Here is a 112148-nt window from a genome sequence, read left to right on the forward strand (position 1 = left end):
ACGACTCACAGATTTACCACTGAAATGTAAATCTGTGAGTGCTCTGAAGGTTTTGCTAGATTGTTTGGAGGATGTTAAGGCATGGATGGCTTTAAACTTCCTAAAGCCAACCCAACAGAAAACAGAGGTGATTGTGTTTGGTCCACTGCGACTTTGGCCCTTTAAATATAAAAAAAACCTTTGCTAGGAACCTATGAGTGTTTTTCGACTCTAATGTTTGACAAACAGATTAATGTTGTAATCAAGTCCAGTTTCTTTCATCTTTGACTACTTGCCAAAGTGAGGCCATTTTTCTGTTTTGGAGACTTTGAGAGAGCTATCCATGCCTTCATTTCATCTTGCCTCGACTACTGTAATAGTCTTTACTCTGGTGTTAGTCTGTCATCAGTTAGCCATCTGCAGCTGGCCCAAAATGCTGCAGCACGGTTACTAACTGGCACACGCAAGCGAGACCACATATCTCCCATACTGGCTGTGGTGGGGCGTGGCCTGTGGTGCTGTGCAGGGAGGGCGGACGCACCTGCACGGCATCCCTATTCACGCCCGCCCAGTTAAAAACACGGGGAGTCAGGGGTTTGGAGTGTGGTGTGTTGTGATGTTAAATAAAATGGCTCAAAACCTATGATCCCTGGACCCGCCATGTCTCATTCCCACCACACTGGTGCCCAAACCCAGGACGCGGGAGAGGCTGCTCGAGCCAGGAGTGGCGGAGGAACCGCGCGAGAGGCTGCTCGTGCCGGGAGTGGCGGCGACGAAGGAGCCGCGCGAGGGGCTTCTCGAGGCAGCAGCAGCAGCAGCAGCAGCAGCAGCGGCGGCGGTGCGTGAGCTGCGCCAGCTGGGAGAGGCAGCGGCGGAGAGGCCGGTGTGTGGTGTGGTCCGGCGTGCTGGACGCCTGCCCAGCTGTCCATGAGCCCCGGCTCAATGCCACGCCGGCTGTGTCGCTGCTTGCCACTGTCATGGTTCTCAAGATCTGGAGAGGTCGTGGTGTGTGTGTTTTTTGTCTTCGCCTCTCCCACCAGGGCGGAACTGGACCTTGAGTCCCCGCCTCTGAACCTGCCCTGAACACACACCTGTGGCTCATTCACACTGATCCTGGCAGACTACTTAAGATGGCAAGAGAGGCTGCTTCCTCGCTGGAGCGTAACACTACCTAGCGTCAGTGTGGCCTAGCCTTTGGAAGTATTTCTTGTGATCACCTAGAGGTTCCTCCTCACGTTGTTTTTCTCTGTGTACAGGCCTTCTAGATTCCCTGCCCGTCTTCCCTGCTGTCTGGATTTCTGTGGATGTGTGTGAGTGAGCGTTTTGGAGTGGACATTCAGAGTGAGTTGTGGATTAAGTTGAAGAGGAGCATATGTACCCCGCCTTGGACCTTCCCCTCGGACCCCCCTCCACCCCCCGGAGCCCGGTGTTATCTGTCTCACTGTATATATGTAGATATCCTCACTTGGTGCCGCACTGAAAATAAACCCTCACCTTCTCTCTAAACTTCAGAGTCCTGCAAGTGAGTGCTCTGCCTAATAATCTGTGACAACCACATGGGTGGCCTCCGGTCCAGCTCCGTGGGCGACCCTTGGACCCACTTCATCACCGGCGCCGCTGGATGCATGGGCGGCCACCAGAACAGACACCTCCCTGTCGCTTGGCCAGGGCCCGGGGGCGCCGCCGGTCCAGGCTGATCCCCTCTCCCGCTCGCGGTGGGTGGAGTAGGTTTGGCCGGATGGCTCCCCGGCCTCAGTCGAGCGATGGGGGTATGTGGTGGGGCGTGGCCTGCGGTGCCGTGCAGGGAGGGCGGACGCAGCTGCACGGCATCCTTAATCACTCCCGCCCAGTTATAAACACGGGAACTCAGGGGTTTGGAGTGTGGTGTGTTGTGATGTAAATAAAATGGCTCAAAACACTGATCACTGGACCCGCCGTGCCTTATTCACACCACACTGGCATCATTGCACAGGCTGCCAGTTAGTTTTAGAATTAATTTTCAGATTTTATTATTTGTTTTTAAGGCTTTGCACAGATTAGCACCCTCATAGCTTTCTGATCGCTTAAATTGGTACAATTTCATGATTCTTTTTCTTAACTCTTATCATGTCTCCCTATGTTTTTATTTTTTAATTATCTTAATTGTACAGCAATTGTGATATAATTGTGATATATAAATACATTTGACTTTGTCATTGTCTTCATGCTTGCATGCATGTAATCTGAATGAATTACTTACCATCAAAAAGAAAGTCTGTTCTAAAAGGTTGTCGTCATTATACATATTTATGTGATACTGTTTCAACACTCTGATTCTTTGTCCTACCAGGTGATATTGGTTCATCCCAGTGAGGCAGTCACAGAGCTGCGCAGGATGAACAAAGAGGAACCTGACAGGATCTTCTTCAAGAGCCAGTTCCGCTCAAGCTTGTTCACTAGAACGACCACGTGTAACGTATGTTTACGTCCAACTGAGCAGCCTGTGTGTAACTACACTGACCTCCATACAGGTGAGCCATGGTTCTGCTACAAGCCAACAAATCTGAGTTGTAATGCCAGGATCAGCAACTACAATGGAGGATATAAAAAAAACCTGACAACTATGGAGAAGCTTTTTCAGAGGTGAGCATTATCTGTGGTGTTAAATTTCTGGAGTGACTAAAAATGTATATACTGTGCATAATACATTTAATTTTCTAGTTCAAAAAGATGTTCTTTCCAAATTTTGTGAAGATGTTAATTGTGTATGCTTTCCTTCAGAGGTGTAAATATGAAAGTCTCCATTCCGGCTTCAGGACCAGCCAGCGTCACCATTTTGCCAAAACAGAAAGGTACGCTAACATCTATATCTCCATAATGAAATATTTAAAAAAGGTTGTGATATATATTATAAGCAGTTGGCAGGTCAAACATTAATAAATAAATAAATTAAAACTCCCACAACATTTACTAGCATCTTCTTGATATTGGACACCTATAGGATGTGTCAAGGTTATTTTAAGAGTAAGTGATCAGGAGATCTGGAGAACTTTATTGATGCGTTATTGATAACACTAACAGCTGGGGGTGTTCTTATGAAAGCATAGTTCAAGATGTGGATGAAATTAACTTACCGTAGGGGTCTCTTATAAAATTACAAAGAAACTTCTGGGAATTGGGCAGTGCAGTGAGGTTTACCTCATTAAAATTAGATTGATCTCTCATGTAGAAGGGCAGATCGTTGGAAGCCAATCAATGACTAGTAATGGGAATTGAAAATAGCACAGTGATTCTGCTATAGAAACATGGACAGGGAGAAACAGAGGTGGCAACCTGACTGCTCATTAGTTTCTTACAAGTTGAAGTTCAGGTTCTGGCTGCTGGGCTGGGGTCAGCTTTAACATCATTCTAGAACACGCCATCGACCAGATGTTTCATGAAATCAAAATTAGAAAAATACAGCAATACATTTGTAAGAATTTGACTTGGGTTTGAATGCTACAGACAGGTTAAAGAAAGGCTTTGTTTTGGTCTTTTCATTTTAAGTTAAAAACACACACAATTATTTGTTTTCCTGCTTACCAGGTCAGTCAGAGGTGAGCAGCAGCAGTGGGGAGTCTAAACCCTCTGGCTATTACTACCAGGGTGTGTGGCGAGCACTAGATGGTTCCACAGTTCAACAGTTCAACACTTCCTCAGCCATCACTCAGTGTCTGAAAGGAAAGGTGGTCCATATGTATGGAGACTCCACAATGAGGCAGTGGTTTGAGTACCTTAATGCATCACTACCAGGTAGCTTCTCTGCAAACCCTTCTGTAAACCAACATTATGATGTTCACCCCATTTTATTCATGTAGCTTAACTTATTCCCTTTGGAATTCTTTTAGATCTAAAGGAGTTTAACCTGCATAGCCCCAAGTCTATCGGACCTTTAATGGCGCTGGACTATGCAAACAATATCTTTGTGACGCACCGCGCCCACGGTCCTCCTCTGCGTACTGTCAATGTCCCATCCATGGAGCTGCATTATATTGCCAATGAGCTGGACAATGTGGTTGGAGGTAGTAACACTGTAGTAGTTTTTGGCATCTGGGCACACTTTGACAATTTCCCTATTGAGTTCTACATCCGTCGACTGATGTCCATTCGCAGGGCAGTGGTAAGGCTACTGTCCAGGGCTCCAGGCACTGTGGTTGTCATTCGGACTGGAAATCCCAAATCTTTTACACCCTCTGGTGCATTTGTCAACAGCGACTGGTACACTTTTCAGCGGCTAAAGGCACTCAGGGCTGTGTTCAAAGGCTTCAATGTCCATCTGGTCGATGCCTGGGAGATGGTTCTGGCCCACCACCTGCCACACAACATGCACCCACAACCTCCAATTATCAAGAACATGATTAATGTTCTTTTATCCTACATATGTCCTCAAAAGGTTGGATAGATGTGTTTCAGCAGCCTATGCAGACACATCTTATCTATAATATGTATGCTTCAAATTCATAGGAGCAGACTATGGTGGCACATAATCTTAATAACTTTTTTGTTATGACAACAATAATTCATTTGAAATATGAGGGGGGGGATGCAAAGCTGACATATTCCAATGTCTTCCTAAGAGAGGAAGCACCTGACAAATTATGCTGTCTCTAAGTTTGATTTTATGTAATTATATTTGAGCAGGTCGACTAATTACATCAGTCAGTCTTTCCCAGGCTGTGAGCAATCAACATAACTCTAGTACTGTCCATCTAGCTGGTTATTACAGTTGACTGCCAGCCTTCAATTTGTTTCTTCATTTTGCAAAATTTTGTAATTCCTTGTTTGAAAATACCGTGCACACTTTCTTGTTTTGTTTTTACATTGCAGATTGCTTGGAAAACCAAAGTGAAGTTTTTTCCCATTCACTGAACTAGCTAATTTGTATCTGAGAAGGGTCTTGTGACTGTGGTGCATGAATAATTTGTGGGGTTTGATTTGAGCTAATGAATTAAAAAGTATACATATACACACTGATTATTGTTTCACTATGTTGTCACTTATTGGCAGACCTGAAGTTAAATAAATAAAAATGCTTTTGAAATTGTTGCATCTTTAAAAAATAAAAAATTATCACAGCAGTGACCTCATGGCATGTGTAGCAAACAGGAAGTGGTAAAGGGGTCCTCAGAGTGTAAGCTGCCCACAATAATTCCTGATTTTTTTTGTACTTTTAAAAAAATCTGATGGTGTTCACAAAAACTCTGGACACGATTTTAATCACTTAAATTAATAAATTTTCAATTGCATATTTTGATATTATATAAGGTATTGACTTAAATACTTAGTGACGAGAGCCATGATGTTTAATTTTACATTTAATTTTTTTTCTGTATTTTAATATTATCACACCTGCTTGTGGACAGCGGATTTTTAAGGTACTGGTAATGTATTGTACCATTTAAAATAAATATATATGTATAAAAAATGCTAAATCATACTTTTGTTGTATAAACATTGCCTTGGTTTGTCTTTTAGGCAGTTGGGTAACACTTGTATGCATATTTTTAACCACAAAATTGGGTTTTATCTGCCGGACATGTTTTGTTCCTTATCTCAAGAATCACTGATTTTTGTGTGTTGCATTCTAGTGATGGGATTTCCAGCTCTTTTTAGAGAGCCGGCTCTTTCAACTCCCAACCGGCTCTTCAGGTTGTTTCGTTGCTTTAATTAATTTATTATTAACAACAATATAAAATTATGCACAAAATTAGTAATGTAAAAAAAACAAAAACCTGTGGTTTTATTTATGTATGTTTATATAAATATATGCGGTGGCCCCTAGAGACAAAACACGTACAAATTCCAAAACACATTTCTAGCGTTAACTGAACTTCCAAAACGGAGCTGCCTAGATCACTTAAATTACACAATTGAAAGCATGTGTGTTTGTGTATTTATACACAAGCATTATTATTACAAATAATGTTGTAAGAATGTTCATTTACCTGTTACGACCACACACTAAATCCGGTCGTTGGTACTTCCTAGCTTGTGTAGCCACAAGGTAACAAAAGCTCAACACTGCCCCGAGCATCCTGAAGCACTTCTGTTGTGTTTTTACGTATTTTGGAGTTTGTACGTGATTCAGAGGGTTTTTTTACGTGTTCTGGAGTTTTCAATTCAGTCTGTAACAGGATTACTAATATTCACTGTATTTCAGAATGACAAAACACAGATACTCACTACTTTCTTGTGGCTGAGACTGGTAAGTACTCACTAAATGTAACATTTATAACAGGAATAACCATGGACACTGTAAAAAGCTGCTCACATATTTAAATGTTACACTGGAGATTTACTTTTGTGGCAGTACTGGCACAATTAGTTCCTGGTCTGGGACCCCAAGGAGTGTGATGGTGTCACTAAGACTTCTCTACCTGTGAGGGAGCTCTGGTCTCCAGACATCATTGTTTATGAGTTGTAAGCACTTCAAATATAACATCCACCCAACTTCTCCCGCTTGTCCAGGACCATGGGGGCAGCAGCTCAAGCAGAGAAGCCCAGACTTCCCTCTCCCCTGCCACCTCCTCCAGCTTGTCTGGGGGAACACCAAGGCGTTCCCAGGCCAGCTAAGAGATATAATCTCTCCAGTGTGTCCTGGGTCTGCCCCGGGGCCTCAGAATCTGATCTCTGCTTGTTGCAGATGACGTGGTTCTGTTGGCTCAAAAACAAAAGCGAGGGGAGATGTGTGATTTAAGTAGTGATGAGAATGATCAAAATGTCTAAGTGTGTCAGTTGCAGGTGGGAAGCAGACCTGGATCAATCTCCACAGGCGGCGGTCGGAGTAAAATAATAGTTTAACATCATTAGAAACACCCAGGACGAGTTTTGGCTGAATTGTTTTACAGCTTCACTTCCATGTGTTCCTCATCCCGAAAAGCAAGCTCCAAGGATGTTAACGTCTCCCTGAAAACAAGAAATGCAGATCCAAAAGCAACAACATGGCAGGTCAAGAGACAACAGCAGTATCCTGAGCAGCGAGGGGTCCAGCAGCAACAGCAGTATGTGCAAAAGGCATCAGCAAGGAGAAAACACCATCATCATGACTGGATGGATGGAGATGCAATGGACTGCTGCAAGGGGGGAGACGAGAGTACAGTGGAAGGAGGGGGAGGAGACATGGAAGAACGCTGTTGTTTAGTGTGGGAGATCAAATTGGGCTAAGGAACCTGGGGAGGAAAACCGACTGCCTTTGAGTGGAGAATTGAAAAGTGTCTGAAACACTGCAAGGAGGAGAGGCACACAAAAATCACACACACAAACAGAAAATGCATTAATCCTATTAAGACATATACACATGCAATGAAGACCAGATAACATCTTAAGCATGCGTTTCTGTTTTATCATCTTGTCCAGTTCACTTAGTGGGATGAGAGGTGATATGTAAACTAGTGGACTAGTATTATGTTAGGAAAGATGATTGAATGATAGCAGGTGCAAACAGAATGCTGTAGAGAGGGTTTAAAATGGGTGGCACTAATAGATTCTGGGTTCTGATGTGTGGGGGAGGCTTTACCTCGACACACACCTGGCTACATGGGAAGAAACTCATTATCTAATAGAACAGCAGTGTTATGTGGTGTGTGTGGCTGATGGATGAATGTTTTGGGGATTTATCTGGCTGAGGCATTTTCTTTTGTTACCAAGTTGAACCTGCCAATTAGTTTTGGTTTGAATTACCCTTCCAAGGTGAAGAGCATGCTTAGATATGTCCTAACTAGGCCTTCCTGTCTGTTTGTTTTTGTACTTTCACAGTGCACTGAAAGTTTTGTTTGGTCATGCAACACGCAGCACCTGTACATAAAAGGCCAAAGCCGACTGTACTTCCTCAGAAGGCTGAGGTCTTTTAACATCTGCAGGAAGCTCCTGAGGATGTTTTATCAGTCGGTGGTTGCAGGAGTACTGTTCTATGCTGTGGTGTGCTGGGGGAGCAGCACAGCAAAGGACTCATCCAGGCTGGAAAAACGAATCAGGAGGGCTAGCTCTGTGGTCGGCATGAAGCTGGACACTCTGGTGACAGTGGCAGAGAAAAGGACATTAAAGAAACTGATGGACATTATGGACAATGCTGGGCATCCTCTGCACGTGCTCGTAAATAATCAGAGGAGCCTATTCTCCGCCTCTCTCCTTCACTGAACACAACTCCACCTCCCCCATCGCTTCACCTGCAGGCAACGACAAGATGGACACGGCAGCTATCAAAGAGGAGCTGGTCGGTAAAAAGAAAACATTTGAAGATTACTATTTTAATGCTGTCAGCGTAAAGTTAATGCCATAACTGCATTAACGGGGCAAATCTCCGTTAACTAGTTACCGCGGATCACCCAGTGCGTGGAGCTGGGCGGCTCTAACGAGCTAACCGGGCTAACCGTTGACGCACGGCCTAAAATCCTTTCATCTCAAAAATCGACAGTCTGTCTTATGTATGAATTCTGGTTGTGCTTACTGACCTCGAACCAATTTTATGTGGTACACAGCTTAAAAAATATGTCAAAAAATGTTTTGGTACGACTTTGGTAAGCTATGAAGCAGCACTGCTTGATGGATTGTGTGTTGTTTTTGTATGTATACCGAGCTTCTTATTAACTGCACGCACACACTGATCTCTGTTCCGCTTCCACTTTATTTCTTGTTCTTTTCGCTTGCCCTGAAGCTTCTTGCTCGCCAGTGAATTACACACATTGCAGTGACACAGTGCCATCTAGTGGCTGATACAAACATAGGTCAACATGCTACATCTCCCTTCTTAAAAAAAAAACCACAACTCAGGCTTGTAAAATTTCTAAGGCAACTGAAATTACAGGAATAACATCCTGAGCACATCCATTGATAACATAGCATTCGACTCAATACTGGCTATATCACAAACATAATAAACAGATGCATTTAGTGACATCATTGGAACAACAAACATATAAACAGCCTTTTTTTTTTTTTTCTAGGGCAGCGATCTGCCTGCACCCTTTACAATATTACAGGTCTAAGACCTGTCTTGGTTTGGTAACACGCCCATATCGAGTCGTGTATCCAGGTGTTGTAATGTCTTCACCAGGGGGCTCCACAGGCGGGGGCTGAGATACCACAGGGCTGTCATCGCTGATGCCTGTTGGTTGAATGAACTCCTCACCTCCTACGCTGTTCCTGCTTCTGCGGAGGTGTCGGCGGTTACGCCGGTAAACTTGTCCTGTATCTGTGGTTATGTTGTAGCTTCTGGACGTGTCGGCACAACTTGTGACCACAGCTGGCTTCCAGGAACCGTCTTTTTGCCGGAACCGGATCGGTGTGCCAGGACATAGTTGAGGCAGAGGTCGGGCGGCTTTGTTGAAATAAGTCTGCTGGCGCTGCTGGCAGACCTCTCTCCTCTCACGCACTGTTTGCTGGCAAACTACTTGGGGTGCCAGCTGTTTTGGTGTTGCAGGGAGGATGGAGCGAAGTCTCCGGCTCATGAGTAGTTGTGCAGGTGACTTTAAGTTGTCCACGGGGGTGTTCCGGTATTCTAATAGGCTCAAGTAGGGATCCTTATGTTCCGCTTTGGCCTTGTCCAGAAGTTTCTTTGCTGTCTGGACTGTTTTCTCGGCTAGCCCGTTGCTCTGTGGGTAATGGGGACTAGTAGTGGTGTGGGTGAAACTCCATGACTTTGCAAACTGTTGAAACTTACTGGAAGCATAGCACGGACCGTTATCACTAATCACCGACTCTGGAATACCATGCCTAGCCATGGCTGACTTTAGTTTGTGGATCACTGCTTCTGCAGTGCAGCTGCGCAGTCTTTCCAACTCGAAGAATCTACTGTAGTAATCTACCATGATGATGTAGTCTTCCGAGTTCCAAGTGAACAGATCGGTGGCTATGACCTGCCACGGTCGTTCTGGTATTCCATGTGACAACAGGGGTTCCTTGGGGTTAGCAGCTTGTCTCTCCTGGCATGTGCTGCAGGCTCCGACGGCTTCCTCAATCTGCTTTCCCATGCCTGGCCAAAACAGAAGGTCTCTGTTTTTGCTCTTTTCTATGCCCATATGGCTGGAATGAATCTGATCTATCATGTCCTTTCTGAGCCTTTTTGGGATGATCATTTTCTCTCCTTTAAACATGATCCCGTCTATCAGTGAGATCTCATCCCTGTGGTTCCAAAACTCCTGGATGTCAGGCGGGCATTGAGACCTTTTATCTGGCCATCCACTCAATGTGGTCCGTCTCAGGCTGTTGAGCTGAGGATCCTGGGCTGTTTCGTTTCTTATCTCTGAGAGTCTCTGGTCACTGACAGGCATGTTGCTGAGGACTGAGTGGATCTGCGCATCCATCCCGTCACATAGTGATTTGACGTGGAACTCTATGGATTTCCGGGAGAGCGTGTCGGCTACCGGGATGTCTTTCCCTGGCTTGTGGATGATGCTGATGTCGTACTTTTGCAGCTGTATTATCATCCTCTGTAGCCGTGGTGGTGCTGATGCTAGTGTTTTTTTGAGTATGGACTCAAGTGGCTTGTGGTCCGACTCAATGGTCACATGTCGACCGTACATGTACTCGTGGAACCGCTTGCAGCCAAAGAGAACAGCATACAGCTCTTTTTCTATTTGGGCATAGTTCTGCTCAGTGCTGTTAAGTGACTTGGATGCGTAGGCAACTGGCTTGCCGTCCTGCAGCATCACAGCACCGAGGCCACTTTTGGATGCATCGACCTGGAGTCGTAGCGCTTTCTTGGGGTCGAAGAAGGAGAGAACTGGGCCTGGTTCTTTAGTGATCAGCTCCTTCATTCGTTGAAAGGCTCTGTCATGGTTCTTGTCCCATACAAACTCACTGTCCTGCTTTAACAGCTGGCGGAGCGGAGCATTTATCTCTGACAGGTGTGGGGCAAATCTTGCTAGATAATTAACCATCCCCAGCACTGTTTCCAATTCCGCCCTGTTCTGTGGGGGCGCCATGTCTTGGACTGCTTTTACTTTTTGTGGATCTGGTTTCAGCCCTTCGTGTGACAATGTGTGACCGAAGTAACTGACCTCTTTGACGCAGATGGTGCACTTGTCAGGGTTCAGTTTTTACACCTCTCTCTCTGCTGCGCTGCAGCATGGCCCTCAGGTTGTCGTCATGCTCCTGTTTGGTTTCTCCGAAGACCAGTACGTCGTCCACAATGGCTGCCACGCCCCTCAGGCCCTCGTAGGTCTCGTCCACGCGTCGCTGGAACTCATCCTGAGCTGAGATTATGCCGAATGGCAACCTGAGGAAGCGGTACCTGCCAAACACAGTATTAAATGTGGTTAACAGAGATGATTCGTGGCTTAGCTTAATGGCCCAGTAGCCTGATCTGGCGTCCAAAACACTGAAATACTTGGCCCCAGCAAGTTTTGTGGTGACATCCTCTAAGGTGGGTAGAGGGTAATGGGGTCTTTGTATAGCCTTGTTGAGGGGTCTGGGGTCCAGACATACTCTGAGTCTGCCCGTCTTGGGTTTTTCCACGACAACAAGTGCATTCACCCAGTCTGTAGGATCTGTGACCTTGCATATGATTTGGTTCCTTTCCATGTTGTCGAGCTCGTCTTTGAGTTGGGCTCGCAGAGCAATGGGAATCCGACGAGGTGGGCTGACTGTGGGTGCAACGTCTGGATTTACATGGAAACTGCATTCACCAGGAAATTCTCCTATCCCTTTGAATACGTCTGCATATTCGTCTAGTATTGCCTGTGAACTGTTGGTTGTCTTGCCTCTTTCCTCCGTCACTGCCATCACGATCCTTACCAGGTTAAGGTCACGGCAAGCTTTCATTGCTAATACAGGTGGGGCGCTTGTGTTAACAACATGGAATTCCAACGTGCGGGTTTTGTCTTTGTGTTTGCATTTTAACTGGCATTTTCCTTCCACGCTGAGTGAGTGTCCCCCATAATCTGTGAGCTTGTGTGTGACAGGCTTCAGTGTCACGTGTGGGAAGAGTGTCTGGAACATGTTAGCTGGAATTGTGTTTGCTTGCGCCCCAGTGTCAACTTTAAACCTCACTGTCTGTGGGGGGGAACCAAGCTGCATGTCTGCATATGCTTGCTCATCATTTCTTCCTTCATTTTCTATGGTGATGCTATCAATGTAGAAACAGTCTTGGTCCTCATCTGTGTCCTTAGTTGTCATTTCTATGTTCTCTCTCACAGTGTGTACTGATTTGAGGTGGGCTTTTGTCTGCGAAGGGAGTCTTGACCTGCATGCTCTCGCAAAATGGTTCATTTTCTTGCATTTTGCACATTGCTTCCCTTTTGCTGGGCAGGTGTCTTTATTACTCTGTTGTCCGGCACAATAGCTGCACGTTTTTAGTGTTGCATTAGCGTGTTCTTTTGGTCTCACGCTTCTTGTTTGATATTCTTGTCTGTGCGATTTCCTGCCGATGGCGTGCACAGTTTCTTGGCCCCTGGAGTGACCCATAGTTTTTAGCTGTTGCTTTGCTAGCTCGTGTGATCGTGCTATATCTATAGCTTTCTCTAGCGTGAGCTCTGCGCCTTGGCTGAGTAACTTTTCTCGGACGTGTGGCGAGTTAGTGGCAAATACAATGCGATCCCTGACCATTTCATCTGTATTTGGGTACCCACAGTCTTTAGCAAGTAGTTTCAGTTCCGTAATAAACTGTTCAAATGTCTCATTTTCACCCTGCATCTTTTCATGAAACTTATATCGGGCGTAGATTGGGTTAGCTTTCGGTATGATGTAATCAGTGTACTTATCGTAGTACGTCTGAAGCTTTCGGGAGTCGTCTGCGGTGAGCGTCCATACGCGGTGTGGGAACGCCGTAAGCCTCCATGTCTGCGCTGTCCGACGGCGAGGGATTGCGTAGAATCCGCTACTCTGACACCATGTGTTGTTTTTGTATGTATACCGAGCTTCTTATTAACTGCACGCACACACTGATCTCTGTTCCGCTTCCACTTTATTTCTTGTTCTTTTCCCTTGCCCTGAAGCTTCTTGCTCGCCAGTGAATTACACACATTGCAGCGACACAGTGCCATCTAGTGGCTGATACAAACATAGGTCAACATGCTACAGATTGTTGGAGCATTACTGCTACCGAGGAACCTCGCAGAGTGATACGTACTCTGCTTCAACGTAATATTACCATATTATGCGTGTAAGGACCATAAATGGCGCCTGTAAGAGACACGGTTACAAAGAGGATTTCAAACTCCAGGCTGTCAGTCACGCAGTAGAACTTGGAAACAGAGCAGCTGCAAAATCTGTCTTTGTTATTATGCTCAGCATCTTTTATTTTACATTTTGACTGCACAATTGTGAGCTTTTTGTTATGCACAAAAACAACATTGTTTTGGTTTATTTATGGAGCACCATTAATAAATGCACTGATAATTTAAACAGATGCTTCAGGAGTTTTATCCCACTCATACTCTCAATCCAATGTTTGTCATTCTAAGTTGTAAAACCAATCACACAAAATTATCCTTGGCTTACATAATACATCCCAATATACTGTTGGTGCATTCCATGTAGAATACAATTTGTTAATAATAAATTAAATAAATTAAACATTTGATGTAATGTATGTTTTGTAAATTATTTGTTTTACTGTGTTTCACATGGCATTTTACAAGGCAGAATCAGCTCACTTTAGTGAGCCAAAAAAATTAGGACAGGAGAAAAAAATTCTTAAGTAATGTCAGGAAGCTGGTATTTTATTTTAAAACTAATTGCTATTTTTATTTATTTAGAGAATTAAAAGCCAACTCCAGACCACTGCTTGTCCTGATTTATGAGGGACTGATGAGGAGTTGGTAAGGAGAGGAATCAGAACAGGAGTGCCTGCCCCCCGCCCCAAACACATTATCAGGTAATGTAACTTTGGTAATTTGAGATTAATTCAGGTTTCTTTTGAATTGTTGACACTGTCCTCTCCTCTCTTCTCATTATAGCTTTTGTATGCAGTGCCAGTTCTGCTCTTTTGTCTGTTCAAGCCAAGAAGTACTCTTAAGACATCACCAGCTACGACATAGAAGAGGATTTCATTTGCCCTGTGTTTACAGTGACTGCATCTGTTCGTTCAGGACACGAGGGGCATTGAAGTCTCACCTCAGCAGATCACACAACAGGGCTAAGAAAAGGCAGGAGATCTCAACATTTTTTTGTGAATTTAAGGAAAACTGCTCACAGCATACATTTATTTCACATATTTTAAAGCACTTAAAAAAAAATCAGACTGTATCCTGTCCTTTCCAAAAATGTGACTATGCTACCAACAATTTATCAACCTTTACGTCACACACAAGCAGAAAGCACAAAAACTCAAAAGATATAAAAAACTGTATTAGACTGATTTCTCATGCAAATGCATGTCCTAGTGAAAGTAGCTCCCCTGATAAATCCTTAAATACCTCTCAGGAGCCAGAGACATTATCAAGTGGTTCAGGTGTAGCATCAAGTGATAAAGAGGACAATGAGTTTGTAGATTACCAATGTCTTGAACATAAAATAGCTAGACTTTTTCTATGCATGCAAACTTTGTTACATGTTTCTAAAAGTGCTTTGCAGAGAATTATTGAGGAAATTAGTGACATTTTAAAATTTTCTCAGGTTCATTCATTTCAAAGAATCAAAGAGGTGCTTGCTGAACAGAACATTGAGGCAGATGATGATGTAATTAAAAATATAAATGATGCACTTTTCAAAACCAACCCATTAATTATCTCAACAGAACCAAAAGGTGCATTATCTACTGATTACAAGAGAAATATTTATTTCAAGAATAATTTTCATGTAATTGAGCCTACAGAGTACATCTACAAAGCGAGAACTAGAAATACATTTGTTTATGTCTCAGTAAACCAGGTCTTGGAGAACTTATTGAAAGGGAAAAGTTTCTTTGAAAAGTTAGCATTTGATAAAGAAATTAGTGAAGGTTACAGATCATTTAGAGATGGGCAGTATTTCAAAAACAACAAGCTTTTAGGATTGCAAGATACTTGCATTAGTTTAGCTTTGTATATTGACAACTTTGAAATATGCAACCCTTTAGGAACATCTCTAAAAATTCATAAAATAACTGCTGTCTATTGTACTCAACTTATCTGCAAGGTTTCGTTCTACATTACACTCAATACAGCTTGCTCTTCTTGGTAAAAGTGTAGACGTTAAACAGTTTGGGTATGATGCTTTTCTTTATCCACTCATTGAGGATTTAAAATGTCTTGAAAGCACAGGGGTGTATGTTGACTCTTTAAATAGTTTTTTAAAGGGAACTGTATTTTGTGTCTGTGCAGATAACCTTGGGGCTCACAGCCTTGCAGGCTTTTTGGAGTCCTTTAATGTTGACAAATTTTGTCGATTTTGTAGTATTGATAAACATCAGATTGCAGCTCTTGATCCTAGAGAATTTCTGTTAGGGTCCCTGGGTCGTTGACCCAGTGTTTTGTGTTTTGGTTCTTTGATTTTGTTATTTCATTATTTTCTAGCTTTTCTTGACGGGTTTTAGGATCATTCTTAGTTTGGGTCCTCTGGGTGGGGTTTGGTTAGAGTTTTAGTGTTCTGGTTTTCTGTCTGTGTTCCGTAGTTGCTGTCTCCCCTGTCTGCTGTATCCCCACATCCAGTCAGTGTCTGTCTGCCCTGGTCCCACGTCTCTGGTCCCTTTGTTATAGTGCCTGCCTGTGAGTCTGTGTTATGTTTCCTGTTTTACTTTGAAAGTCCATGTCTGATGTTAATGTGTCTGGTTTTGCTTCCCCTGGTCTCGTTAGGCCTGATTTGCCCCAGCTGTGTTTCCCTCCTGTTATTCATTCCCTGATTGCTCCCACTGTGTATTTAAGCCCTGTGTTTCTCTGTGTCCGTGTCGTTTTTTTTGCTGTGTGTTTTGTCAGTCCACCAGTGTTAGTTTATTTTGAGTTTTTCCAGTTATGTTATGTTTGAGTTCAGCATTAAAGCTGTTTCGGTTTAAGTTTGTCTCTGGAGTCTGCACCTTGGGTCCTATTCCTGTCCGCACACAGCCACCTCATAACAATTTCCATTAAGAACTGTGGAACAGCATAACATTTTTCTAGAAGAGCTTGAGGATGGTCAAAGACAAAGTGTGTGTGGTGTCAAAGGTTCCTGTGCCTTAAGTGCGTTGTCCTATTTTCATCCAGTCACTGGATTTCCTCCAGATATATTACATGATTTCTTTGAAGGTGTTGTCCCTGTGGAATTGTGTTTGTGTCTTCAAGATTTAATCAGAAAGGGTTTTATTACATTTGAAGGACTAAACAAATGTATAAAATCATTTCCATATAAATTCTCTGATAAGCTCAACAAGCCACAACAAATTACAAAAGCCACAGGAACAGGAAGAGTGAGTGGCAATGGACATGAAAACTGGACACTTTTGCGTTTGCTGCCTTTTATCATTGGGACCCGTATACCAGAACATGAGCCAATTCCTAAGTTAATTTGTAAATTTTTGTAGTAAACTGTAAATTGTAAATATTGTAAAACTTTTCTTCTGTCATTTAATGGTCGGGCATTGTACAGCTACAAGCATTTCACCCCCATGTCATACTGTGTATGGTTGTGTGTGTGTGACAAATAAAATTTGAATTTGAATTATGGGAAGTATTGATGGACCTTAAGGAGCTTGTTGAGATTGTTGTCTCGACAACTCTATCAGAAGAAATATTGTCATACTTGGACACCAAAATATTGGATCATCGACGATTACTGATAGAGACTTTTCCTGGTTTTAATTTGAAGCCAAAACACCACTATATTGAACATTATAGTCATCTTGTGCGTTGTTTTGGTCCCTTAGTTGATTTGTGGACTATTCGATTTGAATCTAAGCACAACTTTTTCAAGAAAACTGTGCATGATGTCCAATGCTTTAAGAATATACTACTAACACTTTCTTCAAAGCATCAACAAATGATGGCATACTTCTTAGATGGTCACAGTCTTTTTAAACCAAGTCTGCATGTTGATAATATTGACACAGTTGACATCTGTTTCTTGCATGAAAATCTTCAGAAGTGCTTGAAACTGAAATATCCACAGGTAAAAGCTGTGTCATTTGCTAAATGTGTTTATCTGTATGGGACCCAGTATGTTAAAGGAATGATCATTTCATCAGGACAACTGAGTGGACTACCTGAATTCTACAAGATACTGAACATTTTGGTAGACTCTGGGAAAGTGTCATTTGTTGCTACAAAGCTCTCCTCTTGGTTTATGGAACACTACAGATCATATCGGCTTGACAGCAGCTACAAAGATCTGGAAATACTTGACCCAGAAGATCTGAATGATTACCACCCTTTAGCTGAATACTGCGTAGATGGACAACTGATGGTGACACCTGTTACGTGCCTCCTGCATTGAAAGTGATGGTATGTATTATTTTTAAATAGTTTTCAGTTGATTACTTTGAATTTGTCAATTATTTAGAATTGCGCCCTTTTTTGGTTTGTCTTCACAGGCCCTGTTACTGCGAGTCCACGTCAGTCCAAAACTTATCAGAAAAATCCAACTGTCCACTGTTCCAGAATCTGTTAAGCAGCTTCAAGATGAACTACAAGCAAAGCTTGGACTTGAAGGTGACTTTGCAATACAATATGAAGACCCAGATTTTGGGAACGCACTTTGCAACCTGATGGATATTAAGGAGCTACCTGTTGGGCGGGCAGTGTTGCACCTCATTTGGGAGGAAAATGCATCAGCCTCGCCACCACAGACTCCATCTGATCATAGCGCTATCTCATCTATTGATACAGCCAGTGTGAGTTCAGCATCTTCTTTCAGCCCATCCTCATCCACAAAGACCTACATGCGTAGCACTTCACAGTGGCCAAATCCATTTCCTATCCCAACCTTTTCCTATGATGTAGCGTTAAAACTTCGCAAGGGCAATGAGGTATATGAGAAAGCAGGGGCAAATTTAAGTGTAACAAGAGACATCAAGATGGAAATTCTAGACAAGCTGGCACAAGAAATGTTTGCAATCAAAGCGTACCCTGACAAGAATGAAATAACATCTGTTGCACAGGAGCTAGTTTCCAAACATCCCTGCCTCAAAGAGCCTGGCAATGGCACAGGATATGATGGTTGGGCAACAAGCATTAAGTTCAAGCTTGGTAACTACCGTTCCAAGCTAAGTCAAGCTGGATGTAGTGAAGTTGCAGTCAATCGAAAAAGAAGAGGGGAAGAAGATGACAGTGGCTCAAATAGATTTTCCTTAAAGAAACCAAAGCGAGGTGAAGTCAACTTTATCCCTGATGGCCCAGAAAACTACAATGATGAGTCGCTTGAAAAGGAAAGATGCATTTTGGAAGATGAAATGAAGAAGAGGGATAAGAACATGGCACTCATCACCCAAAAGATGGACATCACATTCTCTCTCAGGAGGAAAGAAGTTGTGGAGATGCAGCCCTTGGTCAAGGAAATGCAGCTCAGATGGCCAGCTCTCTTCTTGAAAGAACAGGTAAGATAATCTCTTAAATATTTAAAGGAAAACTTCTGGGTTTTTTTCTTCCCTTTTTCCCCAGTGTGGTCTTATTTCTAGAATGGAAAACGTTCATTTATTCACCCAGAAAAATTTCAAGGCATTTGGAGTTGTTAGAAAGAAATTTTAATCCCAATGTTACGAGTCAGTCGTTTTGCAAGAGAGAGCTGAGCCACGGTTATGGGGAAAGGATTCACTGAGACAACTAAGAAATGCCTGAATTAAGCCAAAAACCACTCTGGAGGGTTTTTAATCTAAGGAAATAACATTAAAATGTGTTTAAAAGCTCCAAAAAGTTGATTTTACATGATATAGGACCTTTACAATTCCTTCTGAACAACTCCAAATGCCTCGAAACTTGTCTGGGTGAGTAAATTAACGTGAGCTCCATTTCTTGTGCCCTTGAGAAGCATCTGTTTGTATCACTCCAATATTTTGTAGAAAAGGTTGAAGGCTACCGTTGAGCTAACAATGCTAGTGGTAAAATATAAAAAAATACTTGGCTCTAAAAATATGAACTCTATTGAAGTGAAATCTATTTATTTGTCAACTTACTGTGTATAATAACGGATTGCTTTTATTTCGCTCTTCTCTGGGCACCCAAAGCGCTTTACAATTCCACTACTCACTCACTCACTCTCACACATCGGTGCAGGGAAACCACCGTTGTAGCCACAGCTGCCCTGGGGTAGACTGACAGAAGTGACGCTGCCATATCGCGCCACTGGCCCCTCTGGCCAGCACCAGTAAGCGGTAGGGTAAAGTGTCTTGCCCAAGGACACAACGACCAGGACAGAGAGAGCTGGGGATAGAACCAGCATCCTTCCGGTTACAGATGAGCTTCCCAACCCCCTGAACCACAGTCGCCGCAATGACTTGTCTTCACTGGGCATCTAGAATCTTTTGGTGCTGACCCTTAGCGGGCAACAGCCATGAAACTCACAGAACAGGATTGAGAAAGTCACTTACATGTTATGAAAGTATACAAATTTGACCACAGGATGTTATTCTTACTTCATTCTTACATAACTATAAAATTAATGGAATTTTTTCAATGAATTTAAAATACAATTTATTGATTTATTTCTTTTCTGCAATGAATCCTGTAACAATTGAAACCATTATTTTGTCTTATCAACATTTGATTAGGTATTCTATAGACTTACTGTAAAATCTGCCGATCAGATTTTTCTTGTTTTGTTTTGTTTTTTTTAATACGTCAGTTATAATTTGTACCACCACTACCACTAAAAGAAAAAAAAAAAAAATCCAATCAAGGCCTGACCAATAGATCAACCGAGACTAACTAAATGTTTTGAAATTAAGCTCTTTTAACCAAATTTGAAAACAATGTGATTTTTATATAATGTACCTTTAAAAGTTTTCTTCTATATTTTTTTTGTTGCTTTGTAGATTTGTGCGGAATTCTCACGCATTACCACCAAGGATCTCATGGGGACCTTCATGACTGCCCTCGACACTTACTCACTTCGGCTGATTAAGCTGTATCGAATTAGAAAAGCTGCTTTCCGCAATGACATGGATTCCCTGTTGCAGAAGTTTGATGAACAGGTAATATATAAAAATGTATTTGTGTCTGGTTTATGAGGAACCTGAAGTTCTCACTGTAACGAAAGATACTTTATTAAATATTTACTAAATTGATGTAAAAATTGTTAGTTTTCAAAAAGTGTGTCCTGAATGGGATTATAAGCTAACAAGCAGCGCTGTGTTTGTCAGATTGCAGGTAATGACAGACAGTTCAACTCTCATCCCACTCATGGCACTTTTTGTTATAAATGCTGTAATAAGTGTGCTACATTTGTTGCACATCAAAATTACTTAAAAAATAAATAAATAAAAAAAGCTGACAAAAACATGACCAATTATCTGTAATAACTCATTTCAACCTCTTATTTCTTAAGGCTGTATTTTTAGCAACAACACTTAATGTGCTTTAAAAACAAAATGGTAGGTTTATAAATGAGACTGAGTCTTGATTTCCTTGTTTTAGGTCTCAAACATAGTCCAGCATCGACGAACCATCAGTTTGGAAGGGTTACCGATATTTGTTCGCGACGACGAGACCAAACTCTTCTTAACATGTCTGGTGAGTATGCAAATCTACTCAATCTTCAGTTTTGGTTTTCAGAGACTTATATGTACTGTTGTTTTTTATTTTGCATAGGATACAGATCCAGTTGAGAGGGCAACCCGAGGTGTTACGGTGGGCATCCTCACTGTTCTGGAGGACTACGTGGGACCCAACTCGCAGTCCACAGTGGTCAACACTGCCATTGTTTTGGAAGAGGACATTATTCTTGATGATCTGCCAGACCTTCCCACTGCCTTTGCCTACCTGTTTGGCCTACTTTATGGGCTCAACATGGAGTTTCCCAAAGAACTCAAGTACACATTTGAAGCTGTGCAACACATTTTTATGGAGTTGACATCTACCTGTTCCCAGAGGATAAGAAGCTTCAAAACCAAGTTCTTAACCAAAGTCTAACCTATTTGACAACATGTTCAACTCAAATGCAACTTGTGTAAAACAGAATGCAGCAATTTGTTTTGATTTACAGTTTTTGGGTTTCGTGGCAAGTTGTTCTGAAAAAAGTTCATTTCTGTCTTTAAGAAAACTAAGGTGCAGAAAGTTCTGAATCAATGTCTTCTGTTCTAACTTTACTTAATGTAGCTTGCATGGCTGATTGCAGATTTCATGTATAACAAGTTTTTATAAAATGTTGAAAGGGTTTATTCTAACTTGAGCTGTTTTAAACAATTTTTATAATCTGGTTTTAGGTACATTTGTACTAGTTTTATAACAAATGTGGCGCGATACTGAACTTCACAGGAAATTGGAGTGTTGATACCATTACTATTAAAAGACAAGTGGTGGAAAAATTTGTTTGAAAGTTGTTTGCTGTATGGAAACAAGATAGAAGTTGTTCACATCCTGCCATCTGATGTTTTGAATCTGTTTGTTAGTGACTATCTATCAAGATAGGTTTGATATTCTGTCTGACAACACCACCTTTAAAATTTAAAGATCTCAAAAGTCAACACTGTCAGTGGTGCGGTTGTGTTTGAACACAAAGTTATTTGAAAATCAACTGTGTAAACATTCATTGGTACAACAGGGAGCACCTCATGAAAACTATGAAAGATACTTTTTCTAAACTTTAGGAAATTGATTGGCAAAAAAAAAAAATATGTTGTGTAAACTTTAGGAAATACGTTGCAGAAACAATAAAATATGAGTTAAGAAAAAGGACAATTATTAATTTTGTAAACACAAAAACATTAGCTAAAGCAACTTTTCTCCTAAACTTGAAATTATAAGCTATCCCTCAGAACCTAAAAACATAAATGCAGTGGGTTGCTGTTGGGGGAAAACTCTGTAAAAGACCCAGGAGAAATAAAGACACAATGAGACAAAGTTACTTTCTTTATCAAACGTGTACACGGGTGAGCTGCTAAGAACAACTCACACCATGCACAGTGGCTTGGTAATTTTTATAGGAAAGACAGTGAGAACAGGATAAGAAAATACAAAACAAATAAAATAAACAACTCCATATGTGGCGCTAGTCTCGTCAGCAGAGAGCTGGGAGAAGGCTGTGAGAGATAAAACAATCTAAAACAATATGTCCCAAAACAGTATGTCTTTGCTGAGAAAGTCTAAAAAGATAATTCTAAACTAATCTAACCATAGGCAAAGGGCAGACAAAAGGCATCTTTGTACATTTAAAAGAAGGTAAAGAAACATAGAATCATTTTTCCTGTAACAGTTGCCTTGAGTTTTTAAGTTTTTGCAACGTTTTTTTTTTTTTTTTTTACAGTGTGTGTCTGTGGATGTAAAACAGTACCACACTTTCTTCCTTTCAAATTTTATACAAAACATCCAATCCTGGATCATATCCACTTAGAATTGAGTGATCCAAATACACCACATTGTGACAATAACCACGGCATAGCAGCTGATGAGCAGCAGATAGATACTGCTCATGGCACCACTGGTGCAACTAGACTTGCAGTCAAGACCGCCTAAACCAAGACCAGAGGGTATCGAGACCAGGACGAGACTAAGAACAAGTCGAGACCAAGTCGAGACGAGACCAAGACCAAGACGAGACTAAGAACAAGTCGAGACCAAGTCGAGACAAAGTCGAGACGAGGACGAGACCAAGACAGACAAAAAAGTCTTTAAACTGCAGCCAGATGCTGCTTCGTTTACGGGTGTCAGGCATATTTATGTGTTTTTGCTTTCGCGCAGCCCTCCTCACCACTGTCTACTGTCTCACTCACTTACTGAGAGGACAGACGCACGCTCCACTTGACTGTCGCGAAATGCAGATCCAAAAGCAACAACATGGCAGGTCAAGAGACAACAGCAGTGTCCTGAGCAGCGAGGGGTCCAGCAGCAACAGCAGTATGTGCAAAAGGCATCAGCAAGGAGAAAACACCATCATCATGACTGGATGGATGGAGATGCGTTTCCAACAAGCTGCAACTTCACTGTGTGTGAATGCAAACTGAGAACACTGTGTGAGTTGGACATTTGTTACGTTTGGAGTGAAACGGCAATGGAAGAGACAGTGGGCGTAGATTTCGTTCTGGCATTGGTGGGGACCAGTGACCAATGATTCAGTTTTTTTCCCTTTTTGTCTGTGCTTCTTGATAACAAAAGGAGAAATGTACTTGCCTAAATATGCTCTTCTACATGCTTGTAAACCATTTAAAATTACAATTGATAGTTTTATATGTGAGTTATATAATGCTAAATTACAATTAAACAAATGACTAAGTATTTTAGACTTTCAGTCAGCAAGCCGGCCTAAAAACACATCAACGTAAACACACTGGCGACAAACTGAAATACTGCAAAGAATGTGGGAGAAGCTTCCCCACATCAGGTGACTTAAAACGACACAAACTCTTTCACAGTGGGGTCAAAAAGCACCTCTGTGATCAGTGTGGGTCATCCTTCACCACTGCAGGTGACCTTAAAACACACAAACGAGTCCACACAGGAGAGAAACCATACAAGTGCAGACACTGTGACAAAAGCTTCTCACATTCAAGTAATCGTAACGAGCATGAACGTGCACACATGGAAGGAAACTACAGCTGTGAGCAGTGTGACAAGAGCTTCAGTAATCTCAGTTCATACTCTGCACACAAACGATCCCACGTTACTAATAAACTGTTTCACTGTTACCAATGTGCCCAAACATTCACTTCATTATCTGCTCTGTGCAAACATCAGCGCGATCACGCAGCGCTGAAATCGTTCCCATCACAGGACGACAGCGAATCTGAAGAGAGAGAAACATCCTCTTCTGGCGTCAGAGTCCAACTTAAAACCCTGGAGATCAGGCTCCACAGAGATGGGCTCTCCTTAAAGATCTAATGAGGCAATGAATCAAAATGTTCCTGTAGTTCCATGTTAATCTTTATAAATTGTTCTTCTGCAGTGCTTGTGTTCAGTGGTTACCTTTTTTTTCAGTGGTTGGATGAAAAATCAGTTTCCTGTTGTTCAAGTTTTTATTGAATGTATTTTATTAAATAAAGTTCTTAAATAAAGTTAAAAAAAATGTTAAATAAAGAATTGTTTGAACGACAAAGATTTTGAGCCATGATGTCATTTCCTGTATTTCAGAGTAAAGACTGAAGTGACAAATGGAAACATGTTTACAGTCATGGAATAAACACCGATGGGTCGTCTGCAGGAATATGGAATCAGAACGATGCCACCTTGAAATGAAACTGAAAAAAAATATTGTAACTGAAATAAATGTAAGTTGTACACTCAATGGCTGCTTCAATTTCAGCTTGAACCTCCAAACCGCAAGTAAGTAATCATTTTTTGTCATCTTTTCTTGCTGTCCCACTGGACTGGACATTAGTTTAGTTTTTTTAGCTACATCTGGTGAAGTTGTGGTAAAATGCTGGTATTAGCCTATTCGTCGTAGCAAGCTAGCCTGAAGCTAATATTTGCTAAATTTAGGGACACCCATGTCTCTTCAAGAGTTGGAGGCCGGTGTTCTAGGAGCGGATCTCAGGATCTCAACAGGCAGTGTTGGGCAGTAACATAATACATGCACCGGCGTTACGTATTTAAAATACAAAATATGAGTAAATGTATCCGTTACAGTTACCGTTCAATAGGTGATATTGAGAATACAGTTACTTTGTTGAAATAAATGGATTACATGGTGGTCAAAGGAGCTTGCAAAGAAAAGCGTCTGGACTTCTTTAAGTTGCTTGAAGACGTTTCACCTCTCATCCGAGAAGCTTCCTCAGTTCTAAGGTCAAATGGTGGAGAGTCCCAGATATAAACCTAGTGGGAGTGACCCCCCACAGAGGGACAAAAGGACCCCCTGATGATCCTCTAATCGCCTGAGCCAAGGTGTGTAACTGGGTGTGGGTCCCAATCAGCCAGAGTTTCGGGTGTGTTCATTGTGAAACCTGGCCCCACCTTATCATGCGATTTCCTGAGGTCAGATGGGCAGAATTCGCAGTAACGCATAATTTTATTATTTACTATTGTGACGGCCAGTGGGCTGGCCTTGTGTTTTTCTTTTTCCTTTTCCTGTTTCTTGCAGGTAGGTGGAGCTGACCCAATTATTGATGCAGCACACCTGAGAGGCCAGTCCCAGTGTATATAAAGACACCTTGACTGAACCAGGGTGGCTGGCTTTTGGCTCCCTCTGGCACGTGTTATGTTTATTTGGAAGTTTCAGTTATGGCTGTTATGTCCTTTAACTTGTGTTTAAGTTGCTTTACCTTATTTTCATTAAATGTGTCTTACAGTCTTTAAAAGCCTGTGTGTGGTCTCCCATTTGTTTGTCACTTCCTATGAGCCGGGTTGTGACAAATGGGGGCTCGTTTGGGATCGTCCTGGTTTGGTAAGCTTTCTAACATTTGATTGAGAGCTGGTCTGTTTGCAGCTGCTTGTCTTGGCTAGGTCTTGCCTTGTAGGCAATTGTTGAGTTGATTGCTGATCAGTTTGGTTATTTGTGGTGCTTTGATATTTTGGGTCTGCTGTGTATTGTGTTTGGGAGGCCATTTGGGTTAGGCAGATTGAGTGGAGGCAGTCATGTTAATACTGTTTACTGTAGACTTGAGCTAGTGTTGATGTGCTGTCTTGTGTCAACTTTGGAGCGTATGAGCTGTGTTGATTATTGAATATGCAAAGTTAAAATCAGTGCTTTCCCTGTTAGGTTGAAGGAGTGTTTCTCCCTCGAGAAACATTCATTGAAATTTCTGTTGCGGTGAACACGGTTAGAGCAGTTGTCTCGGGAGCACGTCCCCAGGATTGAGGGGGTCGCTGTTTGTGCAGTTGCCTTTCTCTTCCTGGCGGTTTTTAGTGCATAAGTACCCACCGTAAGTAACTGCATGAAGACTAGGCTTTAGTTAAGTAGATTTTGGTTAGGCAGTTAGTGGGAAAGTGCTGTTTTAAATTGCATGTCGAGAATCAATACTTTGCTGTTATGGCTACTGTTGATGCTTTTGTTCAGTCTCCATCGGAGGAACTCTTGAATAGTTGTACTAAAGAACAACTCCTGAAACTTGCTGAACATTACGATGTCGACATTGGAGATAAACGGTTGAAAGATGAGATTAAAGGAGTGTTGAAGGCTGCATTAGTAAAGAAAGGCGTGTTGTCACGTAAAATGCAGACCTTAGTGGCTGAGGTTGATCAGTCTGTGGTCTCAACTGCCGTTGCTTTGTCTTTTGAGCAGCAAAAGGAGTTGTTACTCTTACAAATGGAGAAAGACCGTGTAAGGTATTCTTTAGAAAAGGAAAAGTTGGAGTTAGAGCAGTATCGGTTAGACCTAATCAAAGCGGGCAAGTTATCAGGTGGTGTTGAGGCTAAAGAGTCTTCTCCACAAGGAGTTGAAACTTTTGATGTCATGCGTAATTTGCGCTTGGTGCCGAAATTTGATGAAAGAGAGCCAGATGCCTTTTTCTCCCTTTTTGAACGCATTGCTGAATTGAGAGGATGGCCAGCAGCTGACTGTGTGATTATGTTAGTCTGTGTTGACTGGAAAGGCTCAGGAAGCTTATTCAGCACTCAGTGCAGTTGATTGTCAGAGTTTTGCTACTGTTAAAGATGCAGTTCTGAAGGCATATGAGTTGGTACCAGAAGCTTACCGTCAACGTTTCAGATCATGGAGGAAGTCTGATAAGCAGTCGCATATAGAGTTTGCGAGGGATTTAACTAAACACTTCAACAGATGGTGTTCGGCACTGGGAGTGACAACTTTCCAGGATTTATGTGAGTTGATGGTATTGGAGCAGTTTAAAGAGTGTGTTCCTCCTGTGGTTGCCACTTACATTGCCGAACGGGAAGTGACAACCGTTTCTGACGCTGCTAAATTGGCAGATGAATATATCTTGGCACATAAGGGGCAGGTTGGTAGAAACTGTTTTCCAGTTGGTGCTCCCGCTAGAGCTTTTTGTCAAACTAAGTTTATGGCATCGGACCCTGCGAAGGCCATTGGTGGTGTGAAGCCCAGTAAGTTTGGTCAAGCATGCAACTACTGCCATGGCGATGGACACTGGAAAGCAGAATGTCCTTGTTGAAAAGCAAGTTGGCACGTACAGGTAAACAGGTTAAGCCTGCGGCTCTTACCATTCCTGCTCGGGAAATTTCAGTAGTCTCTCAGGAGACGCCAGTTTCGACTAAGTCTGACTCAGAGAGCTATTCGGGGTTTGAGGATTTTGTGTCAGATGGGTTTGTATCACTCCCGGGTGATGATCATAAAGTTCCTGTAAAGATTTTGCGTGACACAGACGCGAAGGATTCTTTTATCTTAGCCTCCGTGTTGCCATTTTCACAGGTTACTGATACTGGTGAGTGTGTGCTTGTTCAAGGCATGGGTTTAACCACTATCTGTGCCCCATTGCATAAGGTCAGGCTGTCATGCAGTTTTGTGGATGATTATATCTACCTTGGTGTTCGTCCTGCTTTGCCACTTGAGGGCGTACATGTGATTTTGGGGAATGATTTGGCTGGAAATCGAGTCTGGGCTGACAATTCTTTACCTGTTAAATCTAGAGTTCGGAATGAGTCCCATGAGTGTGAACAAGGTTTTTCTGACTTTGCAGCTTGTGCTGTTACAAGGGCTGCAGCTAAAAGGGATGCAGAGCCTGTAACTCAAGCAGAAGAGTGTCAGGTTGAACCAGATTTGATTGTTCCTGAACATTTGTCAGTTTCCCAGCAAGAGTTAATTCAGGCACAGCGTGCTGATGCTTCACTGACTGAGCTGTTTCACAAAGTGCAACCTAGTGATGACGCTAGAAGTGCGGCCTCTGGTTATTTTCTGCAGAAGGAGGTACTAGTCCGTAGGTGGATTCCGCAAGGGTTGGACTGTGTTGGGAGTCCAGTTGTCCAGATTGTGGTTCCAACTAAATACCGTGACGAGGTGTTGAAGTGTTCTCATGACAAATCTGGGCATTTGGGTATGACGAAGACTTATAATTACATCTTGCGCTACTTCTTTTGGCCACGTCTTAAGCGTGATGTTTCAGCTTACATTAAGACCTGCCATACTTGCCAAATTGTAGGTAAGCCAAATCAGTCTATTAAACCTGTTCCACTTTGTCCCATCCCTGCTGTGAGTAACCCATTTGAACATTTGATCATTGACTGTGTGGGCCCTCTTCCTCGATCAAAATCTGGTTCGGAGTATCTGTTAACTGTAATGTGCCAAGTTACGTGTTATCCTGCTGCATATCCGTTGCGTACCATCACAGCTAAGTCTGTGGTGAAGGCTTTGACACAGTTTATTTCTGTATTTGGCATACCGAAGATTATTCAGAGTGACCAGGGATCAAACTTTTCGTCACATCTTTTTGCACAAGTTCTTAAGCTGTTGAATATTGTGCATAATAAAGCCTCTCCTTATCATCCACAGAGCCAAGGTGCTTTAGAGCGCTTCCACCAAACACTGAAGTCCTTGTTACGTGCCTATTGCACCGAAATGAGGAGTGACTGGGAGGAAGGTTTACCGTGGCTTCTTTTGGCAGCGCGTGAAGTGTGCCAGGAGAGTACTGGGTTTAGCCCAAATGACTTGGTCTTTGGCCACAAAGTTCGGGGACCGTTGACAGCGCTGTGCGATAAGTGGTTGTCAGGTGAACCACCAGTGAACTTGATAGATTATGTTAATGGTTTTCGGCACAGACTGTATGTGGCAGGTCAGTTGGCCAAACAAAACCTTGAAAAGGCTCAGGTCAAGATGAAATATTTTTATGACCAGCGTTCTGAAGAGCAGCAGTTTAGTACAGGTGACCAGGTTTTGGCTTTACTGCCGATTGCAGGGTCACCGTTCCAGGCACGGTTTGCTGGGCCTTACACTGTGGTACAAAAACTGTCTGAACAGAATTATCTGATTGATACCCCGGATCGCCGGAAAAGAAATCAACTTTGCCATATTAATTTGTTGAAACCCTATCATGTTCGTCCCTTATCCGTCGGTCTGTCGGGCTCTTTCGTTTCTCCTTCTACATCGAGTCCAGGGTTGTCGGCTTGTACAGTGGCGAAGTCAGTTTGTGGGGGGGAGGATGTGGCAGCACCTGATGATCCCTTATTGCTTGGCCGTCTGAAGAATTCAGAATCTCTTCAGAACTTGGATGTGCTATTGGGCCATTTGCCTGCTGACAAATGTGCAGAATTGTCTGCATTAATTACAAGGTATCCAACCTTGTTTGGAGACACACCTTCTAAAACAACTTTGATAGAGCATGATATTGATGTGGGTGATACAAAACCAATTCGGCAGAGGTTCTACAGGGTCTCTGAGGAAAAGAGGAAAATAATCGATAAGGAAGTTCATTACATGTTGGAAAACAACATTGCAGTGCCGTCGTCGTCAAGCTGGGCTTCCCCATGCTTGTTGGTTGAAAAAGCTGATAAATCACCACGTTGTTGCACAGACTTTCGTAAGGTAAATGCAGTGACCAAACCCGATTCCTACCCCTTGCCTCATATTGACGACTGTATTGACCAAGTTGGTGCAGCAGAATATGTGAGCAAGTTTGATCTGTTGAAGGGATATTGGCAGGTGCTGCTGACTCCCAGAGCTCAGGAAATATCTGCTTTCATCACACCATCTGGTCTTTATTCATATACAGTCATGGGTTTTGGTTTACGCAATGCTCCAGCTACATTTCAGCGACTCATGAATATGGTTGTTAATGGGCTGGAAGGCTGTGCTGTTTACCTAGATGACGTGGTGGTATATAGTAACACCTGGGAGGATCATCTGGATCGCATTCGCACTCTGTTTGAACGATTAGTTCTGGGAAATCTGACTATCAACCTGGCAAAATGTGAATTTGCAAAAGCAACTGACCTATCTTGGTAAGGTTGTGGGCCAAGGTTATGTGAGGCCAGTTGATGCAAAGGTGTTGGCCATCAAAGAGTTCCCTGTTCCGGTAACAAAAAAAGAACTCATGAGATTTTTGGGTCTGGTCGGGTATTATCACTGTTTTTGTCGAAACTTCTCAACAGTGGTTGCTCCTCTGACTGATTTGTTGAGGGCCAAGGTAAAGTTTATTTGGTCTGCAGCATGCCAGCAAGCTTTTTGGGATGTAAAAGCTTTACTGTGCTCTGAACCTGTGCTTTTAGCCCCTCGTCTGGATCAGCCCTTCAAGCTGTATGTGGATGCAAGCCACATTGGTGCAGGTGCTGTTCTAGTCCAAGCTGACAAGCAAGGTACGGAACATCCAGTTAGTTTCTATTCCAAGAAGTTCAACTCCCATCAGCTGAATTATTCGGTCATTGAGAAGGAAGCTTTGGCATTAGTCTTGGCCTTGCAGCATTTTAGGGTATATTTAGATTCTGCTCGGCCAATTGAGGTATTTTCTGACCATAACCCTCTCACTTTCTTGAACACCTTGCAGAACCCAAATCAAAGGCTCTTTCTGCAGCCTTACAATTTGGATATCCAGCACATTAAGGGCAAAGATAATGTCTTGGCAGATGCTTTGTCCCGTGCCCCTTTGTAACCAGCAGCTTCACTCCTCATATGCTTGAAGTATGTCCTCTCCAGTATCGTTTTCCTTCCTCTTAAATTGCTCCTAGGTACCAAGGTTGCTGAGGTTGGAGTTGAGCTGAAGATGATTTTTGAGCATACAAAAGGTGGGGTGTGTGTGTGTGTGTGTGTGTGTGTGTGTTGAATTTAAAATATGTTAGTTCTTCTAGCTGCAAATTCATAATGTAAATGTGTTTGCCAATTCAGGGTGAGACCCTGTTCTTTGGGGGGAAGTGTGACGGCCAGTGGGCTGGCCTTGTGTTTTTCTTTTTCCTTTTCCTGTTTCTTGCAGGTAGGTGGAGCTGACCCAATTATTGATGCAGCACACCTGAGAGGCCAGTCCCAGTGTATATAAAGACACCTTGACTGAACCAGGGTGGCTGGCTTTTGGCTCCCTCTGGCACGTGTTATGTTTATTTGGAAGTTTCAGTTATGGCTGTTATGTCCTTTAACTTGTGTTTAAGTTGCTTTACCTTATTTTCATTAAATGTGTCTTACAGTCTTTAAAAGCCTGTGTGTGGTCTCCCATTTGTTTGTCACTTCCTATGAGCCGGGTTGTGACAAAATCTATACTTGATAAAAAGCTATGTATTGCAAGTGTATATGGTCCAAATGTTGATGATCCCTCATTCTTTCACGGTTTTTTCAGTGCACTCTCTGAACACTTAGATGGCACACTTGTTCTTGGAGGCGACCTCAACCTTGGACTAAATGAAGACATGGATAGGCTCAATACAGCGGGAACTCAGCGTAATTGGCAGTCCACAAATATAATCAAACAGTATATGAGCGACTTTGGTCTTTGCGATGCATGGCGCTCCCTTCACCCCACCAGTAAGGAATATACTTTTTTTTTTTTTTCTCACATGTCCATCACTCCTACTCTCGTCTGGATTATTTTCTGGTCAGCAGCTCACTACTGAACGACATTTCAGACACTGAGATTCATCCTATAGCTGTCAGCGATCATGCTCCTGTATCTTTAACACTAATGCACAAGAATAATACTACGCCAAGTAAAAACTGGAGATTTAATACATCACTGCTTAAAGATGAAGACTTTATTAAATATTTTTAAAAGGAATGGACTTCATATTTAGACTTTAATGTCCTTCCACATGTGGAAAGCGACAGAAAACATGCTGCTGTTTGCACATATTTAATAATCAGCTCTGCACAGGAGCAGAAGCAGAGTCCAGCCTGTTGCTCTTACAGTATAATACTCATAATAAAAGTACAGTAACCGTGGTTAGTCACTGAGCAGCCCGGTGCGTTTCTCTTGATTTCTTTAGTCAGGGTAAATTCATTCACCTGCACGGGTTAGCTAAACAAACTTTACAAAACAAGTTTCCCCGACAGCCGAGTGCTCATTTTAGCTAGCTAGGTCCTTAGGAAGCTAGCTAAGGACCTAAATTACGGATTAGCTTACAAACACATTTAACTTACCAAAAATAATGCGGTGGGGCCTCAGGTCCTCCTGTCCGGTAGTCCAGTTTACTGAAGAACACCTCAGGCTGTCACTTTGAAATAGTCGGTAATGTAAACGCTGGACCTCTCGGCATCTGCCATTCCCGAACAGACACGTGCGAGTTTGTCCGTGACCGCAGCCGCGTCGTCAGTGTTTTCTCCAGTCATTGGTCAGCATTATAATATATGCAAATACATGCGGGTCGGAATCCCCGCCCCCCAGCGCGTCCCCGTACGCCAAAACAGTGCCAGCAGAGTGAAACTGAAAAATGGTTTGAAACCGAAAACAAAAAATTACAGTTTCAATTAATTGTTTTTCACTATCAATTTTTTTTTTCCGGTTTCAATACAAGATTTTTCAGTACATTTATTTCAGTTACAATATTTTTTTTCGGTTTCAATATTTTTTTCGGTTTCGTTTCAAGGTGGCATCGTTCTGATTCCATACAGGAAGAACTATTGCTGACCTGACAGACTCGACCTTGTTCACAAAGAAAGAAAGGAACTGATTACATGTGTCAGCAGAGGCTTTCAGGGTTGTTTAGAGTAGAGCTGATAGTCTTAAAGAGAACACGGAGATTATGACAATCTAACACAATGATCTGAGAAAAATATCTGTTTCTCTCATTTTCACTGTATTCTGATCAAATTTCCAACAAAGAAACCTGCAATTTGTCTTTCTTCCACTTCCACTCTGCTCTCCTACACTGACGCCTGACTGCTCGGCTCATTTAACCAGGGCAACCCTAACCCTAACATATGAACATGGCATTATTTCAATCCTTATGCAAAATGCAAACACACTATTGAACTAATAAAACAGTGCAAGTCTGCATTGAAAAACACATAACAGAGGAATGTTGTTGTTGGAATTTTCTTTTCCAAAATGAAAATGAAAGAATTCATTAAGTTTTAGCCATTGCTTATGAAGTCTGATCATCTTTGACCAGATAATGATCAAGTTTTTCTGAAACAACTTGAACTCACCTTACAATAAGTGTTAATCAGCAATTATCATTAGAATAATGTTTTTCATGTATAAAACTATATTTTTATCTCTTTTTAGTCAACCTCTGAAACAATGGTAACAATTTGCATAACACTCTTTATTCTGCTACTGGACTCTAATCACATATTACACACTGCTGCTGCAGCAGTTACTGTACCTTTGCAGGTGCATAAAGAGGAATAAAAGTCGAATGAAGAGCATTGGCTGAAGCAGGGCCCTGTTTCAGGAAGCCGGTTTAGTGGAAAAACTGAGTAAGTATACCCTGAGTTAACGAAAACTCTGGGTTTTCGGTTTCAGAAAGCGAGTTCAGATGAAGCCTCAGTGAGTCACTATGACGACACACTCCGTGAAGCTAACCTGCCCCCTAGCAGGTTTACTACAACTAACCCTGACTGTCTCCGCCCCTTTGTCGGAAACCTGACTGTAGGAAGTGTCGGACATGGCGTGCCCCTTCCTTGAAGAGCCAGTAGATCGTGAAGCCCAAATTCTCCGCAGGGCTCTCCGCCGGGAGAGAGTGATCAGAGCGCGTTTGGACATTTTATCATTTCCTGATGATTTCCTGTGTGAACGTTACCGTTTCTCAGCACAATCTATAATTTATTTGGATAACATCCTCAGGCCATATATTACGCATGTGACACATCGCGGACATGCTCTCAGTTCATTGCATATTATTTGTATTGCACTTCGGTTTTTTGCAAACGGGAGCTTTCTGTATAATATTGGTGACGCTGAGCACGTTTCCAAGGCTACCGTCTGTCGGGCAGTCAGGAATGTTACAGTTGCACTGAAACGTCTCCTGTACTCGTCTGTGGTGTTCCCCGGTCATAGACCCACAAGATTTATCAAAGAGGGATGCCACAAAATTGCAGGTATCAGGATGAACAAAACTTAATTCATGATGTGGTGATACTTGAACTACTACTTAAATTTCACATTTATTTTCACGGTTCCCAGGCATCTGTATAGATGGCACTCACATTCCAATCATTGCTCCTTCAGTAAATGAAGGAGACTATGTGAACAGGAAGTCTTTCCACAGCATTAATGTACAGGTACATAGTTCCCTGTAGCATTTCAAACTAACAAATTATTTCATTATAGTAATGGATGCTAATTTGTGTTCTCTGCACTGTGAAGATCATATGTGATGCTGCCAACATTATCACAAATGTGGAAGCCAAGTGGCCAGGCTCTGTCCATGACTCACAAATATTCCGTGAATGTACACTGAGCACAAAATTTGGACATGGTGAGTTGAGAATACTGTAAAATATATAAAGACCAATTGCTTCAGGGACATTTGAACTGAAGTGTACCCTTCTGTCTTAGGAGAGTTCACTGGCTACTTGCTTGGTGATAGGGGGTATCCATGTTTACCCTATTTGCTTACCCCTTACCCTGACCCTGAACCGGGCCCACAGCAGCGATATAATCTGGCTAATTGCAGGACAAGAGCCAGAATTGAAATGACTATCGGAATGCTTAAGGCCCGGTTCCAGTGCCTGCAAAGACTCAGGGTCACCCCAGAAAGGGCATGTGACATTATTGTGGCATGTGTGATTCTTCACAACATTGCCACAATTAGAGGAGAACACTGTCCTTCTGAACCAGACATCAGCAGTGATCCAAACCATGAACATCCTGACCCTCCCACGGACATACAAGATGGAAGCGCAGTCAGAGACACCATATGTCACAATCATTTCTTTTGACCCATCACCTCAACATGTTGAAAGAAGAATAAACAGATTTTTTGTTCAACTGGCTTTATTGGTCACCTGTATTTCCTGTACACAAAGTATTAAAAGATGTAAACCTCATAAAGTGTCTCTGTTGCTTCCTCCTCTGTAACAGCTGTCAATGTTTCTTCATTATTTTCCTGTAGTAAAGAAATAAACAACATTGCTGTTCTACTGTAAACTCATATAATCTGTGGAGTATTACTCACAACTGCATGTTGGTCTGGCTCAACAGGAGGCTGCACCAGATGCAGTACACCACCACCATCAACTGATAGAATATGAGGTTTATACAGGTCACTTATAACTTACAAGGGACCAAATGGCAATTAACAAACATACCAATCACCTTACACTTCATTGTCATTATGCTCTCAAAGACAACCAAGACTGAGGGAAGGCAAAATCAGTCGGAAAATAACTTCACTACAAAATAATCCATTATGGTAAAGAGTTTATCAAATGAATGAGTAGCACTGCAAAGGTGACTGTGAAGAAAGGATGTATGCACATCATGTATTATTTTGAATTTACCCCCTATGTCGGCACTTGTGTCTTGCGGGGTTATTGACTCAGAGGATGTCCCCGCAGAGATGCCTTCGGCCACAGGGCGCCCACTGTTTTGGCTGAGGGCCAACTGCTCAGCCTCTGTGAGTGGTGGTGGTGGAGGACCCCCACCTGTTTTTCGGGCCTCCGCTTTTTTTCTGTTGGCTATAACGGGTCACATTTGAGCATACAGAGTAAGCAAATATGTACTTGTAATGTGCTCAGATAATTTCAATAAGTGCTTACAGAAAGAAAATTAATGTAGCCTCTAACTGCAATTGATTTACATGGGACAAACAGACCAAGCACTATGGCTCATAATACAATTACACCTCACCTGTTTGGACTATATTTTTATATTTCATTTTTACTTGCTGCCAGGAACGTTTGGGGCCTGTTGGGTTGCACCTGCGCTCACATCACGTCACAAAATAAAATGTATAAAATAACAAATAAAATAACATATGATAAAATAACGTGTTAAATGGGTGGAAATCCCTAGATCAATGTTTATATTAACACTCACGCATTGACTCTGTCGGCTATGTTTTGCCATGCATGCTCCCTTTCTTTTGCAGCTGAGGCTGTGTTACTTTTTTCCGCGGAATTTGCATGTTATCGGCATATGCTGCCATCAGAATTTCGGCCTCAAGCGCTGTGAAATACATTGACCGCGCCTTCTTTCCCTCCGTCTCCATGGTGACTCGCTTAATCTGTGCTCCGCTTATCAGGGCTTTATGTATCCTCGTCCGCGCGCTTCACTTGGGGTTAAAGCAACTCCGCGTTGACTGAACTAATTGTTATCAGCCTTTCTGAAACCGAATATTCCGAGTTGGACAGTTCGGGGTTACTCAACCCTGAGTATCGTTTTTCACTCTGAGTTTTCTAAACCGGCTTCCTGAAACAGGGCCCAGGTCTATCACACGGTTAACTTGAACATAAAACAAACAATATTAATAAAAACAACTGAATGCTAAAAAATGCTGTTTTAAAAATGTCATTGGTGCCTGCCCGACACCCACACACCAATGTATATATATGTATGTATTTTTAACAAAACTTTATTGAACAATCAGTGAGTATACAACATACAAACAGATGAGGTATACAAGTGGAACATAAATATGAACAACCAGCGGTTAAAGAAAAAAAGAAAAAAAACCCACACCGATAGAGTTGGGAAGCAGGTACCATGCTTGTTACATCAGCTAACAATACTAACTTCCACAACACTCACCAAGACAGTCGGAGGTTAGGTAAAACAGAGCAAATAAATTATTGAGAAATTATAAGAAAATACATTAGGCAGGAAAGGAAAAAGAATAACTGTGGAAGTTCAAATTCACTGGGCTACACGTGCTTTCTTTCTATAGCCTTTGAACCTTGAAAAATATAACCTCATCACAGTAACGCATAATTTTATTATGCATTACATCCAATACTGCTCATACATTTAGTGAGTAACTAGTCACAATAATGCGCACAGATACGATTTATAGATCAGTCAACACATTCCAGCACCTTTAGGCAACTGTTTTTGTGATTTGGTGCTGTAAATAAAACTCAAATCAAGTGAATTTTGACTTAACCTGTGCTGCTAGCTTTTAGCCTGCAAAGCTATCCATTAGAATCAGAATCAGAATCAGAATCAGAATGGGGTTTTATTGCCAAATGTTGAGCAGGTTTACAACATTAGGAAATTGCTGCGGTGCTTCAGTGCAAACATGCTGTCATAAATTGCGCTTAAATAGACATGAAAAAATAAAAGTAAGAATAAGAATTAAAAGTGCTACGTGGAAAGATATATACATGAGTGCAGGTGGTGATCAGTGCCAAACATGGAATGATGCAGTGAACACAGCGTAGGGTCATGTGTTAGTGGTGGGAACAGTCGTACGGTTATTGTTCATGTGTCCAACAGCAGAGGGGAAGAAACTGTTCTTATGGCGAGAGGTTCTGGTGCGAATGGACCGGAGCCTCCTGCCTGAGGGGAGCAGGTCAAACAGACTGTGTCCAGGGTGAGAAGGGTCAGCTGAGATCCGAGCTGCACGCCCCAGTGTCCTGGAGGTGTACAGGTCCTGCAGAGATGGGAGTCTGCAGCCAATCACCTTCTCAGCAGAGCGCACAACACGCTGCAGTCTCTGTTTGTCCCTGATAGTGGCTCCAGCGTACCACACGGTGATGGAGGAGGTGAGGATGGACTCGATGATTGCAGTGTAGAACTGCATCATCGTCCGTGTTGGCAGGTTGAATTTCTTCAGCTGCCTCAGGAAGTACATCCTCTGCTGGGCTTTCTTGATGACGGAGGTGATGGTGGGCTCCCACTTCAGGTCCTGAGTGATGGTGGTACCCAGGAAGCGGAATGAGTCCACAGAGGTGATGGGGGTGTCAGTCAGGATGATGGGGGGGAGTGGGGCTGTGTGCTTCCTGAAGTCCACAATAATCTCCACTGTCTTCTGGGCATTCAGCACCAGGTTGTTGTGGCTGCACCAGGACACCAGACGTTCAACCTCCCTCCTGTAGGCAGACTCGTCCCCGTGCAAGATGAGCCCAATGACGGTGGTGTCATCTGCAAACTTGATTAGCTTGACAGACTGGTGGGTGGAGGTGCAGCAGTTGGTGTACAGGGAGAAGAGCAGAGGAGAAAGAACACAGCCCTGAGGGGAGCCGGTGCTGATGGTCCGGGAGTCCGAGAGTAGCCTTCACTACTGCCTTACAAGTAAATGCTGCCCAAAGAGAGTCCTTCTTGTTGGTATAATAGCTACAATATTATCTATAATATCCATTGCTTGTTCCTAACTAGTTTTATGGCCTTTGTTGTAGAAGCACAGTTCCCACCTTGAAGCAGCCCTCTATAAACATGCATTTATGCAGCTGTTACGTTTTATCAAGATTTGTTTGACCGTCTTGAGGAATATATGGAACATTTAAACATATGCTACAGTCATTGTACGTCATAGCTAGTCATAGCTAGAGGTCACTTAAAATCCATCACTAAGATCCATTCATCCTTTATCACTTTCACATGCAATGTGAGGTTTGTGCTTCTCCCATTATTATTAACATTGTGATTCTTTTTACATGGATATTCACTGCTCGTCCAAAGCACACAGCATGCAAGTGAGCTGTCTGAGCTATGACCCTCAGACTGATGTCTCAAATCCAATGAGTCATCAAAGACTTAATATTTGTGAAAGTAGCCTAATGAAGTGGTGTCTTCATTTGTTTATAGATTTACATTTACAGATCACCCCGTCCTTTGATTTCTCAGTGCTCAAAATCAGACATGTTTTATGTGGGTTTAACACTGGGGCAACCATTTATTACTGCCAACTCTTGATCGTGGACTTAAACTATACTAAAATGGACTCATGGATTAAGCTGTTTCAATAGGAATAACAAAGAGCTCAGATTTTAAGGGAATTCTTACTGATTCAGAGGTTTTTGTGTCAGTCTCACAGTGTAATCAGCTGTAAATGACTAGTTGGTGACATTTTTATATTAACATAAACAATGATGTTGGTGTTTCAAACCTGTCAGTGTTAGCAGACATATTACAAGACTTCATAAAATATGATACAAAAGCATGATTACAAATACAATAAATGCTTCTGGATGGCAAATGCTCTGTTCAGTACACACGTTTTACTTTGAACACATAGGTATGCAGCATGCACACAACATGCATTCATCCTTTTTGGTTGAGTCCATGGTGATGGCCTGTGTCTTTCCGAGTTCTCCTCAAACACTTTGGCTTCCCTCTACAATGTTAGGCCTCTTATTAACCTTTGTCATGTCATGCACACATTGCTCAAGAGCTGTTGCCATATTGGATGTGATAACCTGTAGCGATCACATCCAATAACTCATGTGTTGTTTACATACAAATGATCACTGCTTTTTTTTTCACTGCTGTGCTGCTGGTTGCAGCAATCACCAGGGATAGAGAATCTTTTTTGTTGCCTTTCAGGTGATTTGGATAGAAGAGGAGCATCACATAAAAGGTACTATCAGTTCTAAATTATTTGAAATCCAAGTATCTGTTTCAAACAATATTAGACTGTGAGGCTTGGTTACCGGTTGTTGCTGGTTCTCACTGGTTGTCACTAGTTGTTACCGCTTGCTGCTGGTGCAGCAGCACTGACAGCTAACATGGCGGTTAAATCGACACATTTTGCTGCACCCTTTTTAGTTTTAATTGTTTTATGTCAGCTTTTCAGCTCCACCTTCTCCACTTCTTCCACACTAAACTTTTTCTACAAGCTGCGTGAGCGCACACCAAAGGTAGGGGAGGTGCTCAGGTTCACTGTCATTGATCATAATCGATCGATAGTGAAAAGTCCCCGCTCAATGCTCAGCTCAAATGCACAAATATATACAATTATGAGATATTCATGAAGTATTTTTATTTTATTTTGCCATTTATATATGTTGGCACTAACAGTGCTCAAGACAATACTTATATACTGTCAATATGTGACATATTGAAATCGCGTTTGAATTTGCGCTTGTTTTTTGCTTTCACTTTGCAATCGCACGAACTGTGTATAGAGAGCGACAGCACTGATTGGTGAGTGATGATAATTTGTGCACCAATTCCTCTGACATCGTCTTATCAATCGTTAGCTTACTATGCAAACATGACAAGTGAAATCTCCTGCAGCTTAAACATGTGAGAGGTTGATCGTGCAGAGAATCGCTGAGCTTATGTGAGTGCGTGTGTAAAAGCAGCAGGATATATATTTTAGTTCTGCTGAGCCAAATAAGACAGGTCAGGGTGAAGAAGTGACAGCCAAAGAAAAGCTTACCACAAAACGGAGAAGTTATGACAAATCAGACTATAAGGCAAAAAGAAAGTGCAGCTTTATGGTTTCATGGACAAAATAATTTCTGTGGCTGCGATATGATGAGCTAAATAACCAGGGCTGCACATAAGTGGTCCGCAGGTGCGCATTCGCTGTCAAAATAAAAAACACGCACAAGGGTTAGGGTTAAATTTAAAAACTGTACTTTTGAGTTAAAATATATATTCATAATTTTAATAAATGACAAATTAAAAAGGCATGAACATTTTTTTTGTATTGAAAAAATATCGAACCGTGACACCAAAGTATCGAACCGAACCGTGAATTTTGTGTATTGTTGCACCCCTAATATATATATATATGTGTGTATTTTTAACAAGAACTTTATTGAACAATCAGTGAGTATACAACATACAAACAGATGAGGTATACAAGTGGAACATAAATATGAACAACCAGCGGTTAAAGAAAAAAAGAAAAAAAACCCCACACCGATAGAGTTGGGAAGCAGGTACCATGCTTGTTACATCAGCTAACAATACTAACTTCCACAACACTCACCAAGACAGTCGGAGGTTAGGTAAAACAGAGCAAATAAATTATTGAGAAATTATAAGAAAATACATTAGGCAGGAAAGGAAAAAGAATAACTGTGGAAGTTCAAATTCACTGGGCTACACGTGCTTTCTTTCTATAGCCTTTGAACCTTGAAAAATATAACCTCATCACAGTAACGCATAATTTTATTATGCATTACATCCAATACTGCTCATACATTTAGTGAGTAACTAGTCACAATAATGCGCACAGATACGATTTATAGATCAGTCAACACATTCCAGCACCTTTAGGCAACTGTTTTTGTGATTTGGTGCTGTAAATAAAACTCAAATCAAGTGAATTTTGACTTAACCTGTGCTGTTAGCTTTTAGCCTGCAAAGCTATCCATTAGCCTTCACTACTGCCTTACAAGTAAATGCTGCCCAAAGAGAGTCCTTCTTGTTGGTATAATAGCTACAATATTATCTATAATATCCATTGCTTGTTCCTAACTAGTTTTATGGCCTTTGTTGTAGAAGCACAGTTCCCACCTTGAAGCAGCCCTCTATAAACATGCATTTATGCAGCTGCGCTACAGTTTTTGCAATATTGCACCCCTAAATAAATCTTTACAGAACTTTGCCTTCACCAGAAACTACTGCCTAGCCCAGGCTGATGTTCTGTAGCTATGGAAACCAAGAATTCCAAAATCTTGTGATGTCATCACCTCGTTGTTATAAGACATTGTTATAAAGACACTAAAGATCATAGTTCTCACACACAGCTCATTGCATCTTTGCAGAGTGAAGAGTGAAATCCTGAAACTAAATTAACCTAAATGAATCACACAATGTCAAAGTCTTGGCCAACTTATACTGCACCACGTCCTGTGGATCTGAATAACCCTCTAGGTAAGTCAAATGGGATTCATATGGTAATTATGCATGCTTCTGGGTTTTTATTTGAGGCAACTGAATTTGACTTAAACAAAATCATCTTTTGTTGATTTCAGGACACCAAACAGAGCCTTGCATCTCCACACTGGTGAAGATGACTCCAGATGGAAGAATAGAGGGAAGAAAGAGAAGGGACTTACCTGAAAGACTGGACAAATCCCCCAAAAAAAGCAAAAGCAGTGGAGGTCCAAAACCGGGTCCCAGCCACTTTGTTTCTGGGGAATCCAGTTTGAAATGTAAGTGATAAGACCTGTTTTAGCTGTGACATTATCTTGGCTATGTAGTTTATTTTGTGACTTTAACTGTGTACTTAACGGTCTTTAACTTTGTAGTTGGTTCATTTAGCCTTCTTTGTGTTGATTTTCAGTGTGCAGTTATTGCTTTAATGCACGATTGCCAGACCTTAGAAAGTCAGTAGAAAGCAGTTGACACAGAGTTGGACTGAAAATGCTTAAAGTCAAACTACTTTTTCCATTTTAGTTGGCCTTCTCATAGTGCCTTCAAGCGACTCTAGTATAATTAAGAGGAGCAACAAACGGAAGAGCACTAGTGACGAATCTGAGGGACCATCCAGCAAAAAAAGCAGGACAACGAGCCCAGAGGAGAGTCCCACCCAGGAACCCTCTGAAACATGTGACTCACCGAGGATATCCGGCACTGACAGAAAAGGTAAGATAATGGCAATATTTCTGAGCTGGATCACAAGATCCTTTAGAATTTGTCCTGGGGTTTGAGATTGGGTTTGATTCCTGTGGGACCAATCGACAATAAGAGACACTCTGGGCAGTAGTGGGGGGTGGCTGTAGCTCAGGTGGCAGAGCAGGTCAGCCACTAATCAGAAGGTCGGTGGTTCGATCCCAGGCTGCCTCCTTGGGCAAGATACTAACCCCATGTTTGCCTACTGGTGGTGGTCAGAGGGCCCGGTGGCGCCAGTGTCCGGCAGCCTCGCCTCTGTCAGTGCGCCCCAGGGCAGCTGTGGCTACAATGTAGCTTGCCATCGCCAGTGTGTGAATGTGTGTGTGAATGGGTGAATGACTGAATGTAGTGTGAAGCGCTTTGGGGTCCTTAGGGACTAGAAAAGCGCTATACAAATGCAGGCCATTTACCATTTACCTACCTACTAATCTGCTAAAATGTAGCTGCTATTTACCAATTAATAGAAATGTTATAGCAAAGCTCTATAGGACTGTGCCAGCTGTTTTCTGTGTAACAAGTCATAACCTGTATGTTTTTCCTGTGTGTCTGCAGAAGACTTCCTGGAAAAATATCAAGAGCTGGAGGTGCTGGGTCATGGAGGCTTTGCCACCGTGTTTTCTGGAATACGCATAAAAGACAGTTTTCCAGTATGGCTTCTTACATTTGCATTTCACAGATCTTCAGTTTATTCCTGTTTGTACTTCTCTAACCCAGAAAATGTCTTTAATGCAGGTGGCAATCAAACATGTTCAACAGCGCAGACTTGCGCGCACAACAATGGTAAGCGTCTTTTCTTATTCCAGCAGGTATTTATTAGGGCTGCCACGATTTGTCGACTAGTCACGATTACGTCGACTATCAAAATCGTCGACGACTGATTTAATAGTCGACGCGTCGTTTGAAGCTTTGTAAGATCACAAAAGACGCAGGAATAAGTGGCAGGATTTAAGAGTGTAATAACGGACTGAAACAGAAGATGGCAGCATTGCATGTACAAGGATGTCAGCTACCGTTAAACCCCGAAGAAGAAGAAGAAGCAGCTGTGTCCCAGAATTCATAGCGCGGCCCAGCGCAGTTTCCAACAATGGCGGCAGCTGGTTAGTTTTAATGTTACTCTTATTATTCTTTCTGGGTCACAAAATAAACGTTTAACATATTTTCAGGCGAGAATGTAGCTGTGTAAACCTCAAATATCTGCTCAGTTTATCAGGACACCGCATATTTTCAAAAGCGCTCCGACGTTTTCGGAGACATCTGTTACCCACTAGCTCGTTAGCGAGCCGGGGGCTAGGCTCACTAGCGCCGTGAGAACACCGGACTCCCCGCAAATCGTTTTCAAACCCACCGCCGTCTTTCGCTACTCAGGTTAAATATATATGAGTCACTTAGATAACTTAAAATGTTATTGTTTGGCTTTCTTTAGTATTTTATTTGTTCCTGAGTAAATCAGTTTGTCTGAGATTAAAGTTATAGTTTTTACACAGCTGAATAAACGTCAAGCAGACAGCTGATTATCAGAAGTGTGAGATGCTCCAGAATATACTCCAGTGTCCTGTTATATTTTAGATAGCAAGGAGTTTATTAAACTTCACCGAAACAATCTGCAAATTTCATTAAAATGTAATAAACTATCATCTTGTCTTTATTTTTAGTTAGCACAGACCTTAAACACTTAAAGCTGTAAGCTAATGATAGTTATATAAGAGCAGATACTGCTGGTGCAATAAGCTGTAGTTTTACGTCCAATGGATGATCTGATTAGTCGACTAATCGCAAAAATAATCGGTGACTAGTCGACTATCAAAATGATCGTTTGTGGCAGCCCTAGTATTTATATTATTCCAGGCCTTCTCAGGCATCAAGCATAAGGCACGTATTTCCTCCGTGCATGAACCAGACTGGTCTCACAGTTGTGTGTGAAATCGTCAGGAAATATGGTCGAATTCTATGAACAGTGGGTCACCTTATTGTTTAAACTGACATGTTTCAGTGGAAAGAATGCTTTTTAAAGATCAGGTCATTTTGTGACTATTTCAAAACTGTCTGTACGCTGATAGCTACTTTTGTTGAAATTCTGAATACTGACCTGAAGTAACTTTCCTTCTGAAGGATTGGAATGGGAAAAGTACTGATGTTCCCCTGGAGGTGGCGCTACTGATACAAGTTGGGGCTGGACCACATGATACGGAAAGCAGTATAACCCCACTTCTACTTGACTGGTTTGATCTGGAAGATGAGCTTATTATGGTTTTTGAGAAACCAGAAAATTGCATGGACTTAGACAATTACCTCAAAACTACAGATAAACCTCTGTCAGAGACACATGTTAAGGTAAGTGACGAGCATTTGGAGCTTACAGCAGTTTTTCATAGAGAATGTCCTGTGCTCCAAATATGGCTTCCTTTCTTTTAGGTCATAATGAAGCAACTAGTTGACGCAGCCATTACGATGGATAACAAGGGGGTTTTCCACCGAGATATTAAACCACACAACATTCTAATTGAAACATCTTCGGAGGAACCCCGAGTGCGATACATCGATTTTGGCTGTGGAGTCACGTTTACTCCGGGACAAAGGTTCAGGAGGAACGCAGGTATGTTTTCAGCCACAGCGTTGTGCTGTCATGAACTGTCTCCACATCATGTTCCCTCCCCATTAATTCTTCTTATCTTTGTGTTTTAGGAACCAGGATCTACAATAGTCCAGAGTGGTTCATGTACGGCTTCTGCTCTGCAGAATATACTACAGCCTGGCAGCTGGGTGTTGTGATGTACCAGCTGTTACACAACAAGTTACCATTTGACTGCGACTACAAGATCATCAACCAAAACCCACCGATTTTAGCTGACATTTCAAACAGTAAGATTTCTGCCAAAAGGGCTGTTGATATAAGAAAGGTGAAATAACTTTGTGGATAACTTTAACAAGAGTATTTCATTTCTGTAAAGAATGCAGGGATTTTTTGACGGGGTGTCTGAGGAAGCACTACAAGGACCGCTTCACCCTGGAGGATCTTCGGAATCACATGTGGCTCAAATGATTTCTGCGCACCATGAACTAAAAGGTTATGGAGCAAAAGCTCCAACACATCACAAGTCATCAACAAGTCACTTTTCAAATTTAGTAGCAATGTTGCAGTTGCTGTCACGTGGCTCTTTTTTGGTGTTTTCTTTTCCAATCCAGCAGCAAGCAGTCTGAGACCTCCATCTGACCTTCATCTAAATATAGTGTCAAGCGGCGGCTGTGTGAAGGCAAGAGAGGACCCAAATGCACAGCTCTAGACACACGGTGATGACCTCAAAGGCAGGTCTTTATTAACAGGAACGTAAGAAGCCATACAATAACTAACCTGGGAGCAACTAAAGCTGAGGCGCTGGGAAGACACGGTAAATGCACACAACCTAGAGGGACGACGCAACACAGAACAAAGGGACACTCTGACATAAATACACAGAAGGTAATGAGAGAAGTGGGAACACACGGGGAACACAGCTGAAGACAATTAGCGAGCAGGGAGGACACGAAACTGAAAATACTGACACCAAGATGTGGACCTTAAACACAACACAGTACACAGAGATGAGCACAGAGAGAGAGAGGCAGAGAAGAAGGATGAATATGGGGGGATGAGGAGAACACAGAACACAAAGGATGGGAACACGGTACCAGAACAAACACCACAATAAAAACATGGACACAGGGGGAATCCAAATACCAAACCAACCAATCCAATGGACATAAGGAACAAAATACAAAACTACAGGAAAACTAAGAACACTGGGTCAAAATGACCCAGGACCATGACATATAGGCTTTTGTAGGCTTGCTTTATGAAAAATGTCATTGATGAAAATGTAGTGTATATCTGTTATTAACCTCTGTCTCTCTTCCACAGCATGTCTTTATCCTGTCTTCCTTCTCTCACCCCAACCGGTCGCAGCAGATGGCCGCCCCTCCCTGAGCCTGGTTCTGCCGGAGGTTTCTTCCTGTTAAAAGGGAGTTTTTCCTTCCCACTGTCGCCAAAGTGCTTGCTCAAAGGGGGTCATATGATTGTTGGGTTTTTCTCTGTATCTATGAAGCGCCTTGAGGCGACTTTTGTTGTGATTTGGCGCTATATAAACAAAATTGAATTGAATTGAATTGAGGCCATGATGCATTTTATTGTAGCTCATCATCATCCGACCCTGCCCTGAAAATAGCTGAAGAAATGTTGGCATACCGAAAGGTTTGCTTTGGGGGTACTATTTGGTGCCATTTTAAGTTAAAAACTATTAAAAAAAAAAAAAAAAGAGTCATATTTTGTGTGATTTTTTTCATTACTGTTGTTGTCCCAAGAAGCAAGATGGCGCCTGTGTTTGGCTGTGCCGCTGCCTCCGTCCGTGTGTTTGTTTACTTCATATGTTATGCAAGTGTTCTTGCTACAGCTTTGTCCGATGTCATCTCCCTTCGGATTTATGATCGCCATGCGTTACTGGCGATCAAATCTGCTATGGATAACTTTCAGAGTCAACGATACGACGTTGTTTTCCCACCGCCGCTTGAGCGCGACGCAGCACCCGGTTCACCTCCACTCTTGCCGGTCAGCTCAATTTTGCTTCAGAGGCCTCGTCGGAGGAAGCGGGGGAAGAGAGCCGGCTTTGTTGTCCTGCTCCGTCGTCTTCGGAAAGAGGCAGATCTTCGGGGGCTTTATTCCTGGGCTGCTAGCGGTAAGATCCGCCTGAGACTTGTCGGAGCTGGATTAATCCCCACAACCCACTGTGTTTGAACTGAGCCCTTAGCCCTATATGTGCCTTTAAATGAGCACATTGCCCCAGAAACCTTTGTTTCTCCAAGTACTTGTGTATAAAAAACTATATATTAATGTTTGACCACATTTGGGAATCAGAGCAGAGAGAAGATGACAACAGGTGGCGCCATATTGCCAACTGACTAGTCTTCTTCATAAAATATGATACAAAAGCATGATTACAAATACAATAAATGCTTCTGGATGGCAAATGCTCTGTTCAGTACACACGTTTTACTTTGAACACATAGGTATGCAGCATGCACACAACATGCATTCATCCTTTTTGGTTGAGTCCATGGTGATGGCCTGTGTCTTTCCGAGTTCTCCTCAAACACTTTGGCTTCCCTCTACAATGTTAGGCCTCTTATTAACCTTTGTCATGTCATGCACACATTGCTCAAGAGCTGTTGCCATATTGGATGTGATAACCTGTAGCGATCACATCCAATAACTCATGTGTTGTTTACATACAAATGATCACTGCTTTTTTTTTCACTGCTGTGCTGCTGGTTGCAGCAATCACCAGGGATAGAGAATCTTTTTTGTTGCCTTTCAGGTGATTTGGATAGAAGAGGAGCATCACATAAAAGGTACTATCAGTTCTAAATTATTTGAAATCCAAGTATCTGTTTCAAACAATATTAGACTGTGAGGCTTGGTTACCGGTTGTTGCTGGTTCTCACTGGTTGTCACTAGTTGTTACCGCTTGCTGCTGGTGCAGCAGCACTGACAGCTAACATGGCGGTTAAATCGACACATTTTGCTGCACCCTTTTTAGTTTTAATTGTTTTATGTCAGCTTTTCAGCTCCACCTTCTCCACTTCTTCCACACTAAACTTTTTCTACAAGCTGCGTGAGCGCACACCAAAGGTAGGGGAGGTGCTCAGGTTCACTGTCATTGATCATAATCGATCGATAGTGAAAAGTCCCCGCTCAATGCTCAGCTCAAATGCACAAATATATACAATTATGAGATATTCATGAAGTATTTTTATTTTATTTTGCCATTTATATATGTTGGCACTAACAGTGCTCAAGACAATACTTATATACTGTCAATATGTGACATATTGAAATCGCGTTTGAATTTGCGCTTGTTTTTTGCTTTCACTTTGCAATCGCACGAACTGTGTATAGAGAGCGACAGCACTGATTGGTGAGTGATGATAATTTGTGCACCAATTCCTCTGACATCGTCTTATCAATCGTTAGCTTACTATGCAAACATGACAAGTGAAATCTCCTGCAGCTTAAACATGTGAGAGGTTGATCGCGCAGAGAATCGCTGAGCTTATGTGAGTGCGTGTGTAAAAGCAGCAGGATATATATTTTAGTTCTGCTGAGCCAAATAAGACAGGTCAGGGTGAAGAAGTGACAGCCAAAGAAAAGCTTACCACAAAACGGAGAAGTTATGACAAATCAGACTATAAGGCAAAAAGAAAGTGCAGCTTTATGGTTTCATGGACAAAAGAATTTCTGTGGCTGCGATATGATGAGCTAAATAACCAGGGCTGCACATAAGTGGTCCGCAGGTGCGCATTCGCTGTCAAAATAAAAAACACGCACAAGGGTTAGGGTTAAATTTAAAAACTGTACTTTTGAGTTAAAATATATATTCATAATTTTAATAAATGACAAATTAAAAAGGCATGAACATTTTTTTTGTATTGAAAAAATATCGAACCGTGACACCAAAGTATCGAACCGAACCGTGAATTTTGTGTATTGTTGCACCCCTAATATATATATATATATGTGTGTAATTTTAACAAGAACTTTATTGAACAATCAGTGAGTATACAACATACAAACAGATGAGGTATACAAGTGGAACATAAATATGAACAACCAGCGATTAAAGAAAAAAAGAAAAAAAACCCACACCGATAGAGTTGGGAAGCAGGTACCATGCTTGTTACATCAGCTAACAATACTAACTTCCACAACACTCACCAAGACAGTCGGAGGTTAGGTAAAACAGAGCAAATAAATTATTGAGAAATTATAAGAAAATACATTAGGCAGGAAAGGAAAAAGAATAACTGTGGAAGTTCAAATTCACTGGGCTACACGTGCTTTCTTTCTATAGCCTTTGAACCTTGAAAAATATAACCTCATCACAGTAACGCATAATTTTATTATGCATTACATCCAATACTGCTCATACATTTAGTGAGTAACTAGTCACAATAATGCGCACAGATACGATTTATAGATCAGTCAACACATTCCAGCACCTTTAGGCAACTGTTTTTGTGATTTGGTGCTGTAAATAAAACTCAAATCAAGTGAATTTTGACTTAACCTGTGCTGTTAGCTTTTAGCCTGCAAAGCTATCCATTAGCCTTCACTACTGCCTTACAAGTAAATGCTGCCCAAAGAGAGTCCTTCTTGTTGGTATAATAGCTACAATATTATCTATAATATCCATTGCTTGTTCCTAACTAGTTTTATGGCCTTTGTTGTAGAAGCACAGTTCCCACCTTGAAGCAGCCCTCTATAAACATGCATTTATGCAGCTGCGCTACAGTTTTTGCAATATTGCACCCCTAAATAAATCTTTACAGAACTTTGCCTTCACCAGAAACTACTGCCTAGCCCAGGCTGATGTTCTGTAGCTATGGAAACCAAGAATTCCAAAATCTTGTGATGTCATCACCTCGTTGTTATAAGACATTGTTATAAAGACACTAAAGATCATAGTTCTCACACACAGCTCATTGCATCTTTGCAGAGTGAAGAGTGAAATCCTGAAACTAAATTAACCTAAATGAATCACACAATGTCAAAGTCTTGGCCAACTTATACTGCACCACGTCCTGTGGATCTGAATAACCCTCTAGGTAAGTCAAATGGGATTCATATGGTAATTATGCATGCTTCTGGGTTTTTATTTGAGGCAACTGAATTTGACTTAAACAAAATCATCTTTTGTTGATTTCAGGACACCAAACAGAGCCTTGCATCTCCACACTGGTGAAGATGACTCCAGATGGAAGAATAGAGGGAAGAAAGAGAAGGGACTTACCTGAAAGACTGGACAAATCCCCCAAAAAAAGCAAAAGCAGTGGAGGTCCAAAACCGGGTCCCAGCCACTTTGTTTCTGGGGAATCCAGTTTGAAATGTAAGTGATAAGACCTGTTTTAGCTGTGACATTATCTTGGCTATGTAGTTTATTTTGTGACTTTAACTGTGTACTTAACGGTCTTTAACTTTGTAGTTGGTTCATTTAGCCTTCTTTGTGTTGATTTTCAGTGTGCAGTTATTGCTTTAATGCACGATTGCCAGACCTTAGAAAGTCAGTAGAAAGCAGTTGACACACAGAGTTGGACTGAAAATGCTTAAAGTCAAACTACTTTTTCCATTTTAGTTGGCCTTCTCATAGTGCCTTCAAGCGACTCTAGTATAATTAAGAGGAGCAACAAACGGAAGAGCACTAGTGACGAATCTGAGGGACCATCCAGCAAAAAAAGCAGGACAACGAGCCCAGAGGAGAGTCCCACCCAGGAACCCTCTGAAACATGTGACTCACCGAGGATATCCGGCACTGACAGAAAAGGTAAGATAATGGCAATATTTCTGAGCTGGATCACAAGATCCTTTAGAATTTGTCCTGGGGTTTGAGATTGGGTTTGATTCCTGTGGGACCAATCGACAATAAGAGACACTCTGGGCAGTAGTGGGGGGTGGCTGTAGCTCAGGTGGCAGAGCAGGTCAGCCACTAATCAGAAGGTCGGTGGTTCGATCCCAGGCTGCCTCCTTGGGCAAGATACTAACCCCATGTTTGCCTACTGGTGGTGGTCAGAGGGCCCGGTGGCGCCAGTGTCCGGCAGCCTCGCCTCTGTCAGTGCGCCCCAGGGCAGCTGTGGCTACAATGTAGCTTGCCATCGCCAGTGTGTGAATGTGTGTGTGAATGGGTGAATGACTGAATGTAGTGTGAAGCGCTTTGGGGTCCTTAGGGACTAGAAAAGCGCTATACAAATGCAGGCCATTTACCATTTACCTACCTACTAATCTGCTAAAATGTAGCTGCTATTTACCAATTAATAGAAATGTTATAACAAAGCTCTATAGGACTGTGCCAGCTGTTTTCTGTGTAACAAGTCATAACCTGTATGTTTTTCCTGTGTGTCTGCAGAAGACTTCCTGGAAAAATATCAAGAGCTGGAGGTGCTGGGTCATGGAGGCTTTGCCACCGTGTTTTCTGGAATACGCATAAAAGACAGTTTTCCAGTATGGCTTCTTACATTTGCATTTCACAGATCTTCAGTTTATTCCTGTTTGTACTTCTCTAACCCAGAAAATGTCTTTAATGCAGGTGGCAATCAAACATGTTCAACAGCGCAGACTTGCGCGCACAACAATGGTAAGCGTCTTTTCTTATTCCAGCAGGTATTTATTAGGGCTGCCACGATTTGTCGACTAGTCACGATTACGTCGACTATCAAAATCGTCGACGACTGATTTAATAGTCGACGCGTCGTTTGAAGCTTTGTAAGATCACAAAAGACGCAGGAATAAGTGGCAGGATTTAAGAGTGTAATAACGGACTGAAACAGAAGATGGCAGCATTGCATGTACAAGGATGTCAGCTACCGTTAAACCCCGAAGAAGAAGAAGAAGCAGCTGTGTCCCAGAATTCATAGCGCGGCCCAGCGCAGTTTCCAACAATGGCGGCAGCTAGTTAGTTTTAATGTTACTCTTATTATTCTTTCTGGGTCACAAAATAAACGTTTAACATATTTTCAGGCGAGAATGTAGCTGTGTAAACCTCAAATATCTGCTCAGTTTATCAGGACACCGCATATTTTCAAAAGCGCTCCGACGTTTTCGGAGACATCTGTTACCCACTAGCTCGTTAGCGAGCCGGGGGCTAGGCTCACTAGCGCCGTGAGAACACCGGACTCCCCGCAAATCGTTTTCAAACCCACCGCCGTCTTTCGCTACTCAGGTTAAATATATATGAGTCACTTAGATAACTTAAAATGTTATTGTTTGGCTTTCTTTAGTATTTTATTTGTTCCTGAGTAAATCAGTTTGTCTGAGATTAAAGTTATAGTTTTTACACAGCTGAATAAACGTCAAGCAGACAGCTGATTATCAGAAGTGTGAGATGCTCCAGAATATACTCCAGTGTCCTGTTATATTTTAGATAGCAAGGAGTTTATTAAACTTCACCGAAACAATCTGCAAATTTCATTAAAATGTAATAAACTATCATCTTGTCTTTATTTTTAGTTAGCACAGACCTTAAACACTTAAAGCTGTAAGCTAATGATAGTTATATAAGAGCAGATACTGCTGGTGCAATAAGCTGTAGTTTTACGTCCAATGGATGATCTGATTAGTCGACTAATCGCAAAAATAATCGGTGACTAGTCGACTATCAAAATGATCGTTTGTGGCAGCCCTAGTATTTATATTATTTCAGGCCTTCTCAGGCATCAAGCATAAGGCACGTATTTCCTCCGTGCATGAACCAGACTGGTCTCACAGTTGTGTGTGAAATCGTCAGGAAATATGGTCGAATTCTATGAACAGTGGGTCACCTTATTGTTTAAACTGACATGTTTCAGTGGAAAGAATGCTTTTTAAAGATCAGGTCATTTTGTGACTATTTCAAAACTGTCTGTACGCTGATAGCTACTTTTGTTGAAATTCTGAATACTGACCTGAAGTAACTTTCCTTCTGAAGGATTGGAATGGGAAAAGTACTGATGTTCCCCTGGAGGTGGCGCTACTGATACAAGTTGGGGCTGGACCACATGATACGGAAAGCAGTATAACCCCACTTCTACTTGACTGGTTTGATCTGGAAGATGAGCTTATTATGGTTTTTGAGAAACCAGAAAATTGCATGGACTTGGACAATTACCTCAAAACTACAGATAAACCTCTGTCAGAGACACATGTTAAGGTAAGTGACGAGCATTTGGAGCTTACAGCAGTTTTTCATAGAGAATGTCCTGTGCTCCAAATATGGCTTCCTTTCTTTTAGGTCATAATGAAGCAACTAGTTGACGCAGCCATTACGATGGATAACAAGGGGGTTTTCCACCGAGATATTAAACCACACAACATTCTAATTGAAACATCTTCGGAGGAACCCCGAGTGCGATACATCGATTTTGGCTGTGGAGTCACGTTTACTCCGGGACAAAGGTTCAGGAGGAACGCAGGTATGTTTTCAGCCACAGCGTTGTGCTGTCATGAACTGTCTCCACATCATGTTCCCTCCCCATTAATTCTTCTTATCTTTGTGTTTTAGGAACCAGGATCTACAATAGTCCAGAGTGGTTCATGTACGGCTTCTGCTCTGCAGAATATACTACAGCCTGGCAGCTGGGTGTTGTGATGTACCAGCTGTTACACAACAAGTTACCATTTGACTGCGACTACAAGATCATCAACCAAAACCCACCGATTTTAGCTGACATTTCAAACAGTAAGATTTCTGCCAAAAGGGCTGTTGATATAAGAAAGGTGAAATAACTTTGTGGATAACTTTAACAAGAGTATTTCATTTCTGTAAAGAATGCAGGGATTTTTTGACGGGGTGTCTGAGGAAGCACTACAAGGACCGCTTCACCCTGGAGGATCTTCGGAATCACATGTGGCTCAAATGATTTCTGCGCACCATGAACTAAAAGGTTATGGAGCAAAAGCTCCAACACATCACAAGTCATCAACAAGTCACTTTTCAAATTTAGTAGCAATGTTGCAGTTGCTGTCACGTGGCTCTTTTTTGGTGTTTTCTTTTCCAATCCAGCAGCAAGCAGTCTGAGACCTCCATCTGACCTTCATCTAAATATAGTGCCAAGCGGCGGCTGTGTGAAGGCAAGAGAGGACCCAAATGCACAGCTCTAGACACACGGTGATGACCTCAAAGGCAGGTCTTTATTAACAGGAACGTAAGAAGCCATACAATAACTAACCTGGGAGCAACTAAAGCTGAGGCGCTGGGAAGACACGGTAAATGCACACAACCTAGAGGGACGACGCAACACAGAACAAAGGGACACTCTGACATAAATACACAGAAGGTAATGAGAGAAGTGGGAACACACGGGGAACACAGCTGAAGACAATTAGCGAGCAGGGAGGACACGAAACTGAAAATACTGACACCAAGATGTGGACCTTAAACACAACACAGTACACAGAGATGAGCACAGAGAGAGAGAGGCAGAGAAGAAGGATGAATATGGGGGGATGAGGAGAACACAGAACACAAAGGATGGGAACACGGTACCAGAACAAACACCACAATAAAAACATGGACACAGGGGGAATCCAAATACCAAACCAACCAATCCAATGGACATAAGGAACAAAATACAAAACTACAGGAAAACTAAGAACACTGGGTCAAAATGACCCAGGACCATGACATATAGGCTTTTGTAGGCTTGCTTTATGAAAAATGTCATTGATGAAAATGTAGTGTATATCTGTTATTAACCTCTGTCTCTCTTCCACAGCATGTCTTTATCCTGTCTTCCTTCTCTCACCCCAACCGGTCGCAGCAGATGGCCGCCCCTCCCTGAGCCTGGTTCTGCCGGAGGTTTCTTCCTGTTAAAAGGGAGTTTTTCCTTCCCACTGTCGCCAAAGTGCTTGCTCAAAGGGGGTCATATGATTGTTGGGTTTTTCTCTGTATCTATGAAGCGCCTTGAGGCGACTTTTGTTGTGATTTGGCGCTATATAAACAAAATTGAATTGAATTGAATTGAGGCCATGATGCATTTTATTGTAGCTCATCATCATCCGACCCTGCCCTGAAAATAGCTGAAGAAATGTTGGCATACTGAAAGGTTTGCTTTGGGGGTATACTATTTGGTGCCATTTTAAGTTAAAAACTATTAAAAAAAAAAAAAAAGAGTCATATTTTGTGTGATTTTTTTCATTACTGTTGTTGTCCCAAGAAGCAAGATGGCGCCTGTGTTTGGCTGTGCCGCTGCCTCCGTCCGTGTGTTTGTTTACTTCATATGTTATGCAAGTGTTCTTGCTACAGCTTTGTCCGATGTCATCTCCCTTCGGATTTATGATCGCCATGCGTTACTGGCGATCAAATCTGCTATGGATAACTTTCAGAGTCAACGATACGACGTTGTTTTCCCACCGCCGCTTGAGCGCGACGCAGCACCCGGTTCACCTCCACTCTTGCCGGTCAGCTCAATTTTGCTTCAGAGGCCTCGTCGGAGGAAGCGGGGGAAGAGAGCCGGCTTTGTTGTCCTGCTCCGTCGTCTTCGGAAAGAGGCAGATCTTCGGGGGCTTTATTCCTGGGCTGCTAGCGGTAAGATCCGCCTGAGACTTGTCGGAGCTGGATTAATCCCCACAACCCACTGTGTTTGAACTGAGCCCTTAGCCCTATATGTGCCTTTAAATGAGCACATTGCCCCAGAAACCTTTGTTTCTCCAAGTACTTGTGTATAAAAAACTATATATTAATGTTTGACCACATTTGGGAATCAGAGCAGAGAGAAGATGACAACAGGTGGCGCCATATTGCCAACTGACTAGTCTTCTTCATAAAATATGATACAAAAGCATGATTACAAATACAATAAATGCTTCTGGATGGCAAATGCTCTGTTCAGTACACACGTTTTACTTTGAACACATAGGTATGCAGCATGCACACAACATGCATTCATCCTTTTTGGTTGAGTCCATGGTGATGGCCTGTGTCTTTCCGAGTTCTCCTCAAACACTTTGGCTTCCCTCTACAATGTTAGGCCTCTTATTAACCTTTGTCATGTCATGCACACATTGCTCAAGAGCTGTTGCCATATTGGATGTGATAACCTGTAGCGATCACATCCAATAACTCATGTGTTGTTTACATACAAATGATCACTGCTTTTTTTTTCACTGCTGTGCTGCTGGTTGCAGCAATCACCAGGGATAGAGAATCTTTTTTGTTGCCTTTCAGGTGATTTGGATAGAAGAGGAGCATCACATAAAAGGTACTATCAGTTCTAAATTATTTGAAATCCAAGTATCTGTTTCAAACAATATTAGACTGTGAGGCTTGGTTACCGGTTGTTGCTGGTTCTCACTGGTTGTCACTAGTTGTTACCGCTTGCTGCTGGTGCAGCAGCACTGACAGCTAACATGGCGGTTAAATCGACACATTTTGCTGCACCCTTTTTAGTTTTAATTGTTTTATGTCAGCTTTTCAGCTCCACCTTCTCCACTTCTTCCACACTAAACTTTTTCTACAAGCTGCGTGAGCGCACACCAAAGGTAGGGGAGGTGCTCAGGTTCACTGTCATTGATCATAATCGATCGATAGTGAAAAGTCCCCGCTCAATGCTCAGCTCAAATGCACAAATATATACAATTATGAGATATTCATGAAGTATTTTTATTTTATTTTGCCATTTATATATGTTGGCACTAACAGTGCTCAAGACAATACTTATATACTGTCAATATGTGACATATTGAAATCGCGTTTGAATTTGCGCTTGTTTTTTGCTTTCACTTTGCAATCGCACGAACTGTGTATAGAGAGCGACAGCACTGATTGGTGAGTGATGATAATTTGTGCACCAATTCCTCTGACATCGTCTTATCAATCGTTAGCTTACTATGCAAACATGACAAGTGAAATCTCCTGCAGCTTAAACATGTGAGAGGTTGATCGCGCAGAGAATCGCTGAGCGTTATGTGAGTGCGTGTGTAAAAGCAGCAGGATATATATTTTAGTTCTGCTGAGCCAAATAAGACAGGTCAGGGTGAAGAAGTGACAGCCAAAGAAAAGCTTACCACAAAACGGAGAAGTTATGATAAATCAGACTATAAGGCAAAAAGAAAGTGCAGCTTTATGGTTTCATGGACAAAAGAATTTCTGTGGCTGCGATATGATGAGCTAAATAACCAGGGCTGCACATAAGTGGTCCGCAGGTGCGCATTCGCTGTCAAAATAAAAAACACGCACAAGGGTTAGGGTTAAATTTAAAAACTGTACTTTTGAGTTAAAATATATATTTATAATTTTAATAAATGACAAATTAAAAAGGCATGAACATTTTTTTTGTATCGAAAAAATATCGAACCGTGACACCAAAGTATCGAACCGAACCGTGAATTTTGTGTATCGTTGCACCCCTAATATATATATATATATGTGTGTAATTTTAACAAGAACTTTATTGAACAATCAGTGAGTATACAACATACAAACAGATGAGGTATACAAGTGGAACATAAATATGAACAACCAGCGGTTAAAGAAAAAAAGAAAAAAAACCCACACCGATAGAGTTGGGAAGCAGGTACCATGCTTGTTACATCAGCTAACAATACTAACTTCCACAACACTCACCAAGACAGTCGGAGGTTAGGTAAAACAGAGCAAATAAATTATTGAGAAATTATAAGAAAATACATTAGGCAGGAAAGGAAAAAGAATAACTGTGGAAGTTCAAATTCACTGGGCTACACGTGCTTTCTTTCTATAGCCTTTGAACCTTGAAAAATATAACCTCATCACAGTAACGCATAATTTTATTATGCATTACATCCAATACTGCTCATACATTTAGTGAGTAACTAGTCACAATAATGCGCACAGATACGATTTATAGATCAGTCAACACATTCCAGCACCTTTAGGCAACTGTTTTTGTGATTTGGTGCTGTAAATAAAACTCAAATCAAGTGAATTTTGACTTAACCTGTGCTGTTAGCTTTTAGCCTGCAAAGCTATCCATTAGCCTTCACTACTGCCTTACAAGTAAATGCTGCCCAAAGAGAGTCCTTCTTGTTGGTATAATAGCTACAATATTATCTATAATATCCATTGCTTGTTCCTAACTAGTTTTATGGCCTTTGTTGTAGAAGCACAGTTCCCACCTTGAAGCAGCCCTCTATAAACATGCATTTATGCAGCTGCGCTACAGTTTTTGCAATATTGCACCCCTAAATAAATCTTTACAGAACTTTGCCTTCACCAGAAACTACTGCCTAGCCCAGGCTGATGTTCTGTAGCTATGGAAACCAAGAATTCCAAAATCTTGTGATGTCATCACCTCGTTGTTATAAGACATTGTTATAAAGACACTAAAGATCATAGTTCTCACACACAGCTCATTGCATCTTTGCAGAGTGAAGAGTGAAATCCTGAAACTAAATTAACCTAAATGAATCACACAATGTCAAAGTCTTGGCCAACTTATACTGCACCACGTCCTGTGGATCTGAATAACCCTCTAGGTAAGTCAAATGGGATTCATATGGTAATTATGCATGCTTCTGGGTTTTTATTTGAGGCAACTGAATTTGACTTAAACAAAATCATCTTTTGTTGATTTCAGGACACCAAACAGAGCCTTGCATCTCCACACTGGTGAAGATGACTCCAGATGGAAGAATAGAGGGAAGAAAGAGAAGGGACTTACCTGAAAGACTGGACAAATCCCCCAAAAAAAGCAAAAGCAGTGGAGGTCCAAAACCGGGTCCCAGCCACTTTGTTTCTGGGGAATCCAGTTTGAAATGTAAGTGATAAGACCTGTTTTAGCTGTGACATTATCTTGGCTATGTAGTTTATTTTGTGACTTTAACTGTGTACTTAACGGTCTTTAACTTTGTAGTTGGTTCATTTAGCCTTCTTTGTGTTGATTTTCAGTGTGCAGTTATTGCTTTAATGCACGATTGCCAGACCTTAGAAAGTCAGTAGAAAGCAGTTGACACACAGAGTTGGACTGAAAATGCTTAAAGTCAAACTACTTTTTCCATTTTAGTTGGCCTTCTCATAGTGCCTTCAAGCGACTCTAGTATAATTAAGAGGAGCAACAAACGGAAGAGCACTAGTGACGAATCTGAGGGACCATCCAGCAAAAAAAGCAGGACAACGAGCCCAGAGGAGAGTCCCACCCAGGAACCCTCTGAAACATGTGACTCACCGAGGATATCCGGCACTGACAGAAAAGGTAAGATAATGGCAATATTTCTGAGCTGGATCACAAGATCCTTTAGAATTTGTCCTGGGGTTTGAGATTGGGTTTGATTCCTGTGGGACCAATCGACAATAAGAGACACTCTGGGCAGTAATGACGTTACCTACCTACTAATCTGCTAAAATGTAGCTGCTATTTACCAATTAATAGAAATGTTATAACAAAGCTCTATAGGACTGTGCCAGCTGTTTTCTGTGTAACAAGTCATAACCTGTATGTTTTTCCTGTGTGTCTGCAGAAGACTTCCTGGAAAAATATCAAGAGCTGGAGGTGCTGGGTCATGGAGGCTTTGCCACCGTGTTTTCTGGAATACGCATAAAAGACAGTTTTCCAGTATGGCTTCTTACATTTGCATTTCACAGATCTTCAGTTTATTCCTGTTTGTACTTCTCTAACCCAGAAAATGTCTTTAATGCAGGTGGCAATCAAACATGTTCAACAGCGCAGACTTGCGCGCACAACAATGGTAAGCGTCTTTTCTTATTCCAGCAGGTATTTATTAGGGCTGCCACGATTTGTCGACTAGTCACGATTACGTCGACTATCAAAATCGTCGACGACTGATTTAATAGTCGACGCGTCGTTTGAAGCTTTGTAAGATCACAAAAGACGCAGGAATAAGTGGCAGGATTTAAGAGTGTAATAACGGACTGAAACAGAAGATGGCAGCATTGCATGTACAAGGATGTCAGCTACCGTTAAACCCCGAAGAAGAAGAAGAAGCAGCTGTGTCCCAGAATTCATAGCGCAGCCCAGCGCAGTTTCCAACAATGGCGGCAGCTAGTTAGTTTTAATGTTACTCTTATTATTCTTTCTGGGTCACAAAATAAACGTTTAACATATTTTCAGGCGAGAATGTAGCTGTGTAAACCTCAAATATCTGCTCAGTTTATCAGGACACCACATATTTTCAAAAGCGCTCCGACGTTTTCGGAGACATCTGTTACCCACTAGCTCGTTAGCGAGCCGGGGGCTAGGCTCACTAGCGCCGTGAGAACACCGGACTCCCCGCAAATCGTTTTCAAACCCACCGCCGTCTTTCGCTACTCAGGTTAAATATATATGAGTCACTTAGATAACTTAAAATGTTATTGTTTGGCTTTCTTTAGTATTTTATTTGTTCCTGAGTAAATCAGTTTGTCTGAGATTAAAGTTATAGTTTTTACACAGCTGAATAAACATCAAGCAGACAACTGATTATCAGAAGTGTGAGATGCTCCAGAATATACTCCAGTGTCCTGTTATATTTTAGATAGCAAGGAGTTTATTAAACTTCACCGAAACAATCTGCAAATTTCATTAAAATGTAATAAACTATCATCTTGTCTTTATTTTTAGTTAGCACAGACCTTAAACACTTAAAGCTGTAAGCTAATGATAGTTATATAAGAGCAGATACTGCTGGTGCAATAAGCTGTAGTTTTACGTCCAATGGATGATCTGATTAGTCGACTAATCGCAAAAATAATCGGTGACTAGTCGACTATCAAAATGATCGTTTGTGGCAGCCCTAGTATTTATATTATTCCAGGCCTTCTCAGGCATCAAGCATAAGGCACGTATTTCCTCCGTGCATGAACCAGACTGGTCTCACAGTTGTGTGTGAAATCGTCAGGAAATATGGTCGAATTCTATGAACAGTGGGTCACCTTATTGTTTAAACTGACATGTTTCAGTGGAAAGAATGCTTTTTAAAGATCAGGTCATTTTGTGACTATTTCAAAACTGTCTGTACGCTGATAGCTACTTTTGTTGAAATTCTGAATACTGACCTGAAGTAACTTTCCTTCTGAAGGATTGGAATGGGAAAAGTACTGATGTTCCCCTGGAGGTGGCGCTACTGATACAAGTTGGGGCTGGACCACATGATACGGAAAGCAGTATAACCCCACTTCTACTTGACTGGTTTGATCTGGAAGATGAGCTTATTATGGTTTTTGAGAAACCAGAAAATTGCATGGACTTAGACAATTACCTCAAAACTACAGATAAACCTCTGTCAGAGACACATGTTAAGGTAAGTGACGAGCATTTGGAGCTTACAGCAGTTTTTCATAGAGAATGTCCTGTGCTCCAAATATGGCTTCCTTTCTTTTAGGTCATAATGAAGCAACTAGTTGACGCAGCCATTACGATGGATAACAAGGGGGTTTTCCACCGAGATATTAAACCACACAACATTCTAATTGAAACATCTTCGGAGGAACCCCGAGTGCGATACATCGATTTTGGCTGTGGAGTCACGTTTACTCCGGGACAAAGGTTCAGGAGGAACGCAGGTATGTTTTCAGCCACAGCGTTGTGCTGTCATGAACTGTCTCCACATCATGTTCCCTCCCCATTAATTCTTCTTATCTTTGTGTTTTAGGAACCAGGATCTACAATAGTCCAGAGTGGTTCATGTACGGCTTCTGCTCTGCAGAATATACTACAGCCTGGCAGCTGGGTGTTGTGATGTACCAGCTGTTACACAACAAGTTACCATTTGACTGCGACTACAAGATCATCAACCAAAACCCACCGATTTTAGCTGACATTTCAAACAGTAAGATTTCTGCCAAAAGGGCTGTTGATATAAGAAAGGTGAAATAACTTTGTGGATAACTTTAACAAGAGTATTTCATTTCTGTAAAGAATGCAGGGATTTTTTGACGGGGTGTCTGAGGAAGCACTACAAGGACCGCTTCACCCTGGAGGATCTTCGGAATCACATGTGGCTCAAATGATTTCTGCGCACCATGAACTAAAAGGTTATGGAGCAAAAGCTCCAACACATCACAAGTCATCAACAAGTCACTTTTCAAATTTAGTAGCAATGTTGCAGTTGCTGTCACGTGGCTCTTTTTTGGTGTTTTCTTTTCCAATCCAGCAGCAAGCAGTCTGAGACCTCCATCTGACCTTCATCTAAATATAGTGTCAAGCGGCGGCTGTGTGAAGGCAAGAGAGGACCCAAATGCACAGCTCTAGACACACGGTGATGACCTCAAAGGCAGGTCTTTATTAACAGGAACGTAAGAAGCCATACAATAACTAACCTGGGAGCAACTAAAGCTGAGGCGCTGGGAAGACACGGTAAATGCACACAACCTAGAGGGACGACGCAACACAGAACAAAGGGACACTCTGACATAAATACACAGAAGGTAATGAGAGAAGTGGGAACACACGGGGAACACAGCTGAAGACAATTAGCGAGCAGGGAGGACACGAAACTGAAAATACTGACACCAAGATGTGGACCTTAAACACAACACAGTACACAGAGATGAGCACAGAGAGAGAGAGGCAGAGAAGAAGGATGAATATGGGGGGATGAGGAGAACACAGAACACAAAGGATGGGAACACGGTACCAGAACAAACACCACAATAAAAACATGGACACAGGGGGAATCCAAATACCAAACCAACCAATCCAATGGACATAAGGAACAAAATACAAAACTACAGGAAAACTAAGAACACTGGGTCAAAATGACCCAGGACCATGACATATAGGCTTTTGTAGGCTTGCTTTATGAAAAATGTCATTGATGAAAATGTAGTGTATATCTGTTATTAACCTCTGTCTCTCTTCCACAGCATGTCTTTATCCTGTCTTCCTTCTCTCACCCCAACCGGTCGCAGCAGATGGCCGCCCCTCCCTGAGCCTGGTTCTGCCGGAGGTTTCTTCCTGTTAAAAGGGAGTTTTTCCTTCCCACTGTCGCCAAAGTGCTTGCTCAAAGGGGGTCATATGATTGTTGGGTTTTTCTCTGTATCTATGAAGCGCCTTGAGGCGACTTTTGTTGTGATTTGGCGCTATATAAACAAAATTGAATTGAATTGAATTGAGGCCATGATGCATTTTATTGTAGCTCATCATCATCCGACCCTGCCCTGAAAATAGCTGAAGAAATGTTGGCATACCGAAAGGTTTGCTTTGGGGGTACTATTTGGTGCCATTTTAAGTTAAAAACTATTAAAAAAAAAAAAAAAAGAGTCATATTTTGTGTGATTTTTTTCATTACTGTTGTTGTCCCAAGAAGCAAGATGGCGCCTGTGTTTGGCTGTGCCGCTGCCTCCGTCCGTGTGTTTGTTTACTTCATATGTTATGCAAGTGTTCTTGCTACAGCTTTGTCCGATGTCATCTCCCTTCGGATTTATGATCGCCATGCGTTACTGCCGATCAAATCTGCTATGGATAACTTTCAGAGTCAACGATACGACGTTGTTTTCCCACCGCCGCTTGAGCGCGACGCAGCACCCGGTTCACCTCCACTCTTGCCGGTCAGCTCAATTTTGCTTCAGAGGCCTCGTCGGAGGAAGCGGGGGAAGAGAGCCGGCTTTGTTGTCCTGCTCCGTCGTCTTCGGAAAGAGGCAGATCTTCGGGGGCTTTATTCCTGGGCTGCTAGCAGTAAGATCCGCCTGAGACTTGTCGGAGCTGGATTAATCCCCACAACCCACTGTGTTTGAACTGAGCCCTTAGCCCTATATGTGCCTTTAAATGAGCACATTGCCCCAGAAACCTTTGTTTCTCCAAGTACTTGTGTATAAAAAACTATATATTAATGTTTGACCACATTTGGGAATCAGAGCAGAGAGAAGATGACAACAGGTGGCGCCATATTGCCAACTGACTAGTCTTCTTCATAAAATATGATACAAAAGCATGATTACAAATACAATAAATGCTTCTGGATGGCAAATGCTCTGTTCAGTACACACGTTTTACTTTGAACACATAGGTATGCAGCATGCACACAACATGCATTCATCCTTTTTGGTTGAGTCCATGGTGATGGCCTGTGTCTTTCCGAGTTCTCCTCAAACACTTTGGCTTCCCTCTACAATGTTAGGCCTCTTATTAACCTTTGTCATGTCATGCACACATTGCTCAAGAGCTGTTGCCATATTGGATGTGATAACCTGTAGCGATCACATCCAATAACTCATGTGTTGTTTACATACAAATGATCACTGCTTTTTTTTCACTGCTGTGCTGCTGGTTGCAGCAATCACCAGGGATAGAGAATCTTTTTTGTTGCCTTTCAGGTGATTTGGATAGAAGAGGAGCATCACATAAAAGGTACTATCAGTTCTAAATTATTTGAAATCCAAGTATCTGTTTCAAACAATATTAGACTGTGAGGCTTGGTTACCGGTTGTTGCTGGTTCTCACTGGTTGTCACTAGTTGTTACCGCTTGCTGCTGGTGCAGCAGCACTGACAGCTAACATGGCGGTTAAATCGACACATTTTGCTGCACCCATTTTTAGTTTTAATTGTTTTATGTCAGCTTTTCAGCTCCACCTTCTCCACTTTGTTATGGTTCAAAATATTGGGGATGGAGACAAGAGAAACACCACAATAACAACACTGGTCCGGCCGGGTCAAGTCAAACGATGATTTTAATGGTCACACACGTGGGAGATGGACACCGTATGCAGACAGCCTCAGATCTCATCACAAAAAACACATCTCCATAGTTTTGTAAAAATCAGGGTATTAGAATGCCCCTTCATGCGTAATGACAGGTGTTATACAATCAATGTTGACAGTTTTATTTAACACAGAAAAATAACATTGTCTCCTTCCCGAGGGCAGACGCTAACTGCCCCCCGTCTCCTGGAGCCATCCGTCCCCTGCAGAGACACAACATTGCAGCTACAAGGACTTCCACATTGATTAAGACGATCAGTGTGTATTGCTCTAAAACAAGTGTATAATACTAAATGAATAATGCTTGGTCAGCTACCACTACTTAAAACATAACAAAAAATAACTGAGCACAAGATCACCAAGAATAACATCGTATAAGTGCTTTGTAAGCATGTTTGCATTTAGTCCTCTGCACTCAAAGTCAAAACCTGCAATATAACAGTCCGGACCATCACGGCAAACGAAGCTTATGACCTTCAAAAGACCAAGTGCCAACTCATCATAAGCACAATTGCAAGGTGTGTCTGAAGTTATTGAAACCACTCTTTTTAACAAAAGACAAACAAATTAACAAATCTTCTAAACGCTATTCAGTTCATTTCAATCATTAATTATTAAACATGAAAGTGATGATTTATGCTTTTCACTGATTCTCTAAAAAACCCGGAAACTGACTCAGGTATTTAATATTTTAATCAATGTTGTTTAATTAACTACCACTTTAAACTTAGCAAAAAAACATAATTGAATAAAAGACCACAAAGAATAATATGATATCAGTGGTATGTAGGCGCGTGCGGCCCTCTATGCTCGAAGCCTTTCCCCTCCATAGATCAGTCAGACATTCACGCTGACTGTAGCTTTTAACCCTTAATTAACTTGAGCACAACTCTATAATAAGCAACAAACTGCAATATGTATAAGTTGATCATGGTCACATCTGCAATGAAAGATCATATTATTCTGGTACCTGTAAGTAAAAAATCAAACTAGAGTTATAACAATCACTGTAATACAAAAGCTAATGTAAGATCAAAAACTTCAGTATATATTTAATGCAAAGCTGGTTATATGATTCTAATGAACTAATAGTGCCACATTAAAATAATGAAACTAGAAGAGGAAAAAACATCCCCTTTTTATTCTACAACTTCTTCCACACTAAACTTTTTCTACAAGCTGCGTGAGCGCACACCAAAGGTAGGGGAGGTGCTCAGGTTCACTGTCATTGATCATAATCGATCGATGGTGAAAAGTCCCCGCTCAATGCTCAGCTCAAATGCACAAATATATACAATTATGAGATATTCATGAAGCATTTTTATTTTATTTTGCCATTTATATATGTTGGCACTAACAGTGCTCAAGACAATATTTAAGTCTCGAGACTGGTTTATTTGTCTAGAAGGAGACTATCAATGGTAAAACTTTCACAAAATGTCTTTTAGAAAGACAGATTTATTTCTCCCTGTGGGGAAATTGGCTTACAGATAAAAGAAATTCAAATTAACATAAATATACCAACAAAAAACAAACAAACAAGTAACATGCAAACATATACAAAATATTTAAAACGACACTAAAAACTAGCAAATGCACAGGTTCTTACAGAAGCACGGTTCCTATAGGATGGATCTATAGGATAGATTTCTTTTTACCTCCAAAACAGAAGAACATAGAATTAACAATATTGAAATTTAACCAAGTCACTCTCATGGGACTTAGGATTGACACCAAAATGAAAACTTTGGCGATTAAATGCCTCATTCCTAAATGATAGCCAGTTTTGTGAGTTCATACACACCAAATTAAATACTTAGAATTGAATATAACTCAACATATCGCCCTTAACTCTCTGGGATTGCGCTAAGGCATAAAACATAAACATATGCTACAGTCATTGTAGCATATGAGAGGTTGCATAATATCATTTGCAAGTGCCAGGAAAAAAAGGGAGGCCAGGCGGTGTGAATTGGAGGCCAAAATAAGGCACCTAGAGCAACAACACAAAAAAGCACAAACAGCCAATTTGCTTTCCGATCATAGTGAGATTAATAGTTTAATTAACGAAGAAAATTGAGGGCAATTTAAGATGACTTATTCTGGCTGATTCTGGGCTGTGGAGAGAATTTAAATGGAAGGTGGTCATAAGATATCCTCCTGAGACCCAGCAGTTCATTTTTGTGCACTGTAGTACACATTTAGTTTTTGCTTGTATCTCTCATACTCTACATGCCACTCTGCTGAGTCCTGTTGTTTCTTAGAGAGGACAAGTGTACCTTTAAAATGATGTCACATGTGTGGGGGTGTGGCCTTGCCAACTATCCTTTTCCCTCCTTTTCAAAATCGCTGGCATCCCTACAAGCACATTTTATGGAAGAAGGAAAGGTAAGCATGATATTTACATTTAAAGTGTTTTTGCACCTCATATTTTGATAAATTTTCAAAAATAAACATCTAGTAAGTAATTTGAGGAAGTTTTCAGAACTAAGCTTATTTAATTTCACAGAGCAAATGACTAATTTATTAATGTGTACTCCAGTGCACGTCAGGACTTTGTACTTATTTTTATTTCACATTTTTCTAGTAGACAGCTCTTTGACAGAGGCAGAGAGAATTCTTAACAGAATCATTGAGGGAGATTCAGACATGGATCTTTCAGAAGATGAGAGTCATGTGAGCCAGACAGGAGAGGGTGAGAACCCAGATGAGGGACCAGACGAAGATGACCAAGATGCAGGGCCAGATGTAATGGAGAAAGACACAGGGCCAGCTGAAATCTGCCGTCGTCCTATCTGGTCCAAAACCAACATGTAGGAGAATCTGGAATTTTTGATTTTGAGTACAAAAGTACCAGTAACATACAGAAATGTTTTACAGTAAATTAATTTAACTTGTAAAGATAGTGTAAAAGTGTTTTAAGTGAACTATATCGGATATTTGAGTATAAATAATTTTTCTGACTTTTGTTTTGCTAAGTAATTTTCTTTATCTTAGGTTCATGCCTGTGTTGAAAGAATGCAGAATTCGAGATGATGGCACACTAATGACACGTAATGATTGGAGCCCACAGCGGTATTTCCAGCAGTATGTTGATAAAAAAACTAATTCAGGACTTGTCCTTCTTCACCAACCAGCGTATGGTACGGGATTCAGGGTGTAATTTAAACACAACACCAGAGGAGATCAATACCTTTTTAGGAATCTCTGTGTACATGGCATGCCTTGGATATCCGAGAATTAGAATGTACTGGGCTGCCAAAACAAGAGTCGCAATTATAGCTGATTCCATGACACGTGATCGTTTCTACAAGATCAGGTCCTCGCTGAAAGTGGTTGACGATCTCAGTGTGCCAGAAAGCGAAAAGAAAAAGGATCCCCTGTGGAAAGTCAGACCAGTTCTAAAGAGGGTCCTCCAAGGTTGCCTCAATCTGCCCAGGCCAACCAAGGTCTGTATTGATGAACAGATCGTTCCATTCACTGGCCGTTGTCCAGTTCGTCAGTTTGTACCTGGGAAGCCAAATCCAACAGGATTAAAAGTGTTTGTTCTTGCAAGTCCAGGTGGTTTAGTGCTTGATTTTGAAACCTACATGGGAAAGAACACCTTCACTCAAGTCCAACAGATGGGAATAAGTGGAAATGCAGTCCTGCGTTTAACAGAGACACTTCCTAGAGAATCACTAGTCTACTTTGACCGGTATTTTACCACCATCAGTCTTCTGGATGCTCTTAAAGAAAGGGGCCTTCTAGGTACAGGAACAATTCAAAAGAATCGAATCCCAAAAGAGTGCCACTTCACGGCTGACAACATCCTGAGCTCAAAACCAAGAGGTTCGTCAGAAATGATTGTACGGAGACCTGATGAAATAGCAGTCACCAAGTGGATGGACAACAAGCCTGTTGTCATGGCATCAACTGCTCATGGAATTGAGCCCCAGGATACCTGTTCCAGATGGTCAAAGAAAGAACAGAGACAAATCCAAGTCCCAAGACCTGCAGTGGTTGCAGAATATAATATCAACATGGGAGGGGATGACCTATGTGATGGCATGCTCAGCTTCTCCAGAATATCTAGCCGGACCAAGAAGTGGACTGTTCGCACCATACTTCATTTCATTGATCTAGCCATCACCAACTGATGGTTTCATTATCGACAAGACAGCGAGGCCATGCAACAAGCTGAAAAGAATACACAGTACCTGGAGTTCAAGCTCCTCTTGGCTGAAGAACTGATAAACAAGGGACAAACATGGGAACAAGACCTAAATAATACCAGTGAGGAAGAGTTCTCTCCAGAAATCAAGAAAAGGAAGCCCCAACCAGATGAGAGTGTAAGAAAATATGGTGCACTCCACTTGCCTGAAATGGTTAACAGCCCAAGGCCTTTCAGGTGCAGAATGCTTGGGTGCAACAGTAAAACATATGTGAGATGTGTGAAGTGCCAAATGTTCCTCTGTGTATCCAAAAAATCATAGTGCTTTCTTAGATATCATAAATGAATGGACGTTTGTGAAATAAATTTAAAAAAACCCAGTGCAATCAGTTTTTCCTAGACGAATGGCCTACAGCCAGTGAAATGTCAGTGACTTCTAAGTTGACCCATGATCTACTGTTTTGTGATGTTTTTATTAGAGATGGCACGATACCACTTTTTTATGTCCGATACTGATATCATAAATTTGGATATCTGCCGATACCGATATGAATCCGATATAGTGTGTTTTAATCAACAAAACTGTTTTTTTAAATATCTTGCTGCATTTTGTATAAGTTCATGCTCAAGTTTAAAACAACAACTACACTAAAGCTATTCTGTTATACCTGTATGCAAAAAAAAAATTTCATAGTTCAGCAATACTGATCAATCTAATAAACTTAAACCTGCACCATCCTCCCTATTCTGGTATTTTAAAGAGTACTTAGCGTAAATATTAAGCAACCTAACTAATAGGGTTCCAACTCCCAGCAACAACAAAAATAAATAAATAAAAAATAGGGAACCACCCCTCACGCTCCACCTCATGATGCTTAATCGACATAATCAACCTTAATTTGATGCAGTGTGAAAAAAAATGCACAGAAATCAATTATTTTTCAATATCTTAAAATATTAAATAGATTCAACATCTTTCTTCAACAGAATTGCAGACTGCACAGATGGTACCTTCCCAAAGGAAAAAGTACTATAGCTTACTAGGGTATATTAGACTTAATAGTCACTATATACAGTAATGGACTTCTATTCATTTTACATCAAATTAAAACTTTGGGTGTCAGATAATTATTTATTAAAAGCTCGACATTTTAAATGAGAATAAGAAAGAAAAGTATGTCTTTGTGCCCCCTTTTCCCTGTTCATGCCGTATCGGCCCCCCTGGCTAAACTTTGCTAGATCCGCCCCTGCACAGTTACCAGCGTCAGCTACGTAGAAAAAGATCCTCGAGTAGAAAGTAATATTAAATACATTCTAACAACAGCTTATCAAGCTTAAACGTGCTGCTGTTGTTCAGCCGCTGGTTTCCTCTTTCTGGTGCAAAGTGGGCCAAAAACAAACAAGAGAGACGGACTCGCGACAGAAAAGCCGATCAGCTGATCATTGATCAGTTTCATGATTGAAGAAGCAGCAAGAAGAGGCAGTCACTCCATATATCAGTTGTTAAGCTTAACGCAGGAATGCTTTACAAACATTCAGAGATGGACTTACACACTTGCTTTACTTCTCTCGGGGATAACTTTGTCGGTGATGAAATGCCAGGTTGCTAGCGAAGCTCCACATGCTATCCAGACCACCGACAGGTCCCCATGCCACAGCCGCTCTATCACGTGATGCATACTGCTCCGACTGCTAACGTTCTGAGGTGAGTTACGGTGTGTTGCAAGTTTTGTGAGGTGCTTTCGTGATATTTAATGGATCGGATTACATTTTTTATTTTTCTCCGATATCCGATCCAGTAATTTAGGTCAGTATCGGACCGATACTGATACGTAATATCGGATCGGTCCATCTCTAGTTTTTATGTAAATATGTTTTAAAATCCTGCTTACAAAGATTTCAGTGCAGCATTTAATTTTTTTAATCAGCTCTTGAATTTTGTTAGTTTCACATTCGTGATCAATGAACTCCCCTTGTGCACTGCAGTGCACATGTTGTAAAATTTAAATAAAATCTGTTAAAAACAAAATTGTTTTTGCAATGTGTTTTTTACCAAGCCAATACTTGATTTATATTAAAAAAATCAAAATCAAAATACTTTTTTTTTCCTGGGTCTCAGGAGGATATTTTAGAACCCCCGAGATAATTGCTAAATCGAACCCAACAACTCCTGACACTTGTTGGCGAAATTGTGGTCCTCACTTAGGAACCCATTCACACATATTATGGTCATGTCCAAAAATTTGCTCATTTTGGACATGACATATTTAAAGCTCATGAACATGCAGCACTGAGGAGAGAAACGAGAGGTCGCTGCAGGAACTCACTGCTGTCAAACTTCCTGTTTTATCCTCATTTCTGACTCTGGCAGGCCCAGGCTGTGTCCAGCTGTATCCAGCGACCGCACGCGTACTACGTACGGCGCGTACTATAAGTACGAGAAGTGCGAAAGTGAGAGGCTTGTGAAATGGGACGGTCTAGCCTTCGTCGCGCTGTTCAGGTTGCCTAGCAACCATGATACTAACCGTGAGAAACGTGTCATACGGCTTTGTGTGACAGAAATGAAGGAGAACATATTTTGTTCATCTGAGACCAAAGGACTGTAAACATGATTGTTGGGCTTCATTTCTGTGCTGAACAGTCATTTAAGATTAGTTAGTAAATAACAATTAGCTGATGTTGTTTATGAGACTAAAGTCATCTCACTGTGGCAATGTAAATATAATATGGCCAATATTAAAGTTATTGTCAGATTATTATGATATATATATATATATTACAGGATATATTACAGCAGTGAGCTTGAACTCTGGGTCAGAGATTCAAGTTGTAGTTATTTATGTCCTGAATCAGTCTTATTAGGTAATGTTCAAATAATGTTATCATCCCAGTGTTTCCAGTGTGGGAGAAAGTACTCAGGGCCTTCAAGGTACACACTATGAAAGACAAAGCTGACCTTTGCATTTAAATCATTCAGAAATTTAACTTTTTTGAGCTTTAAACCTCCAAAGAAATGTCACAGGGAACGTCGAATAATCCATCTGGAAGCAGAGATCAGTCAGACCCAGTGCAGCCAACAGTTGAATCTCTACATAGTACTTAGGAGACTACACAGAGAACTCCTTGAATATAACGCAAAACTCAGGAAAGAAAACAAAAAACTCATGCATGAAAACACACAACTCCAGCGAGAGAATACACAACCCAGGCAAGAGCCCATACAACCCAGTGAAGAAATCATACAACTCAGGCAAGAAATCATACAACTACATCAAGAGAACTCACTCAGTCAGACCCAGTGCAGCGTACGGCAGTTGAAATTCTACATATTGTTGTTAGTCAAAACTTAGACATCGCTGCATTTAACACACGCCTCAGGGAAGAAAACAGACATCACAGGCAATCGAGACAACGCACAAGTCAATCGAGAATACATGGAACTTGGGCAAGTGATCACACGACTCAGGCAACAGAACGAAGAACTCAGGCAAGAGAGCAGACGACTCTGTGAAGAGATCAGACAACTCAGGGAAAGGAACGAAGAACTCACAAATGTCGGAGGGTTCATTGTTCTCTACAGCTGCTTTCTGGTTGGCCTCTAAGATTTTTGGCTGAAGAGAATGTCCCGCTCTGTGGGGTCATGATTATTATCATTATTATCATCATCCACATTTGTTACCAGGCAAACATCCATAGCACAGGGCACACGGCCTTTATTTCCTTTCTTAAACAATCATGTAAAATATGTGTTAAATTGTATATATATAAGCAATCCTTCCAGCTTGAACTTTGCTCCATTGATCAGTCGGACTCGCGCCGACTGTAGCTTCAAACCCTTAGAGCAGGCTGTACCTGCTGCGGAGACTCAGGTCGTTTGGGGTGGAGGGCCCACTCCTGAAGACCTTCTATGACTCTGTGGTGGCTTCTGCTATCTTTTATGGTGTGGTCTGCTGGGGCGGCAGCATCTCTGCTGGGGACAGGAAGAGACTGAACAGGCTGATCCGAAGGGCCAGCTCTGTTCTAGGATGCCCTCTGGACCCAGTGGAGGTGGTGAGTGACAGGAGAACGGCGGCTAAGCTGTCATCCCTGTTGGACAACATCTCCCACCCCATGCAGCAGACTGTGACAGCACTGAGCAGCTCCTTCAGTGGGAGACTGCGGCACCCACGGTGTGGGACGGAGAGATTTCGCAGGTCTTTCCTCCCCACTGCTGTCAGACTCCACAACAAAGACTCCAACTGAACAAACACACACATCCACACATGTGCAATAACACTAAGTGCAATAATCTTTTCTGGCATCGTTGTATTTTTACTCAGTTGTATATAGCATTCGTATTCTATTTTTATCTTATTGTATATTTATTTTATTTTATTCTACTGTATATAGTATATTATTTTATTCTATTCTGTACAGCTGTGTACTGTATTTATTCTTATTGTATTCTAATTTTTGCGTCATAACTTTTGCACTGTCCACTTCCTGCTGTGACAAAACAAATTTCCCACGTGTGGGACTAATAAAGGTTATCTTATCTTATCTTAATTAACTTCAACCCTTTACTCAGCACAAAAAGCAATATATATGTGTATATAAGATTATAGTGTAGTTATACCAACACCTGAAATACAGACTTTAATATAACATCATCGGTTTCAATAAATGTGTCAATGAAATAGTAATAATGATGAATCATAAGTGATGCCACAGTAATAATACTGATTATGAATAGTAACATAGATTATGAATATAAAATAATATTTCATCCCGACACCTTATAGGTGTTATGTTGGTAAAATCTGGGAACTAAATGGGCCCCAACTAGGCAAAGTACATAGAAATCCACCCGGGCCCCATCTTTCAAGTTTTTTGTGGGTACAACATGAGCTAAAAAGTTGGAAATGCATTATCAGTGGGTTCTGTAGTTGCATCTTACTTCTAGTTTGAATTGGCTAATTTCTGGCACTGGGTGGGCCCAATGTAGCAAAACAGTCACAAAATCAATTTATCAGACGGCCAATACGACACCAAATATATTAAAGCTGACCGCAAACAAAAACAAGTTTGTAAATAAAACCATTTCAAAAATCACGAGGGTACACAAAACAACATTTTTCACATTTATTTTGTACAACAACTGTGACTTTACGTAACTGCACTCCAAAGTGCGTAAACTTTTAAAAATTACACAGCCTTTGTACGTGCTATGGAGTTTTTACGTGTTTTGGAATTTTTACGTGCTTTGTCTCTAGCAGGCACCATAAATAAACTTTTATTTATTCACTCCACATAAAATCTAATAAATAAATCATATAATACAAAAACCAACTATTTACATTTCAACTTTTAACTATTTAAATTTTCAGCTTTTTCCTTTTAACCCTTAGATGCACACGTGGAGTCATAAATGACCCCACGGGTTGTTTTTCTTCAAAATATTTAAAATGAAAAGTTGTAATATATTCATATTCCAGGTACTCCTCATAAAATATGTTTGTAACATGAAGCCATTTCTATTTTTATTTATTTTTTCATTAATTAAAAAAAAATGCAGTTTTTGTATCACTACCCCACTCTTCCACAAGTGGGGTCGAAAATTACCCCAAGCAGTTCCTATGGAATCTTCTATGAAACCTTCATTGTTAGCACGAAATAAAGAGGGTCTCGTACATTTACGAGCATTTAATTTCCTGGATTTAATGATTTAAAAGTTTAATAGGTCTTTGAACTTGATAATAAAATTGAGTCCATTATTAGCAAAAATAATTTTAAAAAGAGCAAAACAAATGCTTAATAAATAACAATTGTTTGAAACTTAAGCTTTGTAATTGTAGCAGATTTCATTATGTCTGTAATTTTTTATTTAGCCCCACAGTAGTAAAAGCCATAAATGGGAGTTCGATTTATTACTAGTATTTTACACAGCATTCAGCTATAGTAACATGTTTTGCATTTTCCTACTCACTGAACAGCTGCACTGTCTTAAGAAATTAATAACCAAACATTTCTCAGTAACCAATAACTAGATGGAACAGCACAGTATCTAAGAGAGTGATCAGACAGTGTTTGAGCTAAAGAAGCTGTGTTTCTTTTGGGGGCTTTTTGCACACTGATCCACCACCGTTTTCCTATAGTACAAGGCATATCCGGTAACATTACCGTAAACGTGACCAGTAGGGTCAGGTTCAGATCAGAAAACCGTTTCAGCTGCAGGCATCTACTGCTGTAATTTAAACAATCACCTCATACGCCTCATGCTTTACACCCCTATAAGGTGAGCTTGTTACACTGCACATGAATATTACGTGACATGGCATGACTAGCTCATGTTCAAACATTTAAGATACTGTTCAGCCATTTTGTTTACTGGGTAGTGCATAATGGCCGAGTTACCTGAGTGGGAATCCAGTAAAGCCAAATAAAGAATAATTTTTTTAAAGATAAGGTACCTTTATTAGTCCCACAAGGGGAAATTTCATGTTAATTAATTACAAATACCTTATAGGAAAACCTAAGAAAAGGTTGCAGAAGTACAGAAAAAAACTGCCGTGTACGTTACAGTATGTAAATTCAAAAACTGTAGAGAGAGAATGGAGGAATGAAAACAGAATAAGAAAAGATGAACTTTATTGAGTAGAATATAGGCAGTAAGAGTTTAGTAATTAACTTTTAATTATTTTTGCCAAAGACAATGACAGTAAATTAACCCAGTTCTACCTGCTAGCTAAAGATGTTATGCTTCTCCCCATTAAGGACAAGTAAAAGCGCTATACAAATACAGGCCATTTACCATTTATACCGTTTAGGGCAACTATAGAAAGTTACTAAAATAATCATTGATGAAAAATTATCAAACTTTCAGTATTTAGCTTTGTCATAGTTTTCGATTCTTTGGTATCCTTTTGTCCTCCACGTTCTCAAACACCAGGGAGAGAAAAGGCCGCAACTGACGAAAGACCGCGAAGACTAGACGCTAGGCGGTGCAATCTGCTCCTCCCTCTTTTTAAACGAGCAAATAGGAGCTGCTCACATTAAAAACTTTATTTAAAAAGTAATTTTACACCTGATACAAACATTTTAAAAGTCAAACAATACACACGTTTAAAAGAAAAAAATTATTTTTAAGAGTTTTTTTAAGCATAGGGATGGTTAATATGTTTAGAAAATTAATATATAATATTTGTCAAATAATTGTCACCCGAATCAACATCATAATAAAATATAATTAATAAAATATATAATAATGACGATAAGAATAATAATAATAACAACAGAAACAGTTTACCTAAAAGCTCTTCTAACATTAGACTGCTTTTGAAAAGTTTCAATAGTGTCAATGCAGCACAAGGGAGTTACACAGTTGAAGTGTGACTGCTTGAAAGACCCCATTCCCTCTCCTACAGCCTGAGTGTCATCACGATCTTTCTTGTCAAAAATGACCCCACGGGTTGTTTTTCTTCAAAATATTTAAAATGAAAAGTTGTAATATATTCATATTCCAGGTACTCCTCATAAAATATGTTTGTAACATGAAGCCATTTCTATTTTTATTTATTTTTTCATTAATTTAAAAAAAAAGCAGTTTTTTTATCACTATCCCACTCTTCCACAAGTGGGGTCGAAAATTACCCCAAGCAGTTCCTATGGAATCTTCTATGAAACCTTCATTGTTAGCACGAAATAAAGAGGGTCTCGTACATTTACGAGCATTTAATTTCCTGGATTTAATGATTTAAAAGTTTAATAGATCTTTGAACTTGATAATAAAATTGAGTCCATTATTAGCAAAAATAATTTTAAAAAGAGCAAAACAAATGCTTAATAAATAACAATTGTTTGAAACTTAAGCTTTGTAATTGTAGCAGATTTCATTATGTCTGTAATTTTTTATTTAGCCCCACAGTAGTAAAAGCCATAAATGGGAGTTCGATTTATTACTAGTATTTTACACAGCATTCAGCTATAGTAACATGTTTTGCATTTTCCTACTCACTGAACAGCTGCACTGTCTTAAGAAATTAATAACCAAACATTTCTCAGTAACCAATAACTAGATGGAACAGCACAGTATCTAAGAGAGAGATCAGACAGTGTTTGAGCTAAAGAAGCTGTGTTTCTTTTGGGGGCTTTTTGCACACTGATCCACCACCGTTTTCCTATAGTACAAGGCATATCTGGTAACATTACCGTAAACGTGACCAGTAGGGTCAGGTTCAGATCAGAAAACCGTTTCAGCTGCAGGCATCTACTGCTGTAATTTAAACAATCACCTCATACGCCTCATGCTTTACACCCCTATAAGGTGAGCTTGTTACACTGCACATGAATATTACGTGACATGGCATGACTAGCTCATGTTCAAACATTTAAGATACTGTTCAGCCATTTTGTTTACTGGGTAGTGCATAATGGCCGAGTTACCTGAGTGGGAATCCAGTAAAGCCAAATAAAGAATAATTTTTTTAAAGATAAGGTACCTTTATTAGTCCCACAAGGGGAAATTTCATGTTAATTAATTACAAATACCTTATAGGAAAACCTAAGAAAAGGTTGCAGAAGTACAGAAAAAAACTGCCGTGTACGTTACAGTATGTAAATTCAAAAACTGTAGAGAGAGAATGGAGGAATGAAAACAGAATAAGAAAAGATGAACTTTATTGAGTAGAATATAGGCAGTAAGAGTTTAGTAATTAACTTTTAATTATTTTTGCCAAAGACAATGACAGTAAATTAACCCAGTTCTACCTGCTAGCTAAAGATGTTATGCTTCTCCCCATTAAGGACAAGTAAAAGCGCTATACAAATACAGGCCAAAAGTCAAGAAAACGCACAACTGAGTCAAGCAAACGCACAACTGAGTCAAGAAAACGCACAACTGAGTCAAGCAAACGCACAACTGAGTCAAGCAAACGCACAACTCAGTCAAGCAAACGCACAACTCAGTCAAGCAAACGCACAACTGAGTCAAGCAAACGCACAACTGAGTCAAGCAAGTGAGTGCAACGATGTCACAGAGGTTTTAGGGCAGCATCAACTCCAGCAGATATATTTGTCACTCTGGAGCACATTTTAGGAAAATAACAAGAAGTAAATGAAGGAAACCGACAGAAGCAGACAGGATAAGACGAGCGTCGTATCTGAGACAATAACCAGGGCCGGACCGTTTCTGACAGCTGCATCATTTTTATTGTGCAACAACACGGCAGCAGAGGACGATTTGATTTGGTCTTGGGAATAAATCACTACTGGAAATCACAGGACTCAGATCAACACACGTCTGCTGTCCAGAACCAGGACGACGTGCTGAGATCACGGTGGGCGACAAATGTTCATCAGCAGAACGATGAGACAGAAACACAGAAGAGCCGTTTGGAAAGGCAGGAGGTACAGTGCTAACAGGCTGCAAGAAATATAAATACAGACTCACGTCTGTCTCTATCAGTACTTATCATTCAAAAGATACGACACACGTGTGCAAAGAAGTGTCCAGGTTCATCCTGACCATCAACCTTTCTGACTGAAGGGCATTTCTGCCAGCAGGACTTCAGATATAAGCAGTGACAATAACACTATCAGTCATGGTCTGGCATTCCCAGAGCACAAAGCTCAGCAGGACATAAACAGTGTGGAGTCATCAACATCATCAACAGAAGGCAGAAGAGCTTTGAATGTCCTTCAAGAAGTCTGGAGAAGTGTTCCTGCAGGTCCTCACAGAGACGCCAGAGAGCTGCTCAGCGAGTTCAGAGTGAGCTGAAGGATGATGGTCAGACCATAACATTCCTCCAAAAGTGCCTTCATGGACCTGCAGCCGAGAAACCGATGCAAAGTGTTTATGCAGGTGAGAGAAGTTCACCTGAGGGCTCTTATTCAGCGTGCATGCCGAGCGCTGAGAGACGGAGGTTGTGCTGCAGGCAGACGTTTGGACGGCGACTCAGACTTCTCTTCTAGACGTCGTCAAATATTTGTCTACGAGATGACGACGAGACAGGTACCGTCCTCCTGAGTGCACAAAAACACACAAGTGAACACAGCAGCACACAAATCCACACGTCTGTGGACACGTCAGGACAATCTATAATCTTCTAACACAAAAACAAACAGTGTTCACTAAAGTAAACACACAGAGCAGTAGCAGATTTTTTTAATGTGTTTTATTTATTTTCATTTGCTGCTAACTGCCTTGTTTTCATTTGTATTTTTTGTAGTAGGAAGAACTACAAAATCCACAAATAAACAAAGTGCAGTTAACAAATGTAGTGCTCTCCACTATGTGAACCCCTCAGCTGAATTTTTAGGTTTTTCAGTTCAAGCCAATGAAATGAAATCCAAAAATTCAACCCAACAATCAAATGATCCCCTATGAGCAAGCACTCTGGCAACGGTGGAGAGGAAAAACTCCCTTTTAACAGGAAGAAACCTCTGGCAGAACCAGGCTCAGGGAGGGGCGGTCTTCTGCCATGACTGGTTGGGAGGTGAGGGGCAAAATAAAATCAAACATAAAGGAGAGCACAGGTCGGTGGACTGTGGCTCGAGTTCAAAAGATGCTCGAATCCCGCCTGAGGTGGTATGGACACGTGATTCGAAGCGATGGGAACTCAGCAAAAACGACTATTAAGGATCGACCCAGACGGCGCCGGCCTCGAGGCAGACCGAAAAAACGGTGGATGGACAAAATCAAGGAAGACATTAAGACCATCAACGCGTCACCTGAGGACGCCTTGGACAGAACCAAACGGAGAAACCTTTGCTGAGGAGCGGACCCTGCACCAGCGGGAACAACGCCAGGATGAAGGTGGACTGTGGCTGGAAAAGATCATTACTGTTTTTAAAGGGTAACTGGTCCACATCCACAATTACAGCTGTAATTGTGGATGTGGACCACAATCCACAATTACAGCTGTAATTGTGGATGTGGACCACAGTCCACAATTGTTGATGGGACGTGTGCATGCAAGCACACGCAAGCCATCCCTGCTCTGTGGGGTCATGACAATAATCATGACCCCACAGAGCGGGACATTCGCTTCAGCCGAAAATCTTAGAGGCGACCCAGAAAGCAGCTGCAGAAAGAACAATGAACCCTCCGACATTTGTGAGTTCTTCGTTCCTTTCCCTGAGTTGTCTGATCTCTTCACAGAGTCGTCTGCTCTCTTGCCTCAGTTCTTCGTTCTGTTGCCTGAGGTGTGTGATCACTTGCCCAAGTTCTATGTTTTCTCGATTGACTTGTGCGTTGTCTCTATTGAGTTGAATGATCTCTTGCCTGTGATGTCTGTTTTCTTCCGTGAGGCGTGTGTTTAATGCAGCGATGTCTAAGTTTTGACTAACAACAATTTGTAGAATTTCAACTGCCGTACGCTGCACTGGGTCTGACTGATCTCTGCTTCCAGATGGATTATTCGACGTTCCCTGTGACATTTCTTTGGAGGTTTAAAGCTCAAAAAAGTTAAATCTCTGAATGATTTAAATGCAAAGGTCAGCTTTGTCTAAGGTCAGCTTTGTCTAAAACAACTGGCTCTTTCTGATGTAAACTGTTAAACGACCTCCTCTATTTATAGACTTGGTGGGTGTGGCAGAGAATGTGATGTCCCTGTGACATCACGATGATCCTTTGATCTTCTTTTTTTTTTCTTTTTTTTGGTTTTGTTTTTTGGCCTGTCCCGTTTGGCTCTTTTGCATCAGAATTGTTGTCTAAAGGCAAAGAAAGATGCCCAACGGATTTACTTTACCAAACTGACCATCCCAGCCTTGCCGTAATGGTCCATTTGATTCACCTTTTATTGTTTATTTTATTTTCACTTACTGAACATGGGACAGACTTGACTGGGGGAAAGAAGGGGAGAAAGAAAGAGGGAAAGAGAAACAGCTGAGAAGAGGGACGGGGGAGAAGGGCAAAAGACAAAAACCAACAGAACGGGCAGAGAAAAAAAATGCATATATCAATCACCTGGGTCACCTGCTGAGAAAGAAAAAAGAAAGCAAGCAGAAGAGAACAAGAGTAATAGAATAAACAACATCACAATGATATATGGGAATATGACAGTAAATACTAAATATTAAACATTATTGTGCAGCACATAAGATCAACAGAACACAGTGTGCTTTGAGGTAAGAGCCAAAAAGGGTGTAGTTTGTGGGTGTGATCACCCGTGTGTACACCTGTGAGCATGGACGCGCTTGTTTTTTTTTTTTTAAAAGGTTCCTTCATGTAATGATCTGCTAGAGGGTGTGGGGGGGCCACAGCCCCGTCCTCCAGGGCATGAAGCAGGTATGGAGGAGATCAAAACTCCAGACATCCAGAGGCCCCCAGAACACACGAGACCAAGGAAGACCAACAGAGGGGCAGCTGCGCCACTGTCCCAGAAAGAGCTGAGGAGAGTCCCAGATGAGGGTTCACTCAGCAGCCGTGGAGCAGAAGCCAGGGGGAGTTGCAGTGACGCGCCCGTGAGCTCTGCCGGCAGCCAGCTGCGCCTGAGTGACCGAGCCCCAGGCCGAGAGGCCGGGGGCACCCCACCTCCGAAGTGGCCCGAGCGAGCCCCAGGCTCCAGGCCCCGATAAGCGGCCGCCAAGGAGTGAGCCGGTGTGTACCCGGACGCCCATCCCCGGACACAAAGAACCACCAACGCACCGATGTCTGAGGGGGTCCGCCACTGGCAGGGGAAGTGGTGGTAGGGGGAGATAGGCCTCCAAACCTTGGAGGGCCTGAGATGTCCCCAGAGAGGTGGCGTCTGATACCCAACCTGACATATAGACACAGACATACAGGCACACACAGACACAAACATCCATTCCCACCCTCATGCTCTCATATGCACTTACTCCACACTCAACCAACGTGGAGACAGACATAAAGAGACGCTGTACACACGATCACACTCCCCAAGCGTACTCTACAAACCGGGTCTAGGTGCCCCCGCCCCTGGAGGGGGAACTGCACCCAGACCCAGGTGGTGTTACCCTTTTCCCTGCGGTGGGGGGAGGCAGATCGCCCCGACTCCGCAGCAGCAGGTGCAGCGGGCGGCTTCAACCTTCCCTGTGATGCTCACAGTGACCCATGGCTGCAATGCTGGTTCATTCAGTCTTTGAGAGTGCAGGACCTGAAACACACACAGACAAAGTTCATTTAAAGACAAGAACTATGAGCCAAGGCCGACACAAATGTGTTTAATCTACTTTATCATAAATGTAACAAAGTGTTTAGAAAGTTAGCACATACATGTCATTTTTCATTTCTTTATGTGTCCATCGCTGCAGGTTATAGTGTAAACCTGCCTGTTCTCTGTCAGAAACCTGCCTGCAGAAAATGAACCTAAAGTATGTAATGCAAGGATGCCATCACTTTAGAGATGGAGAAAGCATAAAGTGACAATTATGAGTCACTTAATATGATAAGGAGATTCTGCAGGTCATTAATCAATGTATAAAACTAAAATAAAATGTATTTTTAGTGACTCAAGATACAAATATTGACGCAAGATGTATAATTAGAATTATTTATAATAAACATTAATAAATCATTGCAATTTCTTTAACCATAAAGAATAACTAAATCCTTCAGGACAGTGTCTCATCAATGCACTGAACTCACTATGTTATCCCTCTAACAGCCTCCACATGTTCTCACTGTAATTTCCCCTCATGAATGAATTTATGCTGCACTAATGTGAATGTTCGGATGGAAATCAAACGCATTTCACTCGCAGTACTCGAGCTGACTTACCTTTGTTTGAATGACGACTTGTACGCGCTGACTCCACAGATAAGGTACGAGAATATGTCAGGCTACGTCAATAGCGGTTGGTCTTCAGGGTTTTTACTCCACGGCCGTATTTCATACGGGTCCACATTTCCAATGCAGGCTATTTTCTGCAAGTACCGCCGCTTCGCCTCTGAACGAAATCGGTCTCTATGCAGTCCGTTCTCTTTTGAGCTGCTTTTAAGCATCTTGTAATCGTCGTTCCAACACAGTGTGTTTGTTTTGACTCGTAGACCTCGAAAATGCCGCTGCGCTCCCACAATGCATTTAATTAATCCAGGACAAACTGAAAGCACAAAGGTGTCTGTATGTCTGCGTCTCCTAATACTCAAATCTAAACCAAAGATGGAGGGCTCACTGTTCCTTCTGAAATGAAAGTGTCGTGTAAGTATTAGGTATTTTATTCTACTCACTTTAAAGTGTTTATTAAAACTGAGAAACTGGGACTTTTCCCGACTCTGGACTCTTTCGATGCACATTTTGACAAAATGTGACGAAAGAGAGCCGAGTTTCCTGTTGTTTTAGTTTCATGTTTGTAATTTCAGCTCTCTGGTTAACTTACAGCACCAGCAGTACTTGATTAGGTTTAGCAGTAAGTCCCACAACAAACCTGTGGCTTTGCAGTGTCAGAGCAGACACTGTTGCCCAAACACTGCAGGACTCAAAGTCTACTGGACAGAAACATACAGGAGATACCTGCTCACTAAAATGTGACAATAAGAGTCACGGCTCTGGGTCAGTGTTTTGAGTTCTCGTGTTTGGTTTAATGTTGATTGTATTCTTATTCGGATGCATTGTTGACCATTATTACAGGTTTCTGCTTATTCACGTTTAAGGATTTGTTCCTTGGTTGTGTCTCATGTTTTTATAATTCGAGTTTCATGTGTTATATTCTGTCTGCGTCCTTGTTTAGTGGTTTCTTGTTTCCTGTTTTATTGTGAAGGTCTGTGTCTCATGTGATTCAGCTCTGCTGCTCCCCTGTCTCGTTAGTCCAGTTTCTCCCAGCTGTGTCTCCCTCCTGTTGCTCACTCCCTGATTACCAGCCTGTGTATATTGGCCCTGTGTTTTCCTCAGATCCTGCCTGTGTGCTCCTGTTTCTGTTTCGTGGCAGCAATAAAAGCTGTGGTTTTCAGTCACATTTCCCTCAGAGTCCTGCATTTGGATCCACATCTGCACCTGCCCGCACACACAGCCCTGACAGTAAGACTTTATTCGTACCATGACATGTTCCAAACATTGGACTGGTGTCAGCACATATCTAACTTTTCAGGTTTTCTGTTTTTCACGCACCTTAGAAGATTAGGTGCTAGGACTCTGATTTTACAAGCACACACCAGATTGTTATGTCGACATCTTCAGGCTTATTTGTTTAATTTTGATTGAATCCTTTCCAGAGAAAATGAAACTGAGATAAAGAACGCTCAGTTCAGCTTTTGGCTTGTCAGATACAGACCTCGCGTCGACTACAGTATCCAAACTCTTTGCTTTTACTGCTCCAGGTACATCATCTTGTCCTACTGGAGATGTCTCGGGTGGTAGTAAAATTAACTATTCATGTAGCACTTTTTTACACAATGTTTAACAGTTTGGATTTTAAAAAGTGCATATTTATATGTGCATATGCAAACCTTCATTCATTACTACACACTCCTGCACACATACAAGGCCGATGGGCAAAAGATTCAAGAGAAGCTGAACCATGGAAATGAGTTTTGAAGCTGCAGCAAGCTGCTCCAAAGTTTAGACACGACAGCCTCTGGAGCGTGATCACCTCTGGTTTAAAACAAGACAGTGGCTCAGTGCAGAGACCCTGATCAGATCATCAGAGAGGCCAGCTGCAGTCAGAAGGGCTCATTAGCTGTACACAGAGCAGCATGTCAGGCCTCATCAATACGACTTTTAAATGAAGGAAATAAAATGATAGTATTTCAATCAGTACAGAGGCCTTTTCTCTGCATGAACATCGTCTCCATCTTTTATCAGCAGCACTAAATCAAGCACACAGTGTTTTATTCACTGGTGTTTGTTTATTGTGGGACAATACTATGAGTCTGCAACAAAGACCGGACTGACACAACATTTACACCTTATTTGTCGCTGCTGTTATCTTATGAGTGATAAGCAACAGATAAGGAGCACATAAAGCAGCAGGCAGGCCATTTATGACTTTTTCCACCACGTTCTTCTTTCACAAGTTACAAATCTAGTTTATCATCATTAGAAACAGCTTGTCTTTCAGCACAATTATGATATAAATGACTGGACATTCAACGACATTTGAAACAAGCAGAACACATCACTGCTTAGCACAGTTTGAGAAATACCGTGGACGCATGTGTGAGGAAATCAAACCTTCTTGACTTGACGATTAAAACAAACCACAACGCCGATTCTACAGACGTTCACATGCTGTGTGAAATGGAAATGAAAAATAAACCCGTTTTATTTACAATGGAAGACATGTCGAATGTTTATGTCCCATTTTAACAAGATCACAGGGTCATTTGGAATTTGCTGGAAGGAAAACATCTTTAAAAGTTGTTACAAGGCCACGTTTACCAGTGCGTAGCGTTCTTTTAACAGCAGTCAGGAAACATCTGTGAACTGATTTGATGAGTCTGATTCAGATCAGCACACAGGCCCTTCTGCTGTGAGGCCCAGTTCACATTGTCCTGCTGAAATGCACCAATCAGGAGCATGAAGTGCAATGATTTCTTTCTACGTGGTGGGACGAATATTCAGCGTCTTTAATGACTGAAAAACAAGAAACAGGTGCAGAAAGGTTTTGTGGTGTTTTTTACTCATGTACATCAGCTGTGTCGTACTTTCTAAAATATCGCCTTAAAACTCTTTGCACCCGTTATGTGAATTTATAATGTTCACAACCGATGTGGTCATTGGTTGTGAACTTAAACAACCAACGGCGACTCTTCAGTTTTGTCTCCTGATAGAAATAAGGCCCAAAGAGTGGAAAGTGATTGTAATTCAGAGGGTTTTGACCACTGCACTGTGGCTGATCATTCAGCATGATGTGGCATAACAAAGACTGGACTGAGCCATGTTGGTCATGCACACATTCATGAAGAAAAACGGTTTCATTGTAATTTCTAACCCAGTTTATAATGACTCTCCATCCCTGCTGACTTAAAGCTGCACACATGTGAACATGTTTAACTTTAATGCCACAGTGTGGGCGTGGTTTAACTTTTTAGATACTGACAAACCTGCTTCCTGCAGCACACACACCAGGTGCACAACGGCACAAACAACCTTTAAAGCCGTGTCCCCTCCTAACATGCTACTTGAGTTTTATCCTATCCTGTTTGTGCTGTCCACATCCTCGAGCTACTAAAAGTTGCAGGTTATCAGTGAGAACAAAGGTCAAGGGTACGTCAGACATCCAGCATTTGTAATCCTACTTGAAAGAATGACATCATCGTCACTGCTGTTAATAATTACAGTTGTGATAAGTGGGAGAGATGGTATTTATTGGTGGCACGAGCGTCTGAGACCCCAGTTGATTTCCAGGATCTGGAGCAGGAGGAAGAGACGGCGGAAGCTTCGACACAGACTGGGACGCTCTCAGGTATGTAGGACGAGCTGCTCTGCATATACGTACGTGTTGGAAAGTAAAGAGGGAGCTGTGGGGAAGTGAGGACTGCTAACACTCAAACCAAACTTCTCTGGTGTTTCTTCAACCTGACAATCTCACCCTCTGGGACGACGCACGCTCTGACCTGCCTTATGTGCTCTGTCTTGTATTTGGGGGTCTGGACCTTTGCTGTTTTCTGTTAATGTGCTTTGATAAGTGATGTTCAAAGGAAGGACGGGATCCTTTTGCTAACCTGATGTGATTAATGGACCTCAGAGCCACACAGAGAGGAAGCAGCAAAGGAGATGATGATGCGCCCGGCAGCTCAGCAGTACGTGGTGACCAGGCCGCTGTACTCGGAGGAGTCCTTCGCTCAGGACCATGAAAAGATCTACAGGCACCGCAAAACTATGCTGGACCACATCAAGCAATATTTCACGTAAGCAACATGTCAGACTGTTTGCTGTGTTTTCTGTTTGGTTCCTGTGATCACTGGATGCAAACCTACGTTCCAAACGACGACTCTGCAAAGGTTTGATGAACTGTGGTGATTCAGCAGCAGCTGCTCTCATTTCCATCAACAAAGGTTCAAGCTTGTTTGGCTCAGTTTACACAGGTTACGTTTATAGTGATTAAGGTCTGACGAGACACTTTACCTGATACAAAAACATTATGTGTTATGTAAGACAAGTATTAAGTTTAATTTTGAGATTGAATTCAATTCAAATGTATTTGTATAGCACAGCAACAACAGTCGCCTCAAGGCGCTTCATCTCTATTAGATTAAAGTCAACATTTTGAGATTAAACATGAAATAGTATTTTGAGGGAAACGGTGGGAATGTGGAGACTCGCAGCTCCTCTAACATCTACAAAATGTCTTGTGAAAGAACTTGATCAGCTGTCTTATCGTGTCTTGTGTTACAACATGCATCTTCTTTATTGCACGAGGGTGTAACCACCGCTATCATCGGTCCACTGTCACCTGTTTCGTTTTCTTCCAAGTTTGTGTGTTTTTCCCTTCCGAGCTTTTTCCTGCGCCATCACCACACAGTGTTCATGTGCTAACAGAGACGTGCGATTTCACTCTCAGTGATACTGTCTACAGTATACATTTTGCCGAGGGTGGAGGGCAGCTTGTCTTGAAACAACCACATTTCACCATTTTATCTCAAAATAGATTTTCATCTTTAAACTCGAAATGATCACTAATCTTTTTTCTCAATGTGGCCCTAATCCTGCTGTTTGCTGTGTTTGTCTATCTTTATATTAATGGTGCTTTAATGCTTTGATACTCAGCGTGACGTTAGACTACACAGGTACACAATATCAATTTTACTGTAGTTTCAAGTCTGAACATTTTTGAAAAATCCAGATTCTTATTATTTTGACCCTACACGCACACGCACAGGCAGCGTTAGTCCAGTTTCATCACCGACACCGGATTGGCTAATCGAGCCTCTTACCGCAGCCGGGCCCTCCCCTCTGTGCGCACACACGAGAGGCGAGAAAGTTGAGCAGAAAAGCAAAGAGAGAAAAACTAAGTAAAAATAGATAAAGCAGAATGTGTGAGATTACCGGACATGTCAGCTGTCGGTGCTGCTGCACCAGCAACACGCAGCCCTCGCAGCCTCTGGTTGACAGCACGAGTTTTAAACAGAGTTACATCCGTACATGATGCATCCATGACAGTCTCTCTCTCCCTTTATATAGAAATACATTATGTGTTTATTGGGTGATCACGTCGGGCCAGTCGGACCAAATATGTCACGGTCGATGTTTTTGTCCCAGTCCAGCCGCGACGCAGATCATTAAGATTGTCACTGATGTCTAAAACGTTAAAAATGAGATGTAGCGGGTGTTTTGGTGAAACGCTGGCAGGCCTGTGCTTTCTACAGGATAATGTGGGTGTAACTATGTGGATGGATTTATCTTAAGACAGCGCAGATCTAAATAAAAATAATGTGTTCACTTTATATAGTTATTAGTATTTCTGTGATATTAACTAATTCAAAAGTCGTAATTGGGCAGGGTGGAGCTCATTGAAGACGTTTCTCCTGCTGTGCAGAATATATTTTTCATATCTTTAAAAAGAACAAACAAACGCAGGACTTAAACTGATCGATGTTTGTACACTTTAATCAGTTTAAATAATCTTGTGAAGCATAAATGTAAAAAGTGGTTACTCTGGTTTTGGTTCATTATCGTTTCAGATGTGACGCGAAACGAGCCAAGAGCACGGCTCTGTCTCTTCTCCCAGTCATCGGCTGGATGAAAGCGTACCGATTCAAAGAATGGCTGCTGGGTGACATCGTGTCCGGTGTCAGCACTGGACTGGTGGCTGTGCTGCAAGGTGAGTATCACAGAAAGTTACAGCCTCTGAACTCTGTGAAGTAATGATAACAATAATGACTGTGCAGCTTGGGCCCTATCTGACTAACTGTGATAACCTGTGATAACAGACAGCTGTGAGAACCTCTGCGCTCTTATCTGAGCTGTTTAAACGATAGTGAGTGTGCTTAACAGCAGCTTGGAAATGAGGAAATAACCATTTCATCGCTTGATGATTTTGCTCATTTTAATGGAGACACAATATCATCTAAAACGTTCAGAAAAAGGAAAACATTAAATTTATAGATCAATTTGCATGTTGGTGCAGCCCTTTGAAACCTTTAGCAGCTTTCTTTTAATTGGCTGCTCCTCTGCAGCAGGTGAGTGGAGGTGACATCGTAACAGTATAGATGTAAAAAGAAATTAGGAGGACGGGTTCTTTAACCTTTGTGTACTTTACTTACTTATTGAGAGCCCAGAGATTTACTCAACTGGTGTTTCTGTCTTGCAGGGCTGGCCTACTGTTTGTTGGCCTCTCTGCCACCCTGGTATGGGCTCTTCTCCGCCTTCTTCCCTGTTATCATCTACTTTTTCCTCGGCACCTCCAGACACATCTCAGTGGGTAAGGCCATCGTCCATTTCTATGTAGCTGCTCTCTAAATGTTAGAGTGTAAGTATATCTGCCATCCTCCTGTCTCCCCGAAGGTCCGTTTCCAGTGCTCTGTCTGATGATTGGCTCGGCGGTCACCAGGCTGGTCCCAGACGAGGGGCCGGCGTTCAACATCACGGGGTTTGAAGGCCTGACCAGAGACGAGCAGAGAGTGCTGGTGGCCTCTTCTGTCACCTTCCTTGCCGGCGTCATGCAGGTGAATCGGCTCGCCACAGCCAATAAGTTGCTCTAGTCGACACTGAGTCACCTTGTCAACAAGCATGCTTTCTGAGGATCAAACACAAACCTGTAGGATCTCAAACATACGTTTGTGATGTGGAAACAACAAAAAGCTTTGTGTCCTTGACAGAAAACAGATGTTGTGTTTCGTCCTTCTTAATAAGGCTCCTTGAGAGCCGTTCATCACAACTTCATTTGTGAGCTCTGGCTTTCAAAGGAGCACACTTCGCTCCATCTTTCCATCAAAAAATACTATTGAGCAGCAAATGTAGCATAATAGTGTTAGCATGAAAACACTGACGGACTGAAAAGTAGGTTGACATTTTAAAAGTCATGAGAATATTGACTGTACTCTCACATTTATCCGTTTAAGGCGAAGGTTAGCTGGACGCACCAAGAAGGCTGTGCTCTTTTTTTGGAATAGGTGAAACAAACCTAAATCCCAGTCAGTGAGCATGAGAGGCGCTCATAGATGGACTTACTACGTTTGGGTTTGTTAGCTTTGGACTGAGGTGGGATAAGATGAGCTCCATACAAGAGCAGTTATTACCTGCAGCGAGAGTCACAGAGCAATGAGGATATATGATCATGTCATATTTGACCTAGAATCTCACTCTTACATTTCACGTCCGCCTTTCTTTCAAGTCTTTAGAGAAAGTGATGGCAGGAACAATAAGCAGCCCAGTTACAGTAGTTAGAAAGTAGTTATGTAATAAACTCAAGTTATTCATGTTACTCCTGCGCAACAATTGTGTAATCAAAGACAGGATCTGTCATGCTACACAAAATCTGATTTTTCACTGCACTACAAACTACAGTTATAAATGAAAAATACAGCATTATTCTCTTGAAAGCAAACTGCCCAGAGAGTGAGCAGGCAGAGGCTCGCACTCCCTCGCTGTTTCCTGCTGTGTGCTCTGACAGCCGTGCTTTAGGGAAAGTTATATGTAAAGTATGATGCTTAGTAGATCACTTCATCAATTATGTGATTTACAGAAAACTGGCAGTTGCTTTTATAACTGTTGAGAGGACTGCAGTTGACAATGTAAACATTCATTGGTCCCACGTGGACTCTTATCGGTACTTTAAGGGTATTTTTGTAATACTAATCACACAGAGAGGTACTTTTACTGTGTTTAGCTATTTATGTTACGGATGTGAAAACCAGATCATGACATATATGCTGCTGTCTGCTAATCAAAGCAGCACATTCAGATGAACAGCTGTTGTTAACCTTGATGTAGTCGTACACAGAGGGACGTCACAGGGTTTTCATTCCTAAAAGAAATTCAAAAAACCGTTTTTCTTTTTCTGGTAACTCGCAGTTTAATAATACACTATTTTGTTTATCATGTTGGGTTTTTCAGCCTCAATGACTGAATCTGTTTGTGACTCCTGTCTCTGGCAGCTTGCGATGGGCGTTCTGCAGGTGGGCTTCGTTGTCATGTACCTTTCCGACACACTTGTGTCAGGTTTCACCACAGCTGCTGCGATCCACATTCTGGTGTCGCAGCTCAAGTTTGTGTTGGGGCTGGAAGTTCCAGGGATCAGCGGGCCTCTGTCACTCATATATGTAAGTACAGGCCAGCTTGAAGCTTGATCTGTTCATCCAACAGGTTGTTCATCTGCTGGTTTCATTCTTCAGACCTTGGAGATCATCTTTAACAAGATCACCTCCACCAATGTGTGTGATGTGGTGATCTCCATCGTGATCATGGTGGTGGTGTTCATCGTAAAGGAGATAAATGAGCGATTTAAATCCAAGCTGCCTGTGCCGATCCCCATAGAGGTCGTCATGGTGAGCAACACTGCACGACTCCTGACATTTTTGCATCTCTTTGAAGGCTTGTTGGTTCCACAAACAACAACACTGATATTTATTACGCTGGTTTTGGCTCTTCACTGTAACGACTGCACTCAGCAGGTGAATAACACTCATTAAAGTGAGTAATGTTCATTTATGGGCCGGAAAAAGATTTCAGCGAGAGATACCGGTCACAGGTTGACACCTGCAGTTAATAAATGCTCTCTGACTTTTGTATTTAAAAGAGTAAATAGCTGTGAATAATCATTTGTCATTTCTTTCACAGACTGTTATTGCATGTGGAGTTTCATATGCATTCGACTTTAAGACAAGATATGGCATTGATGTTGTTGGTTATATACCAAAAGGGTAAGAATACATCAAGCTCACAGTGAAACCTGTCGATTGTTTTATCTTTGCTGGAAAAGAGTCAGAACATCAGCAGCAGGAGTTATCAATGACAAACTTCCCCTGTAATATTATACTGTGGTTTTAATATCCTGACACTGTGCATAACTCACAAGTACATAAGACGTTTATAAGGTGATAATAGCTAAAAGCTAACAGTTTGTTTTGGAGCCTGTAAAAGTGTGAAATCAGAAAGGCAGTCAAAGAGAGGTCAAACCACTTCCACAACATCATAGTTCTAAAATGCAACATGCAAACTTTACACGTGTTATGTCTCTTTCTGCTTTGGCCAAAGTTAAATATGTTTTTGATTTGAGGACCCAAACGCAGACTCGTGGAGGCGAGACAGAAACTCAACAGGTAGCTTTATTGCTGAACATCAGAAAATACAAAAATAACTAAACTTGTAATGGAACTAAACAGGCTTAAATACACAGCACAATGTCCAGAGAAGAGAAAACACACAGTGAACACAGCCGAGACAAGTCAGACATGAACACGAGAGAGAGACACAGAGGACAAAGACACAAGGGGAACCGAATAGTCCGAGAACTAAACAAGAACACTCAGAATAACTACGACCATGAATGACCCTGAACATCAGCCATAATACAAAATATTACCAGAATACAAGAAGGTCAAAATGCTGGGTCACAGTGACCCAGAACCATCAGCCTGTATTTTGAAACAGTAACATAATGTTACGCTTTAGCTAAGGGTTCTGGCTCTGAATTGTTCCTCTTATCACTTGTGGCTGATCCACCTGAGCGTGTCCATGTTTAGAGGCACAATGATCTGACAGACTTGTACCGTTTCAGGTACGAGGCGCCAGTCGCCCCAAACCCGCAGATCTTCCAAGAAACGGCAGTGGAAGCGTTTCCTATAGCCATCGTGGGTTTTGCTGTGGCCTTCTCTGTGGCCAAGGTTTATTCTATAAAACACGATTACACCATAGATGGAAACCAGGTGGGTAACAACTCAGCCACATGTAGGTTAACGTCGCGTCAGGACGTCAGTGTGATTTCTTATCTCTGTGACCCGGCTACAGGAGCTGATAGCCTTTGGAGTCAGCAACATCTTTGGAGCTTCCTTCAGGTCTTTTGCAGCGAGTACAGCTCTTTCTAGGAGTGCAGTTCAGGAGAGCACAGGAGGGAAAACTCAGGTAAACTAAGCTGATCCCGGATCTGTCCATGTCAGGCAGGGTTTTCTGTATTATTGTAGGGTCGACCTTACAGTACAAAGCACCGTGAGGTGACTGTTGTTGTGATTTGGTGCTGTATAAATAAAGCTGTATTGAATAATATTGAAACTGAAGTCCAGTTTCGTGACACAAACGTTTGAAGTATCTTTACAATGAAAATCTTTATAATGAAATCTTTGCTTTTTCACTACAATTCATTTGTTGAATCCCTGGAAAACATTTAAATATGACCAACTGCATGAGATCAGGTCACAGAATCTGTCATTCTCTTCTGTTTATACACGTTCATAGAGACTCTGTGATTAACTGCAAATGAATTGACAGCAGTTCCTGTGACACTGCGGCTCGTCGCTCTGACATACAGTCGCACAAATGCATTAAATTCACAGCGAGTGTTTAGAGGAGAAAGTGTATCAATCAACTGATCTGATAAAGTCCTTTTTAAATCAGCACAAACAGAATCTGATTTCCATCATGTTGGTTTTTCAATCCTCTGCCTCTTCTGTCGTTTCCAGGTAGCTGGTTTACTGTCAGCTGTCATAGTGATGATCGTCACATTGGCTATTGGATTCCTACTGGAGCCCCTACCAAAGGTATGTACCCCTCCCTGTGCCTCTGACATGCTGTCTATACTCTGAAAGCCGATCTCTGGCCCTCTGCTTTAACAGTCCGTGCTGGGCGCCGTGATCATCGTCAACCTGAAGGGCAGTCTGATGCAGTTCAGAGAGATCCCATATCTGTGGAGGAGGGACAAAGCCGACTGTGTAAGACCTCACAAACTTTCAGTACTCTTAAAGACCATGTTTATATGTTGTAAGAAAGGACACGTGGCCTCCTTGTTAGTAAACAACATGTTTCTTACCACAACAAGGTGGTGTGGCTGGCTAGCTGCATCGGTGCCTTCTTGCTGGGGCTGGATCTGGGACTGGCTGTCGGCCTCGGTGTGGAGCTGATCAGTGTCATCCTCAGGACTCAGTTGTGAGTATTTGGTGTACAATGTGATCATGTAACTGATTACTGTTGTTCTTTCATCACGCTATTGTCACGAGGTTCAAAGTGATGGCTTTTATTCTGTCAGCTGTTAGATAAATGACCCCGACAGCGAGTACAAACACGTGACGCTGATTCTTGTAAATGATACAGTAGTTTACATCAAACCTGTCATCGTTGTATCATCATCATTGTGAGCGTGTTAGCATGTCATGTTTGCTTGTTTGCTTCAGTCCTCGCTGCAGTCTGCTGGCCAACATCAGGGGCACCGATATCTACAAAGACCGAAAGGACTACATCAGCGTGAGTTAGCGTGTGGCCCCTCAGGTGGCTTCAGTTTACCTTTCAAATATTTACACAGCTGTTGGGATATTATCTCAGGCATTTGGATTAGTTCTACAGGCCACAACAAAATGTATGGTTTTGTAATTATACAAATTAAAATAATGATCAAACTAGAGGTGAAAACCTGTGACCAAGTCTTTTAAGTAGGCTATTAAAGAATAAAATACAGAGGGTCATGATTTTATGATGAACACAGTGAGTCCTTCCTTACTCTGAATGAATGTTTATGTAAAGGACAAATGCACATTTGTAATGTGCAAAGGCTTTTATTAGAGGCTATGATGCACGTAGAGCAATCAGCTCACTTACAAAATGTACATACTCAGCAAGTTTCATGTGATTTCAAGATCTATAAGAGTCAGAGAAAGCAGTGGCGATTAAAGGTGCTGAGAGAGACTTTACCCTCATTTACACTGTATCTGTGAATGAGTGTTGTTTTTAAATATAACGTAAAGGATACGTAATAACTAAGCACTTGACTGTCTTGAAAATGACCAATACAAAAGCAGCGGTATTACTAATTACAACTAAAAAACAACAAACTTTTCACAGGAAGTGCTTATGCCTTATTATCTCATAGCCAGCCTGCTAGGAGACATTGCAGTTACATTCCCTCAGAGTGTGTCAGGGCCAGGCAGGCCGGCGTGTTTGCGGTGTGGAGCCAAAAGCAGGCACGGGAGAGAGAACGAGCTGTAACAAAAGGCGAGGCTTTTATTGAGGCTGATAGCCAAAACAGAAAACAAGGCAAAGCAAAACTAAACTCAATGAAACACCTGACCTGACGAGATAAACAGACGACCCGACAATGAACACAGAGAGACAGAGGACTTAAATACACAGAAGGGTAATGAGGGAAGTAGAAACACCTGGAAACACAGCTGAACGCCACAGGAAGACTAAACTAAACACACTGAACATGGAACACAAGACTAAATAAAACAGGAACAAGGAAAGGACGTACACCTGACAACACGGAGCACCAGGAGAACCTACATAGACAGTAATGACCCATAAAGGAAACACAAACCTGACTAAAAACTCAACCAAGAGAAACTAATAATCATACTAGAACTTAACACATCTCACAAGTAATACAAAATAAGTCAACTACACCCTTAACTTTAAAATGACACATGAGTTTAACATGAGTTTAACATAGGAAAGCAACCTCACCAAATAAACTCAAAGATGCTGGGACCCACCTGACCGAGTGCAGAGCGCCCCGATCGAAAAATCCATGGAGTCCCCCTTCATCTGCTCTTGCTCTTGAGTATTTCCAAGTTTGGATATTTATGTCCTCCAATAATGCAGAAGCAAGGTCTTTTTATGGATGCTTTGATACTAAATGTACCTGACAGTTTACCAGCTGATTTTCAAATTGAGATTTGAACAACTAGTCATTGATTTTGATTTTGCAGTACTTTAAAACTCTTTGCAGATATACGAGCCAGAAGGAGTGAAGATCTTCAGGATCCCATCTCCAATCTTCTTTGCCAACATTGAGTTCTTCAGGAACAAGCTGGTGGAAGCTGTAAGTCACATCTGCCTTTAATGGAGCTGTTAAAGAATAAAAGCATCAGTTTGGATAATTTAGTTTTTAAAAAGCATCATATTCTTCACAGGACAATAAAATAGATGGAGTAAAATCTCATCTCTGATACTATCTCCTATGATTACTTGTGATAAATGACACACTTACTGTATGTCTTCCCAGGTCGGCTTTAACCCATTACGGGTGTTGAGAAAGAGAAATAAAGCAGTGAGGATGATACGGAAACTTCTGAAGAAGGGCAAGTTGCAGTGGACATCTGTGAGTATCTGAGCTTGGTTTGATAGTAACGGCACAAATGTTGCCTGTGTCGACACATTAACGAGGCAACGAAGCCTCATTTACTCATTTTTAATATTAACATTTGCTTCTTGCTCATCTCTTTCAACTCAATTTAGGTAAACACTGTAAATCTGCATGTTTAGAAATGTACAGAAAACAGCAGCTCTCATTTCTAGAAATATAGACACATTTATTAAACCCCCCAAAATATGACTATCCAGAGTTGGGACCAGGAAGCAGAGTTGCAGTCTTACACGCCTCTCTGCAGCTTCTCTCCTCCTGCTACCCCCCCAAAAATCCATCTCCATAGAGACTGTGTCAGCTTCCAAACAGACAAAAAACAAACTAAAAACCAGCAACAAAACGATTTAGAGCAGGAACACGGATTCTGCACAAAGACGTAAACACAAAGTGCGGAGCCAACGCATCCGAATCAGCGAGCTCACCCGACGGCACGGACACGGTCGGGGCTGAAAGCCGACAGCTCGCTGATTCTGAAGCGTCAGTGGGCGCTTTGTGTTTACGTCCTTTTTGCGCTGATTCTGAAGCTGCAGGTTTGATCTCTTTCCAAACAATATTGAGCGAACCAGCAGCCAAAGACGATCCAAACTAGCTTCACATTTCGCTTCACATGAACATTGTCACGAATTTCCTCTGACTTTTGCTGTTTTGCTTCCACCACGATAAAAATCACACTTCATGTAGAGCTCTCTCTAAATCAATAATCAAAACCCACCCCTGCTTATTACCCAGCAGTCTACGGTGTCGGCCGCTGTTTTTGTTTTTAGTTTTTTTTTTTACTTACTTCTGACAAGAAAGCCTCATTTCTGCTGTTCAATACTGAACAAATTTAAACTTTTTGAAATTATGCAAAATTGCAAAATGCTGTGTCTCTAATCAAAGCTCAGTAACTTTGCTCTGCTTCACTTCGTTTTTGACTGCACAATATTTTTAAGGTCATCTGCTATAAAAACCCAGACCAGGAAAATCACCGTCACATTTTTCTGTGTTTTATCTTCAGCTACTTTGACACAAAGGCACCTGCTGTGATGCTCACACCTTTGATAAAGTCTCACAAGTGTCAGGTTTCTTTAATAGATATAAAAATATAGATATATGTACTGATAAGTGATCAGAATTATAATATTTCTGACTGTCTGAGGCAAAAATTTCCCCGATTCAAATCTAATCGTAATCAAATCGATTCTAGAAATCAGTGACGATACCCAGCCCTACAATACAGCATCCACATCTGAACCACAGAGTAAAACAGTGAAATGTGGATTATTAAATATTAGGTCTCTCTCCTCCAAGTCTCTGTTAGTACATGACTTAATAATTGATCAACAAATTGATTTACTCTGCCTTACAGAAACCTGGTTGCAGCAGGATGATTATGTTAGTTTAAATGAATCAACACCCCCGAGTCATTCTAACTACCAGAAACCTCGAAGCACAGGCCGAGGGGGAGGTGTGGCAGCAATTTTTCACACCAGCCTATTAATCAACCAAAGACCAAGACAGACTTTTAATTCATTTGAAAGCCTGATGCTTAGCCTCGTCCACCCCAGCTGTGAAACTCAGAAACCAGTCTTACTTGTTATCATCTACCTGACTCCGTGGTATAATTCCCAAACACGTAGCCTAAAGCAGATGACTCGTAATCTGGAGAGGAAATGGCGTGTCACAAATTTAGAGGGTCATCATTTAGCCTGGAGAAATAGTTTGCTGCTTTATAAGAAAGCCCTCCACAAAGCCAGAACATCTTACTATTCATCACTGATTGAAGAAAATAAGAACAACCCCAGGTTTCTCTTCAGCTCTGTAGCCAGGCTGACAAACAGTCAGAGCTCTGTTGAGCCAACCATCCCTTTAACGTTAACTAGTAATGACTTCATGAACTTCTTCACAAATAAAATTCTTATCATTAGAGAAAAAATTACCAATAATCATCCCACAGATGTAATATTATCTACAGCTACTCTTAGTACCATTGATGTTAAGTTAGACTCTTTTTCTCTAATTGATCTTTCTGAGTTAACTTCAATAATTACTTCCTCCAAGCCATCAACGTGTCTTTTAGACCCCATTCCTACAAAACTGCTCAAAGAAGTCCTGCCATTAATTAATTCTTCGATCTTAAATATGATCAACCTATCTCTAATGATCAGCTATGTACCACAGGCCTTCAAGCTGGCTGTAGTTAAACCTTTACTCAAAAAGCATCTCTAGACCCAGCAGTCTTAGCTAATTAAAGGCCAATCTCCAACCTTCCTTTATATCAAACATCCTTGAAAGAGTAGTTGTCAAACAGCTAACAGATCATCTGCAGAGGAATGGTTTATTTGAAGAGTTTCAGTCAGGTTTCAGAGCTCAGCACAGCACAGAAACAGCTTTAGTGAAGGTTACAAATGATCTTCTTATGGCCTCTGACAGTGGACTCATCTCTGTGCTTGTCCTGCTAGACCTCAGTGCAGCGTTCGATACTGTCGACCATAATATCCTATTAGAGCGATCAGAACATGCTGTAGGTATTACAGGTACTGCGCTGCAGTGGTTTGTATCATATCTATCTAATAGACTCCAGTTTGTGCATGTAAATGGAGAGTCCTCTTCACACACTGAGGTATTAAAGGACTGTTGTATTGGCAGTGGTATGATATAAAATTGGTGGAGAAAAATGACAGTGTCATTTGTACAACAAACAGTACAAGGTCCAGCATCACTTATCTGAGACATGAGCGATTGCATGAATATGATACGAGGTAGAGCCTGGTGATAAAACAATAAAAATGAATATTGTGCAAAAACGTTCCTCGACTGTGATATAAAATATGTTCAATATAAAGTCAGTAAGCTCATTGCATCCATGTTTCGACGGACAACATGAAAGGCAACAACAATTATACTGAACCAATCGTGTGGTTGGAAGGAGCATAGGAGGAGGAGCTGACAGCAGCACATGCTCTTGCTACACACTATACGTAGGAGTGCGAACGAAAGATAAAACGACGACAAAAATTGTCAACGAAAACTCGACAAACAGCATTAACAAACGAAACAGCCCAGTGGACACAGCGTGTTTAATATTTATACGGCTTTGTAATGTGTGAGTTTGTCTCTGGTTTAAAGCGCGTCTACAACTTCGCTCGATCAGTCACAACATGAGAGTCTTGTGCGAGAGCAGAAAGGCTCATTATGGATTCATCATCTGGAATGTGTTCCCGTGTGGTGAAGTCTGACATAGAAAACATATTTCGCTGTTACAGATCGGCCTCCTGAATACCTCGTGTGGACCCATAAATGAATCAGAGGACGAGAGCAACATGGAAGAGCTGGACCAACCGACTGACTTCAAAGACTTTCCTGCCCGGATCGACTGGAACGCCGAGCTTCCGGCCAACATTGCGGTTCCCAGAGTTGAGATTCACAGCCTGGTCCTGGACTTTGCCGCCGTCTCCTTCTTAGACATCTCTGGACTGAAGGGACTCAGAGCAGTGCGTTTGTATTCATGCAGCAGCAGCAGATGTTTCGCTCTGGCTCTGTTTAATTCATTTCTCTTTGCAGCTGCTGAAAGAGCTGATCCGAGTTGAGGTTGAGGTCTACATTGTGGCCTGTGACCGTAAGTACTAGCATATTGTCTGTATTAGTTTAGTAATCATGTTAGCCTACCATGCTAACCTAAACACCTGCCACATACTCAGCTGTATGTTTGTCTACCATATTTGGACCTTCTGCTGCAGCTTACATCCTGGAGAAACTCCATGATTGTAGCTTCTTTGATGATGAAGTTCAGTCTTCAATGTTCTACCTGACACTGCATGACGCCATGCTGCACATCCTGGAGAAACATCCGGAGCCTATTCCAAAAAAGTCTGATTATGAGAAGGTAAAGAAGAGCAACAAACACAATATTCAGGGAGTATTTGACATCTTACTGTTGGAAATATATGTACACAATACTATTACACACATGTAGGGTTTTTACAGCATAAAGCACCTTGAGGCGACTGTGCTGTGACCATAAATACATTTTAAAAAAGAAACTAAATTGAATCTGACGTTCTTTATGTTGTTTTACAGATAATGACAGGAGTCACTATTCATCATCTGCCCGGCAATTTGAGGAGCAGAGACAGAAATGTAGGTATCAGTCTCAAACTGTGCTTTTCAGTGTTTGTGGTTTTTGAGAAATAACTTTCATCTATTTTACTGGTTACAATACAGAAGCCAAAAGCAGAAAAATAAAATCCGATGATTTATTTCCAACTTCTGAAACGAAAAAACCCCCACAGAATTTTATTATTTCTTTAACTCATTCACTGCCAGCCATTGGCAGTGAATGAGTTAAACCCATTGACTCATTCACTGCCATTGACGGCTATAGACGTCAATGGCAGTGAATGAGTTAAACTTGGTCATTTAAAAAATATATATATAAAAACTCATTTCAGCAGCCTGATGACCAAGACAAGTCTTTGATTTAATAACTGATAAGCTTTCTAACACATGCAGTCCCATGAAAAAGAAAGTTTCCACAGGACTATACAACTACTGTGAAAAACTAAGTACGCCCCAAAACTAATACACAGCCCGAAATAATAGGGGTCCTCAATTTGATGCTGCAAGATAAAGAAGAAAAATCATGGAGGACAACGGTCATGTGATCTGTCAGTGGAAACACATGGGGAAACAGCTGACACCAATGAACATAATGACGTCACAGTGGAAGAGAAAAACTAAACACAATGAACACAGGAACACAAGACCTCTCCAAAATAAAACAGGAAACATAATGAGACACAGAGATGACAACATGAACTTGACAACACAAGACATGCAGACACGAAACACATGACGGGCAAGGGAGACGTAACAGAGGGGTGAAGACACAAAGGGAATCTAATAACAAAGAACTAGAATGACAACCTAATGATAGAAATAAACTTCGAAAAATTAAAGGACTTAAAAATAAACTCAAAACACTGGGTCACAATGGCCCAGGACTGTGACAGGAAGTCGCTTTGATGACAGATGAGATTGACTGAACGTGACTGAACGTCAGCTCCTTCTTCTCCCACAGGCTTCACCCACACAAACAAAGTTATAACTTCAGAGTGACGATGATGAGGACGACCAAAGACGAGGAAGATGAACCTATCAACCGTGTGTGTGTGTGTGTGTGTGTGTGTGTGTGTGTGTGGCTTTTAATGCAATGCATGAAACTGCATTGATTCTATTGCTTTTTTATCGTATACATCATATAGATTTGTAGACAATTACTGTATAATTTATTTGACATGTTTATTTTCATTTTGTCTTTGCAATGGTAACATTACTTTCAAGAGTTAAAACTGACTGAAATGCTGGAATAAATTTTTTACTCTCTAAATAATGCTGTTTGTTGCCTTTTTTAATCCATTAACTTTGTTACATGTTAACATCAAAAGATAACATGCATTAAAAGTGCAGTGGGCATGGTTATAAGTATCTTAACTGTTACTGTTAGCTTTACTGTTATCCAGAAATGATTAAAGCCACAGTATTGCTCTGGACAACATGCTACTTTTGTTACCATGACTACTGCATACTTTGCCTCAATAAACAAACTCTATAATTTAGCTGTAAATTCTTCATATTGTAACAAAACACATCACAGAAAATTCAATTATTTATATATATTGTCTCCAATTATTTCTATACTTTATCCTCTAAGGACTATCAAAGGTTCACGTTGGTCCTTTTAGCTGTTTCACGTTGTTGATGTTAAATTGAGTTCTAAAATAGGAAATGTAAGAAATATTTCTCTCATTCATCGTTTCTAGAATAACTGTGAAAAGTGAATTTCAGCACATGCAGCAAAGGTTTGTATGGGTGTGTCGCTGAATGAGCAAACGTGAGAAATCCTCGTGCCTGTCATCCTGCAAGAACTGCAGGTGAATAAAAATCTGTTTGTGTTAATGATTGATTTGAACAAAGATAAAACCAACAGAGTGATGAGACTGATCTCAGATTAGATACAGCAGACAAAGGTTGTTTGAAGAATCTGTTTTGTTTTTCATTTTGTGACTTTGAGTCTCACATCAAAGGTTCTTTTACATTATTTATTTTACAGTATTATGTAATGAAATCATAGCCGCCGTTTTCAATCTGATTATAATTTATGTATGCTCAAAATATTTTAATTATTCCGTTGTTTGACATTTCGAATGCATTTGTCCCAAATTAAAGATTCTGATGGCAAAAAAGACCAATAAAAATATCAGTTTTAAGTATTTGATATATAAAACTAAAATTTCATGGCAGTTATAAATGTTGAAATTTTGCACCATAAAACTTTTATGCAAACTATTGACAGTCAAGCAGTAATTGTTGTACGAACTGGCTGATTTGAGATGGAATAACCCATGAGAAAAATGTTCAACAAATCAAACAAAAAACAATTAAAATACCTTCCCACATTGAGACAAATCAGCACAGCTAATATCAGATGACATTAAAGTCGTGTAGTATAACAGAGTGTTAAGCTGAGTTGACAGGGGAGCACCTGGGAGTCTCTGTGACACAGACGCACTGAGGTATTGTAAAAAGGTATGAATCTTGTTTTTACTCAACATAATGGAAAGTGTTGTCAATCATAAAAAATGATAATGATAATAATGATGACTCATAAAAGATAATACAGACCGACTCGCTGACCTTCACCTCGCCGGTCTTTTCACAGTTTAACCAGAAAATCCTGGAATGGCTTCTTGCCACATCAAATAAAATCTCTAATTGTCCTGTTGTAATCTGGCACTAGATAAGACTTTTTAAAGTTATTGATCATACATAAGAGTCATAACAACAAGCAACAAGAAAATGTGCGTCAGCATAATAGAACTTACTTTGATAAAGGATGACATAAGCATCTACTAAACAATGTATGGACAATGAGACAGATGTAGGAGAAACCTACACATGCCTCTCAGCTATAGTCTAACCTCTGAGCAGATGCTAGCATGCTAATAGGCTAACATGGCAGTCTTAAAGTTTGGCTCACATTAGCAAGTTCTGGCTAACTTACACACAGCATTCATATCTAAATTAAACTTAGCACTTCACTAGTGCAGTGTGTTTTTCATAATCTCATTCTGAAACCTGCGTCCTTATTTAGGACGTGCCTTCGCTCAGCTGGCAGAGCTTCCTCCAACCTGTGAAGCGCCTTGAGGCGATTTTTGTTGTGATTTGGCGCTATATAAATAAAATTGAATTGAATTGAATTGAATGACCTCTACACAGCTTTTCCCCCCATGCTAACGTACCGCTTTCTGGGTGCATGAAGACATATCAGTGTAGGTATGTGGATCTTATCATTTTCACAAGCAGAGATAAGATTGAATGTTATATAGCTTAACAGTTTCTTTCCACCCACTCTCTGCAGGTTTCTTCCTGTCTTGAGCCTGATGGCTGTGGCGATGGGCCTGGTCACAGATCCTGAGGGTCTTAGTGATGACCACAAAAGAGTCCCAGTGGCCTCCTCTGTGACATTCCTCATGGGGACTTTTTTAATAGATTATGAGCTATGTAAGTAATGTTGCAGGTTTATGGAGGTGTCTTCATAGCAAGTTATTTAACTTTAGGTCTATCGGTTTGCATAGAGGTCTGCCCGCCCCTCATTGAGCCTGGTTCTGCTGGAGGTTTCTTCCTGTTTAAAGGGAGTTTTTCCTTCCCGCTGTCGCCAAGGCACTTGTTCATGGGGTGGGGGTCATAAGATTATTGGGCTTTCTCTGTTTCCTTTGTATTATTGTACGGCAATTGTGATTTGCAAGCAAGCAGGCAATTTATTTATATAGCACTTTCAGAACAACTCTCAGCTGAACACAAAGTGCTGGACACTGGACACGCCAGAAATGATACATTAAATAAGTTAAAATAAATAAATAAATAAAGATAAAGATAAAGATAAAAATAAATAAGATGCTAATTAAAATGACATTTAAAATAATAAATTAGCACAAATAGCAAAAAATAAAATAGTATAAAATGATAATTAGAATTACATTTAAAACAATAAAATCAGCACATGACATTAAAACAATAAAATGAGGGTCATACTGTGTCAGCTGAGATGGTCTGGACAGGTTCAGAGGGGGAAAGGGGATGTACTGGGGAAAGAGTGTTGAACGTGGAGCTGCCAGGAAGGAGGAAACAGTGCTTAACAAGTTTATTAGAGTACCACCTAATGCAGTGTCTTTACTTCTGCTCCTCTAGTGTTGGACAGACTGGTGGTGGCTACGCTGACTTGCTACCCCATCTTGTGGTACAACATTGTGGCCCAGCCCTCATTTAACTAACTTCATCTCGTCATCACACTTTTCTACAGTTTATTTTAAAGATTTAGTTAAGAGTCGGATTAATAATGCAAACTGTAATTTATTAAATAACATTCAAAAGTTACCCAACAGCACATAGAACATAGTTCAGTAAAGTTCAGTATTCTTGGAAAAGTGGTTGCAGGAGGTGAGCTGGCTTCAAACAAATGACGAACGCACAGAGATGTGGTGCAGAATGTGCCGTTTGCCATTTGTTTGAAGCCAGCTCACCTCCTGCAACCACGTTTCTGAGAATACGCGCTTCTTTTGTGGTTCGGACTCCTCCTGACATTTCTTTGGAGGTGGAGGAACACCAAAGTAAAGGAGCTTCTTCGACATCTTTAAGAGTTCTGAACAAACGTCTGTCCTCCTCCAGAAAATCTTATGTACGCAAACACGCGTTGCAACTTCTTATCTGGTGCGTCTTTTATTTTGACAGCGAATGCGCACCTGCGGACCACTTATGTGCAGCCCTGGCTCTCACACATAAAGCAGTATAAAGCAGCTGTTGTCTTTCTACACGTCTCCATCTACACATCTCCGTGATTCGGAAAACTCTCATCTTATATCCTGATGGGCAGGGCAGCATTTTCATTCCACTTTTCAGGCTAAGGCCAGAGGTGTTTCTATTCTAATTGACCAAAATGTTCCCTTTGAGAAACATAATGTAATTTCTGATACGAGTGGCCGGTATGTTTTTGTTTCGGGTAAACTTTATCATTTAAAAGTAGTGTTGGCCAACATATATGCCCCAATATTGATAATGTAGATTTCTTTCAGCGTGCTTTCTCATTGCTGCCTGATCTGAGCTCATACTCTCTCATACTTGGTGGTGACCTCAACTGCTGGCTGGACCCTGTGTTCGACCGATCCTCCCTGAATCCCTGCACTGTCAGTAAATCTGCTCGTTTCATTCGATCCTTTTTATCTAACTGTGGTGTCTCTGATGTTTGGCGCTGTTTACGCCCCCACAGAAGAGAGCACTCTTTTTTTCCACAGGTACACCACACTTATTCTAGGATTGATTATTTTCTCGTTGATAATCAGCTGACTCCATGGGTCCAATCCTGTGAATATCAGACCATAGTAATATCAGACCAAAGCCCTGTTGTGCTATCAATGAGTTTCCCAGACGTCCCTCAATCCAGACGACACGGGTGTTTTAATTCGACTCTCCTGGCAGATGTAAACTTCCTGGAATTCATGAAAGAACAAATAACCTTGTTTCTTAAAACAAATACCACAGGAGAAACTTCTAGCTTAATAATTTGGGTTTATACTGAAATTCTATACACTGTATTTATATGTTCTATTTCTATTGTATATATTAATCGGCATCTGTGGGTGGACAGCAAAGAAAGATTTCATTGCACAGAGAAATGCCTTTTCCCTTGTGACACATGACAATAAACACTTCTTGAATCTTGAAAGCCTTTCTCAGGGGGCAAGTTATTTCCTACACTGCTAATATGAAGAAAAAGGCCCGTATAGAACGACTCGATTTAGTCAACCGAATCAAAGAAGCAGACCTGCTCTATGCTAAGGTAAAAAGCCCAGATTTATACAATAAGCGCGTGGAGCTTCAGACTAAATTCGATCTCCTCTCAACGCACTCAACTGAACGTCAGCTCCTGAAGAGTAAGAGTTTGTTTTATATTCATAGTGACAAAGCGGGTAGGATGCTTGCCAGCCAGTTAAGGGGCTTCCAGGCAAAACAACACATCACAAAGGTTAGAATGGCTAATGGTAATATCACTTCGGATCCTTCCAAAATTAATGATACGTTTAGGACTTTTTTACTCTCAACTTTACACCTCTGAATCACCGCAGGAAAGCACCTTAATGGATAACTTTTTAAAGCCTTTGAATGTACCTATGCTTTCCTCTGATAGTAAAAACAGATTAGACAAACCCATCACGCCAGAGGAGCTGGGTGCAGCCATTTCTTCACTGCAGCCTGGAAAATCCCCTGGTCCTGACGGCTTTCCTGTAGAATTTTTCAAAGCATTTTCCCCCTTGCTTTTATCTCAATTACATTTAACCCTCTCCTACTCATGGAAGCGTGGTAAACTTCCGCCATCCTTTTACAGGGCAAGTATCGCTCTTGTCCGAAAGAAAGGTAAGGATCCAGTGGAATGCTCATCCTACAGGCCAATCTCTCTATTAACCTCCTAGGACCTGGCATCCACATATGTGGACATCACATTTTGGGATGTCTAGACCAAAATAGTTAATTTTTCTCTACAAGTGCCTGATATCCACTTACAAGGACATTATGCTGCCACTGTTCTATCAAAATTTAAAACGAATGTCCTCATATGTGGATCTCATTTTTCTCAGAAACAAAAATTAGGTAAAAACAAAACAAATTCATCAGGTCCCAATCAGCCCAAATAGCAAAGAAAATTTCAAAATGCGTGCCATGAAAGAGTTCGGGTCTAAGGAGGGTAAATGTCAATGCTCAAATTTTGGCTCGAAGTTTTGGCAATGCAGACTGGAAAATATTTTTCCCTCAATTATATCCGAAGATCAAACAGGCTTCATTAAGAATCGTTACTCTTATTCCAATATCCGCCGACTATTGGATACATTATACACCCCTTCCGGCCAGAGTCCTGAGTGCATTCTCTCCTTAGACGCGGAGAGGGCGTTCGATCGGGTCGAGTGGAAATACTTATTCACAATTCTAGATAAATTCAATTTTGGATCGAAATTTATTTCATGGATAAGGTTATTATATACGTGTATATAGCTGTGCAGCTCGGCTGCTATGTGTGTTAACACAGAGGGGATACGGCTTCAGCGTCCCAGGCGTTCGCTGTTGGCCTGCTTAACACTGTGGGGAATAAACAGCGGGGAATTATGCTACGGTTCGTGCCAGCTAATCGTTAGCCGGCCTGCGAGTAGCATTCCAGCTGGTTGGCCTGTCTGGCGTGTCGCCCGCAGCTTGCGGGTTAACGCGACCAGCAGGGCGCCGCTCGTAGCTCGGCTACATTGGGGAAATGTGTTCCAAGCATATACTTTTACCTGTCAGAATAAAATGTGAAGGGGAATTCAAGTTGCGGCTAGCGCCGGCTACCTGTTAGCACTTCCTGGTTAGCGTGTGCCCCCGCCCCCTTGCTTGGTAGCAGAAGTATGGCAGCCCACATGTCCCAAACATCTGTGTGTATGGCATTTTTGCCTTTTTATGATAGGCACGAGCAGTGTGGCTGTGCCTGGGTGAAAAAGGAAAGATATATGACTACATAAAAGCAGCCTAGAGCATGCTGTGCTGGCTAAAGTAGCTGATGCTTGCATCCACTGCTTTGTTGCCAGCGTGGACTAGGCAGACCGTGCTTGGTTTCTGAAAGCATTAAATGGCCCGCCCCTCCACCTTCTCCTGCCTCCAAAAATAGGAGAGCAGGCTACTATGAGGTACATGGCTGCCACTGCTGTGACTCCAGTTGGGCAGGCCATGGGCTGGGTCCCCTCCCACACCTGTTGCTGATTTACTGCTGGCCCCTCCCACAGTATCCCTCCCATGGCTCCACCTCTGTGAGGCCTGGGCTTGTGGAGGTTGACTGTCAGGTGGCAGATGTTGAAGAAGCTTCCATCCTCTCCTCCAGTGTTGCCCACCTGTCCCTGGACTGCCCCCTGCTGGTCCCCGGGCACAGTGTCGGGCGAGATGGGTCCCTTCAGCTCTTGATTGGAGCATTCCGGGTGTGGGAATTAGCCCTTCCTGAGGTCCCATCTAGCAGAGTGGACCTCAAGGTTGTTGCTATCACGCAGCCTCAGCACCTACTGCCTAAGGTGCCGTTGCTGCCTGGTTGGACTGGTTGCAGGCAGTGAGTGCCCTGCCTCCCAGCATTTATGGTCCCCTGCCCGCAGTTGGTTGCTGCCGTGCATGGCGGGAGTAGTTGCCTTTGGCCCCTCCCCCGTTAGCCCCCCGGTCCCTAGTTGCCTCTTCAGGCCTTCCCTTTGCAGGGCGGCATGCCCTGACAGGGGCGTGAGGGTTACTTATGCCCTGCTGGTGGCCATTTTGTCACTCCCTCTATGGATGGAGCTTGACACGACAGCTGCAGGCGGGCTGGGCATGGAGAGCCTACCCAATCCTGTGCCTCTCAGGCTAAATGAGGATGATGGCTGCAGCGTTCCCTCCCAGGGCCCCGCCTCTGCAAGGCCTGGGCCGGTGGAGGTTGATTATCGTGAGGTGGATGTTGAAGAAGCTTCCATCCCCTCTGGCTGTCACTGGGGTAGGGTCCGAACGGGTGAACCCATGTCTGGGTTCCCTGGTTCTGGGACCCTCCCACAGCATTCCCTCCCATGGCCCCGCCTCTGTGAGGCCCGGGCCGGTGGATGTTGCTTATCGTGCGGTGGATGTTGAAGAACTTCCATCCCCTCTGGCTACCACTGGAGTGGGGCCCGGACGGGTGAACCCATGTCTGGTTCACCTGATTCCGGGCCCCTCCCACAGCATTCCCTCCCATGGCCCCGCCTCCTTGAGGCCTGGGCTGGTGGAGGTTTGATTGTCAGGAGGTTGATGTTTATGATGCTTGGCTCCGGACAGACGACCAGGGTTGCCTGATGGAACTGCCTGTCTACCCTGAGAAGAACTGAGGGATCTATGCCGGCGTGCGGAGACGGCCGTGTTCAGTTGAGGTTGGGAGGACTCGGAGCCTAGGCTCAGCTGTCCTCCAGCCGCCCTCCTCCCTCCTGACACTCTTGAGTTGGGCCTGGTGGCCAGCTCTGCTGCAGGCTGTGTTCCCCTGGCCTGTTGCCCGCGCTTCGCCGGTTTCATACGCCAGTCAGACCTCGCTGCATCTGACCGCTCGGTCAGCGGTTGACAGTTCTCCGGTCTGCGGCACTGGCTCTCTGTCTGGCACATTGCCCAAATGTTGCGGGTGGCCGGCTGCTGCTGCTGCTACTGCTGCAGCTGCAGGCTGTTTCCCTGGCGTATTGCCCGCGCTTTGCCGGTTTACGCGCCAGCTGGACCTTGCTGTGTCTGATGCTCAGCCAGCGAGTGAGTGTTCTCCAGTCTAGTGTAGCCTGTTTTGTCTGGCGTGTTGCCCGCAGTGCGTGGTTCACACGGCCAGCAGGGCTCCTGTCATTGCTCGAGTAGGGCGGCTTCTCGGCTCTGACTGCGGCTTAAGCCCCCGCCGCTGCTGCTGCTGCAGCTGCAGACTGTGTTCCCCTGGCGTATTGCCCGCGTTTCGCCGGTTTACGCACCAGCTGGACCTCGCTGTGTCTGATGCTCAGCCAGCGAGTGATGTTCTCCAGCCTGCAGCGCCAGGCTCCCTGCAGGTGGTTCACCCATTACACATTAGCCGGGCCTCGCTGTGTCTGATAAGCCAGCCAGCGAGTGTGTTGTGCCGCTTGGCCCTGGGACGACCTGTGGGTCGCATCCCTGGCTTGGAGCTCCTCTCCAGCGGCTTCACTACAGCTGCTTGCTGTGTTCCCCTGGCGTGTTGCCCGCATTCGCCGGCTTACGCCAGTTGGTCCTCGCTGTGTCTGATGCCTCAACCAGCGAGTGAGTTTTCCCCAGCCTGCAGCGATGGGTCCGTCTGGCGTTGCCCGCTTCTTGCAGATAACGAGTAGGGTCTCCTCTCAGCGGCTCAGTGAGCTACGCTTCCTCTCCTCTCTCTGTTCCTGGGATTTCAGGTTCGGGTCCTGAAACCGGAGGCTCCAGCTGGAGATCCTTGGGGAGCGTACGCACGGGCTCGTCCTAGCCGACCGCCCGTGCTTCTGGCATTCCGTTGCTCCAACCGCATGAGCTTATCAGACCTTGCTGTGTCTGACAATTCGGCCAATGAGTGAGAGGTCCCCAGCCTGCGATGCTGGCTCCCTGTTGGTGCTTTGCCTGTGTGTCACAGACTTACACGGCCAGCATGGGGACGCCCAGTAGCCGGGACTTTGTGTCTCACCTCGAGTGTCTTGTTGCGAGTTCACTCTTGAGGCTCCTCTGTCTATGGACAGGCACGTGATGACGGTGCTGGGGGTGGACCTTTGGGTCATCGCCTTGCTTTGCCCTCCACTTACGCAGGCTAGGCTGCTCGCTTAAAAGCAGTACAAAAGAACAGCTATGTCTGCAGTGTCGGTGTCTTCAGTGAGAGCCAAAACAACAACTTTTCAGTGTGAAAAAACTCAGCTCGTGTAACCTGAGGAAACGGTCTCTAAATATCTTTTAGCTGTGGTTAGCTGGATGTCAGTCTTATGTTACAGACGCTGTGTCGAGGTCGAGCTGCGAGTCATATTTTCGGCACTACGTTGTAGTGAGATAAGTTTGTGGGTGTTTTGTGCAGCTTCGGCTGTCCTGTTAACTGCTCTCTGGTTAGCCTATAAGCTAACAGCTAGCCTGGTTAATGACGCTAGAGTTCCACGCACATGCAAACAGCTCGTCTCTACTGCTTTAACTGTTAAAACAGAGGCAATACTGCGGCTGGCAGGATTTATTATGTGAAGCTTGTTCAGTTTAAACAGTCTGCATTAAGCTGGGCAAACACTGTGCGATTTTTTTCAGTCACGTTATTCAGCTCCTGCTCAAACTGTACAGGGTCTCACACTATACAGCCTGATGCTCTGATGCGACCTGATGCTCAAACTGTGCGTTTATAACATGAAGCTTATCATACAAAATCTGTCCCTCGCTCTCCCTCTCTCTGTCTTACAGACACACACACACACCACCATCAACTTTGCTAAATTGCTAATGACAAACATTGACCAGGCAGCTGTGATTGAGCAGGAATGTCCATCCAACTCTTTTCATGGTTGCTGTAGTCGTGATAATTTTGTGAGGCCACATTGAAAAGCCTCGGATACGGAAGTGTAGAGCTGCCACCCAGGCAAAAGAAAAATAGAGCTGAAAAGTTTATTGTTCTAACAATATACCTTTCATGTTGGTACAATATAATATCACGTTCGTACAATATAAATATTATATTGTACGAACGTGATATTATATTGTTCAAACATGAAAGGTATATTGTTAGAACAATAAATGTTTCACGTTATAACGTGACATAGCTCTATTTTTCTTTTGCCTGGGTGGCAGCTCTACACTTACGTACTCAGATGAGCTTGCTTCATCCTACAAGTTGTGCCTCCATCTCTTGTGTCCAGATCACACGCTGCACTGCTGTGCTGCTCCTCCTTTTCTTTCATTTCTGTGTTTGTGCGTGCGCAGTGTGAGAGGCTGCGTTGAGGGGCGACAGGATTTCAAACAGGTTTGATTATCATGCGACCAAACGATTGATGATTGGGAGCTGGTCGTTAACTGCTTTTCGTTACCCCATGTATACGACACGATGCACACACGATTAAGGCAAAACACGGCCGATCCCCAAAACGGTTGCGCGACTGAAAAATCGGCTCAAAATGGGCCAAAAATCACACAGTGTATGGGCAGCTTTTGGAGGCTAGCTCCAAGCAAACATCCACAGCTTGGCAGTGTATACAGCACTATAATGATCAGACCTGATTCTTTTGAAAACCTTACATCTTTCCACAGGTCTCCACTTCATCAGACATCACATAGACACAGAGCTGGATGAGACCAGCACAAACAGCAGCCTAACCGACGAAGATGATGGATCCATGGGGTCAGGAAAGCCAGAAGCAGGGCTGGAGAGGTACCTTTCATGTCCATTCACTGGAGGTGTGGCTCTATTGCATGGCGTTCCTCACATCAAGAAGCTGTCGATCAAAGTCAGTACAGCTCTTCCTGCATCTGGAGCTTGTGAAGGAATCTCAGTCATGCAGGACTCCTGTTCACTGCTGAACAGTCACAGCTTCACAGAAAGAACCTTGAGAGCAAACTGCTGCTGAAGCTTAACCATCACCTCACTGAGTGAAGAAATGGCACATTTTTGCTGAACATGCAGAAATAGATGCACACCCATACAACTTATGGTAAACTGAGCTGCCTTGTATGAACATACGTTGAAGATGCCTCGTTCTGTTTTCTCTGAGGCTGCTGTGCCATTTGGAGCAAAGATGAATATAAAGTTTGCAGCATATCTTGTCACTGGAAATTGTTTGTACTGTTTATATGTTTATATTATTTACTGCAGGTATTGGTGAAAAAAGCTTTATGTTGTGAAAAACTGAAACC

At 42.0% G+C, this 112148-nt stretch overlaps 6 protein-coding genes and 1 long non-coding RNA gene across 11 annotated transcripts; all 7 read left to right on the forward strand.

Annotated features, from left to right (window-relative positions):
• The first annotated feature begins 639 nt into the window (after positions 1–639).
• Positions 640–4471, forward strand: LOC101477377 (NXPE family member 3-like). The gene is made up of 6 exons (XM_076876137.1): positions 640–821; positions 1492–1501; positions 2309–2601; positions 2740–2810; positions 3544–3750; positions 3846–4471. The coding sequence occupies exons 1-6, from the start codon at positions 640–642 to the stop codon at positions 4397–4399; spliced, it is 1317 nt and encodes a 438-aa protein (XP_076732252.1). The 3' UTR covers positions 4400–4471.
• A 3680-nt stretch (positions 4472–8151) lies between these two features.
• Positions 8152–14374, forward strand: LOC106674725 (uncharacterized). Its single transcript, XR_003025034.2, has 3 exons — positions 8152–8209; positions 13692–13810; positions 13893–14374. It is a non-coding gene; the product is annotated as an uncharacterized LOC106674725 (long non-coding RNA).
• Positions 14375–17236: 2862 nt separating this feature from the next.
• On the forward strand, positions 17237–20945 carry LOC112433308 (uncharacterized). The gene is made up of 5 exons (XM_076876138.1): positions 17237–17324; positions 17414–18415; positions 19850–20008; positions 20451–20546; positions 20625–20945. The coding sequence occupies exons 1-5, from the start codon at positions 17322–17324 to the stop codon at positions 20943–20945; spliced, it is 1581 nt and encodes a 526-aa protein (XP_076732253.1). The 5' UTR covers positions 17237–17321.
• Positions 20946–39058: 18113 nt separating this feature from the next.
• On the forward strand, positions 39059–45327 carry LOC106676615 (serine/threonine-protein kinase pim-2). The gene is made up of 10 exons (XM_024801552.2): positions 39059–39248; positions 41392–41500; positions 41602–41781; positions 42026–42214; positions 42794–42888; positions 42974–43021; positions 44351–44572; positions 44654–44834; positions 44924–45100; positions 45190–45327. The coding sequence occupies exons 2-10, from the start codon at positions 41428–41430 to the stop codon at positions 45279–45281; spliced, it is 1257 nt and encodes a 418-aa protein (XP_024657320.1). The 5' UTR covers positions 39059–39248; positions 41392–41427; the 3' UTR covers positions 45282–45327.
• A 158-nt stretch (positions 45328–45485) lies between these two features.
• Positions 45486–53702, forward strand: LOC112436335 (serine/threonine-protein kinase pim-2-like). 2 transcript variants are annotated; one of them, XM_076875825.1, is made up of 13 exons: positions 45486–45627; positions 46746–46947; positions 47587–47620; positions 47829–47900; positions 49765–49873; positions 49975–50154; positions 50401–50589; positions 51169–51263; positions 51349–51396; positions 52726–52947; positions 53029–53209; positions 53299–53475; positions 53565–53702. In XM_076875825.1, the coding sequence occupies exons 5-13, from the start codon at positions 49801–49803 to the stop codon at positions 53654–53656; spliced, it is 1257 nt and encodes a 418-aa protein (XP_076731940.1). In that variant the 5' UTR covers positions 45486–45627; positions 46746–46947; positions 47587–47620; positions 47829–47900; positions 49765–49800; the 3' UTR covers positions 53657–53702. The 2 variants fall into 2 exon arrangements, with proteins under 2 accessions (XP_076731940.1, XP_024661591.1); XM_024805823.2 differs by lacking the exon at positions 47829–47900.
• A 158-nt stretch (positions 53703–53860) lies between these two features.
• LOC112430085 (serine/threonine-protein kinase pim-2-like) lies at positions 53861–63382 on the forward strand. 4 transcript variants are annotated; one of them, XR_013093788.1, is made up of 13 exons: positions 53861–54002; positions 55122–55323; positions 55963–55996; positions 58142–58250; positions 58352–58531; positions 58778–58966; positions 59232–59326; positions 59412–59459; positions 60789–61010; positions 61092–61272; positions 61362–61538; positions 61628–62065; positions 63184–63382. XR_013093788.1 is itself a non-coding variant. In XM_076875824.1 (13 exons), exons 5-13 carry the CDS (start codon positions 58178–58180, stop codon positions 61717–61719), a joined length of 1257 nt encoding a protein of 418 aa, XP_076731939.1. In that variant the 5' UTR covers positions 53861–54002; positions 55122–55323; positions 55963–55996; positions 56205–56276; positions 58142–58177; the 3' UTR covers positions 61720–63163. The 4 variants fall into 4 exon arrangements, 2 of the variants coding, with proteins under 2 accessions (XP_076731939.1, XP_076731938.1); XR_013093787.1 differs by lacking the exon at positions 63184–63382 and adding an exon at positions 62575–63164; XM_076875824.1 differs by lacking the exon at positions 63184–63382 and adding an exon at positions 56205–56276 and having other exon boundaries at positions 61628–63163.
• A 22574-nt stretch (positions 63383–85956) lies between these two features.
• On the forward strand, positions 85957–101074 carry LOC101479541 (chloride anion exchanger). Its single transcript, XM_004575241.5, has 20 exons — positions 85957–86346; positions 88120–88259; positions 88749–88859; positions 88943–89103; positions 90535–90699; positions 90772–90924; positions 91217–91299; positions 92157–92304; positions 92387–92500; positions 93055–93132; positions 93208–93303; positions 93411–93517; positions 93763–93832; positions 95313–95405; positions 95589–95684; positions 98975–99202; positions 99273–99327; positions 99449–99594; positions 99789–99848; positions 100789–101074. The coding sequence occupies exons 1-20, from the start codon at positions 86213–86215 to the stop codon at positions 100813–100815; spliced, it is 2265 nt and encodes a 754-aa protein (XP_004575298.1). The 5' UTR covers positions 85957–86212; the 3' UTR covers positions 100816–101074.
• Positions 101075–112148: the final 11074 nt, after the last annotated feature.

This window comes from Maylandia zebra, linkage group LG17, assembly GCF_041146795.1.
Source record: "Maylandia zebra isolate NMK-2024a linkage group LG17, Mzebra_GT3a, whole genome shotgun sequence".
In the NCBI taxonomy this organism is placed as follows: domain Eukaryota; kingdom Metazoa; phylum Chordata; class Actinopteri; order Cichliformes; family Cichlidae; genus Maylandia; species Maylandia zebra.

Excerpts from the sequence above, each read along its gene's own strand:
- LOC112436335 (XM_076875825.1), top strand. The coding sequence starts at position 49,801 with ATGAATCACACAATGTCAAAGTCTTGGCCAACTTATACTGCACCACGT. Across the intron at positions 50,590-51,168 it reads ATCCGGCACTGACAGAAAAG|AAGACTTCCTGGAAAAATAT; the intron begins GTAAGATAATGG and ends GTGTGTCTGCAG. Across the intron at positions 51,264-51,348 it reads GCATAAAAGACAGTTTTCCA|GTGGCAATCAAACATGTTCA; the intron begins GTATGGCTTCTT and ends TCTTTAATGCAG.
- LOC101479541 (XM_004575241.5), top strand. The coding sequence starts at position 86,213 with ATGATGATGCGCCCGGCAGCTCAGCAGTACGTGGTGACCAGGCCGCTG. Across the intron at positions 92,501-93,054 it reads GCACAGGAGGGAAAACTCAG|GTAGCTGGTTTACTGTCAGC; the intron begins GTAAACTAAGCT and ends TGTCGTTTCCAG. Across the intron at positions 93,133-93,207 it reads TACTGGAGCCCCTACCAAAG|TCCGTGCTGGGCGCCGTGAT; the intron begins GTATGTACCCCT and ends CTGCTTTAACAG.
- LOC106676615 (XM_024801552.2), top strand. The coding sequence starts at position 41,428 with ATGAATCACACAATGTCAAAGTCTTGGCCAACTTATACTGCACCACGT. Across the intron at positions 43,022-44,350 it reads GACTTGCGCGCACAACAATG|GATTGGAATGGGAAAAGTAC; the intron begins GTAAGCGTCTTT and ends TTCCTTCTGAAG. Across the intron at positions 45,101-45,189 it reads TTTAGCTGACATTTCAAACA|AATGCAGGGATTTTTTGACG; the intron begins GTAAGATTTCTG and ends ATTTCTGTAAAG.
- LOC101477377 (XM_076876137.1), top strand. The coding sequence starts at position 640 with ATGTCTCATTCCCACCACACTGGTGCCCAAACCCAGGACGCGGGAGAG. Across the intron at positions 2,602-2,739 it reads ATGGAGAAGCTTTTTCAGAG|AGGTGTAAATATGAAAGTCT; the intron begins GTGAGCATTATC and ends GCTTTCCTTCAG. Across the intron at positions 3,751-3,845 it reads CCTTAATGCATCACTACCAG|ATCTAAAGGAGTTTAACCTG; the intron begins GTAGCTTCTCTG and ends GAATTCTTTTAG.
- LOC112430085 (XM_076875824.1), top strand. The coding sequence starts at position 58,178 with ATGAATCACACAATGTCAAAGTCTTGGCCAACTTATACTGCACCACGT. Across the intron at positions 59,327-59,411 it reads GCATAAAAGACAGTTTTCCA|GTGGCAATCAAACATGTTCA; the intron begins GTATGGCTTCTT and ends TCTTTAATGCAG. Across the intron at positions 61,539-61,627 it reads TTTAGCTGACATTTCAAACA|AATGCAGGGATTTTTTGACG; the intron begins GTAAGATTTCTG and ends ATTTCTGTAAAG.
- LOC112433308 (XM_076876138.1), top strand. Across the intron at positions 18,416-19,849 it reads CTCTCTTCTTGAAAGAACAG|ATTTGTGCGGAATTCTCACG; the intron begins GTAAGATAATCT and ends GTTGCTTTGTAG. Across the intron at positions 20,009-20,450 it reads TGCAGAAGTTTGATGAACAG|GTCTCAAACATAGTCCAGCA; the intron begins GTAATATATAAA and ends TCCTTGTTTTAG.